General features: G+C 42.0%; 1 protein-coding gene across 3 annotated transcripts; it reads left to right on the plus strand.

Annotated features, from left to right (window-relative positions):
• The first annotated feature begins 2,410 nt into the window (after window positions 1-2,410).
• SLC1A3 (solute carrier family 1 member 3) lies at window positions 2,411-77,552 on the plus strand. 3 transcript variants are annotated; one of them, XM_010956976.3, is made up of 10 exons: window positions 2,462-2,757; window positions 4,371-4,642; window positions 23,666-23,803; window positions 59,526-59,730; window positions 62,593-62,635; window positions 65,514-65,806; window positions 68,226-68,459; window positions 69,010-69,204; window positions 72,825-72,959; window positions 75,208-77,552. In XM_010956976.3, exons 2-10 carry the CDS (start codon window positions 4,462-4,464, stop codon window positions 75,410-75,412), a joined length of 1,629 nt encoding a protein of 542 aa, XP_010955278.1. In that variant the 5' UTR covers window positions 2,462-2,757; window positions 4,371-4,461; the 3' UTR covers window positions 75,413-77,552. The 3 variants fall into 3 exon arrangements, with proteins under 3 accessions (XP_074213258.1, XP_010955278.1, XP_045374024.1); XM_045518068.2 differs by lacking the exons at window positions 2,462-2,757; window positions 4,371-4,642 and adding an exon at window positions 24,155-24,256 and having other exon boundaries at window positions 23,774-23,803; XM_074357157.1 differs by lacking the exons at window positions 68,226-68,459; window positions 69,010-69,204; window positions 72,825-72,959; window positions 75,208-77,552 and adding an exon at window positions 63,148-63,277 and having other exon boundaries at window positions 2,411-2,757; window positions 65,514-65,651.
• Window positions 77,553-126,354: the final 48,802 nt, after the last annotated feature.

Here is a 126,354-nt window from a genome sequence, read left to right on the forward strand (position 1 = left end):
GAATGCTGAAATCTGACTGTTCTGTTCTATGTTACAGCACTTACTTGTTAATCATGAGCCCTCATGCTTCAAACTAATGAATGGGAGCAGTGCATTTAAGGATAAGTTGGACTTGGTTGTTTCTTGTGATAGTGAGATTCCCTGCTCTATTCCACCAAAATGAATTTACCCACAACCTACTTTCTAATAGGTGTTCAAAGAAAATCTTGAAAAGTTTTTCAAAAGGAGCAGCATTTGCTGCATCTTTTTTTTTTTTTTTTTAAACTCTAGAATACCAAAATTAACATGATTTCCTGGCTCTGTGTTTCCTACCCAGAGTAGTTTTAAATGAAATACAGCATATAGAGACTTGTTCATAATTTCCTGCTCTTTCACTGATTTAATATTTCTAGGAAAGAAAACAAATGTTTTAATGCCTGAGGGTCTTATTTATAAAATAGAGGAAAAGGAAGAAACATGTGTTGAGTAAAGCCAGGTTGTCCTGAGGGCATGATTGCTACAGCTTTCCAAAAGAGAAAGTGATACTTAAAAAAAGTAATTTCCCAATATTTCCCCCAGACTAAAACCTTGCAATGCAGATGAACTCTGAACCGAGACTCTTTGCATCTCATTTTCTCATTAGGTTTTTATTACAGCCAACAAAACTTTCAAAGGTGAATTACTTCCCTTCTCAAGGGTTCACTAGACTCCCATAATGTCTGTGCAAATTAAAATAGTGAAATGGTTTTTAACTAAGCTTTGGGGATTAGGAAAAAGGAAAAAGGAAGGAGCACTAGGGCCTTCTCATCCCTCTGCTAACCAAAGTGTGGTTTTTCCAGTCCTTTTTCTTTCCTATTAAAAAACAGAAATGCCACTTGCCTTGAAACTCCACTTAAAATCATATAAAGAGTTCTCTTTTAAGTTCTCTTGACATACAAGTCACTTCCACAAGAAATGTAGACAAATTAGTCTTAAACCCAAGGCTCAGAGAGGACGCAGTGTAGTAAACAAATGCTTTAAACTGTCATGGTATTGAGACATGACATCTGCTCCGTGTACCTAGGCCAGAAGCACCAACATAAAAACTAGCGATTTTGTTTTAACACAAAAGGTTGAAAAATGTTTTGCTTAATACCCTTATATTATGCCACTCATTTATAGGAGCTATTTAATGTTCACTATGTATCAGACATAAGACTGGATCTTGCCCTCAGAGAACTTACAATTTAGTTGGGAAGCCAAAGGTTAAGATTTTTTTTTAAAAAGGAGTAGTAGGAGACAATGTGATTAAGTGTTAAACAATGTGATACAGATGCTAAGTGACCTGGGAGATTAGAGGAAGAGAAAGATTACTGAAGGTTGGGACTGTCAAGAGCATATATTTTCAGTAAACTCTCAAAATGACGCCAAATGTAAAAGTTGCTATAATGGCTGCTAATTTATAATTTTAAAGCATTTACATGATTCACCATTGCTTTCTAACTAGTAGCTGTTCAAAAAGGTATATGGAACAGTTGAACATAAAAGGAGATACATCTTTAGAATCTCCCTGGATTTGCTAATGAGGGGAAAAGACAGACGTACTTTTCTGTTGGAAAACAGACACAAGAATTAAGGAGATTTTGAATAGGGAATATGAGATTTAACAAACAGAAATACAGAACTCTAGCTGTAATTTTTGGTCTGGGTTTTTGTTTCCATTAAACATTTTTCTTTATAAATTCTAAGTTTTGAATTGAGTCAGGCTCAAAAAAATTTTTTTTTAACTTTTAAAAATCTATTTTCACAATCTATTGTCCTTAAGAAAAGTGTACACGAGGTAGAAGTTATAGTCTCAAGGCAATGAGAATTTTCTAATTCCTAAAAATGATGAGGTGGGAGGGGGTGTGGGAGACATTTAGCCTCCTTTGAAATTGAGGCATCTGTCTGCACAGTAACTTGTCTTTTGAAATTACGAAACTTCAAGCGTGCATTTATAATCTCGGTCTTAAAATGCTTTTTATAAGTAGTTTAGCAAAGATCCTGGTCTCTTTGTGTTTCTTACCTTTTTTAGTCTTTGCAATGCAGACAGTTTGAGCTAAATTAGATTTGTTATAATAGAGTTTAAACTGCTATCATAGAGACATGTCTCATCTTGTATTTTGAATAAGTTTAGAAAAGTTTAGAGAATTGTAGTAAGCAATTTTTTCTCCGTACTTGATTGTGTCCTGGGTCTTCCCAAGAAATGTCAGTTATTTCCCCAATTCTAAAAAGAGGGACTCTTTCGTAACAGTTGTACAACCAGGCAAAAGAGCACACTCTCGTGTTTCCTTAAGGGGAGGAAACTTGTGATAATGTGAGATAATTAAATTTAGCTTTAGAAAAGTCTTCTTGGAAACCTTCTAATCAAGACTTCAGCTTTCTGAGTGTGTGTGCGCTTTATTTGTCAATTCTTCCTGGTCCCCGTATTGCATTTCTAATGAAAGTGAACTGACCAAGCGGGTAAGTGGTCTAAGAAGCAAAACAAAGCCAGCAAACAGGCTTCTAGTGCGCCAAGATTAATCAATATTCCAGAAACCTCGGGCTTCCCCCCTCCTTTCCTGTGGTGTTTTCGTTTTTCCCCACTCCCCTTTCCCGGGCGCAGACTCCTCCCCTTTTCTTAAGTTGCCCTGATAGTAATTTGCAGTTTCAGAGCACATGCACGCCTCGCTCGCTGCGTTTGGTTGCTCCGCTCTACCTGCTGAGAATTCACCTTGTCATTGCCTGGGGTATCTTCCACCCGTTACAAAATCAGAAAAGGTAAGTCTAACGTCCTGTATTCTTGCGGGGCTTAATTCCTCATTCCGTTTCTCTGCCGGTTGATCCTGTTTCCCAAGCAGAGGAGTAGCGAGAGTAAAAGCTAGCCATTTTGGTAGATTAAGTCCACGTTAGTAATTTAATGCAATGAGCGGCGTGGTGTCTATTTATGCTGTGTCCTCTCTTAATTTGGAGTTGAGTCATTCAGGGTGGATTGGGGGCAGACTGTGGCTCCAGCTCTAGAAAAGAATCAAGGCTGAGCTGGTCTGTTTAAAAGTAACTGGTAAAGGGAATCAGAGATTAGTAGAAGAAAAGAAAATCTGATCTCTCGCGTCTCCCCTTTTTTTGCTTCTCCCTAAACTTTTCATCTGCTGTGAAGCCTTAAACAAGTTGTAGGTCTTAGTATCACTGACCCCAACTTGCAATTTTATTTAAAAGTCAAAACTGTTAAGACAAATCTTTTTCTCTCCGCTCTTGGATTTGCCAAAAGCTCCCGAGGAGTCCCCTGCTTTCTGGTTACCTCCCCCACGGACGCACACGCTGGCTGTTCGCGTGGCCAGATACACAAGTCTACAGGCAGGACTAATTTTTACTTGGATTTATCATGGGAAAGATTATGGATTCGAAATCTTGTAAAAACAGCAGGAGGAATCCCTTGATCTTTCAAAACAGCTGATTTCCACCCAGGAGAGATTTACTTAGAGATCTTTGAATAACCTAGGAGCACTTTAAAGAAACTAGAAACCACACACTGTAATGTTTGGAATGAAAATTGGATTCGGCTCATCTGTTCTCGAAATCTTAAATTTTAAAATACTGAGAAGTCGCTGAGAGTTTCCTCAGAAGACTCCAGCATGTGTACCACAAAGGCAAATGCTACTTTGTACTTCTATTTGCGACAGAAATGAAAATGAACTATGATTTCAGATAATACACAAATGTGCCCAACCCACTTTGCTTATTTCACACACAAAAAATTTAGAAGTTATTATGTGAAATAGTCAGAAGTATTTCCCAAGTCCTGTGGGTAGTTCTGTTCCTTTCATAAGCATATTTACTGGTTGATATTATCAGGGTTTTTTTTTTTTCCTTAATGAAGAAAATAGTTCCTTTATTATATATAACAGAAAGCTCTGACTGTGAAATCTCAATATCTTAATTCATTTTATTGACCTGGTTATGCCTTTGCCATGTATACGACAGAAGCCATTAAGTAATTATTGAGCACTTCCTGTGCATTCAGTTCAATTGGATATTTATTAAGGATGCACACGGTGCAAACAGAGCGCTCGGCTAGGTTCTGGGGGATTCAGTGGGGGTGGGGGTGCCCCGCGACACCCAGCTTTGATGAACCCTTTTATAGCTTTTCTGGAGAGGGAAAGACACATTTTTTAAAATGTTAACACAACCTTCTGCTCCTATTCTGAATTTATGCACATGTCTCACACGTGATCGAGGAAAGGATGCACAGTCTAGCCTTGAGACCTGGCATTGCGGCTCTCCAGCCCTCGATTCCTGTTGAGATGATGCGGTTTGGCAACAGCTTCCCCTGCAGTGGGGCAGCCCTGATTTCTCACCCCTGGACGCTGTAACGCTCCTCTTTCTCTCCCGTCTAGTTGGGTTCTTTAACACCAAAGACGACTGGCTTTCTGGGGCTGATTCTGTGACACTGAAGTGTGAAGAAGAGACACTCTAGAGAAGTAAAATATGACTAAAAACAATGGAGAAGAGGCCAGGTTGGGAGGCAGGATGGAGAGATTCCAGCAAGGAGTCCGCAAACGCACACTCTTGGCCAAGAAGAAAGTGCAGAACATCACAAAGGAGGATGTTAAAAGTTACCTATTTCGGAATGCTTTTGTGCTGCTCACTGTCACCGCAGTCATTGTGGGTAAGTCATTTTATAACAACCAAAAAAAAAAAAAAAAAACTGGATCTTGTTTCTGTGGGGCCTCTGATTGTCTGGGAATATTATCAGATGAACTGCTTGTAGATATTCAGAATGACAGCCCAGGCTTTTCTCTGAATTTGTAAGTTTTTTTTCCATTAAATGAATGACTGTTTGGAACAATATATGTAAGCACATGGGGATCCAAAAGAAGCATCATTAGGCATTCTGCAAATCAATGAATTGTGTGGAGAAGGAAAATAAATGTTTTTGCAGCTCAATAATAGGAGAAAAGAGGATAATTGAATCATTAGGCCTGAGTAGTTAAATAACAATAAAAACAAGCAAGATTTGGCCAAAATATGATGATTATACAATGTCACTTTCACTTAAAACTAATTTACACAATTAGTACACCCAAAATGAGACGCAGGCCCCTAACAATAATTATATTCTAACTGGTGCTGACTTGAAGCTGAGTATCAACACTTGGATGTAGATGTCTGCGCACTCTCTCATCCAGTGACAGGAGAAGGTAAACTGGGGAAAATGTGAACCCAGACCTCTCATTCATTGCCTCTAAGCGCCTGTCATAAAGGGCTATACCTTTTTGGAACCATTTCGGCCTCTTGCTAATTTAGCATTGTTGACAGCAGTCTGTCCAAATAAAACATGGTTTTGTTTGATTTATTGTCATCTAAAGTTACAGTTCATTACTTGTGGGTGGCATTAATCCTTCTTTAAAATATAGCTGAAAAAAATGACTTGCTTGGAATTTTTGACTGAACCAACATAGAAATCCTTAGGCTGGTAAACAAATAAGCCAATGCCATGTTGTAAAAAAAAATAAAATGTGCTATAATTGAAATTTCTATTAATCTGCCACAAAAAAAAAAGACATTTGTATACAGATTTAATCTCTACCTTGGAGTTCGCCAAGACCTCCATCAAATATGATAGGTAATGACAATAAAAACTAAGAAAATTCTGTAGTAAATACTATTATAATTTTATTTTAATAAATAGGATTCTTAGATTTCAGACAAATAGGAATACAGTAGAAGAGTAGTTTGTCACAAGACTTTAGATATATTCTGTTTCAACCTCTTTGGCTCCTTTTAGTAATTATTGGTGATGAATGACTTTTCAATTAGCTTTAGAGATGTTCGAAGAGAAAGTGTCCTGATTGACTCAGAGAAGTAATGGCTTTCTTTAGGAGGTGCCCTGGTTTGAATACCTTCCTGGAAGAAGTATTTCAGTATGTTTCATTGTTTTGGAACTTGATGTAAAATGCGATACTCTCACCTCATTTTTTGTTTCAATTACAAAGATTGTCAAGCCAAGCAATAGCCTAATAGTGAACGTTTATGTAATACTACGGCTACTTTCTGGGTGTTTGCATATATTAGCTCACTTAATCCTTAAACAAGCTATGAAGGCAGTGGGTAGGTATGATTACTCTCTTCATTTTGTAGTTGAGGAAACTGAGCATGGAAAGATTAAGCAATTTGTCTGAAGTCATGCAGCTGGTAAATGCTAGAGCTGGAAGTCAAACTCAGGCTGTCTCGTTCCAGAGGCCATTCTCTTAACCACTCTGCCATCCTACCTCTGCTCTCTTGACTAGTTGACATCCTCTGAGAGAGGCCAGGAAGAAAAATGCTGCTATGCCTTGGTAGAGGCCAATTACTAAGCAATGTTAGATGCATGCACACAGCATTGTCATTTTGCTGTATGATTTACCCAGTTAAACTCAGCAGAAACGTGTAATTCTCCTACAAATGATTAAGCCACATCCCTCTCATCCATTTAACAAATACCCATTTATTTCGCAACCTTATACATATAATAGAGCTCAGTGATACTGGAGTATGTTTGGAAAGATGCAGAGACGCTTATTCAAAATGGTGTTCTAAACATAAGAGTTCAATTTCTAGGACAGAAATGTTTCAGTTGAAGAATAGAGAAATGGAAAGTGATAAAACTTGAACATGGAAAGCAGATGATGGAGAAGGAAGTTCCTAAGTGATTACAAAGAAATAACATCTCTAATAGAAGGAGATAATGCCAGGATTTAAGAGTCCGTTTTCTCTATGAGTTCTGGGATCGTTTCCTGGCCCAATGAGGACTTCCTAAGATTTGTGAGAACTGTGATGAGTTGGCTAAGCTGGGGTAGATAAATTGGCAGGAGGCCCTCAGGGTTGGCTTTACTAATGGAAACTGAGGAGGTAGAAGTAACAAGAAGAAGGCACTAACAAAGAAACCAATAAAAAGAGCTCATTGACAGTCAGAGAGACCACTGAGTCTACACCAAATACTTGGAATCGCAATTTAGTAGCAAATAGATTAAGGAGAGCGGGAAGAACCGTTCAGTTATCTCTTGGTGCCTCTTACATTGAGGGCCCAGTGAAAACAAAGACTCATTTAGCTTGTTACTGGGTACCATGTTTACATCAACCCTAAAAGAAATAATGGGGAAAGCGTATGTCTGGATATCAGCTCTCTAATTTATTTGCCTCAGCATAAGGAAAAACTAGAAAGATGCTAGGAAGGAAGAAGAAAATAGTTGTTTTCACCAAAGATGAGATGAGAAGAAAGAACTATAGCTATTACAAAATTTTCAGTTTCTTAACTTTTGATTACTTTTACTTAAAAAGACTGAAAAAAATGTATATATTGGGGTGAATTTTTTTGTTAAATCAGTTTTCTTTGTCTTTTTGAAATAAAATAAGCATGCAGTTAGTATGTGAAAGAAGGAACTAGAAAAATATAGAAGAGGAGTAGAGACATGTGTATCCATATTTTCAAAATAAAGCACAGAATTGCAAATATTTCAGTACCAATTTCTCCATGAACACAGGCATAGAATCATGTGTGCAATGTGATGTTGTTTCTATGCTATGACATTTCTAATGTCATTTCTAAGCAACATCAAAGTCTGAAAGCACTAGGCTGCAAAGCCAGTGTAACAGGAGCAGGTTAACAACCTGGGAGAAGGAGTGCCAAGTCCTAAGTCCCTTTAAGATGGGTCATCACTAAAGCACTAGATGAAGTGTCTTCCGGGGCTACTGCAGACATCTGTCTGACAAAAACCACACTGAGAAGAGTGGTTGCTGTCTTTCTTCCTCCAGGAAGCACTTTCTCATGTCAAACTGTGGTAAGTTGTGTTAGAGTGACCTCAGACATCTCACTGAGAGAAAGGAAAACCCTTTGTCACATTCAAGTTACAGAATGACACTCTTCCCATGTCCAGGGAATGAATAGCACAAATGAAAATGAAATCTCAGTTCAAAGAATTATGAAGAAATGGATCGTAAGATCAGCTTCAAGGGGAGGGAATCTGTAAATAGAATTGTATAGAGGTAGGTGGTGGCTTTACCTAAGGGAGTTTGCAAACACAGCGACTAACACCTTTCTCTGCTATTGGTCTTGACACACACACACACACACACACACACACATACACACACAAAGTTAATGTTTAGGTTGTTCTTAATATGGCTTAGAAAGACACTGGTGACTTTTCAGGAAAGAAAACATACTGACTGAATGTGTGAAAAGCATTTCTCACCATTCCCTAGTACTCTTCGGCAATAAATTTAAATCACACTGAAATTCAACTTGACTGGATGACATCTCTAAAAAGATACACAAGAAACTGGTTGTTGTGACTGCCTGTTGGCGTAAGAGCTGGTGTCTGGGGGTGGGATGGAAGGAATATTACTTTCCTCTAAGTAACTTATTACATAGTTCAAATGCATTTTACCACATTCACATATTACCCATTGTTATCTATTATCTGCTAAATAAATAAGTTATTATTTTTTAAAGATTCAAGGGAGAGGAGGGTATAGCTCAGTGGTAAAGTGTGTGCTTAGCTCGCACCAGGTCCGGGGTTCCATCGCCAGTACTTACTCTAAAAATAATAAATAAACCTAATTACCACCCCCCAAAAAATTTTTTTAAAAATATTCAATGCTATTCAGCAATTTAACAAATATCGGATGTTGTGTATCTGACCCTGTTCTATGCAGTGGGCAGTCTCTGCTCTCGGATCATTTAGTAGGAGAGATGGATGAAATAATGAGATGACAAAGAAATACATGAGGTTCAGAGGTGGTAACAGGAAAGTTTGTAACATCTTTTTAAATGAGACTGTTGCGTATACTGTTCTATATCAGATATGATGTCTTCCTGCATTGGCACTTTAGAGGTTCTACATTCTTATTAACAACCACTTTAGGATCCCTAGCTGTACCATGTGAAAAAGCTTTTTAAGTGTGGCTTTTGGTGAAGGATAGATCTGGACTCATGTGCCAGTTGTGTTTAATCGCCATATGACCCTAAAGAAGGTGTTTAATTGCTCTGAGCTTCAGTTTCCTCATCTATTGTTACATGTGTGATATACATTTGTGAACACTGACATGGTGCCAAGCAGTGCTGTAAGTAATGTTATATGTAATTAGCTTTATTTAATCCTCACAACAAGCCAGAGAGGGAGCTATTTTTATTCTCATTTTATAGATCAGGAAACTGAAGCTCAGATACTTTATCCCACAGCTGATGATTTTGATCGAGATTCAAATCCAACCTTCCAGCTCCAAGGTCATACTCTTATCCACCACAGTATTCTGGGTGCTGGCCCCTGCTCTCAGGAAATGCCCATTCTCATTACAGCAGTTAGCTAATGATGTGAACTGACACGTCAATAGGAGGGGTGGAAAGGAGAGGTTGAATTGAGAACTCATTACAAGGGTCACTCCTGAGTCCTGGTGACTGATTGCATGTGAGTTGACAGAGAAGATGGACTGCAGGCCAGTGGTCCAATTTCTGACTTGGGTAACCAAGTGGTGATGATGCCACCAGGAAAGGTAGACCACAGGAAGCAGATGGGGACCGGGGCCTAATAAGTTCCATCTTGGATGTGTGGAGTTGGAGATACGGTTGCCGCTGCAGTGGAGAAAGTGCAAGAGGTTCAACGTAAACAGATTTGGAAGGTAGTCTTACCATCCCCAGATGCAATGAGGACAGCTTCTGCCTTTGAATGTAAATGAATAACGATCAAAGAATCAGGTTAAGTGAGTCTATTCCCAGAGCAGTATTAAGTCTAGGGCTCTTCTTTATGACTAGAAGCAATCATCTCCCAGAACTGCAGCGGCGGTGTTCTGAGCCTCGGACACGTAACGCAATATCTAGCAGAGTCAGTTAGCTCAGCCAGACAGGCTCATCAGTGCGGGTAACTATCAGCTGCTGCACCGAAGTCACCGCTGGTGGGACCAAATGAGCCAACTGCTCGAGTCAGTGTGGTGCCCACGCCGGCATCTTTCAGCTTCCCAAGCGGCGGGCATCTCCACACAGGTTGAACAATGGGAATCCTGAATGGTGAACAGGTTTCCGGGTTCAGATTTATAGTGTCTTCAACACTCCCTGGAAATCAGGAGAGGGAGCTCAGGAAGCTGGGGGAGGGTGGCTCCCAAGGCAGGCCTTGCCCCGGTGTTATCAGAGCCCAGCTATCTGTTGTCACTCACAGAGGGTCCCCAGGCAGAGGACTGGGAGGGCGGAAAGAGGCCTTCAGAGCTGAGGGGCATTTGGGTTCATGATGCCTTGCTCTGGAGAACTGACACAGTGGGCAGGGGTAAGGACTAGAGTCTGATTTTTCTCTGCTTCTTCTCTCCCCCAGAGGGGCAGAACTACAAACAAATTGTCAGAGACAGCCATAGCAAATCCCTGACCTGTGTTAGACCCCAGCCCTCTCTCCCACCCCCTCCACAAGCCGCCTCCTATCCTGGGGATGTAGTCCAGTGCGGGGTAGGGAAGCGGATTGGAGCCACGGATCCCGGAGTCAGACACTTAGGTTTATGTCCCAGTTCTGGCAAGGAGCCTCTGTTTCTTCATGTGTAAAATAGAACAATCACAACACCTCTCAGCCAAGATTTATATCCAAGTTCTGCCGCTTACGACCATGTAACCTTAAATAATGTCCTTAAATGCTTGGCAAGTAAAATGTCCATAGAATCTGTAAACCCTTCATCTTTGGCTTCTGCCTGTGCTATGGCATCCAGGGGAAATACACACAGGTTGGATGATGCTGATGTGCCAGACACCTGAGACCCAGAGATGAGGGAGGACCGGGGCAGGAAGGGGAGAAGATGGTCACCTGGTTTAGGTCTAGAAGAGGCTTCAATTTCCTTGGCTGGAGAAGAAAGCCAGGAGAATTTTTGGGAGAGACTTAATAGTTGTAAAGGGCTTGGAGAGGCAGAGATGAAAGCCTCGGGATAAGGAACACCATCATTATCTGTCCCTTACCTACTTGCCTCCTGGGCGGGAGCAAAAAGCAATCCCCAGACGGCATTACCACAACACCGACCTCTCAGTGCAGGGAGCGCCTCACAGCAGTTGTCTCTCTGGAAAATGGGAAGCTGCTGAGGAAACGTTTTCCATAAATGTTTTAACATACCCAGTAGTGTATTTTTGTTCATACCACTTGGGACCATTCAGAGAGTTCACCACCTCCCTGGTTTTTCCGTTTTCCCAGCGTTTTGGTGTCTATTGCTCATAAACTGTCACCCCCATCAGGGTGGGGGCCAGCGAGATAAGTGGTTCTAGAAACTTGGGGAAAATGTTACTGGTTTCTAACAGAGATGGTAAAGGTTACTTGGAAGTAGGGGTTAGCAGGTTTAATGCGCTGAGATTATCTCTGGATTTTATTTTGCTCCTGTTTTCTCATTTAATAAAAATAAGCAGGCAATTTCAAATTTGTTTCTCTTTCAAGTAAGTAATCAAGTAAGCAGGTGCGTTCAGAACAATTACCTGCAATAATAGCACCTTCCATTGTTGCAGTGTTCCACTTTACAAAGCACTTGTCCCCTTGCGCTCTGCTCTGTAGCAATGCAAGTCCGTGGCTAGTTCATCCCCCCTTCTGGTTAGCATCTGTGAATGTCTGGAACACAGCTGAGAAAGCACTGAGAGGCTAACAGTGCTGCTTACAGACCCAGCTCTGCCATCAGCTCCCTTTATGATTTAAGACAAATCTCTGGACTTCATATTGCCTCATCAGCAAAGTGTATTTGGACTAATGTCTGCTTCCAACTCCAAAATTCTATTAAAGTCTAAATTGCCTTCTTCTAAAGTCGAATATATGGAATATGATACACAAGTGTCTTCTTTGCAGTCGAAGATGCTGTACAATTGCAAGGACCTTTTCCCCCATATTCACAATCTCCCAACCCGTAATCAGTCTCTCTAATCTAACAAGCAGCTGCCTTCTGCTTTGAATTCTTGATGACCTTCACGTTCCTGACCCTGGGTGTGATGACCAATGTTTCTTAAGCAATGTTGCAGGACACAAGTGAGGCACACCTCTGCGGGAGCTACTTCTGCCCTCCCATCTTCTGCTCACCTCTCATAAATCAGAGGATGAAAATTGCGGGCCGTTGTTTTTGCTACAGAGTAAACAAGGTTGTGGAAAGCCTACACTATTTGGAAGAGGCAGCTGGAATTTAAGCACTGTCTTTTCCAAGCCGTACATTCCAGGTGTTCGAGTTCTTGATATTTATGGAAAACTAGGGCGCCATCATTCATCAAGTATTTGGCCTGGCAACTACGTGAGCTGTGTCAGTGCTGTGAGATGTGGAAACACAGAGCACGTCAGTGCACAGAGGTTAGCCATTGTGCTCACTGAGGATAAAAATTAGGAAGTTTATGTCAAGCTTTAGTGCTATCAAAATGGCCCAGAGCTTCTTTCCCAGACCAAGAATATTCTCAGCACTATGGCCAGTCAACAGGTGTGTTCAGGTGGTCTTGGAACCGAAAAGAGAGGAATAAAACCCCCAAAACCAGATGAAGGAAGAGATACCCTTGCTGAGTCAAGATATAAGGTGGGGGAAAGGCCCTCCTTTTTCTCTGTGTTTCTTATCAGAGATTTGAAGGTAAATTTAGGAGCAGTGAGTTGAAAGGTACACTTAAGTTCTGAATTTCAAGACTGAGCTCCTGTCTCCCGAGAGGACAACTTCATTCTTCTTGTCCCGAAAGAGACTTTTCCAGTTCTCCAATAGTGATTCCAGGCCACAAACGGCTGCTGCTTCCCAGAGAGAAAACAGTGGGCTATTAGTGAGAGACCGTTCTATTCAGAATCTTGTAAGACGAAGCTCATTTGTCCCTAATGAGAGTAAAGATGGACAATTGCTGCCCTTCTCTCTTCAGTGACACATTGCATCACTGGAAATTCCATCTTTAAAGTAAGTCAAGCGAAACCCCAGGGCTACATGTGCCTGCCACTGTCTTAAGTGTGTTGAGTGTGAAGGAAATTACATCTTTTAAGAGACTGCCTATGAGCCAAGTTGTTTTTTATTACGTATTTATTTTTGTCTCCTTAGATTTGCTTTTTTAAGGCAAATGAAGTAGCCCGGTACACAGAGCTGAGACTCAGTAAACTTGCCAGGGCTTTGCAAGGTCTGGCATCAGGAAGCTTTACACAACATTGTGATGGATGCAGAGAGAGCCTACCTTAGCCGAGGGGTGTACTCTGTGGGTTTTCAGCTTTGGTATCCCTGTAACTCCGAGGGCTAATTGGAGCAGCACATGAGCCTATAATGACTGTGTTCAGAGTTTTTTTAGATTTACCTCCTTGTCTCCAGAAAAAGAGGCATTTGGTCAGAAAGTGACCCACTCACTAGAAATCTGAGCAGAACTGGTGTCCCTCCTCTCCATGGCCCAAATTAAGTGAACTCATTGTTAAAGCAAATTAAAGCAGATTGAGGTGAAACCAACCCAGACCCAAAATGACTTTTTAGAAAGATCCAGGCATCTAGCAAAAAAGATGGAAAATAGAATTCAGTCAGATTTTTTAAAATTGTGGGCCATTTCTGTCTGTGTGTTTGTTATCCTACTTATGGACTAAATCTACTTGTCCAAAGTCAAAAAGGACAAAAGGATATAAAAGGAAAGTGTCCGACCCACCCAGGTCTCCCAGGGTTCAGTTTACATCGTTATCAGTTTCTTCTGTGCCTTTGGAGATATTTTGCGAGTATAAAAATAAATTAACATTTATTCTCTTTTTTTTTTTTTTTTTGCAATTTTCACTTTACAATATTCCTGGAGTTTATCGTTCCTTCCTGGCACATGAAGAGCCTGCTCATTTTCTCTTGGGGATGCATTGTATGGGGGTACTATAATTTATTTAAGCATTTCCCAACTGATGGACGACAACCTGTTTCCAACAACCTGTTTCCAGTCCTTCGATACCATTTTTCAAATGGGCATAGTGAATAATCTTGGATAAAAGTTATTTCACCCTGGTAAGACATATCTGTGGGATACATCCCTAGAAGTGAAATTGATGAGACTATGGGTATATATTTTCATGATTTTGATTATTACCACTAATTTGTATCCCATAGAGGTTGTAGCAATTTACTCTCCCAAACTGTGAGATTTAAAAGAGAGTTTGCCCCAGTACTGCTACTGCCACAGGTAAAGATGAGTGGACTTTGCAGTTTGTGTGGCTAGCAAGTGAATGACACAGTTTGCACAGAGGGAGCCTGGAAAATTTAAAATGTTTCGTTTCCTGCTCACTCACAGCTATATATATATAATATATTATATATATAAAAATATATTTTATTGTTTAAATAATATATTATATATAATAAATAATTAATATATAATAAATTTTATATATATATATATATATCCAGAAGGGAAGGCAACAGATTCTGGTGTTTTTAGTTAATATTTCTAAAGTAAAAAGAAATATATATATACAACTGAATCACTATGCTGTACACCAGAAACTAACACAACATTATAAATTAACTAAAAATAAATAAATAAAATAGAAGATGCTTTAAATGACAATGGATTGGACATGTAAAAAGCCTGCATGATTATTTATCAATTAGATTACCATTTTAAGAAGAAAGCACCAGGCTTTTCAGAACTCTGGGGTTCTTCTGATACAGTCGTCTCTCGGTGTTGCCCACCACGCGGAGGGGAGTCTGCATCAGCACCCTGCTCGATCTTCAGTCACCCAGGGCTAATTATCTGGGCACCGCTGGTGGAGCAAGGCTGGAACAGGTATTTCCCACCTCCAGCAACAGGAAATACCAAAGGACAAAAGAATGAGCCAAGCCAGGGCCCAAATCTCTGAAGGATGTGGGAACAGGAGTGGGGGAGGGTTGCAAGGTTTGCCTCAAACGCAGAATAGCTCCTCATCAGGAAATGCCTGGAAGTTTGGGCTGAACAAAAGACCAGGGGCCAAAAGACCTCTTAGGCAGGTAAATTTGCCATTATGCCCTTGCCCTCTTTATAAAAACAGGCTATGGAACTTTATTCTAGTCACTTCAGCAGGCTGGCATGAGAAAGGCCTACGACATCTCCAAAGTGGGCCACGATCTAGCCAAGTTCTGAAATAGAAACTTTGGTTCGATCTCTCAGATAATTATTCATTGAGTACCTGCCATTAAAACCACAAGGGCCACGCTGATAAAGCATTTTATGACTTATTACAAGCTTTCATAGGTATTATCAAGGACTTTAGGATTCGTTAGAAGAAACAGGATGAATTCATATAAAGCACCTAAGATTTATAATGCTTTTGGTTTACATGTTCTTTTAAACTCAGAACATTTAGCTGAGAATATTAAACTTCAAGAAGATCTTAGATACTGCCTTTCTGATCTATGTCTCTCATTTTTCAGATTAAAAAAAAGGAGGGGGGAGGCAAGGATTTGATTTGAAGATGTGAGCTGTGAAAATAGGTAGATCTAAGTTTGCACTGCATTTTGCCAACATCACTTACTGACCATGTCATCTTAGTCAAATGGCTTATTTTTTCTGGGGCTTAGTCTCCTTGTCTATAGGATGGTGATATTAAGTTCTGTAGTTTTGCTATGAAGTCATTTAAATAAAGTATCTACTAACATAATTTACTGGCAGCATCAGGCCCAGAATCCTCATCTCTGACTCTCAAGTCCATGATCTGTCTACAGCATCATACCTGCTTTCCTGCATACTGAAAAAAAAAAACCCAGTCTTGTCAGAGAATTAGGGATCGAGAGCTATCACTCTTAGTTTGTGAATCTAGAAACCATAGTTTAGTCAAGAACCAGTTTCCCAAATCATAAGAGAAATCAGTTTGGAAGAAAGGGGCTGTTTCTAAGGGTAGGCACCTGTGTTCACAGAGTGCAGTAGGGAATCAGATTCCCTGGAGAGCTAAGCGATTGCTCTGTTCAGGGAAGGACTTTGCAGGTCAGACAAACTCCTACCCATCCTATGCAGCTCACTTGGTGCGGGTGGGAACTGTGACCTTGCTCTTAACCAGTAGAATGTGACAAAGGTGACGCCACTCCTGTGGCATGATGTTCCATCATGCGTTAGACTGTTGTAACCTTGAGGGAAAGCAGTGCTAGCTTTTTTGTTTGTGTGTTTGTTTCTTTTTTTAAATAAATATTTTTATTTACTTATTTTGGTCTGAGGTATGGAGGTAATTAGGTCTATTTATTTATATTTTTAGAGGAGGTACTGGGGATTGAACCCAGGACCTTGTGCATGCAAAGCATGTGCTCTACCACTTAAGCTACACCCTCCCCACTGTGTGTTTGTTTCTTTGCTACAAAAATGAAAAGCTGCTAGCGGGGAAACAGTAGTATCTTGTCACATAAAGTCAGTGGTGCACTGTCAACAAAAATATGTGATACTGTTGTATCCTTGAGACATCTTGCATACAGGTAGACAGCCTGGCCTCCTTTCTGGCTAAAGATCTACAGGCCATGCTGTTTCTGGGCAGGAGTTTGAATGCGCTTTGACTGGTTTGCCGTGTAAATGCTAGAAGAGCTGGTTGGCATTTGGTAGTTTCCTTATGGTTGGCCTTAGAATGTGAGGTCTTTCAAGACCAAGGCCACTACTATTTTTAAATTCTCCTTTGACATCTGAGCTGTTGGGCATCATCCCTTTTTCTGGAGAATTCTGCAGTGTGAGTAATAATTCTAGAAGGCTTTGGTCTACCAATCTGTTCATGACAGACGATGCAGGTAAAGCAGGGACCTTAGTAAAATTTTACTATTGTAAACGCCAGCATCCAGCAAAAGTTAAATTGAGTGATTCGGCCTAAATTTTACTTCAGATTGTACCTTTTTCTTTTATTCATAAGCTTCTTAATATTTTCAATAGTTTTTTCAAATTAGATATGGATCAAATTCTTAAAACAGGTCTTTAGCTTTTAACCTGTGTGTGTTTGGCTTTCAAAAGCAAGCCAGTGAGGTGCTCTTTCTGAGGCTACAGTGTGCACATTGTGCCTTAGTTTAGAAGATAAAGTGATATTTAATCTTCCAAAGAAGTTTTTGTTGTATAGAATCCCCAGGGGAAACAGTGAACCCCTGAAGGTCTTCCTATTTGAGCTTTCCACGTTAGGAAAGAGAAAGTATTTAAGTAAACATGTATCTTTGTTCATATCATTCAACCAGCACAGTTAATTTTGATCACCGTAGATATTTTTGTGAAGATACTTCCTAGATTCTAGAAATCTGGTTAACGTGCTACAACAGGAATGCTGTAAGACTGTTGGCCGATGCTATACAGTGTAAGCTTGTTGTCTATCTGTTTTATGTACAGAAACATGCTGTTGCACCAGAGACTGACACAACATTGTAAACTGATGATACTTCAATAAAAAATAAAATAAAAATTAAAAAAATTTAAAAGACACTAAAAAATAAATTAATAAAAAAGACCATTGGCCGAGACAGCAATCCTGATATTGCTCGTGACTTCTATGTATTATCTGATGTCACCAAGATGCCAACTTTGCAGTTTGCTTCACCTCTAACAAATCCTGTTAGGAAGTTATTCTGGTTTTTATTGTTATTTTTGCAGAGTAATCAATACTAAAGGATCTTTTCTTCTGCACTGAAGGTCTGGTGCAGAGTAATCAATACTAAAGGATCTTTTCTTCTGCACTGAAGGTCTGGTGGCCATTAGTTCTCGGAATATCAATCAATGTGCTTACGTTAAGTGCCCACTAATGGGACTCAGCTCTGCAGAGGCAGTGAGCTGCTTGACCAAAGGGATGCAGGCCTCCCCCCACCCCTCTCCCTCTAAGTGGTCTTAAGGGCATCGTGGAGGGGGCTCTGAGAAGTCTGCATGAGGCTGTGAGGGAGGCCCTTTTCATTGCTGGGCTCTGTAATCAGAAACCTGAACTGCTTACCCCAAAAATCAGTCTTCGCATTCAGAGCATTTCCTCTTGATTTGATGCTGATAACTGACCTTACCATACTGGCTTCACCTCTAACGCTGCCTGCCCCAGCAGAAAGCTGAAGAAAAAAAATGTCTTGTTTTTTAATGCAAATTCTGAATACTACATATTATTATTAATTTATTTTTTGCAGCAGGGGAAGGTAATTAGATTTATCTGTTTAGTTTTTTACATTCTATTTTTTATTTTTATTTTCTTATTGAAGTACAGTCAATTACAATGTGTCAATTTCTGATGTACAGCACAATGTCCCAGTCATGTATATACATACATATATTCGTTTTCATTAAAAATGTCTTTTGTCTATTCATTCAACAAATGAATTGAAAAAAGGTAGCTGTTGACTTCATTAAGTAAAATCCACAAAAATCCTTCTTCAGCTTAAGCTCTGCATTTAGTTAACGTAATTCAAAATAGAATGAAAAGGTAGATAAAATATTGTATACTAACAGGCTCTTGAAATTAGTACTGTGACTACCTAGAAGCCGTGAGTACAACAGAGTGGGTGGAGGTCTGGGCCCTGGAGCCGGACAGGCTGGGTGTGAAGTCCACCTCGGTCACCCAGCTGGCTCTGTGAAGAGCTTGACCCGGGTCTGTGTTGACTGTGGCCCCAGCTTGTACAGCTTTGTGATTCTGGTCAGAAACCTACGTTCTCAGTGGCTGCTTCCTCATCTGTGACATGGGTAACAGCAGTCCTGGCCTCCATGGCATCTGTGCTTGTGAGAACCTGGTGTCTTGCCTGTGCTCAGGACTGCTAGATGTTGTCGTTAAGCATGGGAACCTGAAGCATGTTTTCATCTAATGCCTTTCCCACCCTTGTTGCTGACAGTTACCAAGGATTAAAATGTACTCAGTGGAGAGAAAAGGCAGGCTACTTTAATAAGTTCTAAGTAAGTTTAGTTAAATCATTCCATAAAAAGGGATTTGGTGTTACTGTTTTAAACAGTGACTTGATACTAATAACCGTACTGTGAGATCCTCAAAAGTAAGAGGACCTGTGGAAAGTTCCAAGATGTGCTGGGTGCCTCTGGGACATCTCTAGCAGGTCCAAGATTAGTACCCAAGTGCTTCTACAATGTAGTAGGCCAGAAATGCTGAAGACCCAAGGCCAGGCTATAGGGTATGTTTGTGTTTGAGAGACATTAAAGTGTAGTAGAAAGAGAACTGGCTTTTGTTTAGAATCCCCCAGGTCAACCACTTGCTTTGTAACCTTGAGCAAGTTAACTAACTTCTGAGCATCTTTAAAATAAATATGATAATGCCCATCTCATAAAGCTGTGATGAGGATCACCTCACCATTAACACATAGTAAGAGCTCAATAAACATTGACTTCCCCCAACATAATCTCTTTCCCGAGAAGAGAAATAGCTTACTTAGTAAATCCAGAGGTAGTAAACAGACGAAAGCATAGTCAGGGACAAAACTGATTCAAAGTGTACTTGCAGTGTGCTATCACTCTACGCAACTCCTCTATTCAAAGCATGTGACCTAATGCTATCCCTTATAAATAAATGATATCACCTTTCTGCTGTTACTACTGTAAATAAGAGCTTTTCAAAAATGGGGCTTCCATGTTGGAGAGGGCAAGGAAGCAGGGATATTCTAGAGTAGCTGATGCCAGGACTACACCTCCCAGCAAGGCTAGCTTGTTGACTGGAAAGAGACAGATGAAAAATACCACCACTTCTTGAGATTTTGCCTCCTTGACTTCTTTCTGTTGCCCTGTTAGACATCTGTTTAGCGTATTGGAGAGTTAAGAGGCATCGTCATTCACATATTGCCCAAAATTCATTCACTGAGCTGACTTGCTTCCCCTCCTAACACCTAGATGAAAATTGGTTGCACCAAATAAATGTGGGGTTTCATGGGGGAAGGGAAGAGAAGGTACATGGAGAACTCAAGGAGAGAAAGAGGCTGGGGACAGCTGATGTGGTTGTAAGAGGGTAGTACAGTCAGTATTGGCAAAGGTTCAACTTTGGAAAATAGGATCCAATGTACCCAGTATTAGAAAGAATAATCCCTTCCTTTGTCTACAGTGGCTTGTCTCTTGCCCCTAGAACCTGTGTTGGTAGAGCAGCTATTCTGCCAATTTGTTCTAAATTATAACTTAAATAGGTATTTCTGGACTAGCCAGGGGCATACTCACCCTTAGAAATATTGTTGTATGTGAGTAAATACATTTCTAAAGACAATCAACTTAGGAATGAACTTGTAAAACCAAGCCTGCTCTGAAATTGTTATTTGAAGGGTATCTAAAATTCCTATGAACTTGGTATGGTCAAATTCCAAAAGACCAAAATGAGTTTCTTGTGTTTACTGTCCATATTTTTTGTTATAATTGAGTAACCAATGTTTAAATGCAGTTAAATAAAAGCCAGGAAGTATAATCAACTCCAATAAAAATATATTTGATTGAAAGTAAACTGTATAAATATTTATTTGTTTACTTACACACATTATAAGGAGATGCACTTATTTTAATGTGACTTGACCTTTATATGAACACGCAGGAAAGAACCAGATATAATTCCTGTGTGCTGTTAATACTGCTGTGTTGAATAATGCATGCTGAAAATTGAAATTAAATGCCTCACCCCAAACTGAGTTCCAGGAAGATTAAAGATTCAATATTTTAAAACCAAGCAAACTATCAAAAAAGCAAAAATGTAATAAAGATTTATCAAACATGAGAGGGTGAAGGGAATTAAAGTTTACAACTCTTGAAGAAATCATCTAATAAAGAAGATGTGTAGACATTACTTTTATAAAATGCAGAACACCTGTACATTTTAAGTGATAATGTATGGCAAGCAAATTAGAAAAATGTTATAGCAAATATTATTTTAAGTATAGGCAAAGGGTAATTATCTTTATTTAAAGAATCTATATGAAATATATACACACATATGCAAACTTTTAACTATTAGGATTTAGTAAATGATTAGAGAAAATGCAATTAGGAAAAATGGTCAATATCATTAGATGTTAAATAAATTCAAACAAGAACAAAAAGAAACATACATATTATTTACTCATCTCATTCACAAACTTTGCTTCTTTTAATAATTTTTTGGATAATATTCTGCTCCTAGAGATAGGAAATAAAGCCTTCTCATTCACGAATGGGACATTAAACTGTTGGCCAACCCATTGGGAAGGCAATTTGACAGCATGGATTGAGGCAGTAATATGCTTTATTTTTCTTTTCCTTCCAGTTTTATTAGATATAATTGACATACATCACTGTGTAAATGTAAGGGGTCCAGCATGATTTGACTTAACATACATCACAGAATGACCATCACAATAAGTTTAGTGAACATCCATCATCTTACAGATTAAAGAAATAGAAAAAAAAAATTGTTTTCCTTGTGATGAGAACTCTTAAGATTCACTCCCTTAACAACTTTCATATATAATGTACAGCAGTGTTAATTGTATTTATCATGCTGTACCTTATACCCTAGTACTTACTTATCATGTAACTGGAAGTGTGTACCTTTTGACTGCCTTCATCCAATTCCCCCTCCTCCCACATCCCAACTCCAACAACCATAATTCTGATCTCTTTTTCTATGAGTTTGCTTTTGAAGTATTATTGACCTACAACAAACACTATGGTAGTGCCTGGTATAAAACATGGTGATTCAATATTTCTATACATTTCAAAATGATCCTCATGATAAGTCTAGTTACCATGTCATGCTACAAAGATATTACATAATTATGCCTATGCTCCCCACATTGTACATTTCATACCCATGACTCATTTATTTTGTAACCGAAAGTTTATACCACTCAATCTCCCTCACCTATTTCTCTCTTCCCACTACCTGGTAGTCAGATTCTTTAATGCACTGGTTCCCTTTCTCTAAACTACACAAAACCAAATATCCCTAGGTAAAAAATATCCTTCATATATTCATTATGGTGTTATTCATAAAAGTAAAAAATGCTAAACAGCTTAGTGTTCAAAAAAAGATACAGAGTAAATTTTGATACAATCATTGGATCTGATATCATGAGGCTTAAAAAGCTCTTTATTGTGACCATATATGGAAAAGTATAGCCCGTGTGATTTCTGTATATTTAACTCTGTTTGGGAACATTCTAGAAAGAAACTCTCAAAAGCACTAAAATTGTGTCTTTGCTCTACTGAAGAGGCAGGAAGTGTGAAAGGTAGTCAAGAATGTGAGATTGAGTCCAAACATCCTGGGTTTCAATCCCAGCTCTGCCACTTGAGTAGCTATTTGACTTTGATATGGAAGAGCTATTGGAATCGCGCAAGTTTTAAATTCACTACGATTAGATTTCTGTCAGCATATTGGTGGTAAAATAATACCTACATCCTAGGGTTTTTGTGAGGATTAAATATACTAATACAAGTAAAGCACTAACAATAATGCCTGGCAAATAGTAAGAGCTCAGTCAGCATTAGCTATTTGCTATTTAAAAACCAATATAAAAGACTTTTGCCTCCACTTTTCTACATTTTCCAAATCAACTTTTCTCTCCCGAATATATTACTGTTACATTGGGAAAAAGCAATACATTTTTTCTGAAGGTCCTGTAAACAGGGTCAGCTGGATTTTCTAGTTAAATAGATTCAGCTCTATTGGAATATAATGGTATGTAATCAAAGAATGGATACTTCATGTTGCTGGGACCCAAGACTTGAAACTGGAATTGCAGTGACGATTGAAATGAACTTTGTGTTCCATTTCATAAGTTAGGATGGTTCAATGTCCTTAAAGGACTGCTTGCTTCCTTTGGAAAAATTTGTGTCTGCACAGTATTCTCTCCCCTTTCCTAACCTCTAGCTTCTAGACAACTCAGCACTTCTCTATAACTCACATGTTTTAGTAACAGCAAGGCAAAGTTTTTGAAAATATTTACGATAATGGAATAAGCAAATTTGGAGGGCAAGGAAAGTTGATTAGGGAAAGGGAGTAAATTTATTCAATACATTCATTAATTACCAAACATTTCAAAAGGCATCATGCATAATTTGGTTTATGTATAAAATTACGATTTAAAACTATTTTTTAAAGTTCCAGGAGCAGAATCAAATTAAGGGGAAAATTGCTCTCTCTTTCCCCTATTTTCCCTTAAGTTTTATGGGGAAAAAAAACTCTCTGTTAATTTTGGAGTCTTCTCTTGCCAGCAACTAGCAAGTCTGTACAATTCAGTTGCCAAGGCAATATCATGACCATGTAGACAGAAAGTGTGGTGTGCAGACAGGGAGATGATGAAAACGAATTAATAATGTGAACAAGAAGAGTTTTTTCAATTGGAAAAATAAAATTACACCACCCCTTTTCACCCTTTGTAAGTGGCTGCACTAGGAGTTCTAACATCTGTTGTTACAAAAGAATTTCAACATAAGGTTTTATTTTTTCCCTATATATTGCTTTGTTCATGGATACATGATTTTTGTTTCCAACTTATGCCCCAATCTTCGTAACTCTGTATTGAGCCATGTCAAAATTGGTTCCACTGCATTCAAGTTAGACAAAGGAATTTTTTACTTGCTATGATCAGGAACGTTTTTTTTTCTGTAAGTTCTACTTGAAGCCCTGGATTCAGCCAGACCTTTCCAGACTACGACTGAGAAGATAAGCATACCCCTTGCTCCCAAGCAGCACAAATATTTGATGCTTAACTAAATTTGCTCTTGTCAGACAGAAGTGATCACCAGCCAAATACTTGCTTATTTCTCTAGGACTGTTACTTCAGTTTCAAAAAAGACTCAGTTTTTCTTCTTTTTCTCTTCTTTCAGGTACAATCCTTGGATTTACCCTCCGACCGTACAAAATGAGTTACCGGGAAGTCAAGTACTTCTCCTTTCCTGGGGAGCTTCTGATGAGGATGTTACAGATGTTGGTGTTACCACTTATCATCTCCAGTCTCGTCACAGGTACCATATGCAGTTTTGTTTTGTTTTTGTTTTTCAAGTGTGCTTATCGCAAAAGATCGCTTAGAAAAAAACGAATGCTTTAGGTTTCTGCTGGATGCATGCTCTGTTCTAGAAAATAAAAGTCCCTTCGAAATGATGGAAAGGAGGCTTTAGTAATGCATGAATGATTATAACTCTCGTATTTTACCAATCACAAGAGGAAACGGATTGAAACAGCCACGTAATCTGGTCCGCCTCGCTACGAAAGAGGCGCCCTGCTAAACACTACACAACCAGTCTCCTCTGACCACAGCGATGTAGTTGACAACAGCGTACAACAGGTCTGTTTTCTCACCCTCTTATCCCACCCAGATAACATCTGGTTGGACAGCCTATTAGCTATTGATGCAAGAATGCTTGTTCTCAGAGCCACCACGACTTGAGCGGGAGCCTTCTTGGAAGCCTCATCAAGAGGTAATGCCCACAACACACTCACCAACTCTGCTGCCACCAACACTGTATCTTTTCCTGGTGAACCCGCATGATTTCATTCCCTTCTCCATTGTCCCCCACCCCCGTTGCCTTTTACGCTGGTGGGAGAATGGGGAGGGGGTGGGCGATTTCCCCAGCCAGATGTTTTGTCAGTTGACGCTTGGATTTTCAAGGCGTGGAAGCTTTGCAGGCTAGGAGTCTTATTTTCTATGACAGAGAGAGAGCGATTTACTCCTGCATGGGACGTGGTTGAAGAGTTTTGGTACATGCGATTGGTGAATACAGACAGAGCCAAGAAGTTTTAGAAGAATGTTGCTGTACATTCCTTCCTGCCCACTCTTCTCTTTCCCCACAGCACATCTCTGACTTGGAGAAGGAATATCCGTAGCCACTGCCCCAGCAGGATGGTTTCTAGGTTTGTAGCTAAAGCCCAGAACTCAGGTATTACTGGCCCTGTTTTCTTTTCCCTCCTTGGCTTACCGTCCACCCTTAGGCAGATCCTTCTGTGAGTTGGCTCTGAGCATCTTTTCCCCTCCCAGGGAGTTCTCAAGGATATTTATAATATCCTTTCAAGATCTCTATAATAAGAACTTCATAGAACAACTCAAAAGTCTTGGGGCAAGATTCTAACTACCACATGCCTTGGAAGGTTGGCCATTTCTTGGATAGAAACTATGTTAGTTTTTGTTTTTTTCGATGCCTTGCAGATCTCTGCTGGCTTCTACTTGTCCAGGTGTTTAGACAAGTGATTGCATGTACAGAAAGCTCCCATTGGAGGATGAATTGCCCACAATAAGACAACCAGGTAGACAGGGTGATTTGGGGGCGCTTGTTTTTGAAACTGGCCTGGCCCATTGCTGATCAGAGGTAATCATAGCAGCCACGATTCTTATCACAGAAGCTAGATTAATGCTGACATAAGGGCACATCCTCATAATCCAGGCACTGCCATTGTTCTGGGAGACAAGTCCGGGCAGTAAGCACTTAGAGGATAGAACTCTCATCTGCCATTTTATTTAGTGGAGCAGAGGCTCCCTTTCCACCCCGGGCAGTAAGCACTTAGAGGATAGAACTCTCATGTGCCATTTTATTTAGTGGAGCAGAGGCTCCCTTTCCACCATCTCTACCGGCTGGAGTCTGAACTGAGTGCCTACAGGTTTCCTGGATGCAAACAGAGGGGTCCTGGATTCCTTTATACTATCTCTTCAAGGGTGAGACCAGTGTACAGAGGTTTCTGCTTTCAGATAATTGTGCTGAAAAACCCACCTTGTTACCCTTTATGGGAGCAAAGCCTTCATTCGGTACAATTAGAGAAAATATTACTTCCCTTAGTAGCAGTCCTAGTTAACAGTGACTTTGAAGTGGAATTTCCTCATATTTTCTTAGTACTTAATAGATCAACTTTACTGAAGGAAAAAGAGTTTTCACTGAGTAATTTTTCAGGGAAAAAAAAACCCACTATAATGCAATCCCTCTGTGTGGTTAAAAAGAAATTTGTGGGTAAACCTTGGAGAAATTATCAATATTTATAATATTGGTGTTAAAGAAAAAGGAATTATAAGCTGCAAAGAACCAGTGTAAAATGAACTTTTAAAATGTAACCTAATTGAAGTTGGGAAGGCTGCCACTGGGACCATTAAAGGAGTCTCCGCTCTTTTCCAGGACTGTTAAGACAAGGGGCTTAATTTAGTTTGCGAAAGATCTTTTTAAGGTGTTAGTCTCAAAGGAATACCTTCCAAACTGCATGGTAATTTAGATCCTTATGATCAATTGCAATGAATGATAGATTCAATGAGAATTTCCTTCAGGGTTTTAAGTATCATGATTCTAAACCAAAGCAGGATGAGGGGGTGGAGGGAATTCTGTAAATTACACACACCTCTGGAGGATCCCTGTGTGTGCTGGGAGATGTGATTGGAGAATGTGTTGCCTAGGGAGAGAACAAAGTCAGGGTCTTCTATTTGAGAATGGAAAAGCAAACCAGTTTTCACCCAGTGGCCAAGCAGGTGACATGTATATATATGAAGCTGCCCTTTTTGTTTTCCTACATAACAGAATCATGAATACAGAGAAATATTTTTCTTTGACAAGAGAAGTAACAGGGACAAGTGTGATGATAATGGAAAGTGACTTGCTGCAGAATAATGTAGACAAAGGGAGGCAAGGAGGCAATAGGGACCTGAAAACTACCAGCTCCAGCCCATTGTTGCCATGTGCCAACAAGGGGCACGCCTCCCAATTTCTCAAGAGAATCCAGAAATCCAGAAATGTCTAAGAACCTCTAGATTTTTAAATGTTGGTATCATTAACAGAACAAGAATAGAGCAAGCCAAGCTAAGCACATCTGTAGGCTCAGTCCAACCCTTTGGGCTACCAATATTGGAACTCAGGATTCAGTGTCGGTGCTATTAACACTAAGAAATGCACTGATAAACTTGTGCAGCCATCGGGCTACTGCTGGGTTTCCTGTGTTGCGTATTCCACTGTTGGCAGTTCCATGCCAAAGCTTAACTCTAGGTGGAATCAGCTACTGAACACCACATTCATTGTCTGCTAACAGTTGGTGGAAAACCTCTCCATCTTCTGTGTATAACCATGTTGTGGTCACAGTTGTGCTGTCCTTTTCTGCCTGTGTCAGGAACACAAGACCGCAACGCTCCAAGTTCAAAAATCCCAGGGTCTGTGCAGACAAACTGCTATGCATGAAATTATTGCATTGTTTGCATTTGATGGTTTGTTTTAGAAGATTCTGTACATTTCATCGTTTTTAAAGTCTGAGAAATTTAAGTTAGTTTTTCATACTTAAAACATCCCTGTTGGTAAATTATGGTTCTGCAGCCCCTGGAAGCCATGTTCACCTCCCAAATTTGAAATTTTAATCTTTCCAAACATCCTTGGTGTGTACTAGCATTCCAGAAGCTGCCAGAGGGAAGCTGCGAAAAAGCCTAATGGCTAGATTTGTACTCAAGTACCTATTTGTTTTGAATAAGAAGAATACATCTGTGCCAGCATACTACACAATAAAACAGGGGGTTGGCGCCAATTTCTGTTGATTTGGTCAAGATAGGTGGTCAAACTAGATACATCATGCCAGAAATATGAGTTGGATTGAATGATTTACCCTGATTAAATCCACGACGTAATAATTAAATTCCATTTCAGGTCGTTCTGTGTAGACATAGCGATCACCTCCTCTTTCAGAATCTTTTCAGGAAACTAGTGCTTTCTCCTTACTCTAAGTGTGCATTCCGCTTCAATCTCTTACCTCGAAAGGAAACTTTTTGTGTCTGCAGTTTTCTAGAAGGGGGAAATGTAAGCGTCATTTCTGACAGCCCCTGTGGAGGTGGGCATTTTGTAAGTGAAAGTGGGGGGGGGCCCACAGGAAGAGTAAAGGCAGAGCAGGGTCTGGGCCAGTGGCGGGCACGCTGGAGGTGGGATTATAAAATGGATAAAATTTCTCTTTTAACACTAGTTCGTTTCATTCACTAACAGCTATTTTTTGAGCTCCATGTCAAATATCAAGCTAGGAACAGGGACACGTGAACAGAAAGATATAGTCCCTGAGAGATATGTTGGGGGGGTTCCCCACATCCCTTAAATCACACAACATACATAAGCAAATTCCAGTTCCAACTAGTGTAAGGAAGTAAGGCTGGTCCTCTGTATTCAGAAAGAAGATGTTTGATTGATTTAAGAACATGATCCCAAGTCTGATTTTTCGACTCATAGCATCTCCATCCCAAAGTAATATGTGTACCACGTCTACTCTCATTTACTTAAGATGGTCTTTAAGCCAGCGCCTCAAATCATTACAGAAAATGGAAATTTCCTTTTATTTTTCTTTTGAGGAAGGTAATTTACAATATAATGAAATTCTGAATTGATACTGTTGAGGTCCAAAGGTTCTGAGAGCCTGAGACCTGACTCTCATTGTTAAAAAAAAAAAAAATGTGTGTGCGTGGAGGTTGCAAATTAGTACCAAAATAAGACTTTGTCTTTCCTGTGATACAGGGAATTAAAAGCGAATTGAAAGGAAAGATTTTCTTATTATGTGATATAATATTAATTATGGAGGGGGTTTCTGTACCACCAGAATAAACAAATACCACTGAATTTACCCCATCTGGGGGAACCCTGATCTAGTCCAACTGTCCCTGCAGTATCCCTTCCAAGTCATTGTCCAGCTTCTGCCTAAACATCTCCAAAGACAAAAGATCTTTGGAACCCATTCATCCTTAGAAAACTCTAATGACTATTTTTTGTAGCCAAAATGAAACAATATTTTTTAAACAGGGAAAAAAAACCCACCCACCTGCCTATAACCCCTCCTCTATGTGGCAAGCTCTGTGACATGTCATACTTCTTAGGCAGCCTCCTTCCAATCTATAGGGCAATGAATTCAGTGGGATGTGGGACTTGACTATAGTTGAAGCCAACAAGCTACACTCACCAGCAAGGGCTCTCTTACCAGAGAAAATAAAAGTAGAGAAGACAATGTTATAACTCATAGTATGACCCTAAGCTTCAGAGACATGACAGTTACAGTAAGAATGAGCTAAAGTTTTGTCATCTTATTTAACACCAGAGGGCAAAAAAATGAGCTAGACAATTCTTAATTCTTGGACATGTGAAGAGTTTGTTAAGGGCTTGCAAAGATGAAAGCCAAAAGCATTTAAGAAAAATTTAGTATTTTGAACTACTCATTGCCATGGCCCTGGTGTATAGCTGAGGCCTTCTTAAAATATTCCAGGCATTATGCACAAGAAAAGGGACTGTAGATTTCTCCCCTTTGCCCTCGCATGTACATTTCATAGAAGAAGAAAAAAAGTATCTCGGGTGGGGAGGGGTTTCTTTGGTCCTTCCTGCATTTTGTTCCCTGTAAAATGAAGGTGAAAATAGTGTCCGTACCTATGTCATGTGGCTGCTCAGAGACTTTACGTGTTGCACACAGTGTGTGCTCAATTAATGGTACCTATTAGCAGTAAGAGCTGTCCTGGTGGTCTACACCATAGAAAAAGAAAATTCTAGAACAAGAAGAGCTTCAGTTCAGGGGCAGGTAACTAAGCCTCCAGATTCCATGGGTCTCATTTGTCTATGATCCGTGCAGCAATCACTTTCCTATTAAGGCTAAATTAAAGAAACCATGAAGTTAATCAAGGAACATGGGGGCCAGGGAGAATTCCTTCCTCTCCACTGGAAGGGATTGGTTTCTGCCCTGCAGCATGAGATGTGATTACCTTATCACAGCTGCATATTTAATTCTAAATATTATCATTGGTTATACAACCGCCCGGTCTTTCCTGAGAAACTCAGCTCCAGTGTGTGGCACCCTGGAATCCACGCGGCAGCAAATTCTACACGCTGCTTCCACGCTGTGAGCAGAGCCTCTCTGGCTAATCAAACTGAGTCTCTGTCTCAACACGCGAACACACTTCATGGTGGCCTGGAAACAAGCCAACCAGAAAGAAGCTTCAGCCCAGCTCATCTAAAGCCAACGGGCTGGCCTTGGTTGATTTTCTCTCTAGATCTGTTTCCACACATGGGAAGGGAGGCTAAATAATGTCCATCCGAGAGGGAGCTTGCCGGAGATAATGGGAAGACCCACCTGCGGGCTAGAGAGATCACCTGGCTTCTTTGCATTGTGTAGAAAGGAAATTTGGGTAATGGAATGCTTTTTGTTGATTTCTTTTTAGTGGATTTGGGTTTTAGTAAAATAAGAACAAAATCATTTAAGTCTAGCCGTCACAGAAAATGTCCATCTTTCCATTGCGGACAACTTTCTTCAATAAGCATCTGTTGAGTTTTTTTTTTTTTTTACATACCAGCCACTTTTCCTAGGACCTGAGGATACCAAATGAGGAAGATAAGGCCCATGACCTCAAGGAGTTCAAAGTCTGGTTGGGAGATAGATTTGTGATTGTAATGTCACAGAGGATCAGTGACCCAGGGAGGAAAAGCCCAGTGGGGGACAAAGTAGGGAATGAGTAACAGGCCATCCCCCTTCCTGAGTCTCCAGTTTTCAGGCTCCCTAGTCAGGAAACAACTCTATTAGCAGGGAAGAAGCAGCGTTTTTTGTTGTTTTCCTCACACTTGACTCACCCTTAAATGAGGTAAGGGCCAGAGGTGGGGCCCCATGAGGTTTCCAACAAAAGCAACCTTGGAGAAAGTGGCCTCACAGATGGGAAGCCAGAGAGGAGAAGCACCTGACAGAGTTTCAGCCACAGAAACTTTCCCTTTCAGAGCAGAGCCACTCAGCTTTCAGGAGGGGAGCCCAGAGACCTGAGGATCCCCGAGCTAGAAGGCCAGTAGAGGTAATACTGTGTGCAACCTGGCACCCAGAGCGGGAACCCCCTCCAGCACCCCTGGAAGGCCATCACTGTGGCCTGGAAGTTTCATTCTTAGATGTTGAGCTGAAGTTGTCTCCTGTGAGGTCTACCCACCAGTGGTCCTAATTGTGCCTTATGGAGCAATAAAGGATGATGGGTCTTCAGATGGTTTCAGGAGGGCGCACCTGAGCACAGCCTAGAATTTCTGTCCCAATTCTTCTCATGTACCCAACCCTTCTAGGCCCTTCACTGACCTGGCTGCCCTTCCCTACACCCCACTGTGTTCTCAGAACTGACCCTAGTGCTCCAGGTGTCACATGACCAGATAGGGACAGTCACCAGGACCAGACCCTCTGTTAACATCAGCTGGGATTGGGTCAGCCGTTGTATCGGCTGCAACAAACTTCTGGCTCAGAATGGTTCAGCCTGTGCTCACCTAACCCCTCAGAATTGAATGTTTGTGGAAAAATTTTTGTGGTAAACATGGAGCAGTTCTTGAAAGATCCGAAGCCCCAGGCTCAAGGCTTTGTGTGAGATTTAACTTTCTAGAAGGCTTGAGCCTCTGTGAGTTGGGAATTCTTATCTGTGAATTTCAACAGCTTCAAGGTAGCCTGTGGTTTTGATCAATTCTGGTTTGTAAGACATTTTTGAAAGTTTCCTGAAAAAACCTAAAAAGAAACGATTAAAGCTTCCTTTAAAATTAAATTACTCTCTAAAAAAAAATTTTTTTCCCTGTGTTATTACCAATTTGTTGATTTCTTTCAAAGCTCTGTGGGAGGTGTTGGAAAGAGATGCTTTTCTTCTGTTGATATGATAATGGGTTTCAGCAGAGCGATGATGAATTCTGATGAATTCTTACTGGAGATTTGTACTTAAGGATGTATACAGTCACCCAGTCTATTGACTTTGATTTGAATGGACTGTTGTTGGGAGAACCATTCACCTTGGGAATGATGGGGAACATGTATTCCATTATAAAAGACTTCTGTATGATGCTAGACTTTCTACCAACAGGAAAAAGAGAGAGAGAGAAAGATTTTACTGCCAGACAAGGCTTTCTGTGACGATGTCATGGATTGTATGTCTTCAGAGGACAGTACCTCATCTTCCTTCTTTTCCATGGTTAGTAGGTCTTGATGAGCAGAAGGAAGGCTTTGGATCAGTGGTATTCTCTGCTGAAGGACAGATAGATCTGCCAGAATGATCCAGCCAATTTTGAATATGGGTAGAATCTAGGTTCCCAAGTCTTATGCTTGTGCCAATTCATTTCTCCAGGCAAGATAAACAACTTTTTAGCTTCTTCATGGGGAAGATCTTTGCAATAATCCCAGATCCGCAGGCTGGAAGCCGGTGCACCACCTGTGACTGCACTCGGTTTGCTAACCCATCAACATCTACATTACCAGTTAACACTGCTTTCAGATGTCCATTTCCTCATATGGGGAAATAGGTTTTGCCATCTTTATATTTACTTTTTTAAACAGTGTTCTTCCTCAGGGAGAAGAAACTTCCCCTAATTTACTAAGGGGGTTTCCTCTCACAGGGCACTGGATTAAGGGTGGCCAGTGCCTGAGCCCTGTGATGTTGGCGGCAAGCAAATAAGACAGAAGAAGCTCTTGGCTAATCATTTAGAAAGGGTTCCACAAGAAGAGGAAGATGGCAAAATGGTTGTGGGCCTCTTAGATCCAGCCTGTTGAAATGACATTCATATTACAAGGAGTTGTCACTACTGTTAGGAGAAAACACACACACACACACAAACACACACATGCAATCTTGTCTCATCTATAATGACCCTGGATCCCCTTCCCCGCCTACACTCCTTCACACCACTGGATTATTTTGAAGCAAATACCAGTATTTCATTATGCTTCTAAAAGCAAAGAACACAGAAGACAGGCACAATATTTTGACATGATTTTAACCTGTTTCATGTTTCTTTAATGTCTTACTATACACACACACACACACACACACACCCATCCATACACACCAAGAGCTGTCAGTCACTTAAAAGTGTTGCCAACCAAGCTCTTTACTTTCTTTCCACTTATGGTACAATCTTCTCTACCGGTGCTTTGTATTAATTACCACAACTGTCAGACAGCCAGGACATATGTCTTTAGTAGGAGACAGTGTAATAAAATATGGATGCGGTGAAATCTGGGGACAGTTTTTCATTATAGCACAATATGAGTGTGTGTACATGTGTGCATAGCTTTGTATGTATGTTTTTTTCCAAAGTCCTTCCAACTGTGAAAAGTACTGCAGTCTGATGGTGCCTCTACTGTTGGTAACTCTTTAATTTACAACTTTTCCTGAACTTGTTTCTGTACTCTAAGGCTTCCCAACGAGATCGTTTCTAGTTAAGCTGTCATTTGAATGCATTGTTCTCAAAGGGGTTTGTGCTCCAAGCTGTAGTTTCAAATAAAGCTAACTTTTCCAAAAGGATATCATGATATTTTCCTAAATTGTAATGTACATACCATAAAATCCTTAATATCAGCATGTCTTACCTAAACACTAATTATTTAAGAGAAAAACAAACATTGTATAGTATAGTAGCTTCTATACTAGAATCTTGCTGTATTTTTAAATTTTAGGATAGAATTTGGTAGTCTTATCTTGGGACCCATGTTTAATGACATCTGAAAGCATTCCTTTGGCATGGACCCCAAAGTTAGTCTTAGAGCCAGACATTAATGTAGTAGCTCTTTCTTAAACATTTAAAAGAATAACACACTAGAAATGCCTAACATTTTATGGCTACATTGAAAATGTTTACATATTGGGGGGAGGGTATAGCTGAAGGGGCAGAGCGCATGCTTAGCTTGCACGAGGTCCTGGGTTGCATCCCCAGTACCTTTTCTAAAAAGAAATAAACCTAATTACCTCCCCCCGCAAAAAAAAAATGTTTACATACTGAATTCTGTATGACATAGGAACACATGTACTATGAGAAAATATGGCTCTTAGGCAATGCCAGAACAAAATTATGAGCATATTTCCATAAACAGGATAAGCTATTAAATCTAAGCATGATGACAATTTCAAATTTTCTAACATTTAGGTATAATATTTCATAGTTTTTAAGCCCCTTTTCTGCTGTCATTCACATGAATAGAGGCAAGAAACGCTAAAGAAAAACGTATAATTAAAAGTCTTTAAATTGAGAGAATTCAGTCTATTGACTTTAATTTATTCATTTTTTTTAACCTCGGAATTGGGCAATGGCATCATTACTTGATTGTAGCAGAAAACAGATGTTCTGTGGGAACATGGCTGACATCACTATAGTTCCCATTAAATAAACATCTGAACACTAACTTAACAACTACCAAGGGAGGTCAAGTGCCTGAAAAGCACTGTATACATCACATAAGCACATTTTCCGTATGTGAAAGATATATATATAGCAAATGCCTATCAGACTTTCAACTGCTAAAAACATCCTTGTTGCCAAACCTTGCCCTCCACCACTAACCTCCCCTTGTTCCTTGGAACAATAGAAATCTATTTTACGATAGAAAGAAGGGTTCTTTTATTTATATGGTGTTCCTAAAATTACTTCTTGATATTGGTTGACTTTGGTTTATCCCGTTTTAAGATGGCATTTATTTTTAACAGCTTTATTGAAATATAATTCACATGCATACAATTTATTCATATTAAGTGTATAATTCAGTGGCTTTTAGTGTATTCACAGAGTCATTGTATGGACATATCATGTTTTATTCCTCTGTTCATTAGTGGGTGGACATTCGAGTTTTTTGACAGTGTGCGAGGGTGCTCTTATGGATAACACTGCTATGAACTTTCAGTGACGTGTTTTTTCATTTCTCTTGGGTGTATACATTGAAATGGAATTGCTGGGTCATATGGTAACTCTGTTTAACCTTTTCAAGAACTGCCAGACTGATTTCCAAAGTAGCTGGACTATTTCACATCCCCATCAGCAGTGTACGAGGGTTCTAATTTCTCCACATTCTCGTCAACACTTATGTCTTTTTTTTTTTTTTTTTTTTGCTTTTACCTGTAAAAGATGTATGTTTAAGCTAAAACTTTTGAGGTCATAAGATATGTGTCTGGCTATTGTAATTGCGCACTTTACATTTCAAAAAAGGTAACATTCAAATATTAAGTCTTTGGTTATACTTAAATAATTATTGAAATCCTTTAAAATGTATGTAGACTTAACCATAACTTCATACATTAAAATATAATGCATTAATTTCTTATTACAGTGAGGTAAAATCAGCTTAATTTTTAGAAAGGCTTAAAATACTTAACATTACTGAACTGTACATTTAAAAATGCTTAAGATGGTAAATTTCATGTTATATAATCTTTAACACAGTTAAGCATTTTAAAAATAAGATAGGTGAAACATTTTAATGTCAGTTCTTTGGAAAGGGGCATTCTCAATGCTTGCTTCCTTATTAATCTACTCTACCACAGCTTGGGGTTTTACACATAGCTTTCGAAGGACATCATAACACTGCTTGTGTCAGATAGCTTTCTCTCCGTGCCTGCATTTTACTTTTGGAAATGTGTAGCACAGATGCTTGGGTTATCCAGAATGTTAAGTCTTGAGGGCAGTGATCAGAAAATCTCTCCAAATTGAGACATTCCTCAGCGGCCCCTGTGGTTGCCCTGAAGAGGTGGTTGGGGTGAGGGTGGGGGTGGGGGAAGAGACAGACTGAAGCAAGAGGACCTCTGGATTACATACTCGAATTTCCTCCAAGGAATGTAGATGCTAAGCCTGGAGTGCTGATACAAACCTGACTAGTTTGAAGTGGGTTTTACAGGCTCCTTCAGTGGCCTGGTACATCTTAATTTACAGAATGGCACCCATTTTTGAAGTTCTGTTCAGATCTTTCACAGTACCATTGAATTACATATTCATTATAATTCTTTTCATTATGATCTAAGATTCTGAGTCACTTATTTTCAACTCAGAAAGAAAGCATTTGCTTCCTTAGGTGATCTGCACTCGGGTCATTCAGGAAGAGCCCCTGAAATTCCATTCTTTTAGGACATTCCCCTTTTTAAAACACTCAAATCCGAATCTTGAGCTATGTCTTTGACGAATGACTTCTACTGCCTTTTGCCCATTAGTAAGACAGTGCAGCTCGCCAGCTGACCATTCTCAGTAATTTGGGGATTGTTTCATTCAGCTTCCATCTCATTTCTTGAATTCCCAGCAGTGAGTTTTACTTCTGCTTGATGAGCTTGTTCGTTGTGATACTGATTACTGCTAATTTTTACACCTGAATAAGGTTAATAGCCCAAGCAACTTCTTGCATTGATGGTGACATCCTCTTACAGACATATAAGTAATTTACAGGCTAATTACAAGTCATTCCTCTGTGTACATTAAAGTACACCCCCAAGACTTTTTGCTGTAAGGGAAATTTAAGCCACTGACCACTCTTTAAAGAAACACAACTACATTGTTGAGGGAAAACTAAAGATGGTTGGGTCTTTTGAAGTTGGTGTCAAGGATGGCGGCACTGGTGCTGCTGCCAGAGACAGGATGGATTATTGCTCTGACCAAGGGAAGTCTGGAAGTTTAAAGAACGCTGATAGAGTATTACATGGACTATCCTTGATAACAAAGGCTGGCTTTTTTCCCCCTAACAATTGGTTTCCTCTGTTTGTTTTGCTGTTTCAGATTATCCTTTTCTGTGTCGAAAGCCACACAAGGGGCATAAGATTAAAACCCTCAAAAAATAAACAAAATACCCCAAGCTTTTTGGAAATCTAAATGTTAAGCATTGTTCAGTCATGTCTGCCCCCCGTGGTTGGACAAACCACACTCTGGTATGTGTGTCCGCTTTAATCCGCCAGCCCTGTGATTTGCTTTGGGTGGCTCTGGGCCAGAGTGTCCTCCCCAAGTGCAAGCTGCATGAAGGGAGACAGCGCGTCTCCGCTCTGATTAAGCTTTGCAGTCATGCTCCCCCATAGGTACCACCCTGGCACGGTGCTCTGCAACTCTGTGCATGTTGACAATGACAATTTAACCTCCCTGCTGGGAAATGGGAGTGGGATATTAGAAGGAAAACAATTTGTGGTATCATATTTGTGGTCTCTTTAAGGAGAAAATTCCTAGTGGTTCCTCAGTCTTTGAAAACTTCCTATTTTAGTGTTTCTATTTCAGGAATACTCAGAAATAATGCTCAAAGAATATTTTTGAGAAAAAAAAATATTCCTTGCAAATTTGGAGGTGCAAGAAAATTCCTGCCTGGGTAAAGTATAGATGTGCTATGTGAAGGAAGCAGAGGCGTGGGCAGGAATTTAAGAGTAAATTACATCCACCCGTATTCCTTGTGCTATTAGGATGTAAGGGTCAGGGGTCGAATTGGTCCCATGGGATGCTTCTCGTTGAAATCATTTCTGTCCACGGTCCTGGTGTCACTAGCCAAAATGTATCCATTCTAATAAAATATAGGTTCCGTATGACAGCATATCATTATGAAATACGTATTTGTGAGAGTTGTAATGGCATTAGACTTTGACCACCTCATGCTGACACCCAAGAGAGGCAGAGAAATCGTCATGATTCTGCATAACTAACTTTTAGGTTTTTACTTGTCTTCTTTAATTACTCTATTTGAAATATGCAGTCCTTCTTTTTGCAGTTTCAAGTAAGAATCTAATTTGACCATTTTCTGCTTAATACTTTGAGTCCTGTGAGTACTCAACTAACACTCACTGGTAACCAATTCCTATTTTCAGCCACGTGCCAGTCATAATGCAATTTATTAAAAGGATTTGAATAAAATAATTATTTTCAATACACAAAAGGCAAAATTAGCTGCCATGAATTTCTCTGGAACAAAGAATACTTAATCCTTCCAAATAAATGTTCATTTTTGATATTCAATCTCGATACACTCAAATTCAAATATATCTTTTGCTAAGTAGACTATTTCTTTTGGCATTCAGAATGATTCCAAACTTTGCTCAGAAAAGACAAAGAGGGAGAAAGATCAAATGTATTAAAGAGGAGGGGAGGCTATAGCTCAGTGGTAGAGTGTGTACCTAGCTTGCACACTGGGTTCAATTCCCAGTAGCTCCATTAAAAAATGATTTAAAAAATCTACCTCCTCCTCCAACAACAAAAAAAAAAGTTCGGAAAAAAAATGTAGGGGCAGGGGAGGGCAGCTCAGTGGTGGAGCCCATGCTTGGCAGGCACGAGGTCCGGGGTTCAATCCCCAGTACCTCCGTTAAATAAATAACATAACATAACAAACATAACATAATTACTCCCCCCCCAAAAAAACAAAAATGTAATTTTAAAAAGTGAAAACAAAATAAAATAATGCATTAAAGAAATTTAATCAATTTTACTTTAGCGCATTATTCCTGCCAATCTCCCCACTGGTCTAGTTACACCACAGAGTACCTATAAAAGTTAAGATAGAATCCATGATTCTTTTATGGAAAGAGATCTTTGTCAACACTAGAAAAAGGCAGATTTGGGTCAAATTTTGACTGAAAGGCTATTTCCTTAAATATCCAGACTCCAATCATCCATTTTATTTTATTTTTACAACTGAAATCAGTTTTTGAGAAAAAGCAGGAGTTGCAACAATTAGTATACTTTAAAAGAGAGCAGTTTCTTTTCTCTCAATTTATCACAATAACTTCATGGCTTTTTTGTTTCTTGTTTTTGATTTATCCCAACCTTCATGTGCAGGAGGCTAAAATGGGCTCTGGGTGTTGTGACTTTGTAGTGAGCATTCTAGTCTGATTTTTAAGTGATTACTTAGAATTTTCTTTTAAATAAGTGTTAATCAGCATTAAACTTACCATTTGGCTCTTTTTTTTTTTTTTTTTTTTGAGGGTCAAGCATAGATGTGCAAGAAATTGTATTTTTCTGCCAAATACCTTTCCACTATTTTTTTTTTTTAATGATTGCACTGTCTCAGTGTCAAAAGGAAAAATTTTAAGACTTGTGTGTTTGACTGTTTTATCTATAGGCAGAACTATGCCACTCTGAGCAACAAACTCAGGTTTCAGAAATTTAACTGGGGAACTTTTCAGGAAAAATTTGAGACTTGTCTCAAACCTTTTTCACTAACAGAAGTTGGAACACAGCCCTTAAATTATCTCTACCATTTTTGCCCTCTAGTTAATCAGATCTTTGGACAACCTCTCAATGCCTTCTGTACCACACCTCATAGTCTCCTCCTCTGTGAGTTGGAGTTTGGCTTTTACAGCCTGTGGTCACCTGTGGAAGGTATTTATGGCTTCAGTGGGCTTTGTTCACAATCACAGTGTTCTTATAGAATAAATCCCTTGTCTTTCTTGTGACACTGAACTACTGATACCAACTTCCCACATGTACAGATAGTCAAAATCCACATTCAAAGAGTGCAGCCTCACAGGGGAGGGGCTGGGAAGGGACTTCTTAGGTGGGAGCAGGCCCCCTGACTGGTCTTTAGAGAGAGTGATTCTCTCTGTTTTTTCCTTTCAACCGCAGACATTGTGAAAAGACTCAATGGATTAAAGTACAGGATTTGATCTCTTGACTCTTAACTGCATTAATGACTTGTGGTTCAAGAGGTACTAAGAATTCAATAGAAGAAAAAAATATGAAAACAAAAACGCCGCAAATACAGTTTTTTTGCTGCATATTATGAACAGTCCTAACTGCACAGTTCCGGTATTAGATTCCTTATGTATGTTGAATTATAAAAGTCATGAGCCCATCCTAACTGAATGCATTCATCTGATTGGCTCAAAGGTAAAAGATTCTCTGAGAATTTCATTATTTCTAATGGAAAAAATGGACAGTTGGTTTAAATTCCTATTTTTAGGCTTCCCCAAGAAAAAAACACCATCCTAACTTCTGTTAGTTGACAAGATGAAGTTTGGAAGGCAGGGCTCTGGCCTCTTTGCAGCTTGTTGTCTGTTAAAAAGAAAGATATCCCGGGGGAGGGTATAGCTTAAGTGGTAGAGCACATGCTTAGCATGCATGAGGTCCTGGGTTCAGTTCCCACTACTTCCATTAAAAAGATAATTAAATTTAAAAAATAAAAAAGAAAGATATTCCTAACTCTCTCAGGAACTTCTTTCCAACATATTTGTTCGAAAACAAACCCTGACTGTGTTGAAAGATCAGGCAGACTTTATTTTGAGAAAATACCCTAAAGTGAAGTCCAGATCGATGGTTCTCAAAATGTTTCTAGTCCCAGCTTGAGAGGGAAAAATCACTCTTCTTAAGGAACTAATATAATCCCTTCTTTTTGTTTTTATTGGCGTGGGGGGAGCAGAAGGAGCCTCATAAACGTGTATTGCTTAAAAGGGCTTTAAAGATACATGTCCTGATACTCGTTTTCCCCGCTCCCCAGCTCTTGAGGGAGATGTGCCTTCCTGATGGAGAAGAATTGTGTTTTCCAAAAATAATACGTTATAAAATGATTCACCATGGATTACTTTAGCACATTTAAAATTTGACTCAATCTTTTAGGAAGCTCGATTTCACTTTCAGTTCCCTTTCAGGATTAAATTGCTGGGCAAGTGTGAAAGTAGAGTTTGGGAGTGTCAGTCTACCTTGATGTTTTCATCTGGGGACCAACTCTTCATGTAGAGGCAGGTGAGGAAAGTAGATTAAATGTTAGGGGAACTTGTCCACTGTTTCTGCCCTGACCTCCAGCTCTGGGATGAAAGTGAAAGTCATCTTTTCTGAATACAGTCTAGGGACTTTTATAGCCTGACGGAAAGTCTGGTTTCTGTTGGAGTCATTCGTGTCTAAAAGAGAAGTGTTTTCCCTACACATAACCATAACTCCCATTATCACTTGTTTAATAATTAACAATAATCTCTTAATATCATCCAATTTTCAAAAATCCCCATTTCTTTTCTCCCTCTTTTTTTTTTTTTTACAGTTTATTGGTTTGAATTTGTTTTGTGTTTCTTTTAAATCTCATAATCAATAGGGTCCTTCTGTCTCTTCTGTCTCTGTATATGTCTCTCTCCCTGTTTCTCTTTCTTTATGTCTCTATCTTTTCCACCCTTTTCCTTTGCAATTTATTTTTTGAAGAAAACAGATTGTTCCCCGTGTAAAATTAGTATTCCGCATGCTGAATTTTGCTGATCACCCCTCCCTGGTGTTGTTTACCATCTTCCTCTGTCCCCCAGACTATGGTCTTTTGGTCAAGAGAGTCATAGATAGATAAAAGCAGTAGAAATCTGTATTGGAAAGAGGCCTTGAAGAGCCTTAGTAACTACAGCTTTTAGGAGCTGGAGTAAAATTCGAGTGGCCAAAGGCTATTGAGTTAGGCCACTTTTGACAATGTGATTGCTTCTTTAGACTCATAAAAATTTTTGTTTCCCAGATGGGAAATGTTTTGCCAGGTGTATGCAAACTAGAATCATCTGCAAAATAAGCTTAAAGACACAGTAAAGACTTCATAATTCTGAGCCTGTCTCCCTGCCTGAAAAGGACCCACAGGTCTTTTTCAAGTTACTGAGATTTTACAGAGCTGGTTCATTATTATGAAGACAATGTGTACAAATAGAATAAGTGTATTCCTGGTGAAAGAACACAAACGTGGAGGAGAACTCAGCCATTTCAGATTTAGGAAGAGTAGGAAACTATTAAAGAGTTGTGTTTTTTTCTAAATCAAAGGGAATGCAGAAAATACAGGCTAAATCAGAAATTCTGACCCTCCAGCTCCCCCCTACCCCTAGACTTGTTGATTCTACCTCCTTAACTCTGACTTCTGGCTCTGGCCTCCCCTCCACCAAGTCCAGACGGCACCATCTCAATCCTAATCTTCATCGGCAGTGCCCTCACTGGTCTCCCAGCCTGCTCCCCCCCCCCCCCGGGACTTGCCCTTTCCTGACCTGCTTTTTTACATGGAGACAGTATGGTCTTGCTAAAACCCAATTCTGAGCCTATCCCCCACATTGCTTTTGAAGTAAAGGTCAGAATTCTGAGCATGTCTTGTATGGCTCCTGCTTATCTCTTTGCAGCTCATTTCTCACTGCCTTCCCCCCATGTCGGCTTGGACTCTTTTCTTTACCTGAAACCCCTCCTGACCCTCAGGTCTTATCTTGGATGTCACTTCCTCCAGGAAACCTTTCCTACCCGGGCTATGCAATCCGGTGGCCCCATTGTCATGCTCCATCTCCTCCAGCCAACTGTAAGTTTCAAGAAAGTGAGGGACCATTTTTGTTTGGTACTCTATCCCTGGGAGCCAGCAGCCATCATTTTTTGAGATCCCAGAGAGTCTTTAGTTATTTTAGAAAAAGTCGTGAAAGTCTCCATTTTCCTGTAAAAAAGTGTTACACCCTGCACAACATTTTTCAGGGAGGTTAATACAGGAGGGAAGAGGGTCAAAGTTCCAAGGTGAACCAAATCCTCCTGAAACTATTCTACTGCTTCCGTAAGCAGCATCAGACCAGAAAAGCCAATATTTGGAGTCCTGACTTAGAGAAATGTTGCATCCTGCTGCCAATTTATGCAGTTGTTTGGGAAAAAAAAAAAAAAGGCAAAGAGAGCTTTGCCATGCTTTTCCTGGAAAGATTTGCTGATTCAATCTTTCAGTTAATATTTGGTGGCGTGCCTTCTAAAGCTACAGTAATGGCATGCAATTCTGCCCTAGGACATGAGAGTGTGTGCCGTTTAAAACAGTGAACATTACATGGGAGTTTCTGATTGCCAGCTAGTTTGCTTCCCTGATAGGCATTTCCGGATGTGAGGAAAGATTTTGGCACCCCCAGCTCCAACTGGTATGCGCACGCACGTACACACACACACACACACCCCATACTTTCTCCCTCAGTGCTTAAGATCATCTGTCTTCAAAGTTTGGAAATTGAATTTACACCACAGCAGAAAAACTGGCTCTCGATAACTTTCAAGGGGGAGAAAGGGCATCTTTCCCTTCCTTGGAACTGAGTACAACAGCTTGAAAATAGAACAATGTGTATTTGGTATTTTTCTTTTCATCCTTTGCATCAATAGCAGGTGTACAGTTACAGACACAAAGAGCTAGATTCACGTCTTATGCACGCCTCCAGAGAATTCCCATAGTTACCCAGGGAGCAAGAACTGGCCTAAAATGTTTAGTAAAAGGAAAGTAACCCAATATAGCTGAGTGTTCCTAACACTGCCATATCACATGGCTTTATTATTCTCATCACATACTGATCCTAGGAGGTACATGCACAGTGGAAGAAAATTTCACCAAGGACAATTCTTAGGTACCAGTAAACAATATAAAGTCAAAACCTTGAAAAGTCAAATTAGAGCCACTGACAAGGCTCCTGTAAACTGCAGGCTTGGCAATGATTAAGGTGAGGGTACCGAAAATTGAAATGCTGCCACTAGAGAGCGGAGGTACAGTTTCATAAGCAAATGTGAGATGTCTGGTTGATTTGCTAGTTTGCTTGTTAATGCATTTTCTAAGATGTACTTAAGTTGTTGTATGACCTCTTAGCAGCACTGACTTCTCATGTGCTCTGTGACTGAATTCCTCGTCCATTTTGTGGCATGGCCATGGTCAGTGATGGTGCTTCTTACTGAATCAGTTCGCACATAAATCTGTGGTGTGGAAGTGGCATCCCCAGCTAGCACACTTCTCGGCAGCTGCTTGCAATTCTTTCACGTTCCTCCCCGAGGAAATGGTTCGTAATAGATTTGAGCAGATGCTAGGTGTTTGGCAGCATTGCGAGGGGTACTAGTTTTCAAAATTGGGGTTATTGCATGTCTCGTAATTAGAATTTCAACAGCCTTTATGCCTTCTATGTGCTCCAGTGTTCACATAAATACCTAACCTCTGACTCCACATTTACCCCTCATGAGTTCTCCTAACCTATTTATTGGTTCTGACGACACCACTACTAAATCCTTGGCTCCCGGAGTCCGATCTGGTAAACATGCACAGGCAAATCTGATTTGGCACTAAAATTGCTCCTTCTTTCTAAATGTGCTTTTCCGGTTGTCCCGACAGCAAAGTCAAGTGTTGCCAGAACTCCAGCTTATAGGTTATTACAGTCCCCAGGAGCCCCTTCCCCAGCATCTCCTTTTTTCTTCCGCTGCACACGCGGGCCTCCTTTCCCAACCCCCGGAATGTGGCTCACCCAGCACTGCCCTGCCTGCCGGGACAGGACGCTGGCTCCCCGCCGGCCCGCGGGCATTGAGGGCAAGCCCTGGGGAACATTTCTGTCTGTTGCTCTGGGCCTGACATACAATAAGCGCTCAATAAATTTCTTTCAAATGAGCTAAGGATGGTTCTGCAGGAGAAAAAGGAAAATGTTCATGTTTTCTTATTCATCAGCTTTAATGTCAGAGTCTTCCTCTGCGGGGGTTCATATGTGCCTCCAGGGCCTCTTCGGGAGCACTAGAAGACTGTGCTGCCAGGAAATGCACCGTGCTCCCAGGAAATGCACCGTGCTCCGAGAAGCCCGTGGAAATGTTCTCACGCTTCCCAACACCACTGGTGGATTAAGGGGCGTGTTTGTGTAGCATGTGCGCTGATTCCCCAGGGATGGTTAGCCCATTCACCTTCTTTACACAAGTCGCCTCCCTCTGCTCACTTGGAAGTTATTCCACAAGCACTCCCGAGGCGTTTACACGTGCTGTGGCCTCAGTAAGACTGTCCATACACATCTCAGGGCGCAGGCCCTGCACCACCTCCTTTATGTTCCCTGTCAAACCTTGTCTAGCTCTGCGCTTTCACCGAATACACAGTAAATAGTCCTGACAGCATCTGCCGTAAGTTTTCATGCTTCATTCCCTTTTGTGTCCGCGTCGCTTTTGTGCTCCGAGTCGTGTACAGCGGCTATTGTCTGGTTGAGGTTGTCACTGCATTCAGTATTGAGCCCCGCCAGTCAGCTGTGCCAGGTGCCGGAGAAGGAAGTCACAGGGCTGCTAGACAGAGACTCCAGACCCTGGATGTCTTTCCTCTGCAGAGAGACGAGATGTTTAATTCTGCAGAGTCTAGGATCGAAGACCACAAGTCTCCCTCCGGCTGCATTTATTTGCGGTAATCCCTGTTTGGTTCTTAAGAACACACACTCTGGAGCCATCAGACTGATTTTATACCAGTCACAGCACTGACTCACTGTGGAGGAAGTCACTTTGGCATTCAGGGCTTATCAATAGAGTGGAAATAATGGTAAGGATAGAATTAGAAATATTTGTTGTCCATGGCACGTCGGGAACTCTGAGGTAAGTTCAGCTGGGATTGCGGCTGTGGGCGTTCTGTGAGCATGTAGGCACTGGACCGGTGTTGGTGATTACTGCCACTGTTGGATCTGCTTCAATACTGTAAACATCAAGTTCAAAGGACCTATGGCTTCCTTGCTGGAGAATATCTGTTGCAATATCCTTCCTTGCTTGCGCATCTGGGTTGTGCCCGGAGGATCATTTTCTCCATTTGGTCCAGGTCATCTGATGGCGCTCTCATCAGTGACCACGCCTGGGCTTTGTCACTGATAGGTAGCCAGTTTCAGAGATCCGTGTTGTGTGTTACTTTGCGTCCTTTCAGCTGATTTGCTACTTCCTAGGACAGGCTGGCTGCAGCTTGTCAGTATTCCTGAACAAGAAAGCTGCTTGTGGCTGACCCTGAGTAAACGATTAAAGTTGCTTTATTTTCTATGTTAGAGTGAAAAACCCATTTGCCAAAAATGGCTCATAACCTTCCAAGATTGGGGAAAACTTTGTCGCAGACTTCACTGGTTTCAGATTGGTATGCTAAGACAGAACTTTAAACTGCTTTGCAAAAGCCCGCGGTGAAGTTTTGATTCTGTCCTAGTCTCACCACTAACTAGTGGTGTCATTTTGTACATTATTGAACCTCTTGTTTCTTGGACTCAGTCTTCTTAGCCATGGCCTAGCCCCAGTTTTAAGCATTTAATTTTGGCTTTTTGATAACAGACTTGGTTTCCAAGGGTGTTTGCAGATTCCCCATGGGATTATGTTCTCTACAATCAGGTTTCCATAGCATTAGGATGTGTGCAAATTAGACAGTGCTACATGGTTTACTTAGTCTGGGACAGAGCCTGGCACATGGTAATTCCTCAAAAATTGACCAAACAGTGTGTGATTTACATCTGAAGCTGAAGGTGTATGAGAACATTGGTATTGCCATTAAGATCATGTTTAGTCTCTTCTACCTCAAAGTGGTGAAGTGATGATCTTGATTGCAGATTTATTCTCTGATTGGTCAGTGACTTTAAATTTCACCTGCATAACAATTGCTAGCAGTTGTGAGTCTAAAAGACACATAGGGCCTTGAGCACACATACTTGTTACTCCTTCTGCAAGGTCATTATTATTCACATTTTCAGATGAGGAAACTTCCCAAGGTGTCCCTGCCAGTAAGTGGCTGAACTTGTGTTCAAACTAAGATCTGTTTGTCACAAAAGCTCTCTCTCTTCTCCGTCTCTAGCGCCTTAAGTGGTGTGGCCACTAGGTTTGTATGGAATCAGTTTATAAAGCTAAAGTGCGTTTGATGCCTTAATGTTACTGCCTATGATTAAAGTCTTTTCTCCACGGGAACTAAGTATTCCCACACTTTCTCCATACTTGTGCACTTAACTTTTTATGTCACACGTGGTTGATCATTTGATTATTTGGTGAGAATATGACTTGTCTACTCGATGAAAGAACTCCTTGAGAACAGAAACTACTGTTTGTACCTTTGCAGCTCAGCCCTTGCTACAGTGACAAGCTCCTGTGACAGTAGATGTTACATAAATAACTTAGTGATTTGTGGACAGTTGCTTAATTCTATCTCACCTAGTGAATTTGCAGACTTTTGTCATTCATCATTTATTCAACAAAATATCTATTGAGTCCCTATTATAATTGATAGTCACTGGGCATATAGCAATACATACAGACCATCATGTATATTTAGAATTGAAAGACTATAACCTGGAGATCACAAACTGATATGTTATTGTGGAAGGAGTAAAAGTGAAGATGAATTAAAAGCATGTATTTCTATATAATGGACTTTCCAATGATCAGTGTAACACATGCAGAGTTATTTGCCAGTGAGTTATCTAATGAACTTTCCTGAAGTCTAAAATAATCATTATGCCTTTTCTTTCTCATATGCATAGCTTCTGTTTGTGTTAATCCTTGATGTATTTACATCTCTACCCAAATGATATCACATTCCCATTTAGTAGAGAAAGAAATTTATCAGCGTATAATTTTCTAGATTGATACTACTGACAGTTTTAGGGAAGGAGAGTTATTTCCTAAAGTTACAAAGTCAGGCTTACTGTATTCTCACAAGGCATCTTGTAATAGTTTCCTATACTACAAGGAATCGTTTTAAGTCTTAAAAATACTCCCTTTCTATAATAACATCTGGCTGTGGAATTCCTGATACAATTTATTTTGTTTATTCTGAAAATTTGAGTCTTCTACAATACCTTCGACAAAAAAAAGATAAGGCATAATGAAACAGTGAAATGGACTTGAAATTGACTGAACATTTAGACCCAAGGAGCGTTTAAGGCTCCACGTCAGCCTGGAAAGATACCTGGTAAAGTACTCTAGTGTACTTAAAAAAACCCTGTCCTGTTCCACATTTTTATCAACAACTTAAAGACCTAGAAGGCACTTACATTGTGTTTTCAGATGATATAAAGCCCCCCAAAATGGCTTCTACCACGTATGCCTATGGGCACGATTCAGAATGACTTCAATAGGCTGCAATGCTGGATGAAAACCAACAAGATGAAGTTGAGCAGGGGATAAACGCACATTTCTGCTTTTCGATTCAAAAGGTTATTGCGCAATTGCAGGATGGGGAGCGACGGAGCTTGGCAGCAGTTCATGTGACTAAAAGCTTAATGTGAACCAACAGTAGGATGTGGTGGCTAAAAAAGAATGAATATAGTCGTGTGCTTCCTCAGGAGAATTATTAATAGTTCACTGTACTCTGCAGTGCTCACACTGCATCGGGTGTAGTTTGTTGAGTGCCGAGCACATTCGGGAGCACCTTTGACAAAGCAGAGTAGCTACTAAGAGGGTGTTGAATCCAATCCAAGACATGTTTATTGGACTCCTGTTTTGGACGGACAGTGCTCTAACCGGTGTGCACAATAAAGATGTGAAGAGACATGGCCCGTCTCTAGCCTCAAGGAGTTGAAAATGTTAATGGAGAGCCCAACAGGTACGCACATGACTGTAAAACAAAGCCAGCTGTGACGCCAAGAAACACAAAGAAAGTGCTGTGGGAATTCAGGAGCTGGACTGGCGGTAGGATTTCCACAGGAAATGAGGACAAGAGCAGGGGAAGCCTTGAAAGCAAAGATGCAGAGACAGGAAAACTCAAGACTTGTCTAGGGAATATTGAGTAGTGTAGGTTGCCAAGATGAATGGGGTAAGCTCTAGTAGGAAATGAAGCTGAGAAAAGAAGTTTTGGATCAGAGCGTGCGGGCCCTGACTGGTCTGCAGGGGGAGGGATTACAGGTTGGCGAACATCTGAAAACAGTGATATGTGGGGGTCAGTTGAACAAGTGATGTGTATTTAGTCTGGGTGAGAGATGACCAAGGTCCCTCTGGTACATGTGGACCAGACTTGCTCTGTGTTTCTCCAGAAACAAAAATTTATCTTAAGGGAAAAGAGTTATAAAGAACCAGATTTCAGTTCTTTCTAAGCACTGTTTTTTTTTTTTTATATCAAAGCTGCTCAACAGTGAAGAGTGAGCCTAGGAGATGGTGCACGTCATCACGGAGGGGCTCAGAGAGTTTGATAACCAACACTCTAAAGGGCATGGGGTGGAGAGGGTGCTGCAGCCTCACCGAGAGCCCTGGGAGTTCTAGGAATTACCCAAGACCTTGGCAGTAGGTAATTATTCATGGCTGAGGTTTCTTTTTTCTTCTTTGATTTAGGATATCCCTCAGTATATTAACTTCTGGATATAGTCGGCATGTTATGACTCCCCAGTTCAATAAGATGTCAGATGAAATCTGGTGCAGACTGCCCACTGCTTTGACAGTCGCCACTCAGCCTCACCGTTTTATGCACACACAACTTTTTATTATGATATGTGACATCCCTTCAAATATGAATTTAACAGATCATTGTCAGAATTCCCCATTAGGCAAATCGATTGCAAATCAACAATTGACAAGTCCAGTGCAAAGAAGACTATTTCACAAAGAATCTCCAGGGCAGTAGCTGTAAACAGTGGGCTCTGGGGGTGGAAAGATTTGAGTTCAGATGCAGCAGTTGCCACTTATGAGCTTTGTGATCCTGAGCACGTGATTTCACCTCCCAGTTTCCTAATCTGTGCATGGGAATTGACCATTGTTAAGTCCCAGCCATGCAGGTGGTTTGGGAGGATTAAATCAGAAAAAGCACTTAGCATGTGCCTGGAAATATAGGGTCTAATTTTATTTACTGACTTCTCACACTTTACAGCGGTGTTCCAAGGAGTCTTTCAGACCTAAAAATATTTTGAAAAAACAAAAAAAAATCACCATCATCATGGCTAAGATATGTGCCAGCTATTGTTCTAAGTAAAGCATCACATGCTGAACCTATTTAATCCTCAGAACAATCCTATGAAGTAAATACTATTATTATCCCTCCTTTACTGAGAGACTGAGAGGTTACATATCTCCACTGGTCACAAGCTAGTAAGTGAGGGAGCCAGGATTCAAACCAAGCAAACGCTACAGCTTATTACAACCATTTCCTTCCAATATCTACCAACAAATTTCCTTGTTTTCCTCTCAATTCCATTCCAAATCATTCTACTGGATAATTTTATGCATTGAATTTGTTCAGGGCTGTTTCAAGTAATATATTTTTAAGTCTTACTTATTACTAAGTACATGAGGGCCCTAATGAGTGTGTCTTTGGCCAGAGCATTAATGAAAGTTGAATGAATACATGAATACATGAGAAAATTTTAATTGTAGAAGAAATCAATATAGCCACTTTCAAAAGAAGTAAGTTGCCCTTAATATAACTTCACTACCTGACAGCCTCTTTCCATTATTTGTGATGGAGCAGTCAGAGTCATTTGAAATCAATGATTTTGTACCTGCTTTTCTTTACCTTATTAATAGATCTTTTATCCCATATTCCTGTTTAACAACAACGTCTCCAGTTCATTCTCTCTCTCTTTCTCTTTGCCATTTTGTGTTACCAGATTTTACTCAACTGTGTGTTTTTTTCCAAACACTCTGGTGACTGCACTGTTAGCCAACCCCCATCCCTAAATTCCAAGTTAAAGAATAACACGACCAGTCCAATGCATGCAACATCAGTCTCAAACCTGCCAAATGTCATTTCCACATCTTTTCTTTGACAGCCCTCTCCATCCCTGAAATCTACTCAGGGTAAGTGAGGTTTGATGTAAGGGACTGCCCGTAATTTTCTTTGGAGAATTTTTGGGAATTCCTAAATACCCCTTGAAAAAAACCCATCAAAATATGAAACTGATGTTACAAAACTAAAGTAGAATTTGCAGAAACGGCTCCCTCCTGTAGAAGGCAAAAAGTTGTCAAGAGTTGTGCCACTTCTTGCGGAATATATCAGGAATCATTCAGTTCCATTGTCGCCCTTGGCCCTGGGGGCAAAAATGCAGCTTTTCCTGTTCCAAGGAGAGAATGTTCTCTTCCTTACACGTAAGGCAGAGATGAGGGAAGCCCATTAGTTCCAGAGTTTACAGTCTTTTTCACTCCGTGAATTGATACTGCTTTCTTGTCTGGGTCAGGTAGTGGGAGCATAATCTCTCACTCCCTGGGTGCGACTATTCCTTTATAGATTAGATAAGAACAATTGATGAACTTTTAAATGCTGAGAAAACTAATAGAACTGAAAGGGGGGTGGGGGGTGTTGGCCACAGCCCAAGAAATATGCTGACTGAGATAAAAGCACCTTCTGAACTTTTTCTCCATTCCAGACGTCTGTGCTTTTAAGTCGCCGTTTCTTTCTCTTTTCTCTCCTCTTCTCTCTTATTCCCTCAAGTCTCTTAACTCCACAATCTCCTCCTCTTCTCTTCAACCTCAGCTCCATCCCCAAAGACTTAATTCTGCACACTCTCAACTGGCCAAAACATGGACTTAAATTTTTTTTTTAATTTTATTCTTTTATATAGTATATAAGATTCTCCATTCAGGGTTTAATTCAGAAAATAGCTGAGGTGAACATGTTTTACTCCCAGTTATTATTATTATTACTACTATTATTATTTTAAGAAATACACCATTTAGAAAATCTTAATTGAAGTTTCAGGCAACAGACTTAGCTTCAGTTCATTTTGGAGTTTTCAGGTTGGACTATGGTCCCAGAATCATTTGATGGCAGGGAATTGGAGGGGAGGGGGGACCTTGGGTGGCACAGTTTGTAGGACTCCTTTGGCCCCAGGAATGTCTGCTGCTTCCCAGTCCTATTTCAAGGCCTGGAGTCTCATTCCTGCTTCAACTGTTCTGGGAATCTGGGCCAGACAGATTTGGGTTTTAATGTCCATATGTTGCTTTCAGTTTCTAGGAGGCTTTCAATGCTTTTTTTGCTTGAGGGACAGGTCTTCCATGGGAAGAAAGCGCACCCCTGGGGTCTGCTATATTCTGCAGTCAACCTGTAACAACCTTTGATTAACTCCAAACAAGTCTGGCCCGGTTGTGGAACTCAGTCCCAGTCACCATCCTGCCAGTTAGAAAACATGCTGTCTTGATCACCATCTCCTTTAGAAAGTTGCACAAGGTCCAGAACTTAAAGTTCTTTTCCGTAGCTAGTTAGACAACCCAAAGTCAAAGAGGCTGTTACGGAAATTGCAAACACCTCATCTGGTGGTTGGTTGTAAATCGTGATTCTTTGGGGGGAAAAAAGGCAGAGGGGGCTGGAGCTCTGGCCCTCAAAGAACTTCCTCTCATTAAACCAAAGCAATTTGCTGCTCTCTTTCTGCTTTGAGTGAAGTCACCTACTTTCCCCATTCACACCAGTGCCCCTGGTGGGGGCTGGTTGAGGGTCCACGGATTCTTGGTGCATCTTTCCACATTGTAGAGGTTCTTAAGACCAGGCTTTACAGGTATGACCAAGATTTGGTCTGATCGGCCCCTTCCTTGCCCCCACTACCCAACCCACAATTTCTCTTTTAGCTGCTATTTTGTGGTCCTGGGTTTCTAAGTCTTGGCGAGAAGACAGTCATTCCTTTGTGCTCGGCTGTTACAATGAGGTAACCAAAGAAAGGGTCTTGGTCCGAGGCTGTCAGCTGTTACTAATCACTCCTCCCCAGCCCATCGTGGGTCCTGCTCGCCTCTCCCTCTTGCTCTGCTTAGCACACATAAAGAAGATGAATTACTCCCTGGTTCCTCTTCAAAAAAGCACATTGTGCGGCACATTCCAATACCGTGAGCAAAGGATGGGCTGGTGTGCGGGGGAAAGTGGTATCTCAGTCAGCCCTCGGCAGGCCTTGCACCGGCAGCTGAGGCCTGTGAGACGTGAACCTCAGAGCTGGCCCTTCAGAGAGCTTCCTGGGACCTTGCAGAGACAGAGGATGTTCGAGTGCTGGGTTCCCCGACAGAGCGCGTCACTGGGACCGTTGCAGGGCTGTACTGGGCTGTGATGAGTCTGTTGGATGGTTAAGACTACTTGGTGTGGAGAAGAGCAAAGCTTGCCCGCTCAGAGGGCCTCCCCTCAGCTAGTGAGCCAGGAGAAGCAGTCTCCCCCTAACGGTGAAGGAGAAGGGCCCAGAAGCTTTCGGATAATCAGAGGTAGCAGCAGTTGAAGTTGGGCCTCAGTTTCCCCCCTGTGAAAGTTCATTTTCAAGAATGTCTAGAGCCAGGGGATGGAGTTGTCTGCTTAGTCCTACCAGACTGAGAAGAAAAGGTGATTTATGATATGACTTTTGCTGCTACTGATAACAGCGTCCCCTCCACTCATTTTTCTACTTAACAGTCTTTCAAGAGAGAGCGTTTAACGAGTGAACCCTGGAGCTCAAAAAGACTTTTGTTGACAAGTCATGAGGGTCAAATTAAAAAATCAATTTGCCTGACAAATTATATGCCATCGCAAGTGCTAAATGTGTAAGGAAGCTTCCTTGTCTCTCTGTGATATAACCTCAGAAAACTAAGCTGTGCTTAGGAGCGAATGAAATGCCAAGTTTTGTGATACTGTGAACAGCCCTCATGCAAAGGAAACGCTGGCCAGGGTGAAAACCCACATAAAAATACTTGTGACTTAGTTGACTGAATTCCACAAAATCCTTTGCAGATCTGTGTGGAGATGCTGTAACTCTCTTCACTAAGAATCACTGATTAAATGCTCAAAATTCCATGAAGTGAACCTCTTCTGCATTTTCTTCCTTCACTGCAGTGTCCAGAAAAGTTGGGGTGACTTGGCTAGTTACCAGAGATCAGCACGCTCGTCTCCCCAGTCTCCACTCGTGAGACAGAATAAGTTCATGGGTGTGGAGGGTGGGCAGCCCAAGGTGATGCGAAGCAGGGTGAGAGGCAGGGAAGATGAAGCTCATGGCTCCTTCTTAAACCCCCTACTGATAACTGAATGGGGATACCTACCAGTATTTGCAAACTTTTTTTTTAAGCCAGAACCTACAAACAAAATACAGATGTGTTTTACACTATGCCCTGGCCACACACAAACACACACCTACACAACTGAAAAAAGTTTTACAAAATGATATTTACCTTTACCACCTGGGATGCACTCTAACCTTTACGTTTTCTATTTATCCTCGTTCATTAATGGATAAAAGTACTAATCATGACCCACTAAATTGATCTCACGATTTGCATCATAAGCGCTTAGACCCCACTCCCTTTTCCCATTCCCTTCTCTGCGTTTAGTTTTCCATTGATTTGCTCATCCTTCTGTTAACATGTGGACCAGTAGGACTATAGCAATTACTTACACAGGTTCATCCACAGGAGTGAGTCCTGTTCCCTAAAGAGGGAAAATAATAAAGGAGTTGGGGAGGGAGAGGAAGGGACGGAGGGAGGGGTGCCCCTGGGGTGAGTAGTGGAGGTATGCTGCCCCCCTGCCCAGCTCTGATGACCTCCCAGTACCCGAAATAAAGCTCCAGGAGATGCTGGGTCACTCTTTCCCTGCAAGGTCTGTCTCTCCTTCTTCAAGGTAGGAGGAACCTCACTCTTTTGGATTAACTGAGGGAAGAGCCACCAAAATTGATGAGTCAGAAACTTCAGAGTATTTTAAACAAAGGCAACTTTAGTGCTTGTTATTCATACAGTAACCTAGTCCAAATATTTTTAAAAGTGTGTGGTTTCCTCCCAGTGTAACAACAACAGTGGTTGTTGAGATGGACTATTCAACAAATATGGATTGGGTGCCTTCCTGTGCAGGCACTGTGCTAGGCAGGGAGGCTACATCAAAGAATCAAGTAGATGGTTCTGCTCTCTTGGCACTGAACTTCTAGTAGAGAGAGTCATAATGGTCATAATGATCTTAATCAGCATTTATCAAAGGCCTACTTTGTACAAATCCTTTATGTCAGTTTTCCCTAAGCTTACAATGTAGGTATGGTTATCTTCTTGTCCAGGTGAAAGAGAGGTCAAATAACACTTACAGAGTAGATTGTTTATTATTTAATCTGATTAATTAATAATAATAACAGCTAACATTCGTTGAGTGCTTACTGTGTGCCAAACACTATGCTAAGTGCTTTCTGTACAGAAGTCCCTTTAAACCATGAAAACTCTGAGAGAGCTTTCGTTTTTCCCATTCTACAGATGAGGAAATTAAGGCTTACAGAGGTCATATGGTACTGGAGCTAGAAGTGGAATCCAGGTATTCTAACCCCAGAGCCTGAACCCTTTAATCACTGTATTGCAATTTTTAAAATAGAATCTGCTTCTAAAAATGCCTCAGGTTGGCCTTAAATAGTTTGAAATATTATCTCTTAGATTAAATTCTGAGGTTATAATCAGCTTATTCATTGTGATGCAAAATTGTGATACAACTTCTAACTTGTAAAGATTTGCCTTCTGTCCCCAAACCCCTAGAATCATAGAACTTACACTTTTTTTTTTTACAAGCTAGTCTCTAAAGAATCAAGAAGAAAATATTTCAGTGAAAAAAAGCTTAAGATAGTTTTAGACAGAGATTTACAGTGCTTTGTCTGATGCTCACTCCCGCCCCCTCACCACCTTTCCTCTGAGCTTTTTGGCCTCCTTGCTCACTGTCTGTGATGAGGGTTCCTGTGTCATCACCTTGTATTCAAATAAATATGGTACATAAGAGCGCTCATCCTTGATTTCCTTGTAAGCTGCCCATCTTGGAATTCTCCAGGGGTTGAGAACAGGCGGCTTTCATTAGATGAGGGTTGGAGATGCCCACTGTGAAGGAGGAGTACACCTAAAATAAAATAAAAACTGAAACAGAACAGTATTCTTGAATCAGCAATTGCCACCCCTCGGTTATCGTTCTTTCTGGGCCTGGTCCAGTGGTCCTGGAAGAACAGTGAAACACAGTAAAACAATTCCTAACAGAAGACTACATTTTTAGATTTCGTATTTCAAGACCAAAGACAAGAATTTCTGGGGAATATACTGAGACCCATTAATGTACAGATTTTTAGCAGATGGGAGAATAAAATCCATGTAAATAACAGAGCCTTGGGAACTTGACATTATTTGTATGTTATCCTTTAATACTGGACTGAATACATATTTCATTTATCCAAGAAGTCGTACCAGATGTTATATCAGAAGAAATCTAATTCACAATAGACTTACAGAGTTCCACACACATTTGTGAAACACTCCCTTTCTACCCCAGCACCCCCAAAACCATGAATTTGGTGCATATCTGTGTACTAAAGTGATTACCAAAAGACTGTCTTCATAAATAAAAGGTAAATGCATGTTGACCATTTGCATCAGGAAATTCTCTTCTCTTTCCTCTCTTTTCAAAGTGACTGCTGCCTAAAATACCCAGGTAATTGTAGCAAAGTCTAAATCTTTTACAGTCTAGAAAATGTCTTGTTTATTCTCTTTTAGATGCTTAACTCACTGGTGAACATGTAATAGGTTTGTGGAAATGAATGATTGATTGCTTTCTTGGTGACTGATTATTGATGAGTTGATTCTTAGAAAGGAAAGTTAAGACTTATGTGCCCACAGCCAGCAAGTATGCATGGCCCACCACACTCTATGAAAACATGCTCTGGACTGTTTTTCTTGGAACAGTGAGGAATTTGAACTGATTGATCAGCTCTCTAGCCAGTCCTTCTGGTGACCAGTCTTGCCCATGTTCCCTCAAGGTGGAGAATACTGAGGAATGTGTCATCATTTTTCCACAGTTACCTCCCACCACGGAGTTTTCTTCCAACCAGGTGGCTCATTTCAGCATTGAACTCGAATGCAAGAAAGTTAGAGAAACCTAGCATGGATAACAAGCAAATGAAATGTGGGTGACTCCTAGCTTGTCCATAAGAATCGAGGTATAGTGGGAAGGGTGCTCCCTGGAGTGTGGGTTCAAATCCTGCCACTGCTGTTTACCAGCTGTGCAACAGTGAGCAAGTAACTTAACTTCTCTGGTCTCTTGTAGCTTTCCCTTTAAAATGGTATCAACAATATGCACAATATACAGGTGTCTTGAAATCAGATGAATATGTGCCATTGATCACGGAGAATTTGGTTAGGGAGTTAGTGGATCAGCACAAAAGTTAACTCACAATATACAAAACATATAAACTTGCAAACACATCATTGTAATTAGAAGAGCTATCACAGTACTTGTAGAAATAGTACAATATAGTATTTCTTTGGGTTTCAAAAGGATCTCAATTCTGATGACAGATTGTTGACATAATAAAGATGTCAGGATGTCTTGAATGAGGCTGGTGTAGCTAAGCCCAGATCAAATGAAGAAAAAGAGACCAGTCAAGATCATTATCTTTACTACTTGCTCTGGAATGTGTTTCTCAAATACGTATTTAGATGATCGCATAGTTGTCATAACACACTCCCAGAAGCATCTACATACCCAAGTGGCCTCCTCTTTCCCCCTGCCCCCCGTGCCCTTTTCTATCATATATTTTAGAATGACAAGGTTCAGTGCAAACTGTCCTCTTCTCAAACATTTAGGGCACTTCCTGCCAAAGGTCCCTTTTCTACAAAGTGATTTAGTGCTTTCCCCCTGCGCCCAGACACGCTGACATTTGTGTGTAGTCTCTGGTGTAGAGCTCTGTCTGGAATTTCAGGAGGCTGGGGAGAGGAGATGGTCACAGAGTTTGGGTACGAGAGAGGAAGAATGACATCTTTGTGGGGTTTTGTCTTCCAGCTCTTCCTCCATTTTCCTGGTTCCGTCAGAATCACGGCCATTCTCTTTCAGGCCCAGTGCTGTGACAGGTTGTCCACATCTGTCCTGCTGTTGCCCTGAGGACAGTGTGTGGCCTTACTTCTGCTGGTCCCTTAAGTTTAACAAGCCTGTCTCAGAAAGGGGGAGTGGTTGGAGTTCGAAGGGGCTGGGGGGAGGCTGCTGGAGGAGCGGGAGCAGAAGCAAGCAGCCCATTTAGGGGCAGGACCTACTTGGAGACTTGGTTAATGAAGACAGCCCTGCACACCCCCTTCCTTGGCTGAAATAACAGCAGCCGCTGCTTCGTTCCCTTTCAAAGGAAAAGGTCAATATGCAGAGGCTGGTGACACCTTGCATTTGACTATGAATTCTGCTGGGCTCACTGCTAAAAAAATGCCTCTGTGTTTGTCTTCAGCTATTTCAGAATTAGAAAGTATGAAGAAAATACTTTCATATTGGTTTTCATTTAAAAAAAATTTTTTTAAACATCTATAAACTTTGCTATTGCTGTGGATTCTGGGATGACGTCCTCCACTCCTCCCCCAGTGGTGGGAGGGAGGGAGATTTAAGCCTCCTCCTTTGTCTACCACGTTGGTTTCCAGTGCTCTGCCTTGACCACTTAGCGCTCTCTCTGAATAGCTATAGGTCGGGAGTAGTGGGCAGGAGCCTCAGAGAAGAGTTGGCGTGAGAACGGAACAGCACCACAGGATAGAAGGCGAGAGGGAGAGAAAGCATCTCGGAGGAAGAAAATACCGGTACCCCTAGCAGAGATATCCGGCCTTTTGTGCCCCCACCACTCGCCCGCCGGAGAGTTGCAGGCTTCAGTGGTGACGAGCTCAGGCAATGATGGGAAAGAGAGTGGGCCCTTCTGGGAGATGTGATCTCAAGCACAGGAAAGCCAAGATGTTTTGAGATGTGACTGAGACCTGAGAATGAACCTGGGGGGATGGGAGCACTTGGATTGAGGACACATTAGCCCATTTTTAATGATGGTGCCGTGTTAAATGGGCACCACCCCAAAAAGTGGGTATTCACCCTGGGTTTCAAGAAACCCAGGGCACGAATGAAATAAGCTTAATTTACGCACGGAAACCAAAATTGGCCGCCTCTTTGTGGGAGCTGCAGTTGGTTTTCTCAGGGCAGAAAGCACACTCAATTCAGTTACACAAGATCTGGGTTCAAGTTCCCACTCCATTTTACTTGGTGTTAACTAAGACCTTAGAGAGTTACTTAATTGCATTTCAGTCACCTTATAGGTTGTTAAAAATAAGAACATGTCAGGTACTAAGTGCATATTATGAAAATTTTGAATGATGTGATTCATATACATGTGAAATTATAAATTGAAGATCATGGCTTCAATTTTCATATAAGTTCATTATCATTGTATCATGAATGGGGCAAACCCAGCCAGTTGTCTGGCAGTCATGGACACTATTTTTTTTCAGTGCTTTACCTTACTCTAAGTATAATATTAGTATGAACAGGGTCATTATCTAAATATTGAACAACTATTAAAACCTGATCCCAGTCATTGAACTACAGTATTTACTTTTAATACATTTATAGAATCATGATTTAAATAGTAAAGAAAATAGTTTGAATGCCCGTAATTGGATTATGCTATAATTGAATTTTAGTGTTTCAGTGGGTTTGGGGAAGAGAAAGAAGTGAACAAACAGCTAATGAAAGAGAATGGCCCATATTATTCTAGACGGCCGAATCTTCTAGGAATTTTGTGTCATTTTCAATTTTTTTCCCATTTCAAGGGTCACGGAGATTTATTCCATTTGCCAGAGCAGTTAGGGAACCCTTCAAAGTCATGCCTTCTTACTTACCAAGGATAATACTTGCCTGCGGTAGACTTTGAAGATGTCCTAAACATGAGGGGAGGAATGTTCCACAGGCGATAAGGCGCTGCAGGCCTGTGGGACAAGGGGGAGGCAGGCAGAGTGCAAAAATGAGAAGAACTCCACCAAAATCTTTCCTTTTAAAAATTTTTGGTTAGATGAGATCAAATGAAACAACAGAGAAGCTATCTGAGAACTTTGCAAATTGAAGATACATGAGTAGGTGATTAGACTATAACTTCAATTTTACATAAAAACATCCCCCAAAAGAGTCCCAAATGCATACATAAGATAATAATTCTTGAAAGAATTTAATGGCAGTTAATCTATGTGAGTCACTACAGTGCTTGAACTTGACTCTGCTTAGATTATCCTGCCAGAAATCTTTTTAAGGTATCTCTTCACACACACGCGCGCGCGCGCGCACACACACACACACACACACACACACACACACACCCCTCGCTAATTCATACTCACAGCTTCCTCAGCTAGTAGCAACCTAGGAAAGAATCTCTTTCAAACCATTAGAGAGCCACAGGAAATCAACTCTCGGGGCAGAAAGCATTTGGGTGATGACATGTTGGCTGACACAGCTGATGCCCAGCCATTCTAAAGCTTTCCCTCTCACCTTTTGTGATCCCTTGATTAAATTTTGTGTCAAGTTGTCATAACGTGTATAAAACCCCGTTTCCGGGTGGGAGAGGGTAGGGGAATGTAGAAGGCAATGCTCTTCCTGGCACCCTCCACTGAAGACTTCCCTGAACTGATTTCCTGAAAATCTCCTTCTGTTTGCCTTCACCAGGAATGGCGGCCCTAGATAGTAAGGCATCAGGGAAGATGGGAATGCGAGCTGTAGTCTATTACATGACTACGACCATCATTGCCGTGGTGATTGGCATAATCATTGTCATCATCATCCATCCTGGGAAGGGCACAAAGGAAAACATGCACAGAGAAGGCAAAATTGTACAAGTGACAGCTGCAGACGCCTTCCTGGACTTGATCAGGTACGTCCTTGCAAGCCCATCCTTTTGGATATATTTTGACCACTCAACCCCTTTTCTTGGGGGGAGCTAACCAAACCCTAGAAGAGGTGTCCAACTGAACCAGCCCTGCTGGGCTTGAAGTGAAGGTCACATATTCTTTCTAACAGAAACTGAAGGATCCATTTTCTGGTCTCCTGTGAAAGAGGTGGGAAGAGCAAGGAAATAAAGATTTAAGAGCCCTGCTTTTAGGATACTGGATCTGATCACTCAGTTCTCTCAGCTGTGTAGCTCACCTTGTGATAATACTCTTTTGTGTGTGCAATTTTTTTTTTTATTGAATTATATTGCTGTACAACATTATGTAAGTTACAGGTGCACAGTATAGTGATTCATAATTTTTAAAGATCATGCTCCATTTATAGTTGTTATAAAATGTTGGCTGTATTCCCTGCATCATATTATATCCTTATAGCTTATTTCATGCCTAATAGTTTGTATCTCTTAATCCTTTTCCCCTATATTGCCCCTCCCCACTTCCCTCTTCCCACTGGTAACCACTAGTTTGTTCTCTATATCTGTGAGTCTGCTTGTTTTTTTGTTATATTCACCAGCTTGTATTTTTTAGATTCCACATGTAAGTGATACCATACGGTATTTGTCTTTCTCTGTCAGACTTATTTCACTTAACAAACTGCTCTCCAATAATGATGCCCTTCTTAACCTACTTTTCTCAAGTCTTGCTCGCTAAGGCTAGTTTTTATTCAAGTGTAGCCTGTTCATTGGACTTTTCTAGTTTGGAACCTGTGATCTGAATCATCATCCACTATACATAATAATTGATTTCTGGAAGGGACTTTAGAGATCATCTGATCATATCTGGTCCAAGCTTTTCCTTTTGTACTGTTAAGGAATTAAGGCAAGGTTAAGGGAACCTACAAGGGATGGTGAGACACTAGGGACTAACAGCTATGGGAAGCTGTTTTGTTACCACCTGTAGCTCTGAGGGGCAAAGGACTGGAGCTGTTAGTGGAACCAGGAAGAGCTGTAGCCTTGGGAAAGGGCCTTGAAGACAGGAGCTATGGCTGTAATTGGGAGGGAGGGAGTTGTTGCCCAACGTACCAAAGAAGAGAGAGTTGGAAGAACATATACATCCACTCCTCTCCCACTGCCCTGTGTTCTGTCAGCGCCTCTCACTGGACAAACCCAGCAGGAAGCCAGAAAGCAATGGGTCAGCTTCTCAGGGCAGGAAGCAGGATGGAGAGTGAATCTAGAAGGGCAAATGGAAGACAGCCCAGCCCAGACATCTGCTTCGTTTTCCTCCACCAAGTAGCCCACCTGGTCTGTCTCCCCCAAACCTTGTCCTTTCCTCCCTTATTTACAGCTTACTTGCAGTGATTGGTTTGCCAATGCTAGATTTCTACTCTAAAGAATTCCCCATTGATCATCTCAAACACGCTCCTCCTAGGGACTTGATGTCACATGCCATCTCAAGGAACGGGTCTGTGGCTCACAGATTCAAGAGCGATTTGGGCGACAAAGGGTCTTTTCGGCAGCACCTCTCAATTCTTCCCATGAGTGACTTTGTACCCTCTGTGTGTAAGCACACATGGCCCCACAGTGCCTCTTGAAGGCCCTTTACAGGGAGTTAATCCCAATTACCTGAAGGTAACAAGCCACTCTATTATTTCATACCAAGTTGTCACCTGGTAGCTATGATTTTATTTATTAGTTCATACAGTTCATTAAGGCTTTTCACCTTTATTTGCCCCCCAAGGAACTTTACCCTCAGGTAGTTTTGATTAGGAGTATTTTATTATAGTCTCTTTCTGTGTAATTTCTACTCCTTGTTTGAAGATTTGGGGTCTTCATTCCGGGTTGCTCCATTGGCGCACCATGTGTTTCTGCCCCCTCCTTGCCCCAGTAACAGGTATATGATTAACCTGTCCCCACCCAGTCACGTAGTTTGAGCATTTATCTTGGAATCTCCTAAACTCATATTTTTATCAGGGTTTGTAGACACGGACCTATAGCGCATAGGTGGGAAGGACAAAGGAACAGGATGGCCCAGGCAGTAAGAAGAAAGCACAAGAGCTTATCACCTTAAAATAAGTCTTTGATGGCATACATCTGCTGGACTCCATGCCTCCTTCTCCCACAGGCTTCAGTCTTGGAGCCCTAGTGATCATTTCATCCTCTAATCTCTGCTTTATCAGATGAATCAACTGAGACCTAAGTAGGTACCATGAATTAGTCAAAGTCACATGTAGAGATTCCCCAGCTAGAGTGTTGCCCCTTCTTCCTTCCCCATCATGAACTCAAACACTGCTCTGAGCGAGTGACGAACTCTGCCTCAAGTTAAATTTTGTGAGGCCATCTCTCTAGGGTCACCAAATAGCCTCAGAAGTTCCAGCAATTCAGAGTCCATATCTTATTCTCCAGAGGGCCTTTGGGAGGACTTTGTGGAGAACTACATTCCACAGTCCCACCATAACATTTAATTCAGAACATTTGGTTCCTAAACATAGGGCAAAATACCAAAATGGCCACTGATGAATAATACCTCAGTTAGCCAAAATGCTTATGATAAAAGGCATTTCTGTTCTTACTTGGGTTCTTCTAGGAGCAGCGTTTGATGTCTGAATAAAGAATGTCTGATGAAAGGACAGATGAGTTGAATTTGGGACTTCCTTGACAAATATGAACTACATGGGCCACCATTAAGTATGACCTATGTCCCATTTAATAAAATCCACCAAAATCATTCTCTTTTTCCATTTGCTGCTTAGTTCAATGCAGTCTTTACCTTAGACAAAATCAAAAAGTATTTAAGGAGCTAACTTATTATTTGGGAAAATTTTCAAGTGACTGTTACTTTCTTTGCAGGAATATGTTTCCTCCAAATCTGGTAGAAGCCTGCTTTAAACAGGTAAATACCCGACAGCTAGTAATTCACCTTTGAAATTCTTCTTTGACATACCAGAGTGGGACTCTCTTTTTTATTTTATTTTATTTTATTTTATTTTATTTTATTTTATTTTATTTTATTTTATTTTATTTTATTTTATTTTATTTTATTTTATTTTATTTTCCATTTCTTTGTAACAAGAAACACTTCTTTCTCCAACCAGATGGAAAGCACTAAAATTTTCTGGGGAATTGGGAGGGGAGGGGGGTCTTTCCTTGTCTTGAAGGCTGTTAGTTGCCAGACACTATATGTCTTGCATACAAATGGCTTATTAAGTCTCTGTTAATTGTTAAAAAGGCTGATCAGGAGACTCCCTCCCCCCCTCCCCCATATCCCAAACACAAAAGCTCACCAAGCAAGCAAACTCCAGTATTAAATATATTTATATTTTGTTTTAAAGATTAGGGAGGTTATTCAAGTTTCTGGTTTTGATTTTGAAAATCAATGGGTTGTTTTTTTTTTTTTTTCAAAAGTTTATGAAGGGTCTTATAGATTCTAAAGGAGGAACCATGTCGATCAGAAACGATTGCCACCGTCATGTATTGAAGGTCTGCTATGTGCCAAGCACTGATGTTGTCTTTACTCCTCACACAAATATGACAGGTATCATTATCTTCATTACACTGATGAGGCAACTCACCGGTGATAATTCAGAGGGATTCTGTAACAGGCACAAGCTTTACAAGTAGTAAATGGCAGACTGAGAATTCAGATCCACTGTGTTGACTTCAAATTCTGTCTTTTTTATACGCCTACATTTTATTCTGTCTCATGGAAAGGGGTATCCAGGCTGATGAGACACCTACCAGGGGGCCATAGTGAGGTCTAGTTCCTTTTAGCCCCCAATCCAAGCAACTCTTGGTATTGGTATCTTGAAGATACCAATACATTTTACTATTAAGGGATGAAATTAGTAAAGTTCATTCTAACCTCCCTAGAGTAAAAAAGATTTGTTGCCTAAAATATTAAAAGGGAAACAATTAGACATTCTAAAATTAATAATCGTTCCCAAACATTTCTCCAGATGGTGTCACTTCAGACTTGTTATAATTTCCTAAACTTTCTGCTTGGATTCTGTAAAACAAAACAAAACCATGATCTCATGGGAGACCAAGTATTACACTTTCTTTCCCCCTTTTCAAAATTTGTATTGACCATTTTTAATAGGTGATGCATGTATACCCTGCAAAATTCAAACAGAATTCTTTAAAAAAAAAAAAAAAGCCTGAAGGGGTAAAATCATTCTTTATTCAAAACAACTGTAACCATAAATAATAAACCCTTTTCAATCCAACCAGCCAAGCCTAGCACCATGGGGCTGACTATTCCTGTTAGTCAGCTGGCACTGGACAACATCAAAAATGCTGATTTCTAGCAGCCCTGGGAAGAGTGCTGACTCACGCAGATTTATTGTATTTGGTTTTGGATTGCAGTCACAAGATTTTGAAGAGGAAGCAAATGTGTCTTCCCGATGTATTTGTCTTAGATTGGAATGCAAATGAGATTGCAGTTTCTGTGTAGGCTGCAAACTGTGTCTAAGGGGAAAGAGTTAGAGGCATAGGAGAGGCTAGTCAGGATTGAAAATTCAGCCTAGACAACCCATAAAATGCATAAACTCCCCCAATAGAACAGAGATTTGAGAGTTGACTGGAATAGGAGACAAAGAAGGGTCAGTTTCTTTCTTCGAACTGCCAGCAGTGCCACAGATTGTTTAAGGATGTGTCCACAGTATTGACAGCTGGCCATGTCCTTGTTTGGGAGTCGTGATTTCCCATTGGACAAAAAAGTCTCCCATTTATTCTTTTTTTTTTTTTAACTTTTTTATTGAGTTATAGTCATTTTACAATGTTGTGTCCCATTATTCTTGGTAAAGAAATGGCCCAGCACTTCACGTACAGCTGGGCTTTCTTCCCCTGGATTCTAGATGCAGTCAACATCTGTACATTGTTACTCTCTCTAGGGTTTTATGACTATCAACATGGAGGCCAGGAATTCTACTCTCATTAAAATCATGGCGGGATGGGCTTGTTTCAAATGGCCACAGTAGCACACTCGGTTATCTTCCCTTTGGAGCATTTGTGCAGAAGCTATGGGAAAGAGACCATTTATTGAATAAGAGGAGAAACTCCTATAGACTTGATTAAGCAAGCTCTAATATTAATCAAGCACCTCTTCTTAAGAAATGATACTATCAGGAATACCTAGAAGAATGTTATTCGGGGACTTTAAAACTTAATATTCACTGAAATCTCCAGCTAAGCCTAGTCCCTGAAGGGCTTTGTTACTGAGTACCATTAGCCAACATTAGTATAGTGCTTTAAAATTTACCAGATGTTCTCATATATTCTGTTTAATTTGACCCTTCCAACCACTCTAGGAGGTGGAATCAGCACAGTTATCCCTGTTTCACAGTTGTGGAATATGAGGAAAGGGATGGTAGATGATTTGTCCATGACCCCATGACATGAACCCATGGAGAGGAAAGGGACGGTTTTGGATCTTTGAATTTATAGTTTTTTAAAAGCCTGCTATAGTCATTTTATTAGGGTTTCAGAAAAAAGCAAAAACATGTCTTATGTTTTCTCCAACATCTTCAACCAGATACCTCATTCCTATTATGATTTGTTAATGTATCTGAGTGTGTGTGTGTTTGTCTCTGCTGAGGAATTGATAGAAGTTTGATAGATTAGATAGGTAGATAGATAGATAGACAGACACATTTTCTATTACAGTATCCAAATTGAGAGTAATGTATATCATTATAGAAACTTTGAGCAGAAAAGTACAAAGAAGAAAACAAAAGTCACCTGTAATTCCTGTTGTGCCTTTTCTTTTTAAGTTTAAAACCAACTATGAGAAGAGAAGCTTTAGAGTGCCCATCCATCCCAATGAAACCCTCATGGGTGCCGTGATAAACAATGTGTCAGAGGCCATGGAGACACTGACGAGGATCACAGAGGAGTTAGTCCCAGTTCCAGGGTCTGTGAACGGGGTCAACGCCCTGGGCCTAGTGGTCTTCTCCATGTGCTTCGGATTTGTGATTGGAAACATGAAGGAGCAGGGGCAAGCCCTGAGAGAGTTCTTTGATTCTCTTAACGAAGCCATCATGAGATTGGTAGCAGTGATCATGTGGTATGTATTTCCATTTGCTATGTATGCTATATAGAAGATGCTTATTGCCATCAACGTGTGTTCTGTATGAGGAAGATGCCACCAGGCAGGATGGCCAATTGCAATGATTTCATTCGGGTAAGCACAAGAGAATCAATGAATTTCTGGGTCAGTAGTGACCCTGAATATATCTGCCAGCCTCTCTTAATAAATTTACTTCCTTGTTTTTGAAAAGTGTCAACTCCTTTACTTCAGTACTGATGAGATCCCATTCCTCATTCCTCCATTTTTATCTACCTAATTATTCATTCAGTACATGTTTATTGAGTGTCTACTATATACCAAGTAAATAATGCCAGGCACTATGGATGTAGCAATGAGGAAAACAGACAAAGATGTCATGGATTTTATATTCTTAAACGAACAAAGAAATCAACTATATGCTTTAGTCACCATGCTATGAGGGAAAATGATTAAATAAAACAACAGGTTTTATTTTATGTAATATGGTATCATGATAAAAAGTGACTGAGGAAGAGGCTTAAAATTTGCCTTAGATTGGACAGAAAGGCCTCTAGGGAGGTGGGTAACATTTTTTGCTAATATCTGAATGACCAGGAGAAGCTAGCCAGGCAGAGCACTAGGGGAAGAGCATTCCTAGGAGAGGAAAATGCAAATGTAGAGGCTCCTAGACTATCAGAAAAACTGAGCTCTCCTCTCCGCCATTTCGGCCCTAAGAAAGAAGTGCAAATGGTCCTTCTACGGCAAGCCTGAAGGACTCATGGGAAGTATTACCGAAGGCCAAGCCACAACTTACAACAAAACTTCTTTCAAAGCAAGATCAGAGCAGGAGACAAAGGGAAAGACTAAATCCAAAGAGGAACATTGACCTTGCAAAGTAAACTCTTCCGATCAGGGAGAGAGCCCTGTGATTGGTTTAGGCCTCCTGTGGGGGTTGCTTTCCCTTTATCTTTTATTTTTAATCCAGACTCCCTCTTGGCACCTGAGGCAGGAAGGCATCCATTCCTAAGAAAAGCACTCACCAACATGATTAAAAATATCCTTTGTCTTTATTGCTACCAAAGCCTAGAGGAATCCATTTTTCAGGAGTCTGTACAAGATGGATGTGAACTTGGGGGCACAAAAGCGAACAGAATGTGATCTCCACAGGAGTCCCTGTTGAAATCTTGGGGGCCCTCCTTAGAAATCCTGGCAGGGCTGAAAGTGGACATTTATCTTCATATTATTAAAATGCCTCCACCTCTCACCTCTTTTATGAAAGAAGCCTATTCAAGGCAGCTGAATGAACCTCACATGTAGCTTTTCTCGCCGTCTGTTCGCCTGCACGTTCAACATTGAGTTATTACATTTCTGAAAACAGGTACTCTTATGATTTCCTGGCCTGTGTTTTGAAAGGACTTTTCAAAGAACCACTGTATTTTTCTATTTGAAATAAGTCCTCCACAGTTCCCAGCAGACCCTTCTCCTGAAGGGTGATTGGCTCCTCTGTTTTTGGTAACGTGGGTTTGGTTGTAGTTTTCTGCACACATCAGACTAAAGGGAGTTGACAGCCAGGCAGCAGGGCCTTGATTCAATATGTGCAAGCCATTTCATGTCTCAGTTGTTCGTTCTTGCTGGGTCTACAGGGGGAGGGTCACAGATGGCGGTAGCAGCCTGTGGATAATAATTGCTTAATTAGAACCCCTATCCCCTGATTTTGGTGGTACATCCATGCAGGTTGTTAACTGGAATAGCTCAATTTATTTTCTGATTGCCTTCCACTTATGGCAAATGGTACTAGTTTTTCATTTGCGCTAAAACATTTTCTCTTAGAAGACCTTTACTTAAGTAAAAGAGTTGATTTCAATATGACTTATTAATATTGTAAGTAGTGTGTCATATGGGAAAAAATAATAAATGTGGTTCTTGATTAAGAGAGCTGACTGCAAATCTAAAACACTGAAATGGCATTGTGTGCATCTTGTTCTAGCTGGGGAATCAGGCTCTGATGTGGGAGAGGTTCCTAGAAGTCTGGGTATTGGTTCAGTGGATTCTGACTGTTTAAAGTATTTAGCAGGGGAGTGGGAGGCAGAGGGAGTGGGTGGCATCTGAGGATCACAAAAGTGACCCAGGTATTGTGACACGAGAGTTATTTGGGAAAAAAGAGGTGAGTAACAAAACCTCCATACCTGCCTTTTCTCATGGTTTAGGAGAAAAAACAAAATTGTGACCTAGAGAAATTCTGAGTGAGGAAAGCCTAATGATGCACTGTTTATATTTAAATTTATATTTTAAAAAAGTAAGGAAAGACGTTCACAGTTTCTGCAAGTCCTAATAGTATCCTGGGCAGAAAAGTTCCTTTTCTTATCACTTGGTAATGTCTGTGGAACAGCTTGTTGGAAATCAGACTTCCAACTGTGCATGTGTTACTTCTACATAGGTACGCCCCTCTGGGCATCCTCTTCCTGATTGCAGGGAAAATTGTTGAGATGGAAGACATGGGAGTGATTGGGGGGCAGCTTGCCATGTACACAGTGACAGTCATCGTGGGCTTACTCATTCACGCAGTCATTGTCCTGCCCCTCCTCTACTTCTTGGTAACACGGAAAAACCCCTGGGTGTTCATCGGAGGGTTGCTGCAAGCACTCATCACGGCTCTAGGAACCTCCTCCAGGTACGGAGAGATCCGTGGCTTACTCCCACGAGAAAATGTGTCTCAAACTTTACTTCAAACCAGAATTTTCAGAAGCGGGGTGAGTGTGGTGGGTGGGCATTTTTGGAGGGGTGTTTAAACTTCCAGGTATATGCATTGGCTTTTTGACTCATCAGGTCTAGGTGGGATAAAGGGAATGGGTGGCCAAATACCCTTTTAGAAAAAGGATGAGATGGAAATTAGCTCTCTTCACCTGCCCACTCCCACCTCCCTCCTCCCACTGCCATTTGCGGGGAGGGAGAGATGGCAGAGGAGGGTGAAGGCCGTTGTGTGAGGGAGTGATTACAAGCGATATGTCATGGAGGAACCCAGAAGCAGGAGAGTTGCTGAGTGACCCAGTGAGGGGACCCACTGTTCCCAACCCTGCTCCCTGCCTTACACTAGTGCTGACTTAGTTCCCTTTAACTTAGGATATGGGAGAGGAAGGAACTCTGTCAAAAACACCAAACACACAGGCACGGTCTGAACTGTCAGGATGGTCAGCTGACATGCCTTGTTTCACTGTGCTCAGCTCGGCCACCCTACCCATCACCTTCAAGTGCCTAGAGGAGAACAATGGCGTGGACAAACGTGTCACCAGATTTGTGCTCCCGGTAGGGGCCACCATTAACATGGATGGGACCGCCCTCTATGAGGCTTTGGCTGCCATTTTCATTGCTCAAGTGAACAACTTCGAACTGAACTTTGGACAGATTATTACAATCAGGTACAAGGAAAGTTCTATACAACATTTTCTTAAGAATGACTTTACATGTGAGACGACGATCGGGAATTGGGTGAAGAAACTGGTTGGGAAGGGGAATCACGTAAATAGGAGGTTGGGGTATAGGGGAATCATTTTACTTTTGATATTTATAGATTTTTATTTGTTTTTTTAAAACTGCAGATGTGCACATTTATTAATAATGAATTTCTAATAATATAAACATGTATAAAGTAAAGAGTGAGACTCGCCACATTACTCCCCGTTATTTTGTAGGTACCACTGTTAATGTCTGGTGTGCAAAGATCTTTTCCTATGCATAGATAGACACACACTTTTTTTTGGTAATTAATGGAATCATACCGTACTGCTTGCCAATTGGTTGGTTTACTTATCAGTTTCCCATCTATAAATATATCTATCTCTTTCTTTTTAAAATCTGTAGAATACGTAGTACAGTTATCACTCTTTTTTTAAAATGTTAGATTAAGCTTCAATAAAAGGCATTAAAATTTTTGCTTCTATTATTCATTAGCTCTTATTGAGCGTATTGACACATAAAAATACACTTGAAAAACTGGATTAACATTTTCTCTTGGGTCACTTATTAGGCAGTATAAAACAGATGACACAGAAAAATAGGTTGAGGATTTTATTTTTGTGGACTATTTTTTAAACTATTTTATTTGAGGTGTCTAGTGAAAGGTAGCTGTCTGTCTCATACCTTCCCCTAACCTCTTAGTTTCCTTCTCCAGGGGCAAACATTGTTGTTGCTTGTTAGTTTCTTTTGCTAATTTCTTCTGGAGACAGTCCATGCACGTTCATATGCACATGCGAATATACTCCCCTCTTTCTGCTTCCTGAAAGTTAGTATGCACAACAGACCAATAAGTGTGATGGAGACTTGAAACCTCACAATCTAGATCAAACCCTGCTCTTTAGTGTATGTGCATTTTAATTATTAGTAGTAAGTTGTGCTGGAGATTGAAATAGATTTTTTTCCACAACTTTTTTATTATAAATTGTCTTGTATTGTCTTACATATATTGAAAGTTGAAAGAATATCACAACAGACATCTTTTACCTAGATCCAACAATTGTTAACATTTTTCCTTTTTTGCTTCTCCTTTCTCCCCCACCCCGTCATTCTCTGCCTTCATGACATTTCATTTATACATAGTTCAGCATGCATCACGTAAGAATGAGGATAGTGTTCTACATAACCACAATAGTACGAGTCTTTAAAGTACTTCCAGAATATCCAGTCTGTATTCAGATTTCCCCAGGTGTCCCCAAAACGCCTTTTATAGTTTTTTCCCCCAGACTAACATCAAATCCAGGTTTACAGTTTGTGTTTATTTTTTAAGTCACTTCAGTCCTTTTAAATCTCTATCAGTTCCTTCACATTTTTTTTGGTGTGTGTACGTGTGTTTATTTAGAAATAAGTTATGTCAGACTCTGTATATATGTTCTGTGTTATTGGAAAATGATGATAGTTGCAGGATGCATTGGGATAAAGAAGATGAGGCTGATCATGGCTAGAAGTGACTGGCCTGGAGGTTCTAGGAGCCCTAGGCTCAGCCTAGCTACACTGGGGCTGCGAAATCAGTATCTCAGCTCACTGTAACCCATTCTCGGACATACCTTGGCATACTGGTTGAAAAGCGCTGCATTATGAAAAAGTTTCAGTTGCATGTGACAGAGTTTAAAATAATGACAATAACAGTGATTCAACAAGATGGAACTGTACTTCTCCCTCACGTGGAGCAGCTCTGCCCCACGAAGCCCTCCAGGCTGGTAGGTGTTTCACAGTGTACAGCACCAAAGCGTGAGGTTCCATCACCCCTGGGGTGTTACTCTCATCCGGGTGGTCCAGGACAGCTCATCATCACCTCCAAATTTTAGCCAGTGGGAGAGGAAGCACGACCCCCTGGTAGCCTAGTCTCTTTCACCCGTGTCTCACTGGCCAGGTCTTAGTCTCAGCTCCAAAAGAGACGGGGTAATAGATAACGGTCTTCACTGTGGGCAGCCGTGCACCAGCTGAGAATTCTAGTGCTATGGAAGGGAACGATATGGGGGGCCACGAACTGTCTCTTCCACAGACTTACTGCTTTTTAATGCCACTTTATACCTAGGTAATACTTCACTGTTCAGAAAACACTTTCACGTTCTCACATAAGCCTATCAAGTAGATATTTAACAAACTGAATCCTGGACAGGTTACGTGCCTTACAAACCAAGTTCACTCTGCCTCCATAAAAAATATTGATAGTACCACGGGACTTTGTATTTCATTTTGCTTTTGAATTAATAAATTTGATTTCTTTTTTCTGACCACATTAAGTGTTTAAGTTGAGTATCTTTACAATCCTCTGCTTGGATAGAGGAATTATTAGAAACAAATTGTTATAACAGTATAGTACTTTAGACCTTACAGAACTTTCAAGTACCTGAGAAAATAGTTACATTACTGACCAGGGTTCTTGGCCTCTTTAATAAATACAAACGAATAAAAGGCCAGAGGAGAAATTCAGGCAAGGCTTTATTGGGAGGGAGAGGAAACAAGTAACAGAGTCCCTTGCTTGCTCCCAGAGGAGGGGCGAGCTGGTTCCTTAAATGGGGTGGTGGGGGAGAGTCCAGGGGTCAGGCTGCCCACCCCTTTGGTGGTGCTGTGTGCAGGGATCATGCACAGTCCCCTGCTTTTGCTCCTGACACCTCAGAAGTGGCCCTTGGGTTTTTGGTCCTTTTGTATCTTGTTCATAACTTGCCGCAAATGCGCATGCACACAGTTATTTTCAGTCCTTTACAGTTTCTTTGTATTCTGTTGCTTGGTCCAGTGCATTGCAGCCCAGGGTTCCAGGTCCCAGGTCCCAGGTCCCAGCCTGTCTCAGATAGGCATAAGTTTCTTCATTTAAAAATGGCTATAATGACATAAAAAATTATACAATAATGTCATTTACAGCCACATGGATGGACTTGGAGATTGTCATCTTAAGTGAAGTAAGAGAGAGAAAGAAAAATACTACATGATATCACTTATATGTTGAATCTTAAAAAAAAAAAAGTACATAAATGAACTTATCTACAAAACAGAAACAGACTCACAAACATAGAGGACAAATTTCTGGTTACCAGGGGGTAAGGAGGGTGGGAAGGAATAAATCAGGAGTTCAAAATTTGCACCTCTTGGGGAGTGATAGAAATGTCAGCTACCTTGATTGTGGTGGTGGTTTCATAGGTGTATATATCTGTCAAAATTCATCAAATTATATATCTGAAATAAGTGTAGTTTACTGTGTAGGAATTATACCGCAATAAAGGTGTTAAATAAATAAATAAAAATAAAAATGCTTTAATGATAGGACCAACTTCCTAAGAGTTGTCATGAGGAGCAAATGAGACAGCCATGATTAACATATCAGGTGGTACATAACAGGCATCTGATAATCATTAGTTAATATGATTATTAGCTCAGTGGGGTTTTCACAACCTCATTTACATTTTTCTAAGGCACATCCTCTTATGGCAAGTCAGACATTGCCACTGTGCATGTTTCACAGGGTATGCTCTCTGTCTGGGGAGATTTAAACAAATGTTTTCTATCTGGGGACTTCCTCTAACAGCATCACAGCCACAGCTGCCAGTATCGGGGCAGCTGGGATTCCTCAGGCGGGCCTGGTGACCATGGTCATCGTGCTGACATCTGTGGGCCTGCCCACCGACGACATCACGCTCATCATCGCAGTGGACTGGTTCCTGTGAGTACGCCGGGACTGCGTTCGGCTTGCTGTCCCGCCCCCTACCCCCACCCCCTTGGCATCCCAGGGCACCAGGCAGCCTGGCATTCCTGCCCAAGGGCTCTATGAAGAGGGACAGTTTAGCCTGTAATTAATGTGTCCTCCCTGCCTGATCCTCGTGGTTATCTGGAGACCAAGCCCCCGACGCCGTGCACACCCTCCTAGGTTATCAGCCCACAGGGCACATCTGGCTGCTACACTTCTCACTCCATAAAGCCACGCGGGGATTGGGAAACCCACTGTCTGCCAAGTCAACACAAATCAGCAAGCCATTTCTGAATTGCACAACACATCCCTGTGGCGGCTGGGACGGAACGGTGGGCCTCCCCTGCTGCCCCTGGCTTGCTCTTTATGCTTCCCATTCCGATGGCGTAATACAGCCCAGATGTTCCCATCTCAGCCCAACAGGGAGAGGTGCGGCCGTGCAGACAGTGGGAAGAGTGCTGGCATCATTAGATGGAATTGATTTTTGGCTCTGGGGAAAGTTCCAAGAAAAGTACCCTCAGGCCTTCACCTCTGGGGCCCACCTTGCCAGCTGACATTTCCTCTCTCTTCCACTTACGAGCCACGTCTTCCCAGGATGCCCGAGGTCAAAGCCCAGAAGGACCCGTAGGTGCTGGAGTCGACCTGGACACCACTCACTAGCGCTAATGACCGCGCAGAGCTCAGCGAGCTCGAGGCGAGATGAGTGCGGGGAAGGGAATCCACTGAGAGCGAGAGCCACAGTCACTCGGACATGGGCTTGTGTCCTGCCCCTGTGTGACACCGGGCAGGTTACCCAACCACCCGAGTTTCCTCCTCCGTTAAATGGGACAATAATGCCATTTACCTCCCAGTGGTGCTGCGAGGATTAAGTGCAGTGATGCATGGAAAGCATTCAGCCCACTATCTGGGTGACAGTCGGTGACTGTGAGAACTATTATAGTATAAAGCTGTGGTCTTCAAAGATTTTAGTCTCACAATCCCTTTACATTTATTAAAATTATTATACTTACAAAATGTAATTTATTAAAATTATGACACATAAAAATTATTGAGGACCTCAAAAGCTTTTATCTGTGTGGGTCCTGTCGGTATTTATCATGTCAGAAAAACCTAGACATTTTTTAAATGTTAAGTTCATTTAAAGGTTATAATAACAAATTCATTACATGTTAACATATAATATTTTTATGAAAAAAAAATACCATTTTCCAAGCCAAAAATTTAGGGAAAAGAATGATACCATTCCTTGTACTTTTGCAAATCTCCTATTAATGTCTGGCTTAATACAAGACTAACTGCTTCTGCATTCAATCTGTTGTGGTATCTTTTGTGTTGTGTTGTATTCAAAATTCCACTAGACCAACGTTCATGAGAAAATGAGGGTGAAATGAGCAAATACCATCTTAGCATTATTATGAAAATTGTCTTCACCTTAGGGGCCCCCAGAGGTCTCTAGACCATGCTTTGAGAACTTCTGGTACAAGGAAGATGAGTTGTTCCAGAGAAATTTTAAATAAAAGGAGAAAGGGAAAAGTCATTCCTACCATTGGCACACTAACTAGTGACTGAAAATTAATAATCTAGATGACCTTATTACTCTTAGTAACTACGATTATAAATCATGTGTCTATTACGTAATGATGCAATTGGTGGCTACACCAAGCAGAATTTTAAGAGACGCCTCCAGTGACTTAGCCAGGTGGTTCAAAATATGAGCTGAAACATGGAGGCACCTAGAGATTATCACACTAAGTGAAATAAATAAGACAAAGAAAACCAAATATCATATGATACTGCTTTCACGTGGAATCTAAAAGAAATGATACAAACAAAATTATTTACAAAACAGAAACAGACTCATAGACATAGAAAACAAACTTACAGTTACCAAAGGGGAAAAGAGGTGAGGGAGGGATAAATTAGTAGTTTGGGATTAGCAGATACAAACTAGTATACATATAAAGTAGATAAACAAGGACCTACTGTATAGCACAGGGAACTATATTCAATATCCTGTAATCAACCATAATGGAAAAGAATATGAAAAAGAACATATGTATTATGTATAATTGAATCACTTTGCTATACACCAGAAACTACCATAACATTGATTCACTATACTTCAATTTTTAAAAAATATTCATTTGTGAAAAAAAAAATCTGAGCTGAAATCACATGATGTTCACAGGAGCCTCATTTTTCCTTGCTCCTCACCCTTCCCCAGGGACCGCCTTCGCACCACCACCAACGTGCTGGGAGACTCTCTGGGAGCCGGCATTGTTGAACACTTGTCACGACATGAACTGAAGAACCGGGATGTTGAAATGGGTAACTCAGTGATCGAAGAGAATGAAATGAAGAAACCCTATCAGCTGATTGCCCAGGAAAGCGAAATTGAGAAACCCATCGACAGTGAAACCAAGATGTAGACTAACATAAAGAAATGCTTCCTTGCACACCAGGTGTTTGAAAAACCATTATCAAATGTTTCCATCTCATGACATCTCATTCTCTCCAGTAAGCCCTTTACCTCCCTTTTCCTCCCACTCTGATAGAATTGGGAAGTATTTGTCCAAAATCAAGGGAGGATTTTGCAGTGGCCAAAATGTATCGTTTTCATCCCACATCTGAAATGTTTAACTCATTTCATGTTAGTTTTATCTGATAAGGTACTGAGATCAAAAATAGTCCTGATCAAATCTTACATGCTTTTATAGCACACAATCCAGTAAATGTGATAGTTAAAAATTACTGAGTCAAAACAAATGGGAGGCTAAAAACAAAGGTGGTTTTAAATCAACTTTCAGAATTGAAAAATCCTTGAGAATACAATTCAGTTTTAGTATCAAAACAAAACAACTTGATAGATAACGGGTTATCAGTTGGACATTAGAAGGGTTTTTTTCCCCCTTTCTCATGTTTTGTGTCCTTATTTTATTAGTAGCCTGACAATATGAATACACACCTAGCACAGCTGTGAGGAGGCACATAAAGTGAAATTTCTACGTGGCCATGGGAAAGTTACGCCTGTCTCTTGGCCTCAGTGTTCTCATCTGTAAAATGAGCACATTCCTTAGACAACTTTATGGTCTCTTCTAGCCCAAACATCCTGTGGCGCCCTAAAAGAACCTGCCCGGTTTCCCCTCAGAACATTCTGTAGCAAGTATCATTCCATGGAGCGCAGGGCTTTCAGAGTAGACATTTATTGGGAATGAATATTTCTAAGTAGGGGCAGGATGGCTGTGTGGTTGGCCAGGTCCTGTGTCCAAGATGTCAGTTATGCAAGTCACCAGGCTGGAGGCCATTCCAGGAGAGGAATTGTTCCTGAAATCTGCTAAGTTCTTCCCAACAGGGGAAGTATTTCCTTTCCTACTCTTCCCAAACTGAAGGGACTACTCGGGGAAGGATGTCTCCCACCACTCCTCAACTGACGATAGTCTCTTAGAAAATAAAACGTAAGACTAGCAACTAGCAAGGGTGCGCGTGGTCTTACTATGGAACATTAAAGAGCCAGCCAGGAAAGAATGGAGCACGGTTGATGTTACAAAGAGAGGATTTTAAAACAAGACAATAAGTCATCTTCAAGGAAGAGTATTTTAAAAGGAGAGGGTTTTTTTTTTTTTTCCTCTTTTAACCTGAAACACTTTTCCTCTTTAGTTCAAAATCATTCCCCAAACTAAGGAAGTCTGCACACAAAATATAAGGCCACTTGTTATATATTTTAGAGAAGTCAAATGAATGAGCTCTCTCTCTACTAGAGGTCTATGAGCTGGGTGGGTGGTCTCGTATTTGAAAAGGTTTTTGACTATAATCAAAAGTTCTCTGAATGAGAGAAACAAGATATTTCTTTGTGTTGGAACTCCACTCACCAAATCATTCAAAACCTTCTGCTGGAGTGGGGTCTGCTTTGGTTTGGTTTGTGTCCCTGAGAGAAATGGTAGAAGATGAATCAGTATGAAGCCATGCCAATGTCGTTCCAAGGAAAAACAGAAAAGGAACAGAACAGCAGGGGCATTAGTTTCAGGCAAGGCAGCTACCAGGTTTAGAGGAGTTACATTTTTTTTTACCCCCTAAGGAATATCCAGTCAAAGATGTGGAATATAAGACAATACCAGCTGTGTTTGAGTTTCTGACTGAACATGGTGAAGAATGGACCTAATTATGCTAACAGACTGAAAATCTAGACATACATCCTCCAATATACAATTAGAGATATTTTTATATAGATCTTGAGCATTATGTGTGTACAAAAGTTAACATTAGGCCGTGATGGAGTAACCATTTAATGTCAAGGCTCTACTTGGGAAATACACTACAAAAGTTAATGTATATGGCTGTCATCTTATGACACCAGTAGAGCAAAAATTAATCATGTCAAATTAATTCTGTTACACAGTGTGATCTTTTTTTTTTTTTATACTAACTGTTTCTTATGGAGAGCAGGTCCTCTGGGCAGATCCTCTCACCAGCTCATCACAGGCTCTGCATCTTACATGCACCCAGGGTGGACTGAGAAGCATTACTTTGTAGATGTATTTTCAATAAAGAAAAAAAATTAGTTTTACATTATACCGTTGCATGTTGTTCTTCTTCTCCCTGAAGGGAAATACATTTTTCATTTGTGGAAGTATCACAATGAGTTCAGGGCAATGCTAGGTAAAATCCTGGAACGACCAGCTGGGGAAGCCAGCCACAAGAAAATAAGTAAGGACACACTCTGTCTGCCCAACTCCTAGAACTGGAGCTGGAAACAAAAGGAGGTAAGGGAAGTGCTTTGCTGTAACAGTCTGCACTGACTTGTTCACCTCCAATTCAAATTTCTCAGACAAATTGAATCATTTCCATGTTGGGATTAATTAGAAAAGTGTAATGCCACCATTGGTTCTTCCAACAAACTAATTTCCTGTCTGACCTTCAAATTAGGTAGATTTATCTTTGCCATTACTACTGCCATTTGTGAAAAGAGCTGAATAAGACCTCAAGGGAGATTTCAGGAATAACCAATGTGCTACTGAATCATTCTATTCATAAAGCACGACTCATGGATCACTGTTTTTTCCCATCACGCTTTTTAAATAAAGAATCAGGAGGCAATATCATGAGATGCCCAGGTTGAAGTTGTGTATGGAAGCCTTTTGGGGTGGGTTGGGGGGGTAATTAGCTTTATTTAGTTTTAGAGGCAGTACTGGGGATTGAACCCAGAACCATGGCGCTCTACCACTTGAGCTATATCCTCCCCGCTGGAGAACTTTTAATCTGACCGTCTACCTGCAGGTGGCAGCCACCTAGAGGAGGGACTCTTAAGGACAGGCCTAGATCATGTGAAAGACGTCAGTGAGTTCATATAGCCCTTGAAATTGTAGGGAAAGTTTTGTGCATCTGTCTTTTTCTGGGAGAGAAGACTTTAGCGTCCATCAATTTCTCTAAAGGATCTTTCGACCAAAAATTTTACAAATCCCTGTTTGATCAGTCTGACTTTTGACAAGGCATTTATGACATTCCAATGGGTGATTGGGGACATGCTCGAAGCCTGGGGGAATCAAACTAGCTCTGGCTTCCCTGAGGGGATCCAGTCTGTGGGACTTTCTGGACACGGAAGCAATCAGGGAAGTGCCACAAAAGAACAACCCACCCCTAGGAAGTGCTTCCTCCTGCCATCACCACTTTCCTTCCCTTGTGCAGCCTAAGCTGGATTTGGCCTCCACCCTCACTGGGCTCCAGCCTCCACACTCAGGCCTGAGAAGCGGGTCAGCAGCCTGTGGAGGATCTGTGGCGATGCCGTTAGGGTTGAAGGCATCAACCCTCACAGTCCTCTCAGGCTATGACTAAGATGAAGGGGAAAAAGCATAGATCCCTCTGAAGTGGTCACAGATCTCTTCACAAACGGAACTTCGAAAATGCTTCCGGTTAACACATTTTTTAATGCTTCTGATAAGTAAATACATTCCTAACAATTTTTTAAAAATCCGACACTGAGAGACGTTGGGGGTCTATCTGTTCCCCATGTTTATCCCTTCAGCCCCTCTGTCCCACCCCCAGCAGCATTCCCTTTCCCAAGCTGAAGTCTTACTTTCCAAGTAAAATCCTTTTGGTACGCTTTTATTCATAGATGGCGTGTTGTGAATAGAGGTTTTCGCGCTCTTCATCGCGTGGGTCTGAAGGAAGGGCTGATTTCCCGCTGGAAAGGGGTGGGGGGGCACACGCCCTCCTTCCGGGCGGCCCGCTGGGCACTTGACCTGAGGCTGCTGTCAGTCATTCGGCCTCCGCGGCAGCGCGCTACCCTTCTCCCACCCGGGTGGTCCCAGAACTGGGGCAACAATGACCAAGCTCTGTGTGGCCTGTTCCGAGGAGCCAGGGCAGTTGTGGTGGGGTAGAGGGGAGGGATGTCAGGCCGAAAGCAGGCTGGGAATGGATAAGCCGTCAGAAAAAGCAGGGAAGAAAGGGTGGAGGAAGCTGATGGGCCCGGTCCTTAGAGGGAAAGCGGAAGATGAGAAATCTCTGGGATAAATGAGGCCGGGTCTGGGGAGGCGCGATACCCACAACGACCACCGGGGGGAGCCCCGAGCTCGTCGCAGGAAGGAGCTGAATTTCCTCTTAAAGAGAACTCGCTTGGATGAGCACAACGTGGAATTCCAAGGTCGGCAGTGCAGAGGGAAGAGTGATATGTGAAAGCCATCAAAGGGTTTAAAATTCTTCACCGCCCCGTTTCCCTATTCCCTGCTTCTCAGTCTCTCCCAGGAGCCCTTTCCATTCTAGGAATTCTCTGTTTCGTATCCCCGTGCCCTGCCGCTCTCCCCTCCCTCCTCCGTTTTGCCATTCTGTTCTAGATTATTATCTTCCCATCACATCCCTTATGTTCCCTAAGCACAGGCAGGTAATCAGAAAGTGGCATGATTTCAATCTGGTCTTCCCTCATTATGCCCACAAAACTGGTGCCTCAGCCTTCAATTTGGAACCAGTCTCATTTTACTGAACATATACATACAAGCAGGGTAGTCAGATCAAATAAAAGACACCAGTTATATTTGAATAGTAGCAAATAATGTTTAAGTGTAAGTATTAAATAACAAAGGATGTTTTGGTTTAAGTATGTCCCAAAGTATTACGCAGGGCAACCTGTATTTTTTTTTTTTTTTTTTTGCCGTTGTTGTCAACCCTACATAAATGCAAAATGAAGAATTCAAGACAATTTACGTTTGCCTTGATGGAGTGAATGTTATAGGTGAAAGAGTTCGTGTGATTATTCAAAATAATCATCCTAATTTTTAATCTCTCTTTGCAAGCAAAAACGCGCTTTAAAAGGCAGTCTAGACCTGGGACATTTATACTGTTTGTTTGGGGGATGTTATCACTTGTAAATCTTGTGACTGCATTTAAAAGACTTGGTCACCTTTAAGACTGCATGGAACGGCCTTAAATAAATTAAACAGCTTTTCAGTATCCATACTTGAAATATTTTAAGGCTCACATCTGTTTTTCTTTTCTTCTCTTTTTTTTTTTTTTTTTTTTTTTTTGCCTTTCCTTCTCTCACTCCTTCCTCCTGTACTCCCCGCCCCCACCCAACTCCAAACATAAAATATTTTCTGTAATCCATTACAGGGCTGAACAATTTGCCGTTCACATATTGTTTTCCAATGTGAACATATTTTTTTCATTTGGGGTGCTCTTTCCAGAAAAGCACCCATATTCTTTTCATATTGTGCTATTCAAAGACCATCATTTTCCAGTCATTGCAAAGTTGGGAATGAGGCATTTTTCAGTCTTTTGCAGGAACTCCAGCCTCCACAGTTGGGCATCGATCCCACAAAAGTCCCTTCTTTAAGCCAAGGCCGAAGGATACGACGCACAGGGCCCAATTGTTACTGCAGAAGGAGCACAAAATATGCCCCTTAAAATCAGAAATTCTTTCCCAATAATCGCAGCCAGATTACAGATAGCAGTGGGTCTCACAGAAGAGGGTATCAGATGACAACTTTTAGATTTCCTTTTCAACTCTGTAGGTTCAGGGGATCATAAAAAAAGCCTGAAGGCAGCCAGCCAGGAGCTTGCAGACATAGCAGGAGAAAATAAAGACCATCCAAGAGTCATCTCAACCCCAAAAGGAGCTGATGATGTGTCTGCCCTGGGGAGAAGTTAGCACTCAAAAGATTCTGTCAGCAACACAAGTCTGCAAACTGTCACCAAAGTCCACAGCCTTGGCACTACAGGGCCTCAGTGAGGCATTGCTTCATTTAAGCTGATGATAAGCTGTTAGTCAAAGAAGTAGAAAAAACTCAAGAAAGTCTACACCTATGTTAGAAAACAAACACAGCTAGACTAAGAATGACTTCATGCTTCCTAAAACCTAAAGGCCTTCAGCTTCAGAGTGCTGTTGCTTCCATACCTGTTACCCTTACATTCTCGAGCAGTTTCATCAGGGTCCCTGGATTGTCCTGATTAATCCCAGCACATGATCTGTTGGCTTCATGATGACAATACCTGGATGAGGAAGTGTGAGTTCTAGTCCCTGATTTGCTTTTAACCGGCTTTCTCTGTGGACCCCAATGTCCTCATCTGTACGTGCGGAGGTTGGATGAAACCTGAACTCTCCGGTTTTCCTATCAGGTTTCCATCTGTTGGAGGAAGTGTTGAATGAGGTTCTAGGGTCAAGTAAGCCTGGCAAATGATAGATCAAAACTTCAACTTCCTCATCATAAATAAGTCTAAGACCTTCTCCACGAGGTGTAATGAGAATGAAAATGGATGATAATGTAAAACTCTCAGCCCAGTTCCTGGCACTTAGGAAGATTCTTAAGATGTTCAGAACAAAGCCGACTCAGTGAAGGAGGAAGAGGCATGGGGATGACGCTGGAGGAGGAGAGAGTGGTTCCCGTCTCAGTCTGCGCCCTTGTGAGCAGGAAGGAACTCCCTGAGGAGGCCACAGACCTACCTCTTCTGGGAGGGAGGCTTTGCAGAGGCCCGTCTCCCCTAGAAACGGGCATCCTGAGAAACTGCCAGGCCTCTTCCCGGAGGGGCCCAGGCCTCTGCGTGCGCCTGGGTACTGACAGCCCCTGCCAGGCTCCTCCGATGCCTTTGTCAGGCCCGGCTCTCCCAGCAGCCCCGCGCTGCATGGTGGTTTTGTCAAGGGCACAATTCGACACTCTGAGGGGACCACCCAGCTTCCTCCCGGGTCTCCTAGAGAACAAAACTGCCGCTCTGTGTGCCAGTGACCTCCCCCTCTGCCAGGCCCCCCCTGCCGTCCTCCTCCCGGCCAAGGGGAACGGGAGAGGCAGTCAGGCCCACGCTCTGTGGGAACCCAGGGGATGGTGTGCTAATGAGCTGCCCCAGCGCCAGGCCAAACGCCCTGTATCTGGGATGCTGCTGCCACCCTGTGGCAAAGGTCTTTCTCTAGGCGCCTGATGGCCACTTCAGACCAGACTACATGGAAACGCCGAGCAATTACTGCAAACTCATTACTGATGGACTATAGTGAAGGCTATAGAGATAGAAAATAGCTCAAAAGTCTGAGAGAAAAAGGAACTTGAAGTGTTGTATGTCTAGGGCAGTGATTCTCAAAGTGTGGTCCCTGGAGCAACGTTATCAGCATCCCCTGGGAATGTATCAGGAATGCATATTCTGGGGGTGGGGGTATACCTCGGTGGTAGAGTGCACACTCAGCATGCATGAGGTCCCAGGTTCAATCCCCAGTACCTCCATTTAAAAAAAAAAAAGAAAAAAGAAAAAAGAAAGAAAAAAGTGCAGATTTTCAGATCCCATCCCAGACCTACAGAATCAGAAACATGGAGGGCGAAGCCCAGTAGTCCGTTTTAACCTCCAGGTGGTTCTGAACCACTGGTCTAGAGTCTAAAAAGAAATGAGCTTTGGAGTTGATAGACTAGGGCCCCAATCCTGGCCTTGCCTATGAGCTGCATGACTTTGGGCAAGTTACTTAACTGCCTCAGTTTGCTCATACTTATCACGATGAGAATCATTCTTATTTCCTGGGATTTTGTTGAAGATTAGATCAGGGGAAAAAAAGGTAGACGGACCGGCCTGTGTACAGGCTTAATAAATGGGGCTTGTTTGGGGTGTTACTATCATGGAGTGATAAACCTGCTCACATTACCACTAGGATAAACAGAGAAGATGCTGCCCGCTCCTCTATTTATTTCTCAGATATTTATACAGTGCCTACTGTGTGCCAGGCCCAGTACTGGACAATGCAGGTACAACAGTGTATAAAGCCCATCCTTTCATGGAGATACATTCTAATAAATGCGTACTTATAAGTGCCGCGGACTGAATAATGTCCCCTCCAAAATTCATACGGCGAAGCCCTAACCTCCACTGTGGTTGTATTTGGAGATGGGGCTTTTAGGAGGCAATTAAGGTTAAATGAGGTCATAAGGATAAGGACCTAATTTGACAGGACTGGTGGCCTCTCTACACACACACACACACACACACACACACACACACACACACACACACACACACACCCAAGGAAAGGCCATGTGAGCCCACAGCGAGAAGGCTGCCTTCTGTAAGCCTGGAGGAGAGCCCTCACCAGAACCCGACCATGCTGACACCCTGATCTTGGACTTCCAGCCTCCAGACTGTGGTAAAATGAATCTGTTGTTTAAGCCACCCGGTCTGTGGTCTTTTGTTACGGCAGCCCAAGCAGACTAAGATATAGGCTCAAGCTGTAATTGCTGTTACAAGGAAGAGTAACGCCGCCCAGGAAGAGCCTGCAGAGAGGCACTGGAGCGCTATTTAAATAGGGCAGTCAGGGAAGACGCCCTGAGGGGACTCCCTGTGAGGAGAGACCTAAATGGAATGAGAGATCAAGACTGCGGATTCCAAGTTGAAGGGCGAGCCAATGCAAGCCCCGCCCCCACCTTCCCCTGTGCAGGTGTGAGCTCTGTGGGAGGGCAGCCTGGAGGCCAGGGAGTCTGGGGAAAGGGGAGGGAGTCAGAGAGGGGCCAGGGGAGGGCCCACCTGGTGGGGTCTTGCAGACCACGGTGAGGACAGTGGATTTTATTCTAGGTGTGAGGGGATGCCACGGAGGGTGGAGAAGCAGGGGAGCCTGTTTTCTCTAACTTCTCTGTTCAGCCTCCAGGTTGACCATCCCAGTCTCTGCCCATCTAAAGAGTTTCCTTTGAGTAACCTGGCTACTTCCTACATAAACGGTCAGCATCACCCCATGCAATCCCCTAGACTTCCTGCTCCCTGCTCCCCCTTCCCCACATTCTTCGCCCGGCCCTGGAACTCACTCCCACGGAGGCAAGATCCCTGTGCAGACCTGCCGGCTCTCAACTTGAGGTCCCTACTGCACAGGCAATAAGAGAGGCCTCAGATGAGCAAACCATAACCTCTGTTGGCACTGGGCAGCCCAGTACAGGGGAGGAGTCGGAATGCTCTGCCCGCAGGGTTCTCCCTGCTTATGTAACAACTGCCTCTTGAAGAAAATACTTCTCTCCTGGCCTCCCTTCTTTTTCCAGCCACCCCCATAGCTAGAAGGGATGGGTTTCTGCCACCCACTTCTCTTCCTGTATCGGTCATCAGTGAAAACCCTGTGGTCTGCTTTACCAGGCCAGGGTCTTGATAAGCGAAGGAAGGAAATGAGGGAATTTAGAAAAATCTTCTCTCTTCACAATGCCTGCTCACAAGTCTATTGCCTTGAAGTGAGTTCCTATTTTGAGAATCAGAACCTGAATACTATTGATTTCTTTCAGCTGTAATCATCCTGATTTCTTGAGGCAGGGGAGTGCCCTTGGCTGGCTTGGCAGAAAGTACATTCAGAAAAGCAAAAGAGAAAATCATGTCAACTTTTCCTGCCAAAATATTACGTAATTATTATAATAATACTTATTATTATAGAAAACTAAGACTTAGTGGCAGGGAAATTTCATTGTTTTTTTTTCCCAAGGGATTTTTCGAGTGTCTTTTCAAAGACAGATTTTTCACTTCTACCTAAGAAGTCCTTATTTCTCCCTTTGAGATTCATCCATTTGCGAAATTCAGGCTACTTAAAGCTTTTATGTCTGGCCTAGGTCTTTCCCCCTCCATTTCCTCTGTTTGTCCCTCCCATGAGGTTGTGACCTGTACTAGGTCACGCTGCAGGTCACCTGGACCTTTTGCTTCACATCAGAGGTCCCAGGAGAGAAAAGACTAGGGACCCACGTTGGAGAAAGAGCTGCAGGTCATAAGCTCAGACACTAAAGGAGCCCAGGCCAGGCTTCCAGCCCCTGCAGGGTCATGCCTGGATCGAGCCCAGCCGCTTTTCTCAGTAAGAGCCTTTTTGACGTGGAGAGAAGGCTCAAAGTAAAAGTAGTGGAAATGCACTCACAAAAGACCAAGGAAAGCCTTGACATAGAAGGAGGTCACCACTGACTGTTCATTTCTGGTCATAATGGGAATCAGAGACCAGAATAGCTGTAACACCCTTGGGGGCCCTTGTTGGATGTAATCAAGAAGTTGCTCTAAGCAGAACAGAAAACACTCCCTTACTCACGTGTCTCAAACTCTCAGACTCCAAGCAGAGACTTCCTTGTTCCTGCCTTGTCCCAGCTACATGCTTCTGAGATGCAAGTCGCTCCAAAGTGGTTCAGCCTTGCATGAGCCTTGCAGTCAGGACCCCCTAGTTCAAATCAGACACCGCCACTGATTCAGTGTGTGTCCTGGGGCAATAATGTCACTTCTCTAAACCTCCTCCTCTGGTGAAGTCTTATTGGGATTATGGGGTTTTCTGGGGATTTAATTAGGCAATACTTAGCTCCTGTCCAGCACATACACATACCAGGGCTGAAAGACAGATGAAAATCAGTGCCCAGTCCAGCTACACCAGTTGTTTGCTGCTGTGCCCTTTCTGTTTGGTCAGCCTCCGTGCTTCAGCAATTGTAAAGTATTTTTGCTATCACCTCCAGCTATTGTTATCACTAATATTATTATTCCTCTTGTTTTCATGCTGTGTGTCCAGGATGGCTTTATCTGGAGAGAGACAGAGACAGAGAAAGAGAGACAGAGTGAGAGAGAGAGAGGGAGAGAGAGAGAGAGATTGAGATCTTACCACTGGAGGGCAGCAAATAATCTTCAAAGTCCTTCCCAGCTCTAAAGTTTCATGAGTCCATGAAAATGATCTATAGCTGGAATTGAGTAAGACCAAAGAGGACCGAGTTGTAACACAAGCCAGTTGCCAGAGCCACGAGGAGCATCCTTCTCTGCTCCTTCCCATCCAGGTGGGAATCTTCAGGTGTCCTGCAGAGAGTCTGGGACTGTTCTCACAGTTCCGAGGATTTCTCCACCTCTCTATCTTCCTTCTCTTTCATCCTCTGCTCTCCCTTGATTGCATGCAATCACTCTCTCATTCTCTCTCCCCACAGCCCTCAGACTGAGGACTCAAATAGCTTGCTAGTTTTTCATTTCTATTCCCCCTAAAGCATTACCTTTTGCATCACCACTCCCCTGGTTCTGTGCTCTGAAGCTTGCCCCCACTAACTGGGTCCAGGACCCTGAAACACTCAGTTCCAACCTGGACACCGCAATACAGGCTCCTCCTTGTCTGCAGGGAATCACACCACAAGTCCTGGTTCTATTAACCAACCACCCGTCAACACGTATTTACTGAGTGCTGCAAATGTGTTGAGCACTGACTTAGCAGTTGTGTGGGACCACGAAGAAGGAGGGTGCTGTGAGTGCTGTGGTTATGTGCCACAACTCTGGCCTTCAAGGTTTGAGTTTGAATCCTGACTCTGCTGTTTGCTAGCTGTGTGACCTTGGCGAAGTTTTATGTGCTCTCTGAGCCTCAGTCCCCTCATCTGTAAAATGGAGATATAGCAACATCTTCCTTGCTGTGGTAGCTGTGAGGGTAGGTGGTCGTGTATACATACAGCAGGTAATCACAAAACAGGAGGTGTTGTTGTCATAAAACAGGTTCAAAGAATTTATAATCTAATGGGAATTCACAAGAAAACAATGCCCACGGTGGTATGGATTCTTGTGCCAGAGGTTCAGAAGAGCTGAAGTGATTACCAGTCCTTGGGTATCATAACTAAGGCTCTCAAAGCCCGAAAAAAATCTATATAAGCAACTCCATGATTAAACAAATCACAGTGTCCTAGTGATCAGTGTTTATTACCATGGAAATTAACTGAATTTATTTGTTTGTTTGTTTGTTTGTTTGTTTATTTCATGGAGGTACTGGGGATTGAACCCAGGACCTCATGCATGCAGGCACTCTACCACTGAGCTATACCTTCCCCCTTACCTTAAAAATTAAAAAGTCAGTCTTCCCAGCTTCCTGCTCAGCACCTCGCAGGGCTTGTTGGCTAGAATTCTCTAGACAGGATGCGACCCACAGTCCCCTGCTCATTCATAGTTGTGCATTAATATCAGCAATATTTTGAGCACCTACTGTTTACCAACCAAGCACAGATCCTAGCAGGGAAAATCATTAAAAGAATAATAATATTTGTGTGACCAGTTCTAGGAGAGGGTCAGACAGGGTAATTCTAGTGAAAGCATCACTGTAAACTGGTGTGTCTTCCTCTCCCCAGACCTCTAAGAGGCATTATTCCAGCGCCCTGCCTCTGAGCGCGATTATGCCGGAACTACATGCGCAAGATTACTCTGTCCTTAAGGATTTCCAGACATTGGTTTTAGTGTCTAATCTCCCTTCCACATGAGAATGCTCTGGTTTGGTTAAATTGTAACGTACTCTAATCACATATAATATAAAACCTTTCAAGTACAGAAGGGCAAGGCATATGTTGAAAGCCTGTTATACACCAGGTACCTCACAACGGCCCTGTGAGGAGGCATCATTGTATCTATTTTACATACAAGAAAGTTCAGGTTCAGGGATAAGTAACTTACTCAAGGCAAAGATGCGATTTGAGCCCAGGTCCATATCCAAAGCAAGGGTTTCCCCGCCTAGATTAACCCTGAAATCTAACTCTGATCAAGCACTGCAAACCCAGGACCTCATCTAAACCATTACTACGGCGTGAACTCCCAGGGCAGTGTTTTTCAAACTGCGGGTCATCAGTTTGGTGGGTCCCAACCAGCATTTTTTTTTAAATTGAAGTATGGTTGATTTACAATGTTGTATGTTTCAGGTGTACAGCAAAGTGATTCGAGATACATATATATACACATACACACATATATATATACACACACACATATATACACACATACACACATATATACATATATATATACACACACGTATACATTCTTTTTCAGATTCTTTTCCATTATAGGTTATTACAAGATATTGAATACGGATCCCTGTGCTATAGAGTAGGTCCCCCAGCCGCATTTTTTAATGAAAGAATAGAATAGAAAATATCAGAGTGCCCCACATATAGTAAAGTATTGTTTCAGGGAATTTTTATTCTAATGTGTATGTGTGCATGTGTGTGTGTGTGTGTGTGTGTGTGTAGAGGCCTGCATCGTGAATAAATTACATATCAGGATTTAAAAGTTAAAAGCTGCAGTTGCGAGCCTTTGCTGATCAATAACCAATCAATAACTTTTTCACCTTGTGAATTTAATTTTGGTTTCCACAGCTGCCCACCCTCAAGGAACATTCATCTTCCAAATACAAATAGTTCCTTGGGATGTGGTGATTTGGACTTTTATCTTAAAGAACCAAGTGCTCTACTGCCATATATTTTCCAAATTCTGTTCCGGGCTCTGCTAACACATGTGACCCAGCCCTCCAAAATCACTCAGTGCTCCGATGAACTTAAAGACAGACTCCACGACCAGGTTAAACTTCTCTTGTTAGGCAGCCACATCTGCCAGCGCTGCTTGCCAAAAGAAGTACCTTCTGACACTCAGCTCTGGAAACAGAATGAAGGGGAGGAATTCCTTGTTTGCACTGACATCTGGTGGTCAGCAAGAGGCTGGCATCCCAGTACCTTGGCCTTTTGGAATTCATTAGATAGTTAGAGAGAGAGAGAGAGAGAGAGAGAGAGAGAGAGAGAGAGAGAGAGAGAGAGAGAGAGAGAGAGTTGATTCTGTACCAGGGACCAGAGCAGGAACCAGGTACCAATGCTGACTGACTGCAGCTGAAATGATTCCTCATGTCCCCACACCCCTCCTGGATCACCACCCTTCTCCTTGCAGCTGGACAGAGAAAGGTGGAGGGAAAGGACAGGGACTTAGAACATACCAGGGTCCTTCACCTGTCATGGGATCCTGGGGAAACTATGCAAACTCTGGAAGACTCAGCTGAAAAATCAAGATAAGAAAACAATCTATTGTGGGCATCTTACTTCATTTAACCCTTCAAACATCTCCTTTGATGTTAAGTTCCAGATACTTACTGAACATTCAGAAAGTGCTGGTTCTCTTCCCCCTTCTGTCGTTTTATGTAAGACGCTCACTAGTTGTCTTCCAAAGCCTGGAGTCCTACTTCCTTCCCATCCTGGCTTGCCTGGCTTACTCCATTCAAGTGGTAATGAAGATTTATGGAGAGCTTACCACATGCTGGGAGATGCCTAAGAGAAATCTGAAAGCATTCTAAGAGATTTACAGTGTTAAAATCAGGGGACTTTAGGCCTCTAAAATGGGGACTATTGACGCCCCCCATTTTACTGATGAGGACAGTGAGGTGTGGTGAGTTCAAGCAGGTTTCTCAAAGCCTCAGGCTCTGGGACTAAATGTTTAATCTCAACAGTGTGGCTTCACCAGGCAGAACTCTCAAGCTTCCAGTTAATTTGGCTCTTTGCCCCCCTTATAGTAATAGCTGACACATATTGAGTGCGTATTAAGTGCTGAGTAAACATTGTCTCATCTGATCTGTATTAAAAATCCTATAAGATGGTTAGTATCATTATCCCCAGTCTACAGACGAGAAAGCTGAGGGTATGTAACTTTGCCTGAGGTCACAAAGCTAACAAAAACCCAAGTGGGAATTCCAACGCAGGTAATTTGATTGTAGCTCTTTGGTCTTAACCACTCTTCTCCTTTAGACTTTCATGCATTTCCAGCCTCTGAAGCTAGCCTGTGATCTCGAAGGCAGAGCAATCTGCCCACAGAAGGCACTCCCTCACCAGATGGAGTATTTAACACAAGAACAATTTAGCAACATCTTTAAAATTGAGGACTTCGTGACACTTAATATAAGAGGCCCTCTTGCAGTGTTGTGCAAAAAAAGAAAAGAAAACAAAACAAAAAACCAAGACAGGAATCATTGGCGCCAATACATGGGGACTGCAATCAGCCAACCCATGTTTTCTTCTTGTTAATAAGCTGTATGAGTTTCCTATTGCTGCTGCAACAAATTACTACAAACTTAGTAGCTTAAAACCACACAAATGGACTCTCTTACAGTTTTTATTCTCTTAGTTCTGGAGGTCAGACGTGTCAGATCAAGGTTTGACAGGCTGCATTCCTTCTGGGAGTTTCCGAAGAGAATCTATTTCCTTACCTCTTTCTTTCAGTTTCTAGACGCTGTCCATATTCCTTGGCCACTGGCCTTTTCCTTGCCTCATTCCAACTTCTGGCTTCCATTGTCACATTTCCTGCTACTAATTTTAATCCTCCTGCCTCCTTCTCATAAGGACCCTTGGGATTACATTGGGTCCACCAGATAATGCAACATAATTTCCCCATCTCAAGATTGTGGACACAGTCCCTTTTACCGTGTCAGGTAACATCTTCCCAGGTTCCAGGGGTTGGACACAGACCTTGTTGGGTGACCACTACTCAGCCTACCACACAAGTCCAGGCTGGGGTTCTGGAATCCCACCAGCAGGCTTGCAGTTCAGGGCCCTGCTTCTCTCGCAGGGTGGTGCTTGGTAGCTCTATGAAACCTGGGCTTCACATGCAAGAAGTGAAACTTCATTCTCTACAGTCAAGCAGCATAAGGTGGTGCTTTAGAGTCAAAAGCTAGGAGGGCTTCTGAGCTCAGCTCTGATCAGGTAGATCACAGACAACTCACCGCACTTGGCTAAGCTTGGGTTTCCTTGTCCGTGAGATGGAAACGCCACCTGCTCTCGGGGTTGACATGAGGATTGAAGATGAATTCTGAACATAGTAGACTCTCCATGCGACCCTCTTGGGTGACAGTGAACTTGAGATGCCCAGCAATAATATTGTCAATGATGAGTCTGCCCTTGATAGAGATGAAGGGTGAGGAGAGGAGGAATCAGGAAAGAAGAAAATGTTGCTCACATTGCCAGGGCAGGAATGAGGTGGTAGTCTTCTTTTTTTAACTTGACCTACTTTATGAAGACAGTAAAAATCTCCTTCTGCTTTCTCCTTACCCATTGTCAACATCAAATATACAAGCAATAGACATCAGGTCTGTGCCGGGAGCAAATGGCCAGCTTGAAGAGATGCCTTATGTGCTTTGAAGACGGTGCTAAGATTTAGGAGACTTAAATGTGATGTTGAGGGGGAGGGTATAGCTCAGTGGTAGAGTGTATGCTTAGCATGCACAAGGTCCTGGTTCAACCCTCAGTACCCCATTAAAAAAAACAATAAAATAAATAAATAAATAAATAAATAAATAAATAAATAAATAAATAAATAAATAAATAAATAAATAAATAAATAAATAAATCTAATTACCTCCCCCTCCAAAAAAAAAAAAAAAAATTAAATTGAACGTGATGTTAACATTCAACATTGCTAATACCCAGTTGAACCGGGAAAGCAAAAGTCTTTAATTGATTGATGGTCTCAGTTTCCTTTTCTGCAAATGAGAGAATTTTTTTTTTCCAACTGTCTCTCTTTCTAACTGGGTAGAGCACAGAGGAAACTCAAAGAATTTCATTAATGAATGAGCCACTTATCTATTTTGAAGGCTATTCATTGCCTAAGTCCAGACTTTTGTCCTCGTCACTGGTGTCAGGGCATGAAAGAGTTAAGTATGGGACTCTTATGAAAACACTTGTTACTTTTTTATTCATAGGCACTGATCACTTTAATTGATGATAAGATACCTTGCTTAAAACAATTAGCTTTGACAATACACGTATAAGCAGAACATTAAATTGTAAAGTTGTTCATTTTCTGCTTCCCTGCCACAAACATTAGATGAAAAAAACAAGAAAAGTAGGTGGAAGATGATTCCAAGTAATTTCAGGGCATTATTACAAAGTGAGGCTGGTGAGATTTGCGTCTTTTTGACAAATTGAAGGAAACCAGCAGAACAAATCTTGTTTCAGGAGTGCATTTTCTAAGTGGAGATGCATTACCCCTAGAAAGAAAAAAATCCAAGTTCTGCAACTGCCAAAGATAAAATGACAAATTTGGCTCCCAGCAATACATTCTTGACAGCTACTAGAGTTCCAGGAAAAGAAAACAAGAAAATTAAATTTGACAGAAATGAAGAAGAAGAAAAAGAAGGGATTTTTACCAGTTAGCATTTCAATGATTTGAAGGGATTGTAAGGTCATTCAATAACAGACCACTTAGGTGTCTCCCCCATTTTACCCAAAAGGCATGAATGTTACTTTAATGGAGTGCCACCCTATAGACAGTAGGTGGTGTCCACACGTCTAGTCCACAGGTTGACTGCGTGGTGACTTGCTCAAGACAAGTTGAGAACAAACGTGAGCCAACTACCTCACAGCTTTCCATCAGCCCTTATTTCTGTATTTCCAGAATACCTTTCCATGGAACTCTTGCAAAAGCCTATTCTGGGGGTGAGGGTATATAGCGCAGTGGTAGGGCATGTGCTAAGCACGCACAAGGTCCTGGGTTCAATCCCCAGTACCTTGGTGAAAAGGAAGTTGACCATCTCAAAAGCCTGTTCTCCAGTCTGAACTTCAGATTGAGGGGCTTGTTTGTGCCATGTTTGAAGAGCTGTGCTATTCAATATGGTAGTGGTTATTTAAATTAATTTGAATACGTTAAAGTGAATTATTTAAATATTAGTCGATTTTATTTAAAATGAAATGAAATGTAAAATACAGTTCTTCTGTTGCACTAACCAGACTCCAGGTGCCCGAGAGCCTACGTGGCTAGTGGCTGCCGTGCTGGGCAGTGCAGACATAGGTCTTGGCCGTCACGGCAGAAGGTCTTACTGAGTTCTCCCTAAGCTCAGGACGCTGTAGTTTGAGAGTGAAGGGTGGGAACTGGGAGAGATGGTACAAAAGGAATATAGTTGGAGAAGATGGGTTGCGGTAGACTTCTGTGAGCAACCGGAGGGGTATTCAAGTCAAAAATCATCACTGATTGCTTACTCTGTGAGCACCACACTTGAGAAAAACAGATGAATAAAAGAGATGTGGTTCCTATCCTCAGGATGTTCAGAGTAAGACCAAAAAAAAAAAAAAAAAAAAAGAACCCAAATAGATATTACAAAACTACTTTAATGCAAACTATAATGCCAAAGGGACATATCATAAGAGAGTTATGGGGGCACTCAGGCAGTTATTAATGGAAATTAAGGATGAGAATAATTCAGTGCCTGAAGGGTGGAAGAAAAAGGAGACCCCAGGGTAGGAGAGGATACCAGAGGGAGATAACAGGGATTAGAGAAAAATGTCAGAGTGGAATTGCTAACAAACACAGCCCGATATGGAGCCAGGCTAGCAGAGGGTGGAGATCCCCTGTATCACCAAACATTCTTTATATTAGTTTCCCACCACTACGTTTTGAAAAATGTTTATCATTATTACCTGAAATGATAGAACATGCATGTGCTTTGGAGTCAGAAAGACTTGGCTTGAATCCTAGCTCTACTACTTACCAGCTGTGTGACTTTAGGCAACTTACCTAACCTCTCTGAGCCGCTGTCTTCTTCCTCGTCTACAGAACTGTGGATTATAACATTTATTTCTAAGTATTGTCACAAGGATTAAATGAAATAGTTTAAGTGAAAGCGCTTAACAGAGTACCTGGCACATGGCAGGTACTCAACAGGGGTGAGGTTTCCCTTCCCTTCCCTGAAGACAATGGCTAAGTCTATAGGCTTTGGGGGCAGACTGCTTGGTCCAACTCCTGACTCTGCCTCTTACTGGCTGTGTGATATTGAGCACGTTGCATTCTGAAGGAGACATTCCCAAGTGACAGGTGAGTGTGGATACATCACAGCTTAAGCTTGAGCCTACCACTTTTTTGGCAGAAAAGGGAACTATTGGCAAAATCACTTGGTAGGACTGTATTCACACTTCTTATGTTAAGGATAAACGCTTGCCAGTTAATATCACACAGTAACAATTTGAAAATGGTGCTAACTGATACTGAAGTGACCACTCAGAACAATCAGGGAGTAAAAAGAGTTAAGTAGGGTTATGTTTTATTTACATTTGTATGGTCAGCTCTGTTTTAATCTGCATCAGTAGTGATACCTCATAATAATTCCTATGCGTTTACACTTTTAGAATTTAATCACATACATGTTGGGCTTATGGTGTTATCTCTTCTATAACAGATCATCTGTTTCCTTTCCATTTATCTTATCTCCAAGCCAATACGTAATGTTCTTGAAAGCTGGAGCCAAGTATATGTTCTTTATGTCCCACGTGGTACCTAGCACAGTCATGCACTTGTTGCAGAAGGAAGGAAGGGAGGGAGGAAGGAAAAAAAGGGAGGAACCTGTGTTTGTGTTAGCAATAAACATGCATTTGACAATAAAATGGCCATACCAGGTAAGATTCAAACAGTCTATTACACCTAATATCATACCAGGTAAGATTCAAACAGTCTATTACACCTAATATCCGCTGTCTAATCATGATATCATGACATCAAGTGCTGTGCTGTGGGAGACTCCTGTCCTTTTTTATGTCAATCACAAATAGTCAAGACTGCATCCTAGAAAAAACTTCAGGCCTCTGCAGCCATTACTTGTTCTAAATTATTTTAAAGAGGTATATTAAATTCTTTTGCTTACATTTTATTTAAAAAAAAACATGAATTCATTCCCTTGTGATTTGGATGACAGGAAATCTTACAGAATAAACCACTGCCGTTGCCATCACCTCCTTCTCTCACTCCCCACCCCGCTGACAACACTGCTAATTGTCTGTGTGTTTCTCTGGAGCAATTTCTGTTTTATGCCTGTACCATGTTTTGGGTTGCTGACTTCCTCCTGGATTAAAGATTTCATGATTTTACAATTAAGAAGATATATTTACAATTACATTAGATATATTTATTCATCTAGTAAGTATTTACTGGAGATCTGCTCTGGGCTGGGGGAATACAGTGATGGATTAAACATATAGTGTTGTCTTCCCTTGCCGTTGACATAGGGATTCCAAGAACTCTCCTTTGAAAGGGCATTGGGAGGGGGCGTTGGGATGGAAGCTAGATGGCAGGAAATTGGGGAGTGAATGTGCTGTACTGTACTGCTGTGGTTTTGTGAAATTTGGCTGTGAAAGAATGGCTTGTAATGAGGTCGTGGCTTGCGGAAATAGTGGGGTTGAGGGAAGATTCGTTTCAACATATGAAGACCTGTAAATTCATGTAGAAAGTATGTTGGAACACCTACCATGGCCAGACACTGGGCTTGTCTTCCACAGGAGTGTGTGTCACCCACGTTCATTCAACAAGCGTGCAGTGAGTCCTTCACAGTTGGCTGGACACTGTGGGGTGCACAACTGTGTGCAAAATAACCACTGGCCTTTTACAAGCACCACTGTCATGTTTGAGGCAAAAATGTAGGAAAATCAAGCCTAGTGTGAGAATCGATTTATGGGGCCAGTTTCAGGAAGATGCTGGGGTGCGTGACTTACATGACCAGGTAGGAGGATTTATTTCGGACCAGTGGGAGAACATCTTTTCTTCTCATAGGAGGGAATGGCCAGATCTAGCCACCTATATTTCAAGACAAAGCTACCCCAGGTGCCAGGAATTTCCCTTCCCTTTCTGCACTCGTGGGTCATTTTGTTCCTGCCTTGTTACATTGTAAGCGAGAACTGTGTCTTGTATAACTCTATGTTGCACAAAATTTCACCTCTAGTAGACACTAAATAAGTATTTCATGGATAAATCTCACAATTAGAAAGGCAGAGATGTTTATAAATACAGCTAATTTAAAGCAGTAACTTGCTGCTTTATTTATACACCACCCGTATTACAAACACATTAGTCACAATCTATTATATATAGCTTCTCTTCCAATAGTATGCTTAAGAACAATACAGAATTTACTGCAGCTGTAGTTGAGTTTTACACATTTTTTTAGTATTCTATCAAGCACATTATTATCACCATTTTACAGATTTCAAAACTGAGGCTCAGAAAGGTTATTTGCCTCAGATCACAGAACTAGCAAGTGATAGGGCTGAGATTGAAATTTAGATTATTTCTGACTTTACCACATTATCCTAACAGGCACACACATATTCTTTTAATCCTCACAGTAATCTACATAAGTATTATTAGTGTGCTAATAATATATTTCCTTTTTATTAACTAGTTTTTAATTAAAAAAGGAATAGATGTCCCAGTCTAATGATGACAAAAGCATCAGACAAATCCCAATTAAGAGACATTTTATTGACTAGTAGCCATTACTGACCAGTACTCCTCAAAAGGTCATCAAAAACAAGTCTAAGAAACTGTCGGAGCCAAGAGGAGCCCAAGGAGACACGACAATTAAATGCAATGTGGTGTTCTGGGTGGGATCTCGGAACAGAAAAAGGGCAGTAGGTAAAAACTAAAGAAATTTGAATAAAGTATGGACTTTAGTTAATAATAATGTATCAATGTTGGTTCACTGTGACAAACTGTCAAAAATGCAACATACTAATGTAAGATGCTAATTACAGGGGAACTGGGTTTAGGTATATGGGAACTCTCTACTATCTTTGCAATTTTTCCGTAAATCTAAAACTACCCTAAAATTAAAATTTTATTTTTAATTTAATTAAATGCATTTGAAAAAAATTCAAGCAGAATCAGAGCATATAAAATGAACAGTAAGTCTATCTCTTACATTTTACTCTTATTCTCTTGGTTCCCCTTCTGAGAGGCGACCATTGCTGCCAATTTCTTGTGCCTCCCTCTCTACAAGCACATACAGGTAGTGACATATTTTTCAGTAGAGAGACCTATGTTCATTACTTAAGACTCTAACTCCCTAGGTTCAAGTTAAGTAAGTGTATCGGTTTCCTAAGGCAGGTATAACAAATTATGACGAATTCAGGGGCTTAAAACAATAAGATTTATTTTCTCACAGTTCTGGAGGTGAGGTATGTGAAATCAGCATCGCTGGGCCCATATCAAGAGGTCAGCAGAGCCTTGGGGGGAGATTCTGTTTCTTGCCTCTTCTGGCTTCTGGTGGCTGCCGCCATTCCTTTGCTTGTGACCACATCTCTCCCATATCTGCCTCTGAGGTCATGTTGGCTTCTCTTCTGTGTATGTCAAGTCTCCCTCTAGTTCCCTCATTAAAGGATTATACTGTGATTACAGCGGGCCCACTGGATAATTCAGGATAATCCCTCCATTTCAAGAGCCTTAACTCAATCACGCCTGGAAAGAATTTTCAAAATAAACAGACATTCACAGGTTCGAGGGACTAGGGCCTGATATCTTTGGGAAGCTATTATTCAGCCCACTATAGTAATTAAGTTTTTTAAACACTGAAGCTTTCATTCACAAATTAATGACAAGTACCAGAGCAAAACTGCTGTCCACACCTTATACGTGTTAATAAAACTAAGGACAATCTTCTGATAAATCTCTAACAGCCCTCATCACTTTCCCTCCAAGTGACATAATTATATTCTCTTCTGTCATCTTAAAAGATGTGGGATGGTCTCAAGTAATATGCAGCTGATAACTTAAATTCAGTGCCTCAAGATATTGTTTTTCATTTTCCTTTCCATCTTCCCTTTCACAAGGGTAACTTAACTCCAGTGCTGCCAGCCACTTCTACCCTGTTGCATCAACTGCGGTTGTTCTAGCCTCATTGTCAGAGCAACGTGATGAAAGATCTCCAGCTTCTGATGCAAGACTGTGCTCCCTCGGTGCCCTTGTGCCCCAACAAGTTGGCTCCGTGCCTCGTGTGAGAACCAGGCTGTGGGATGGGGGAACATTTGCCAGTCTCTGGGGTCCCTGAGATTCTGCCTTTAAAAGCAACCGGTAGGGCTTTACCCTTGAAGCAGAGGAACTCTGGAGAACTCTGTACCGAGGTGGGATCACCAGAACTGAGAGGAAAGCAGGAAGGTGATGTACAGTCTGGGAGGAGCAAAAAACAAAAACAAACACCCCAGCCTCCACTGACCTGCCATCCTCTCCAGACTCATTTGCTCTAACACAAAAGGTCGGACCCTCCAGGGACAACCTGGAAAATCTCATCTGCAGGATATACAGCACAGAGACCTGGTACTTTTGTGTTCTCATGTGATGAAGCATTGAAAATGATGGTTAATATTGAGCCTATCAGGAGAAGCTGAGTTCAGAACTTAGCACTTTCCTACCTGTTAGGCTCTTAATCAACCTTAGCTAGTTTGGTTTTCACTGCAGGGAAGGAAGCAGTTAAATTTCAGTATGAAACAAGGGCTGCCAGTACTTTCATTTACCAGCCTTAATTACTGCTCAGGGAAAAGATTAAAAAATAAATACAAAGCACAACTCCAATTCCCCATAGCCCACCTGCTTGTTCTTTTCTGTAGTCAGCATCGTATTTACCAATATATTTTAAGCCAAGCATGAAGAAGTCAAGAATACCAATAACTTCGTTATTTGGAGTGTTGACAAAGGACATGATGGCACTGTAAGACACCACGTCTGTCCGGGCTCATTACACGGATATGCCCGTCCTCCGGGAGGGCTGCAGGAGGAACGAGTGAGGTAATGTATCTCGGGTGCTTCGCACAGTGCCTGGCAAGTGGTAAAGGCTTGATAAATAGCAGCTTTTGCTATTATTAGCACCACGGTGGGGCCCGCATGGAAACTCCACCCAGTGTTAGGCAAAGGGAGGAGGAGAAGCGAGGAGGGCACGGTAGGAGGAGAGAGAGGGGCGAGAAAAAGAGAGACCAAGAATTGGACAGACAAGTTTTCCAAGTTTGCCCCAGGATAAATTCTACTCTAGATATACCATCCAAAATGACCTGATTTTTTAAAAATCTGATTATTAGATGCTGCCAATTGAGTTAAAACTGCATGCTTTTTATTTATGAAAAAATAGCTTTCCAAGATTGGAAATTAAGGTGGTTTTTGTTTTTGTGGGTTTTGTTTTTGTTTGGTGGGGGGGGGGGTTGGTTTGTGTCTTTGTTTTACAAAAATGAAAGAACCAGGTGATTTTTTTCCCACCTACTTAGTCCTGAGATTAAATCCTGGTGGATTATAGTTTCATAGACCGTCTGCCTACCTGGAGAATCTGGGAAAAGTGCCTGATTGGGTAAATCTCCCCTCTTCTGACCCAGGCAACCAAGACCTTCCCTGATCCACATTGTGGAATAGGCGACATTTGCACCTTCCCCCACCCCATCCCCCTGCCTTTTCAGTGTAGAGACATAAAATACACAGCTGACAGCCATCCCCAGTTTCTCAATGGGAAGAGGGACATTGGTGTGGCTAGTCTGTATACTTATTTGTGTTCTGTATTAGTCCGTGGAGGATCTGAAGAGCTTTTCAACAAGGACACATACAATAATATTGTGATGTAATGTAAAGTGGAATAAAGAATCAGCAGCAGGGACAATAAAAATAAAAGTAGAAAGTTGAGACTAGGGAAAGACCATGACAGCTTATATAGGGCCTATGCCTCGAATTTAGCTTGAGAGAGAAGTTTCCAGGCAGCCAGAGCAGCAGCCTAGGAGCCAGGGCCCATGAGGCCAACCTCAGGCCCAGAGAAGAGGGAAAGTAGGAGTCTCTGGAATCACAAGGAGGCTCGTAAGGAAAAGCACACAAATGCGCAAGGCTGATCGGCCTGCCAGCCTGGACTGAGGGCAGCCAGTGAGCTAGAGAGACCCAACTTGGTTTTGTTTTTGCAAACCCGTTCCCGTTTGATGTGGCCCCAGGGAAACACAGATGACTAGTTTGCAGTCAAGGACACAGTGCATAGATAGATCAAGATGTTGGTTAAAAGTGGATCTAGATGCTTTTGAGATCAGCTGAGCAAGTGGTAAAGGAGGCGTCTGCAGGGTACCTGTGGACAAAGCCAGGAATCTCCTCGAGATCCAGGGCCTACCCTAGCATGGCAACAAATAAATGCCAAGGTTGTGGCGTTCTATATTTGTCACGACTCTGATGCTCTTGGCGTGAACTGTGCTTAAAGCAGGTATAACCAATTATTCAGAAGGTCAAAAAAAAAAAAAAAATCTCAGAAATACCGTCAGCTTCCCAGTGAACCTGCCTGGATGAATTAGCTACACAATGTGCCCCTGGAACTAGAGGAATTCACCTGCAGCAGTGGTTACCAGATATGAACGAATAAATTTTGAAGGACATCTGCCAAAAGAATAATTTTGATTATAGAATGGTTACTATAGGATGGCTCTTAAAGAGGGGAAACAGTTAGCCAGCAGGACCTCCTGTTTCCTAGGCAGGCCCTTTGGTTCCCGACCAGAGGTCAGCAAACAGTAAGCTTACCTGTTGCATTCTTCCATTATTTATAGCCAGGTATCCAGAGGATTGCAAAGAAATTTCAAATCATTGAAACATAAGTTTGCAAATAGGAGAAAAGTAGCAAGACTAAACTATCTCAAATTATTATCTAATTTCTTAGCAATCCATTCTGGTTAACCATGCTTCTTACAGAAGTATGGATGTACAGTGTACCAGGCTCTGATTTACGTCTAAGTTAATAGCATAATAGCTTGGAGTTCCTTCGCCCCTCCAATTGCCTTTTCTGATTCAAAAAGTGGGGGGAGGGAATCCCTGCAGTGTCTCTTCCCCAGTGATCTTGTCCCTTATTTCCTTATGATAAGCAAGATAATGGCCCCTTTAAAGGTATCCACATCCTAACCCCCAGAACCTGCGAATACAGTAAATCACACAGCAAGAGGGAATTAAGGTTGAAGGTGGAATTAAGTTGTTAATCAACCAACCTTGAGATGGGAAGATTAGCCTGGATTATCTCAGTGGGCCCGATATAATCATAAGGCTCTTAAAAGTGGAAGAGAGAGGCAGAAAAGTCAAAACCAGGGAGATGGCACCCTGAGAAAGACTCAGCCAGGCTTTGCTGGCTTTGGAGGTGGGAGGGGACCAAGAACCAAGGATGCAGGCAACTTCCAGAATCTGGAAAAGGCAAGGAAACAGATTCTCCTCTTGAGTCCTCAGAAAGGAACCAGCCCTGCAGACACCTTGATTTTAGCCCAGTGAGACCTGCTTTGGTTTTGTGACTGTGAGATGGTAAATTTGCAGCTTTACTGCTGTTTTATTTCTCCTCAACTGCAATTATACATAACCTAAGAATTCACCTCTCTCTCTCTTCCAGGCTGCAGTGATTCTCTGACTTTGCATACACACTGGAATCACCTGGGGATTTTAAAATGCTGAATGCTTGGTGCCACACACAGAGATGCCTGATTTAGTTAGTCTGGGGACTGCCCAGGGATGGGAATTTTTCAAACCCCTCAGATGAATCTGATGTGCAGGTGAGTTTGAGAATCACTGTCCTAGAGGGTGTGACATATGTCCTCTTTAATGTCTCAGTGTCTCAATAGTTTTTGGTCTCATGCTCTTTGGACCATCACTGTTTCCCATCAGAATCAAAGGCTGATGAAAGAACAATAAAAGATATAAACTGATAGGTAATTTTGGACAGGTTTCTCTCCAGAACAGACAGCATCGCAGGCAGTAGTGGAGAAGCCTTGCTTGCTCCTCGTGTGAAACATTGGCACTGGACAGTGGGCTCCTAAACCTCTATATTGTTCAGGATTTACTTGCAAAGAACAAAATCCATTGTAGCTAGTTTACATAGGAAAAATATTTATTATGAGCTTACTGTAAAGGCTTACTGAATCCCTGGGAAAGCTGAAGAAATACCCACTATGATAAGCTTTTAAGAACAAAAAGCCGCAGTGCAGAAGTGGGTCCCCCAAGGAGCCTCTGCCTCCTCTGTGGTCAGGAAGCAGCTGGCCCCAGAATCCTACCACACAGCTGTGATCAGGAAGCTGCCACAAGGAGGAAGCTGCCCCATCAGGAAGTTGCACCATCCCTTCTCTGATACACACCAGCAGGGAGGCCTCGGGCTCCGCCTCTTAGTACTCACACCGACTGAGTGACTAGACACTTGTGTCTATGTTAATGCTGCCATGGAGGAAAAAATGTCACTCCTTGACTGTGCTTTCTAGAAAAAAAAAGCAAGCACAGCAGAAATACAGCTCCCTCTCCATTTCTGCCTTCCAAATCTTGCACATGTGTATTTGACTGGCCCAGCCTAACAACATCCAAAACCTTAGCTGCAAGAGAGTCCAGGTTAAAAAAAATTTTTTTTAACTTTCTAACTTGCAAATTGAGAAAGTTCACAGAAGAAAGCTTGAAAGAACAATGTGCATCAATCTACCATAAATGCCATTTAGACTGCTCCTCTGGCTATTTAACATCCATACTTACCTTCTCTCCATATTTAAACTCTCAGACAATAACATAATTGTCTCTGCCAAAACCAAAACAAAAAACCCAAAAAACCAAAAGTACTCACCTCCCCTCAAATGGGGAGAGCCAAATTTCCACGTCTGTGCATCTACCTTTGGGTGATATTCATTCCTTCTCTGGTTCAGTAACAATTCCACCATGATATTCCATAATATATGAATTAACTTATAAAATTAACCACCATCAGTAGAGCATTTATAAAGTTTTGAGACAATGGAAAGGGTGGCAGGAAAATGGTTAATGCATATGAAATATACATAACCGAACAGGGAAGACATCATTGTCACTGGTCATGACAGTCCCAGTGGCAGCTGCGAGTCTACAGTTGGGAACTTGCAGAGTTATTTTCTCCGCAGCCTGTTACAGGTTACTTTTGCCCTCAGTCAGTGTCACAGCTGGGCCAAGTTATGTAGCTGGAAGGGTGACCCAGATCTCCATTCCTGATGGATCCAAACCCTCGGGGATCCTGATTATACTAGATTTCTGTAGTCTTCCACTGAAAGTTATTGTTAAATATACAAATTAAATTAAAATGCATATTAAACATATAATATAATAAAACTTTTACCACTGTGCATGGCGCTCCTATAAAGTGCCCCAGAGGCGCCTCTGAATTCCACAAATACTTTTCCCTGCTCCCATAGTAAAACAGCAATCCTGTTTCCCCTTGACAACCTGCTGAAACACTCAGCTGATACAGTACTGACCCCTCTTTTGCCTGTTAGTTCATTTCCACGAGGTGCTCAAAATGCTGAGTAGCAATCTCAAATTCCTACTAAACAGAACAAATCAGTATCACATGCCTCCTGATGTTTCAAATGAGAAGGATGCAATATTACTTATGTGGTATTCCTGCCAAAAATGCATAACCTGAATCTAATCATAAGGAAACAATGCGTCAAACTGGGGGAAAAGGCTTACAGACATCCATAAAATAGATCAATTTATTTTTCAGCAACTTCTCTCCAAAATATGCCCTATTTTGAACAAATGTGTGGGTCTCATGTATCCTACTTTGTGTTCATCCTAAGGGTTGCATTCACATCTCTCTCCCCCAGTCCTTGACACCAGTTCTCTAATCTTTTTTCTTCCAAATTTCTGACCATCCAGCTAATCCAGTGCCCATTAGCCATGGCTAGTGAGACCTGGACATCTGAACATCTTTATTTTAAGCAACAATGACAAGTTCTTCCCATTCAGAGGTTTCCTTTCCCTACTGTCTTTCAAGGTCACTGTTGAGTGGAGCAGTAATGCTACAGAAGTTGATTTTCAGCTGACTCAAGCACTTCATATGGCTGCATCCATAAACCAGGCTTGACTTTTTTTCTTTCTCAGGTAGCTTGTTCTTTCCCCCTCTCAGCCCCCCACCAAGAATCTATAGGTATTGATGGAGAGAGAGCGCAATGCAGCAGGTGGTGACGCCCTGGCAGTGTGAGCTCTTTGCTCATGCAGTGTAATCATCCTTCAAGACCACTTAATGACAAAGGGTTGAAGAATGAAGAATGAGAAGACCCATTCCCATAGCTTTTAATCAGATGACACCCAGCCCATGAAGAACAGCTCAGGTCACATGGTCATTTGACCTGAGAAGCAAGCCAGACCTATTTCTCAAAGGGAGAGTAATCAACTGGCAAATAGAGGATGACTTTGCTCCAAACGCTAGGGATGTGTACTATATTACTCTTGTGAGGCTCCATGCACCATCCTCATCTGATAAAGACACTCCAGTCATGTGAGATAGTAGAAAATATATATATTGGTCTCTGTTCTGGGTTCCTGGAACAGCTCCTAAAACCCTTGTAATTTCCTAAGTGATAAGAACACTAGGAGCATCTCTTGTTCTAATGAGGCAACTCTGGGAGGGCTTCTGATGGCTCCTGGACAGGAGCTGGTCACCAGAAAGACCAAGCCATGACTAGAAGCCTGGAGTTTTTAGCATCCTCCCCCTTGATACTTCTCCAACATGGGGAGAGGGGCTGGAAATGGAGTTACTAATTGATTGTGCCTATGTGAAGAAACCTCCAAAAATCCCAACAGTACAGAGTTCCAGACTCTCCAGGTTGATGAACACACACACACAGAGGGTGATGCACCCCAACTCCAGTGCAGGAGTTTATGTCCCCAAGGTTCACTCCTGAGAACCCTCCCAGACCTTGCTCTATGAATCTCTCCCTCTGGCTGCTCATCTGTATCCTTTATCATATCCTTTAATAAACTGGTTATTGTTAAGTAAGTGTTTTCCTGAGTTCTGTGAGATGCTCTAGCAAATTAATCAAACCCAAGGAAGGGGGTGTTGGAGCCTCTGATCTACAGCCAGTTGGTCAGAAGCACAGGTGGTAACCTGGACTAGCGACTGGCATCTGAAGTGGCGGGGGGCACAGCAGGGGTGAGGGAGAGGAGTCTTATTGGACTGAACCCCTAACGGTGGGGATTTGATGCCGTCTCTGGGTAGATAGTGTAAGAAATGACTTCATTATAGGATGCCCAGCTGGTGTCACAGGGAATTGGCTGTGTGGGGACGCACCCCCCAGAAGTGTCAGAATTGAAGTGTCTGCGTAAAAGGAAAGGAGACCCACAGGGAAGAAACGTGCAGTCAGGAAGAGCTGGGTGTTTCCTTCCACCACAAGTCACCGCTAGACCTGCTGGGTAGTAGGGCCAAATGGCAGCACTGCCTGCACCCCTTTTCACACTCCAGGCCCCCACAAAGCTGGCAGCTCAAGGTTACTCAGTAAATGAGTCCATGCGGCACATGCAAATGTGGCACATGCTGTCTCCAAAAGCCAAAAGGAAGCTGTCAAACTTGCGCCTCTTTTTGAGCAGAAGGTACAACAACTGATCTTTCACTCTGGCTGGGAGATCCCCAAAGGCTCCAGACCGTTAGCCTCCCATAAACATTACTGAAGTGACAGACCCTTCTATTTTCAGTCTTTTAAATATCCTGTCGTGTCATGCGTCTTACCAAGAACACACGCGGCTTTTTTTTCACCAGGCCCAATGGAATGACGTCAGCAATAGAGTGGACCAGTAGGATGTTCCATGGCATGGTGTGGCGATCGACATTCCTAAAAAACTAAAATACAGCTGGGCATCTGAGAGTGGATACAGCCCAGAGGTGAGACAGGGGAAGTATACTGCTTTCTCTGTGAGGCAAAAGGCAACTGATTCTAGTGTCCTGTACCAACTAGAAAGAAAAAAACAGTGCTAAATGTCTAGGTCCATTCCGGGTGCTAGAAATTGTGTTAATTTGACACATGGAATAGCAAATATAATTGAAAGCACCATCCAATTAAGTTTACAGTAATCCACTGTTGTTCTCCAAGACCCACAGTTTTCTTGTACAGGCCAAAAAATGGGTTAAATGCAGACATGAGAAGAATCATCATCTCTGCCCTATGTTAAGCCTTCTTAGTGATTAGTGATGACACTAATCACTGTGGTTTCCTCAAGGCTGCAGTAGTTTGGGTTTTTTTTAAGGGAGTAGATAGTTACTATTTTGTTATGTAGGAGTTACCCTAGCTTCCACTAGATCCCTCATAGTTAATAGCTTTTACTCCACAAAACCAACATGGCAACTCTCCGGCTGCTGAAGTGTATCCTTCAACTATGCACTGAAGAGTAAGGGAGATAATTACCAGAGGGCTTCACAAACCCAGTGGGACAACAGAGAGGCAAACTCAGACCCAAATTCTATTTATCCCCTCCAGAGGACCCCAGCAGTATTCTGAGTCTTAGGGATTAATGTTAATGCAAGCTGGAACCAATAAGCCCTCACCAGTTTGGGTGGTTCTCTTTTCCCTGTGCAGAGTGAAGTTATTAAATAGCTACCGGTTTCCTTAAGGAAGGCTAGGAGGAAGATTTACAGCACATTTTCTTGATGGGATCTCAGGGTGCTGGTTTCCCCTTTATTTAGTGGCTCTAGGTTTATAAACTGGTCTGGAAATTGTGAAGGCCTTTGACTTTCCAGGTGTACGGTATTTTTGATTATATATCAAATGAATTCTGATAGACCACCCATCTCTCCATTCCTAGAAGCCACATGATCAGTGACCTACTCGCAAAGATCAGATCGCCACTCTGGCTCTGCTGACAGAAGCTGTTTCCACCTTGCTTCTGGCATTTAAGCACTGCTACTCGTTCTCTGCCACTGCAGGATCTCAACAGACCCACTGCAATCAAAATGTCATTTCAAAAGCAGCATCACTCACCTTCACCCCTGACTTACAGAGAACCCCACTGCAATGCTTTCCAAGGATGTATTTATCACACTTCTCTCTCTCAATGCCTTGGTGAAAAGAGCATTCTCTGGCCCCCTCCCTGGGTTACTGGGTCACACGAGAAATACCTCCTCTAAGAGTCCTTTCTCCTAAGAGTTTGGACCCTCCCTCTACATAACACCATGGACTTCTGACAGCTCAGTTTCCTTCCACGAGGCCACCAGTGAGTCCCATTTCCAGTCCATCAGTCAGATCAAGAGTTACAACCATTCCCAGCTGCACCAACTAGAACAATGAATCCAAACTCTTTGGAAAATGCACCCACACCTATAAAGTAAGCCAGATTTAAAATTATGTTTCTTCTTCTCTAGTCTAAAGTCTCATAATCCATTGCCACACCTATTCCCTAGATTTCTGCTGACATAAAGGAGCAAAATTTTGCTATTTCTGGGATGTAAACCTTTGCCTCATAAGATAAACATTGTACTTTTCCTTCTGGGCACATGCTGGAATTCGCCTCTAGTAACAGATCTAGAACAATGAGTGGTGGGAATGGGGTGGGAGGAAGACTGGCATCTCCTTGCCAGGGAATTATAAAGCCATTATGAAGTCTCTAAGTAGGGCTGAACAGTTCTTATCAAACAACAGAGGAGGAGACACTTCTGCTGGCAATAGAAGTTCAGTGGAGTTTGGGAGATCCTGGTACTCAGGTTCAATTGAACCCACCCAAGTGGTCCCACTTCACGTGGCCTCACTCTTTCCCAATCAATACTCAAAGTTCTGCATAAGACACCTAGTGACTCTGTGAGTTCAGATTACCTTTTAATCATCAACCCACAGGACCAGACAGCATTTGATGTTAGACTGTATCAGTCCTGCAGCTAGAAGAAATAAATGGTTCTTTTAGAAATGCATAGGAGCTTCTTGGTCCTCTGATCATGGCTTACGATAATAACTTTAGAATCCTGAACAGATTCTTTTCTGTAAGTTCTCTAATGTAGGTAAAAACAGCCACACAGTTCTACAGCCCTTGTATCCCTTATTCTCACCCCAGTGGTCAGCAGGCACCAGTCCACCAAAGCCTTGCCATCACTGTGTACTTTGTTCCAAGTGACCAACTGCACTGCCAGTATCCCAAATGCTAGTGCTAATTTAATCGTTGCTCCTTCCAAACCTAATCAAGTCAGAAAAAACAAATCTAGATTTCCAATTTCTTTAGAGTCTGTGGCACTAATTCTTCTAATCATAGTCACGGACAGGGTTTAATGGCAGAGAACAAAAGCCATTCTAGCAAGTTGAAGCATGGGAGGATTTATTACAGGGCATTAAAAAGCCCACCGAATCATTGGGAGACCCAGGGAAACAGACTTAGGTTGAGATTTCGAAACTGGCTCCCCAGGCCACACAGTAGAACTGGGTCACTAAGGAAGCTCTTGGTTATCCCAAGATTGGGAAACTGCCACCTTCTAAACAATGTGATTGCCAGAGTCAGGAAGCCACCACAGTGTGGAAACCTCATAGACCACAAACAGGTTCCCCACCAAACCAGACAAGCTCTAATTCTTACCTGCATGTTGGGTTCATGGTGACCTGCTTCTTGACACCCACAAACTTCTGCTAATGCTGCCGTAGAAAATGCAAATGCCTTCAAACCAGATTTTTAAAGAAAAAGCAGAAGCGGCTAGAACATGGCCTCTGCCTCATTTCTGCCTTCCAAACCTTACCCCCGTGTGCCATGACGGCTGGGCTTAAATCACATCTAGAGCCCTGAGGGCAAGGGAGTCTGAGAAATGGGGTGTTTGGCTCTTCAGCCACCATAGGGCAGGAAGGTTTAGCAGAAGGCAGGTGGAGTGGACACTGGGGACAGCTCTACCAAACCCATCACAAACCCCAATACTGAGTTCTTGTCTTAACCTTGGACAAAAAATCCATGTCGATGTAGCTGTGTTTGCAACCAATGAGTCCACCGCTGACATTTCCTTAAATTCCCCACATACCTGTATAATCCCTGGACACTTAGAGGTAAACTATAAATTTCAGTTGATTGAACTAGTGGCTTGGAATAGGTGATAATAGAGAAAGGCTTTTATTTTTATTTTTCTGACTCATTTCCAGAAGTCACTGAGAAATGGCTTGTCCACCCAGCTGCAGCATGAAATATTTGCTGTTTATTTTGATGAGATCCCAGAGGGTCTTCTGAATCATCTAAGTAACAGTAAGTTACATTCGGTTGCATTGTAGATTGAAGTACTTGGACAATATACTCATTTCTGGAAACTGATATAGGGAACCAAAACGCCCCTTTTGTTCCATTCACTTTAGAAAACAGAGAGTTTACTGTCTTAAGGGAAGGCACACTTTCATGGCCTCTTGTCTTGAAGTCAGGAACGTGCCTTCCAGAAGAGTCCCAGTAGGGATGAGCAGTCTATCTTCTCCAAGCTACCTCCTTTCTTATCTTGTTGTCTTGGAACTCCTCCAGTGTCTGGAGTAATCATTGTACCTGAAACAGAGAACATCTTTGTTTTTCTCAGAGGAACAACTGACTCTCCTTCAAATACCACTCTCAGCACCAAGACCTATTAACTTGCATGTATAAATACCCATTCCATACAGTGTGTCAAGTATCGGCCAGATACTTCAGTCAGAACGTTGCAAAGTCAATATGAAACAATGGCTCCTAGTACTCAGTACCAGAAACTGACTGTGACTTGAGAATGACGTGAGATACTAAATAGCCATTTTCTTCTCAAGTCAAGTATCCCTGTTACTTCCTAAGCCACTGACAGAAAGACAAAAACCTGCCAATGAAAAGCGGAAAGGTTTTGTCTTAGAAGCATCTGGGAGACTTCGCCAAGGCCCATACAGGCCCAGGAAAATGATATCTCAATGATAACTGTGTTTTACTAAAAAGTTAAGATTTAGGAAACAGCCTTTCCCAGCAATGTGGCATACATTAACATGAGCAGACCAGCTCTCCCTCTGTGAACAAAAAAGACAGGAAATGGAGACAGTTATTCTAGTAATTCAGTGACTCCCCTTCCTCCTGGGTCACTGGAGATCGCCTCCGTCTTTCGTGGCAATTGGATTACAGCTCAGTAGCTGCTCTGGGCTTGGACCTGAAGAGTATTCCTGGCAGGGGAGTCTCTCATTCCCACATTCCTGCTGCAGACCTCATGCTCCTGGGCGATGGACATATAACCACTCTCCACCGTCTTTCCTTAAACACAGTCAAATCCAAACTTTCCTGTCTAACCCTAAGTCCTCAAATCCTGTCTATCAAGTAGCACCAGGCCCCAGTGGGTACTGGCTATAATGGAGGTTTATGGCTCCAAAGGAAGGTATTTAATATGGCATTCTTTTGAAAAGGAACCATGGACATTTGGATGCATTTCTACTCATTTTTAAGAAGTCAGAGAAGAAGTGAGTAAAAGGAACCCCTCAGGATCTCATGCTAGAATCCTCTCTGGCCCTGAAGTCAAGCCCAGCTGTGTCCTGTTGCTTTGTGACGTCTGTCTGTCATTGGCTTCCAAATGCTTTCCCCAACATGCACCAGTGGAGGTTTCTGCACATTCTAGCCTTTCTGACCTAATTTGTGCCTTTCATTCTCCCTCTTAAAACTGTCCCACCCCCAGCACGTGCGTGCACGTACGCGCGCGCGCGCACACACACACACACACACACACACACAGTGATCCTCTGTCATGACCCCAAATAGTCATAAAGAGCAATGGTTTCAGAGCTAAATTGTGTCAATTCTAATTGTAGCTTTACCTTATAAAAACTGCTGAGCAAGTCCTATGCTTCAGTTTCTCAATCTGTAAAGATAATAATAACATTTATCAAAAAAAGTTATTGTTGAAGGTTCAGTTGTGAATGTTAATTAAGTACTTAGAAAAATGTCTGGCATAAGGTGGCATACAAGACATATTAGGTCTTTTTAACATGGGACATGGCATCTGAACAGTGTATTAAGTAATTGTACCCTCTTTTCTCTCCTAACACACATAGATTCTGCCCATACCCACACCCCCGTTCAGAGGAAAGTGGTCATGAGTGGCTCTTTCTACATTAAGATTCCATAGTTAATGGTTATTGAACCAAAAATGAGTGCCCAAGTCAAAGACAATACAAGTTATGTAAGATGCACATGAGCAAGACCTGTTGCCAAGGAGACGACTTGACTTGAGATGCTACCAAAATGGAACCCTCCATACTGGGTGGTGACAACCCAGACTGACCAGAAATTCTGTTTTGGAAAGTTGGGATATAAAAGCACATGAAAAGGAAAGCAATAGGGGACTGTTTGGAAGCAGTTGAAAGATAACCAAATCACTATTGGGGCAAGCATAGTCTGAATGACAATGATTCACCAAGTTACCCACAAAGCCAGCTGAACATTTAAGCCTGAGAAGCAGAGGGTCCAGCAATGGCATTGGTGCTGAGACAATTTCCCACATTTTTTTTCTTTTGGTGTATGCTTTTCTTAAAACTCTCTCCCAAGTAGTAATTTCCAAACTTTAGTATTAATAAGAACCTGTGAAATTTGTTAAAATGTAGATTCTGGGCCGTCTCCCCAGAGATTCTGTTTCAGTAGAACTGGAGTGGAGCCTCAGATAGGGCCATTATTTGTGGTTATTCCTTGCACTCCTCTGGGGACACATTCATATTAACTATGATGTGAGTGCCTCCTGAGAGTTGTGCAGTGCACAACCTGCCCAACCAAATGTGACAGCTATGAATAATTCTCCTTTAAGTGGCTCCAAGTTCCCACAAAGAAATACTAAAGGTAACTTGGGTATGTTCTCTCTTTTGCTATCTAAAAGAATCCAATAAATACTAGTTCCCTGCTGATCCACCTCAGGTCCTAGTCACTGCTCGCACCAACTCGGTATCGACAGTTGAGAAGGGCTGAAGCAGAGAGGGGAAAGGACAGGCAGAGAAAGGACCAGTACATTTGTGTTTTATTACATACAGAAAGTTTCAGCAAGAGGCTTGATGGCTAGTCTAAATATATGTACCTTCTGAATGTCACTGGCTGAGAAGCAATTGGAATGAAACCAAATACAAAGAGTGCAGAATGAATTGCTGATGAAAACTTTACAATACCCCAAGGCACTAGCATCATGCTCCCAGCTCCCTGCCTCTCATTAAAGATGTTGCTTTCCAAGCTCCATTAATTGGTGAGGGTCTTGATGTAGTTAGGGAGCAGGAAGACTCTCCAGGCCTCTGAAAAGAAAATTGTGTTTCTAGAGAAAGGATTTATCAACTATCAAGTGAGTTCAAGTCAACAGGTTTTTGCCTAGCACAGTTTGGCGCTGATAGGATAAAAAAAAAATTAGAAGACTCCACCCCAAGCTTCCCAAGGAAGTTGAAGGGAAGAGGGACATGATTAAAACATATGAAGAAATTAAAGGACAGGGAAGAGAATATGTGATCAAGTGCTAAGTTACTGAGACAGTGTATGCAATCGGAGTTCAGGAAACCAAGAGACCACTGAGGCTATGGTCGCCACAGGGAGGCAATTGAAGAATATTCCGGTAGTTGCTTTTGTAAACAGTGAAGATATCTGAGGTTTGAAGGGAGAGGCAGACTTGCTCTTTTTTCTGATAACTGGCATTTCCTTTGATCCCAGCATTGGACTTGGTCTTGTTCACTTCACGTACTCTGGACCTAACATTTTATTTCAATTTTCCTAAGCACATTTCACTTCTGCTGCCTGCTTGCCTGGGCTTCTCAGACACCTGGCCTGGGGCACCTGTGGGAACCACCCAGCACTTGTGAAACTTGGCTGTGTGGGGGAGTTAGCACCTGGGGACAACCCTTGGCCGGTTGGGGATGGGAGCTCATGGGTGCCTTCCCCGCTTGTGTACCCTGACTGGACAATTCTGAGATGCATTCCTCACAAGTCTCAGATGGCCCCAGAAGGATCGGTCCCAGGCTCCCACAGCAGCGACCAAACTTGATCATAAACTGTGTAACTTGGCTCCTCCTGTTTTCCTGTTTTCCTCTTCCCAGTCCCCGACTCCCGTTTCTGAGGTCACTTCGCAAACTACCTTCATTCAGACCCTTGTCTCAGGCTCTCCTTTCTGGAAGGAACCCTGGCTAAGACAAGACAAGACAATGAGTTATATTTTTAGAATTTGAATATTTTATGCTCAATTTGCAGAGAACTCTGACACGGGGCTCTGCCCCTAAGCACACTCATCTCAGGATGGTTCAAACCAAAATGTACTGTCTGCCTGAGTTGAGGTTTGGCTAAAACTGAGATTAGACTTCATGAAGGCCCAGAATGCGAGGACAAGGGGCAGAGGGAGCATTTCACATTTCTGAAGTTCTTACTATGTGCCAGCACTGCACCACAGGTATTTGAATATTACTCATTGCTACGTGAACCTGATGAGATAGGTAGAATTCTTCCTTGCTTAGGGGACTCAGAGCGGGCAGGAGGTGACAGAACCAGGGTTTGACTCAAGTCTAGGCCCCCAAGGTCCCTGTCTTGCCCCTTGACCTGATGCTTTCTCCCACACACGATTTAAAGCACTGGGTACGAGGTGCCTGTCTCTCAAGTGTATCAGTGGTCCTGATTAATTTTTTTCAGGTTTGGAACTGGCAATCAGTGACCTGCAATAGTTTTAACTGGTTGGCATTTTAATCTCTCCAGGTTGAAGGATGGAGGTAGCCCCTTAAGCAAGAGTGAAAGCTCAGAATTCTAGAAAGCAGCTTATGTCTGTGAGCTCCACCCAAGGATTGAAGGCCAGCTTCAGTTTAGCTCTGAGAAAGGCAAGGTGGCTGTCTGGCTGGCAGTGAACACAGAACATGAGTCAGGCCTATCACAGGCCTGGGCCCAACGATGAGCACACAGTAGGTACACAAGAAATATTTGCCAAATTACCGATAAGCTCTCAAAGCCAAAGCGTATTTTCCCCCAAGTGCCTGCCGAAGGTGAACCGATGTGGGCCACTTGACACATTTCTGTGCTAGCTACTCTGTGCCCCACTTGTACCTTTTACACGTGAGCTCCCAGAATAATAGGGATCTAAATTTATCAAAGCCACACAGTAGCATTTTGAGACTGAGAACCCCGCCACCATCTCTCGTGCTCACAGAACTTCGGGAGCACTGTAAGTCACAGGCCTCTGAGCTGTCACTCTTTATATTGGGCCTAGGGGTTAACTGGATCCCCACCTATTTATGTCATCCTTTGTGCTTTTCCTGATTTTGTGTTTTTCTGATTGTTTCTTATTGGTCTACAAGTCAACTCAGAAAAAGTGATCCAAGTGCAGGGTGTTGAAAACTTGGGTCTATATCCTCTGGCCACTGTGAGCATGTCACGTCTCTGGGAATATCCACTTACCCTGAGTCTCTCAGCCTTGGTGAAGAAGGAATCAGAAGCCTTAAACCTCCTAGAGTCGACAATGCTTCATTCATTTATTTGTACTTATTGAGATACAACTACATTATTTCTACACAAAGAAAAGCAGGCACTTTAATAACTGTAATCAATTTCTTTGAGCACTAGGATGCCATGGAATTAAGACTCTGCGTAGTGGATCTCAGATTGTGGTCCTTCAACCAGCAGCATCAGAATTCCCTGGAATAATTATTCAAAATACAGATTCCTGGGTTCCATGCTAGGCTTAATGAATCAGAATTTAGGTTGGGTTTTTTTTAGTATTTTGTTTGTTTGTTTGTTTTTGGATTTTTCCAAGGTAATTGTCAACAAGGAGATTCCCATCACACTAAAGTTTCAGATCCCCCGTCTATAGAGACCTGCATGGTCCTAAGTGCCAAGCAAAAATTTTGCTGGTGCACATCACCTCTGCTTCATCCAGCTCAGAGCTCTCAGCCCAGTTCTGGTGTTCTGCCACTTAATTCTTCCTCATTCTATGAATTTGAGTCAACATATTGATGGCAGTGAAAATAAACAAAGAGGAGAAGCAAGGAATTACAATCCAAGAATTTATGATGAACTCTGAGGAGGAAACTGACCCAGGAGTAGACCATGACAGTTAAGTCACTCCACAAACATATGTATTTCAGCTATTTCCCACATCTGTGTATGGCCCTCCATCAAAATTGGAATCCAATCCCCGTTCCAAAACCATAGTTATCCAAGAATAATACTCTGGAAGCAGAGAAGAGTTAACTTAATTGCTTAATTTCATTGGGAATGTAGGAGAAATGTGGCCTTGTATTGTAATAATAACACTACCACCTCACATTTGCAAACTAATTTATGGTTTCAAACAGACTTTCAGGACAATATCTCATTTAAACTCTGCATTATTGTAGATATCAAAATTATAATTTATAGACTAAGGTTAACAGCACACCAGGATTTAGTTATCTCCCCAAATAATTTCTTTGAAACACAATGAGGCTTGGAGCCAGATCAGAAGACATTCTTCAACCAGAATATGAGAACCATACAAAATCTGATTCCCAGTCTGAATTTTCCAAGACAATCCTAATCTCCAGGTATGTAGTCAATGGCCAAAAAAACTCATGATTTGCCAGAATGAAAATTAGCTCCTCTGATTCACTGGATGTTGAGTGTGTAAGTTTTGTTAACAAAAGCACCTGCTGTGGATCGGGTTCCAGGAGACATATCATGTCTTAAATCACTTCCTGAATTTATTTAAATCTGCCTGTTGAAGAAAGGTTCACATTCATACATAGTGCCTTTGACCACAAATAAAGTCTTTGCCATCTGTTTTCACACTAGGGAAACAATATTTGGATTCAGTGATGAAATAAAAATTCCTATTCACATAAATCCAACTCTTGTTCTCTTACCCTGGGACACTTCCCGCTGAAATTACAAGAAAAAGAACTTTGTTCATTAAAATGATGAAGTGAACATGTGTTATTCAAGAATATAGGTATCTTCATCTGCATCTCCAAATTATTAACGTTCACAGGGCCCTCGGTGTTTATGTGTTTATTAAGCTTTTTAAAATCAGGACTTCAGATATCATCATTGTATAAGCACCACAATACTCTGGAGGGTGGGAGGAGATATCTCTATTTTTATAGCTCCTTTCAGCTCTTTGCACCAAATATTTCAAGGATATTTATCAACACAGGGTAAGTATCTTATTGAAATGGGAAGACACAGGCAGTTTAGAATATTAAAGAACTACAGAGGGGAATTTAAGCCTGATTAGACAAAAGAAACATCATTATCATGGTTGATAAAGGCAGATTCTGAATCCTTAAATCCCCCCTCCCCTCATTGATGTGTTCTCTGGATTACAAGGAGGACATTGCTCAAGGGCAAATGCATAGTCTTCAATACAGCCTGGAGTTTTGCCCCAGACTCCTGTCTCTGCTTTAGGGAGCGGAGGTTTGAAGACTTTTTTTTTTTTTTTTTTTTTCCTGAAATATTTTTCGCCTTCAGCTTGATTTCTCTTTTTCTTATCTTTTTTTTTTAAGTTGAGGTATAGTTGATTCACAATGTTGTGCTAGTTTCAGGTGTATAGCAAAGTAATTCAGTTATACGTATATTTTTTTTTCAGATTCTTTTCTATTAAAGGTTATTACAAGATATTGAGCATAGTTTCCTGTGCTATACAGTAGGTCCTTGTTGTTTAGCTATTTTGTATATAGTTGTGTGTATATGTTAATCCCAAACTCCTAATTTATCTTATCCTAATTTAACTCCTATCCCTGCCTTGGAGAGTTTTTTTGTTTTTTGTTTTTTTTTTCCCTTAGTGCCCAACCTAGAACAAGGGCACTAGGGCAGGCTGAACAGCCAGCCTATTACTTGGCTCTTCGTTCCCTGGTCCTCATCATATTCTTGACTCTCACATCTTACCATTTTCCCTCCAGAAAAGGAAGAAGAAGGATGTGTGAAAATGTGAGTACTCCATTCCCCTGAGCTAGCCTCCAGACTTCTATTCCCTGACCCCACCCACAAGGACTTCCAAAGGGGGTGGAGGCATGCCCAGGTCTGGAAGTTCCTGGAATCTGACTTTGTATCGTCTAGGGGAGGACAAGGGATACAGGCTGGTTCTGTTTATCATCTCTTTGCTTCTCCCAGCAAGAGCCCCACCATCTAGCAAGCTGGTCCCCTTCTAACAGCAACCCTTCTTCTGGGGATCGAGCATGGGGAGGTGGGAGAAGGCTTCATCTCTGCATCTTGGAAACCGTATCAGCCCAGTATCTCAGGGCCACACAGGAGTCAGAGGCCCTTTCTGCCACCTCCACTCTGACCATGACCCCACCATTCTCTCAGGGACAAACACCCCATGCCATACTCTTCCCTCTGTGATTTAAGTCTTCACACCGTCTCTCACATCTATAGCTTTCCATGTCTATTGTTACACTCTAACAGCAGACTTTAATATTTGCCTACCAGGACATTACCAGAGGCTCTCACTTAATTCCTTCATTTTTCCATCAATCACTCTATCACTCTGCTTCCAAATATCTCTTCCTGAGCATCACTGTCTTAAGATCTTGCTTACTTACCACCCTTCTTCCTATTACCTATTATAGATTGTGGTACAGGAAAATATTAAGAGCATGGATTCTGGAGCCAGTCTATCTGTGCTTCATCTTTGATTCTGCCGCTTATTACCTCTGCTACTTTGGGCAAGTTACTTAGCCTCTCTGTGCCTCACTGTACTCCTCCTGAAATAGGGATAATATAGCACATACTTCACAGGATTAATGTGAAGGTTAAATAAGTTGATATAGACCAGGGTCTGGTATTTAATAAGCATCCAATAAGTAATGGCTATTATTATTATTATTATTATTATTATTATTATTATTATTATTATTATTATTATTATTACAGAATGTGGTCCAGGCTTCTTGACCCAGCATCCATTGGCCTATACAATCTGTACCCTGGAGCTGTAATCTAAAGATGGTAGATGCTATCCTGGAGATCCCTCCCAGCTTCCAAAACAAATGAGAAACCTACTTAAGGTGATAGACACGGTGGCCAATGAGCCATTCTCTGCTGTAACAGAGTAAATATTTAATTCGAGCCAAGAGCCTACAAGTATAGAAAGCGGGGGGAAAGAAGTGGTTTTCTCCCTCCTGCCACTTCTGGGGACACATGTCATGCACTGAGAAGCCAGAGGGAAGATTTGAGCTGATTATAATCTAATGAAGCTGCCAAATCAGTTTTACTTTTCAATACAGCTTGATGACTGGTTAGTCCCATGGGTCTTGAGCTGGGATTATTTTAACTGGCAGCATTATCTGGGTCAGACTGGTCAGCCTCTGTGGGGAATACTCCAGAAAATGTCATCTTCCAAGCCAGAGTGGGAGCAACCTTTGCCACTAAATAGATGGTGATACCCTGGTATTTGGAGGGTAATTTCTGAGTTCATGAGATGTAGCAGGGGGGCACAGAATGGGAAAGGAGAAGGAAGAAGAGCAAAAAAAAAAAGCAGAGATTAAAGGAATCAAGTACTGGGGATGAGAGGCAAGTCTGGTGAGAGAGTAAAAACTGCCCAGGGGCTTGAGTCCTGATGGATTCTGAAGACTTAAAATACACAACACACACACACACACACACACACACACAAACAATATGCAAAACAACAGGACACTCCTTTGTATTCTAAGCAAGGTCATTTGTATATTTGTTAATAAGCTTAGCAAAGTGCTATATGGAAAGATGATCTGGTTAATTGGAACAACTGTGCACCAGCCAGTTGGATTCTTGATACCCCAGAGTCCTCTTCTTGCCACAGCAGGTGGCGTGGGCTAGAGTTGCTCAGGAGTTCTCCCGACATTCTAGTTCCTTCTACTGCTCGGAAACAAGCCTGGTTCAATATGCTTTACATCTCCAGACAAACCCATCACTGGGTTTGCCCCAAGGTTGGCAGCAGAGAGTGAGGTCTCTGTCTCCCTCTTCCCCGCCCCAACCCCCACAGGCAACTGCTACACTTTCACTGTGGGGCTGTATGGCTGGAGGAGGGCTTGGCAGCATCAAATTCACTTTGGAGGAATGATTTAGTCACACCACATGACTGGGTCTCCGCAAAATAGTCACCACCTCTCCACACTACATTATATTTGAGCTATTTTCCCCTCATATGTGAATAGTTTCATGAAAAATACAAGTGAAAACAGCTTCTGTCACCTACAGAATCAGGACTAGAGATCAGATTCACAGACCAGAGTATCCTTTAGAGCGTCCCCCAACTCCCACCCCAAAGGAAGAAAAATAATGAAAATATGGGGAAATGCCGAGGTGTGACATTTATTTAGGCAATATTTTTCAAAAGCTGAGAAATCCTTCTTTATTAAAAGTTCCAAACAGGAGATGGATGCATCTCTTGAAAATAAGGTGTGTGTTGTGGGACGGGGTGGAGGGGTGAGGTGTGCTGCTTGTAAATGACGAGATGAATCATTAGACCAGAGGGCACCACTCGGTTTTCTTTTGCTTCTCCTAGAGTTTCAGAGTGTTAGCCAAGTACAGTAGCTTTTCTTTAGTTTAGTTTTGTTTTTTCATTCACCCTAGAGCAACGTCAGCGACTTGCCAAGGATGAGATCCACATTCCACGGCAATAGGTGAGGTCCTTAAAGGATTCTTGAGTTCACCCCCAACTCCAGGGCCACCACTCCAATCCAGCCACCATCCCCTCTCCCCTGCTCCCCTGCCCTAGCTTCCTCTCTCTCGCCCTCTTTACCACCTACTCTCCGCCCCTGCAGCCAGCGCGCGACACTTCCCCCACGGCGCCCCCTCCCACTGACTGCACCCTGTGCTTTTCCTTCCTAACACTGTCCACAGGCTGTAAATTCAGGGTTGTGAAACTATTTCACTAACGGTTTTCTCCCGCTTGATTGTAAACCTAGGAGGAAGGAGACGGTTTGCATCCTCTGTGCCCGATTCAGTGCTTGTCACATAAGGGGCTGGGGCTGTGCCTGCTTTCTAGATCAGTAACGTGGGTTTAGGGGAGGGAGCAGGAATGAAGGACAAGCTGCCAATCAAAGGCCTGGGGTGGGCATGTGACCTTAGCTGGCCAATCAGAATCCTTTCTTGCGTTGTTGCAAGCTGGAGCCAGAAGCCTTCAGTCTTGGGTTGAGTTCCCCCAGAAGCAGATCCTGAGTTGATGATTCAGGTGCAAGTGCTTTTTAAAGGAAATGCTCCCAGAAGAAAGCAGGAAGGGAGAGGGGGAAGAAAGATGAGGAAGAAGCCAAGCAATGAAACAGGCAACGAAGCAGGAAGTGGAGTGGGAGGCCACCCTGGATCTCCGGTCTGGGCTGTTGAGAAGGTTGGGTTAGTACCGAGAGGCAGGTGGGCCCGGGTAGCCCTTAACTCTCTTCTCCCATCTCGTGGCTCTACCTGGGTCATGGGCTCTAGATAAAAAGCTGCCACAGTCTCCTGCCTGGGCTTTGGTTCTGACTCGCTTTTCATCCCCATTCTCAGACTCTTTCTGCCTTGGTTGCCTCAGTAGAACCCACAGGTTTTGCATTTTGCTCTTCGCCGTCTGCCTTGGTAACCCGGCTCCAGACGCTGGGACTGTGGTTGCTGTTGGGTTCCACGTGCTGCCTCCCAGGCTTGAGATGCCTTGGTGCTTTCTAGGCACCTTCCTGGGAGGGAGATCTGGGGCTCAGAGACGTTGCCTAACTACAAGACCCTGTGCTTATTTGGGCGTAAAAAATAGTAACTTACCTTATTGAAGGACAAACCTGGAATCTACTAAAATCTCTAGATATTTTAAAATGAACTGGAATGGGGGGGCAGTATTCCCTCATATTTACATCTAAGGCAGCTTAAATGACTATGAAGAGGGAAACACTTTCAAGATTCATCTCTCCACTTCTTAGACCCATCTCCATCATTGATGATACAGGCTACCACTTAGTGGTAATTCTATGTCGGGTTTCATGAGTTCACACGTACATTTCATTCTCAGTGTTAGAGAAGATAATTTCCCCAAAGTCACACTGCTGGTATGTGGGAAAGCTTAGATTCCAACCTGGATCTATCTGACTTCAAACCCATGCTCTTAACTGCTTCACTCAACTTTTGCTGGCAATCATATCTTCTGGGCTCAATGCCAAGATCCAAATCCACAGGGAATTGGGAATGTAAGGAGGAGAAACAAAGCAGGCCTCTGGAAATGCTTCAGAAATTGTTTCTGAGTATCGAGGCAACATTCCATGACCAAAGGCTCCCTAGTCCCTTACCACTGACAGTTCATTCATTCATCCAATACTTAGAGAATTCTCTTTGTGTTCGGCACTGTTCTAGGCACTGGGTGTTTGTCCATGAACAAAACAGACTGAAAGGCCACTGTGTGTGTTTGTAGAATTTACAGTCTAGGATGCAAGAAGGAGGCTATAAAGGGAGGTAGGCAATAAACACAAAATATTAAGTAAATTTTGTCGTGATCACTCTGGAGAGAGAAAAAGAGCAATTTGAAGTGCAATTTAAAATAGGACAGTCGGGTCAGGCCTCCCTGAGAAGGTGACTTTTGAGCAGACTTGGAGCTGAGGGAGGGAGACAGGTTGCTATCTTGAGGAACAGTGATCCTGATGATAGCAACTTGGCAGCTTCAGTTGCTCATTAAGCCATTCCTGTCCTACCCAACCCCCACTCAACACCCACGCTCAACTCAGTTGTTCAGGAAACTGGGGTGACTGGAAACCAGAAGAGGCAAAATTCCCCACCTCTCAGGCCATCTGCAGCTGCCACTTCTGCATGGCTTCTCTCCCTACAGAGCCTGAGCTCCTCGTCCCTTCCCTCCGTATGCAGGGCCAGCCCCAACCCCAGTTCTTACTGATGCTGACCTTCTGCAAGATTTTTGGAGAACTTCTGCTTTGTTCTTGAGACCCTTCCCCACCTGTGGCCCATTCTGGGTAACTGTATTCCTTATACCTAATTTCTGGCTGTTGACCTGGTACTCCACATCCTCTAGGACCCAGATCACCCTTTGGTATTGTCATCCCCGAGCCTGGCACCTGCTCAACATGCCCCTGATGCCTCCTGCCAGCCTGCTTGGAAATCACAGGTGGACCTGTGCACTTACAGGGACCAGCTTTTCTCTAGGAACTGGGCCCCCTACCTGAGATCTGGGGAGCCTTCCAGAGGTTACTTCCAGTTTGCTGAATTGGACTTTCTTCCCACTATTCTTTGAATTTATTACTTTTCTTAACTGGATCATATCATTTTCTCTCTCCACTCTGAGTTTCTATTCCTGACACTACTCCAGAAAGGCCTAAGGCAAAGTTGGGGGATGGGGTGAGAAATATGGCAGAAAGGGAGGCTACTTGCCAACACTGACCAGTGTCCCAGCTTTCACACACTTTGGCCTTCAGGTCCATCTGAGGCCAGCTGGAGGGGTGCGGGCCCAGGTAAAGCTGAGACCTGTAAGTGGGGCAGGGAGTCCTGGGAGCACTTGATAAAGTGGATGGAAATGCTGCATATCTATATTCTTGGCTGAATTCTGCTTCAAATATTTTTGCTGCAGTTAATATATAGAAACCTTTTTTTTAGTTCCAAAACTCACACATGCTTATTATTTTTAAAAATCTAAATAATCCTGAATTTTATGGGTAGAAAATAGAAGCTCCCTTCATCCTATCCAACTCCTTCCCCATTCCCAGTCCCCTCCCCAGGGGTTACTCACCGTTAACCGTTTCATGTATATTGTTCCAGATATCTTCTCTGAACATAGAAAGTCATATAATTTTTCTATTATATACACTGCTCTGCAACTTGCCTGTTTTTTTTTTAATTGAACAGTTTACTGTAGAACCATTTCTGGCTATATATTGTGAGAACATTAGCATTTATAGCCATGTCATTGTTTTTTTAAACAACTGATTGATTCTATATTATAAACATATTATGGAATCAAGTAGTGATAGTTTAATTAGTATCCTGTTAATAGATATTAGAGGATTTTTTCCTTTCTCCTTCTTCTTTCCTTTCTTTCTTTTTTTTTTTTTCTCTTTTTTTCTTTTACACCAATGCTGCAATGAACATTCCTATAAATGTATCTTTGAACATGTGCATGGGTAGTTAGATAGAATAAATTATTCCTGGAAGTGAATTCGCGTAATAGCCACTGCCAAATTGCCCTCCAAAGAGTCGATTTACCCTCCTGCCAACAGTGTAAGAGTGAATGAGAAGATTAGGGTTGTAAATATTTTTACAAAGTACTTTTTCTAAGCAAGGGAGGCAAAATTGTTGGGCGCTAATGTCATGAGTTAAGAAAGCACCAAAGTGTATCAGATCTCAGGGACAGGGTTAGCCCAAGATGCGCAAATGAATAGCAAAGTCAGGGGCCAAGAGATATACTGGGTGAGATGTTAGCTGGAGTTGGGTCTAGTCTCCTGAGGCCAGTGTCCATTTCAGGAATTTTAACTTGCACCTAGCGGTGGCTAGTGTATTTAAAGGAGCTACCCCAGGCTGGACAAGGTGCGGCTTTGTGCAGATGTCACTGTTAAGAGTACAGATCATCAGGGTTTTGGTCTTAACTTATTGGTGGGGGTAAAGCAGAGCTCTCTGTCTCCTATGGCTCTGGAGAGGTGACATTGCCACGCGTCAGCCAAGACTATTTACACAAACACATTAGGCCCGCTGCCACTTTCCCCTGAGGGAACATAACACACAGCCAAGCACACAGTTGCAGCTGGGGTTTGAGCTGCATGTGAACACGACCCAGCATTTGGAGTCGACCCCAGGAAAAAGGCAAAGCCATAAACAGAGAGGTCAGAGACTCAAGGCGGAACCCCTGGTCTGCCACTTAACAGCTGGATAGCAAGTTGCACAAGTACTCTGAGTATCTTTCTTATAGAAAACTAGGTTATAAGCAGACCTCAAAGATTGTTGTGAAGATTAGACAGGATGTAAAACACCTGACACCATGGCTGGCCCGTAGCACCTGCTCATATGACCTCTTTTAGATGAACACCATTCAGAAGACCCGGTGCACCACAGAATTAGATGCCACATTTGAGAGCCTGAGAGAAAATACGGAAATTTGAATGAACTTGCCTCAGAAACGCACAATTTACTTTCAACTCTGCCCATAGATTCTTGAGCATGACAGAAAATGAATATTCAACTTTCAACCAAAGGCTTTGGAACAATGACCCCAACCAAATAAACCCAAGAAAAATTTGACTTCAATGTCTTTGTTTTTTTCCCCCTTAAGTGTATTTTATTGAGGAAAAAGATATAAATAAGTGAAAAGTTTATCCCAATATAACATTCTCTAAAATGACACTGTGGGAAAAGCAGCAAGTAAAAATCTTTAGGGTATATTTCCTTTCTTTGACATTAACTCACATAACACAAAATCGTTGATTTTAAAATATTTACCACCAAAAACCATTAAAGGCAAGTACAGCCAATGTTTGTATAAAGAATCACCTCTTTCTTACAGTTTTGGACTTTTATGAAAATGTTTTTATAAAAAAAAAATAAGGGTTCTAGGGTTGACTGGTTAATATTTTAGCAAGAGATGTCAGAAAGATCTTTGTAAATCCAAGATTTCTTTTCTTTAGTTCTTATACACTGTACAAAGTGAATGATTTCCAAGATTTACCACCAGAGGGCACTGATGCCAAACTGAGTCACAAAGTCACATACAGTGTATTCGGCCTTGCTATCACCAAAATGCCCCCTTTTTAATTGAGCAAAACTGTGAATAAAAATACTTCACAGTAGCATTGACTGAAAGCAAAATGTCTAACTACATGCAGACACTGATCGTATGTATAAGTGTTGCTTTCTTGTTAAAAGCAGAAATGCATACAATTTAAAATAGGGCAGAACCAAGAACGCATTCAGAATAAGCAGGCACTCATCTCTCGGGCCTGCTTCCCAGTGTTCCTCTGGTTCTCAGCGTTTGTATCTGATAAGCTCCGGTGAGGCTGTTTTACAAAAAAAAACTTGGTATTCTAGATAAGATCTGAGTTTGAATCCCAGCTTTTCCACATGATAACTCTGTGACCTTAACAAAGTCTCAAGGCCTCAGTTTCCTCACCTGTGAGATGGAGCAGTAATACTTGGCTTGCCAAGCTCTGGTAAGGTGTAGGAGTGCCTACGTCAGGGCTGGCATTTACTAGAATCGTAGGCAAGATTCATGCATGTAAAGATCCTGAGTAGAAAGTACTGTTGTTACTCCTAAATCACAGTCATGAAACCAAGGTTAAATAACATGCCGAAGGCCACAGAGCTACAAAGGAGCAGGGAGGCTTACAAAGCTCCCGTTGTATTTACTTTCCACTCCGCTTCCCCTTGGAGGGCGGGGGTGGGTAGGCAGGCGTTGTATGTCATGCTTCTTTGCACCTCCAAGGCTGCTAAACATGATTGTACTCAGTAAATGCCTGGTGGACATGATGAATATGCATATGTAGTAACTTCTGGGAAAGAAATGATACAAAAATGCAATTTGCTCTGAAAAATCAAAGAACTTTACCAAAGCCAAGTATTGTTATCATCTTTATTATTATCATTGTCATCATGATAAAATGCATCACTGGTTTGGCAGATTACAGGGTGATGATATGCAGAAACTGTAATTCAGTCTAAAAGGTGCTCAATTTCTGGAATTAGAAAGAAAGGGAGGGCAAGCTGGGGTCCAGGTGGTTCGGAGTTTCTGAGCAGGGAGAGGGACCAAGGACACTCGCAGGTAAGCTGGTCCAGGACCCAGCAGGTGGCCACACCTGGATGAGCCCCACCTCCCCAGCAAGACTCAGTCTGAATCTGAAGGGGCCTCAGCCCCGAAGCCAGTGAGTAAGGCGTAATTCTTGTTTGCTTCCTGGCCTTTGTGTGCCCATCCCTGTCACTGTCCCCATCACAGTAACTTGCCATCAGAGACCGTGTCTAGGCCATCTTTGTGTTCCCAGTGCTAAACCTAAAAGCTCACTCAGTGGCTGTCTACAGCCTGAAAAATTAAAGGCCACCATCACCGCAGGAAGAGGCTTTTGCCAGCATCTGTCCTGAAGCATCAACGTCAAGGGCTTTCAGGAGCCGCACCCTCAGAGCGCTGGGACCAGGGTTTTCTTGCAACACAGGCAGTAAGAAGCCCAGGCCTGCTGCCGCTACAGCGGGCCAGACAGAAGCTAATTACAGCAACCTGAATCTGCCATGACTAACAGGCTTATTTAATTTCAAATGTTTGTTTGTTGACCTACAAAAATCAAATACAGAGGCCTCACGGGCCAGGCTGCCACTGGGGGGCCCTGGGAGCAATGTCTGTTTGCGAAGCAATTATCTTGGCCCCATCCAGGCGGGGGTTGGAATGCATGGTGATACCTGGAACAGAATCCACTCTGGAAACATGTCAGTTCTGTGGGGAACGTGGCTCACCCTGGGCAGCCTATGGAAGATATGAAGCTGGCCACAGAAGGCCCTCAGCCCCTGAGGGCTCTCCGGCATGAAGGCTAATCTGTGGAAATAATGAGATGGTTCCCTTCATGAAGAAGCTACTATGCATTATGTCTTCACGGACATCATTACATCGATTCTTCCCATCTTTCTGAGACAGATACAACTCTTCCGGTTTTACAGGTGAGCCCCTGAGCCGCCTTGGTCATACTGTGATAGTAAGGACAGTAACAAATATTTATTGGGCACTTAGTGTAATTCTGAACTGAGCACTTACTATAATGCCATTTAGTCCTTATACTAATCCTATGAGGTAAAGATGATTACTAACCCCATTTTCCAG

This window comes from Camelus bactrianus, chromosome 3, assembly GCF_048773025.1.
Source record: "Camelus bactrianus isolate YW-2024 breed Bactrian camel chromosome 3, ASM4877302v1, whole genome shotgun sequence".
Taxonomy (NCBI): Eukaryota; Metazoa; Chordata; class Mammalia; order Artiodactyla; family Camelidae; genus Camelus; species Camelus bactrianus.

Excerpts from the sequence above, each read along its gene's own strand:
- SLC1A3 (XM_010956976.3), top strand. The coding sequence starts at position 4,462 with ATGACTAAAAACAATGGAGAAGAGGCCAGGTTGGGAGGCAGGATGGAG. Across the intron at positions 4,643-23,665 it reads TGTCACCGCAGTCATTGTGG|GTACAATCCTTGGATTTACC; the intron begins GTAAGTCATTTT and ends CTCTTCTTTCAG. Across the intron at positions 62,636-65,513 it reads TAGAAGCCTGCTTTAAACAG|TTTAAAACCAACTATGAGAA; the intron begins GTAAATACCCGA and ends TTTCTTTTTAAG.